This window comes from Pinus tabuliformis, chromosome 8 (assembly GCF_031772625.1).
Source record: "Pinus tabuliformis cultivar Carrire ecotype Pingquan chromosome 8, CPIR1, whole genome shotgun sequence".
NCBI classification, from domain to species: domain Eukaryota; kingdom Viridiplantae; phylum Streptophyta; class Pinopsida; order Pinales; family Pinaceae; genus Pinus; species Pinus tabuliformis.
This window is the reverse complement of record NC_142294.1, coordinates 2,052,571,402-2,052,715,580: the sequence shown is the minus strand read 5'-3', so window position 1 is coordinate 2,052,715,580 and position 144,179 is coordinate 2,052,571,402. Positions and strand designations below refer to the sequence as shown.

Here is a 144,179-nt window from a genome sequence, read left to right as displayed (position 1 = left end):
TAGCACTGCTGAGGTTAAGGGTAATAACACTTTCATCATACAGAATTTGGAGGGAGAGTATTCCTCATTGTCTGTCAATGGGAAATAATTGGAGCACTACATTCAGTGTTGAGAGGTTTCCATTCATTCATCATTGTATTATATCATAGAGTTTATTTTACATGCAATGTGTATTTGTTCCAATAGCGACCCCATTTGCTCGAGGACAAGGCACATGGATTTGCAAGTTCTCTGCAACCTTCAAGAGGAAGAAGTCCCCAGTTGGAGTTGATGTTGTAACATGCTTTATTTTTAAGTTAGTTTTTATTTATAAAAGAGGGTATGAAAAAATAAAGAATAAAAAAATAAATTTGAAAAATAGAAAGAAAAAAAAAACGATGAAATAAAACCCCATCAAAAGAAAATCAAAACTTGTATAACTGTCCCTGTTTAAGTGCCACTTCATAGAATAATTGCTTTGTAATAAATCAAGGTTTTGTGTGCAGCTTGTTTATATGCCACAACCTTTTCTTTTGACTTGAATCATACAATTTAATCTTGATCAAATCATTTAAAGTTTTGCTTTAGATTAGAGAATAAGTTCACCAAATTGTTTAATCTTAGTTGACCACTAGAAGATAGGATATAATTGGATAAATTAATGGCCTAATATGCTCAAATTTTAGCCAAAGTTGTATTAGAATAGGATTATAAGTGAATTAGGAAAATAATGGCTACTAGTCTAAATGCAACGAAGTTAGATTAAGTTTTAACTAGCATTTAATTACCTTTTAAAACAGTGATCAATTTTGTGTAAATAAACATTGTTCTGATTTTAGTCAATGTCAATAAAAAAAAAGGGATTTGTCATGAAGCACTATAGTTCAAGCACAAACCAATGGTGTTTCACTTCCCCACCTAGATCAATGGTAGGGAAGCCATTTCGCACCCCTGCCACTATGATATGTGATAAATATAGGGGGGTGAGAAATGAAGTTTTATCTGCACAAGCCCCCCACTACGTGTCACAACCTCCATGCTTCGCACCCCTCTCACCCATTACCACTTACCACCAAACCCCCCTCTGAAATCCCCCTATCTGGTTTCCCATGCCTCCTGATGCCGCATCAACGATAATATCTTCCCGTGGCTTCCGCTTCAAACCATTTCATGCTATGTGTCCCTATACATTGTTGCTATCTATTTCCTCCTATTATTGTTCTCCCTCTGCATTAAATGCCCATTTTCTTGATCAGTAACGAATTTTCTGTAACGAGAAACTAATCTCGATTATAAATAATCCCCTTGCCTTGTTACCCCATTCTTCCTAAAATTCCTCTTTTCACTGTTTCATTGAACTCATTGCTGCTATTTTACATTCTATGCCACTGTCGACCTTACAACTAGTACGCATCACCTTAAGGTATCTGTACTTCTTTTTCTATTACCCTTCATTACAATTCTATAATCATGGATCCTAAGAGAAAAGATAAGCCATCTACCCGTTCTTCTTCATTTCAAGAAAACCGAAAAGTCCCTGATGCCTTAGACCTGGATCACATTCCATTGATTAGCTAGTATTTCAAAATAAAAGACACAGAGCGTGAATTTGACCTGTTCAAATTACAGAATTGGCTGAAACAGACCTATATTGACTCTAAAGATGATATAAATCTATGGAAATCCTTTTTTCCCCAGTACATGTTTCCTCAAACCCATTCTTTTCTTGATCTAGTCATGTGGTAAAAAGCTAACTATAACCCTTTGCAAAGTAGCGTGGAAGCTCAGAATGGAGACATTATTTAAGTTAGTTTTTATTTATAAAAGAGGGTATGAAAAAACAAAAAATAAAGAAATAAATATGAAAAAATAGAAAAAAAAAAAAAAGAGTTGAAATAAAACCCCTCAAAAGAAAATCAAAATTTGTATAAGTGTGTCTCTTTAAATGCCACTTCATAGAATAATTGCATTGTAATAAATCAAGGTTTTGTGTGCAGCTTGTTTACATGCCACAACCTTTTCTTCTGATTTGAATCATGCAATTTAATCTTGATCAAATCATTTAAATTTTTGTTTTAGATTAGAGAATACGTTCACCAAACTATTTAATCTTGGTGAACACTAGAAGATAGGATATAATAGGATAAATTAATGGCCTAATATGCTCAAAATTTGGCCAAACTTGTATTGAAATAGGATTATAAGTGAATTAGGCAAATAATGGATGCTAGTCTAAATGTGTTGAAGTTAGATTAAGTTTTAATTACCTTTTAAAACAATGATTAATTTTGTGTAAATAAAAATTGTTATGCTTTTAGTCAAAGCCAATAAACAACAAAAGTGATTTGTTGTGAAGTGCTAAAGTTCAAGCACAAATAAACGATGATTCACTTCCTTGCCCAGATCAATGATGGGGAAGCCATTTCACATTGCCTCTCTATGATACGTGATAATGGCAGCGGGGTGAGAAAAGCAGTTTTATCCATGCCCCCCCCCCTCCCAACTACGTGTCACCACCTCCATGCTTTACACCCCCCTCACTCATTACCACTTACCACTACCCCCCCTCGAAATCTACCTATTTGGTTTCCTACACCTCTTGATACTACGTCAATGGTAATATCTTCCTGCGCCTTCCGCTTCCAACTGTTGCATGTCGTGTGTCCCTATTTGTTGTTATCGATCCATTTTCGCTATCTGTTTCCTCCTGTTACTGTTCTTCCTTTGCGTTAAATGCCCATTTTCTCAATTAGTAACGGCTTTACCGTAACGGTAGCCTAATCCTGATTATAAATAATCCCCTCACCCTATTATGCCATTCTTCCTAAGGTTTATCTTTTCATTGTTTGATTGAGTTCATTGCTCCTATTTCACATTCTACGCCATTGTCGAGCTTTCAAACAGTACGTGTCACCTTAAGGTATCTGTGCTCCTTTTTCTATTATCCTTCATTACAATTTTGTAATCATGTCTCCTAAGAGAAAATATAATCCATCTGCCAGTTCTTCTTCATTACAAGAAAACCAAAAAGCTTTTGATGCCTTATACCTAGATCCCATTCCATTAGCTGACTAGTATTTCAAAATTACAGACACAGTGTGTGAATTTGACATGTTTGAATTACACAATTAGCTGAAACAAAACTATATTGACTTTGAAGATGATATAAATCTATGGGAATGCCTTTTGCCCCTGTACATGTTTCCTAAAACCCATTCTTTTTGTGACCTAGCCATGTGGTGCCAAGCTAAGTATAACCCTTTACAGAGAACCGTGGTAGCTCAGAATGGAGACATTATGATATATATCACTCCAGAAATTATCAACAAGATTCTTCTGATCCCTGAAAATGATTCCCTTAGATTTTTCTCCACTACAACATTAATGGACCTATGTCATAAGCTCACCTTCCCTCAAAGAGCACAAATTTTTGAGATATTTCTCCTTGAAGATGTTGAACTGCATAAAAAGAATCCTCCCTATCCAACATCCATGCTCCCCAAGAGAGCTAAACACCATTTCCCTAGTTTCTTGCTTGTTAGGTTACCAAACAGATCAATGGGTAGATGAAGCTATCCTAGGTTATCTATCCATTTTATCTACGGAAAACTAACCTACCTTCATGTATAATTACAATCAATTCTTGGCTGAAACTATGCATGAGAAATTGATGAATATTACTACTGAAGGAGTGTTTAAATACTCCTCTGTGCTAGTACATATGATTATTTTCAGCAGGGCGACAGGTTACCTATTGTTCTACACAAGCAGGATGATTAGCAAGTGAATCAGGAAGTCACACAGTGGACCTCATTGGTTAGGAAGAACTCAATTGAGTTCAAATTTTCAGACTTCATTGATTGTTTCATTCACCCAATTGCACAACTTCTCAGCAACGAGAGTGAACCCAAGATCAGTACAGAAATCAAAATGATCCTGCATCTTACTGATCAAGCTAGAACAAGAGACTAGTATCTTTACCATAACTCTACATAAATTAGAGTATATGGCTATGAAATGGCTCCATATAAATTGCCCAAATATGTTCCAATGAGAATTTTGTCTCTGGAATATATTAGGCAAATGATTAATATGGATGAACTTTATTTTATTTTAGGGAAGAGGAAATATCAATTAAAATTAATTCGCAGGTAGGATCATTGATTTGTAATAATATATTAGCAAGTTTAGAAGCAGATGCAATCCTCAAACAGATGGGTTTTCAGTCGAGCTTCACATGGTCTTATGACCCATTCAATATTATTTCAAACTTAAGGGTGGAACTCAAAACCACACTTACAATCATACACCAATATTAGAGATTGATATGTATAGAAATCAAGAAAAGTCGGAGGATAATACACTTCAAGAAGTGGAAGAATGGGTTTTACCTCCTTCTACCCTTCAGACTCCTACTTCTCAAACCAAGTAGGACAAGAGGCCTAGAGAAGCATCTTCATCATTTGCAGTTGGATAAAAGGAATTCATTCATTATCACAAGAAATCAACGATTGAATCCAAAGAAATTTTGAATAATAAACACATATTCAACAGAGATTATCCCGATTATAAACTATTGTTGAAAACATGCATAATAAATAACCTCCTCTACATTGATCATCAATTTACAGAATCACAAACAATAACATGCGCACGTAGAAGCATCAATCACACATATCAACACAGTATTTTCCTGGGGAAAGCATCTCGCTAAAAACCCCAACTATCTGTATATTATATTGATTGTGAAAATGTAACAAACATAGTACAATACTCCTCACAAGTATCCATCACCATCTCCACCTGTTACACACAATACAGCTCAGATCTGATCTCCAAATATCCTCCGCTGCTTGCGTGCCTCCTCTGCACAATACCTGCTGAGAATGAATAAGAATGGCTGATCCAAACTCCTATTTACCTTGTGAAAGTCACCCAAACTAGAAATCACGTGAGCACAAGCTATATTTCACTTGGTATTGGCCCACACTATGCAGAGATCATTGCCATAACTCAATCCCATGCATGTGCACAATCTCATGCACAACTGATAGCAATCTCAACCTCTAACACCTGTCTCCACTGAACTGTACATGCACTGAGTTAACCGATGTATTCTTCAGTTGCATTATGAGTTAATAATTAGTGAATTAATTAATAACTAATTCACACAACTCATCACTTAGTCTATTGATTAGTTAGACTAAATACAACTAGTTCAGCTAAGTCAAATAGAACACAACTCCATTAACTGCTCATCCAACTCCAAAGAACTCAACCACATGAGTTCTAACTGATGTCCTTCATGCAATAGCTCAATTGACTCATAAAGAAAGCGTATTTCCTTCTGACAGCTACATGTGCCACATCTTTAGCTCAAACTGAAGTGCTCCAAGAGGATAAGATAAAGTTTATAGTCTAAATATTATTATGAGACAATAATATTTGACTTTTCTATTTTTGACTAGCAGTCTAAAAATAGACTCTGATCACTCCTGCTTTGATCACTCCTGCTGTGACCACTCCTGCTATGATCACCCCTGCGTGATCACTCCTGCTATGATCACTCCTGCTGTGATCCAAAAATAGACTTTGCGCCATAATTTGCCTGCGGGCCCACTTAGTGAAGGCGACTCCTTTCCACTAAGCTCCATCATCTTGTTGCATTCTCAACAAGCATTTCTTGTTGCACACTTTCAACACTCCCTCTCAACAAGAAAGGCTTCCTCTCAAACCCGATCCTGTAACTCTGGAATGTTTTGCATGCAACACATCTGCCCGGTCCACTTTGCTCCAACAACACTTGGAACAAAAACACTCCCAACTGACCACTCTGTTGAGCTAGGAACATACTCTGATGCTGAAGCTCTACCTGCTACTCACAAGTGCTCCCTCTCTAACATCTGCACTAATGCAACATCTCCATGCATCTCGCACCATTGCACACCTCACTGTGCAACCTAGCACTCTGCAAAACACTTGTGCCTCTCACATTGCTGCAGCCTGCATGCTATGCGCTATCCTAGGATTCCCTGCACTGTCGCTCGATCTACCGCTCCATCCGCATCTGTCTCTACCCAATCAATCAGTTCTTGCTACTCCACATTGGGGCTCCCATAGAAAGGTCTCATCCAAGAGGTTGGGTACCTCAAGGATCTTGCCCCTCCTCCTTGGGACGATCAATCCACATCACCCCACCTCCTACCTGGAGGTATGGCTGCATCCGATCCCTCTGCCCACCTGGCTCGAAGTTTCCCCCTACTAGAGGTCTCTGCATGAGTAGATGTCTCTACTTGATCTCCTCTCAGCTTCCCTTGTTGTGGCTGCTCCACAACCTCCTGAAGTTGCTGAACCAATCGTGGCTCCTCCACAATTGTCTTCTTCTGGCTCCGCATGTTGAGCGGTAATATGTGCTCCCTATCAACCACAAAGTCCCCATCAGTTCCCTCACTGCTCAAGGCTTTGCATGCATCTTGAACCTCAAGAGCATATAGGTTACCGTGAACCAATCTGCTTCACCTGTCTAGTGATGATGTGTCTAAGGAAAACCTTTCCCTTACTGAAGACTACATCATAGCCTCTGTCTTCCAGCATCGCGATCGACACCAAGTTTCTCTTCAGTCCTAGTACATACTTGACATCGGTCAAGGTAAGGTGAGCTCCATTCTCCCTTTGAAAAATAACCATGCCTACACCTGAGACACTATACTTCTCATCATTACCCATCCCTATGAGTATCTGGAGATCTTTCTCCTCCAAAGTACTGAACACAATTTTGTCACCGGTCATGTGGAAAGAAGCTCTACTGTCAAGAAACAAACCACTTCCCACCATGGATGAAACCATGCATGCGAAGAGTGTGAAGTCCAACTCAAACTGTGGAGCAAGTGAGGCTGCCTCACTTTCAGATCCTTCCCCAGATCCCTTCCTGGACTTCTTCTTTGGGCAATTAGTAGCATAATGGCCCAACTCATGACAACGAAAGCATCGCACCTTCGACTTGTCAACCTTCTTCCCATCATTGGAAGAACTGGATTCGGAAAGAGAAACCTTCCCCTTCCCCTTCTTCGCCTTACTCGCTAAGGCACAGTTCTCCTCATCATGCATAGATGAAGAACTGTCTCTGGTGCACCGTCTAATCTCCTCTTGCACAAGATCTGACCAAAGTCTCTCCCATCCTAGCAATTTATCCCTTCCATTCACCGAGTCCTGGTAGCTATGCCAACTCTTAGGAAGGCCAAGGAGTGCTAGACTCACCATATCCTCATCCTCAACAGTTACCCCCACACTTCCTAGCTCATCCCGGCATTGGGTGAACTTTGTGAGATACTAGGGCATACTGTCTCCATTCTCACACCTAATGTTTCTGAGTTTATCCTTGAATGCCATTCCACCAACTCAAAACTCAACCGCTTCTGATCTAAAATTCGTGAGAACAAAGTATTTCTTGTACAAAGATCGACTGTATGGGCATTCACCGGATATCTCACCTTCCAAAAGAAGGATGAATCCAGAGGCTACCTAGCCCAATCACAGACTCTGCTTGAAGAAATAAAATGTAAACACTTTCTGAATAATAGATCTGATGATCAATACAACACTGATATCATGTAGAACTTCTTCTACAAATAAGCGCGCTCTGGTACCATGTAGAAATTTTGAATAAAAAACACATATTCAATAGATATTATCCTAATTATACAATATTGTGGAAAACATGCATAATACATAACCTCCTCTACGTTGATCATCAATTTACAAAAGCATAAACAATAACATGCGCACATAGAAGCATCAATCACACATATCAACACAGTATTTTCCCGGGGAAAGCATCTCGCTAAAAACCCCAACTATCTGTATATTATATTGATTGAGAACATGTAACAAACATAGTACAATACTCCTCACAAGTATCTAGCACTATCTCCACCTGTTACACACAATATAGCTCAGATCTGATCTCCAAATCTCCTCCACTGCTTGCCTGCCTCCTCTGCACAATACCTGCTGAGAATGAATAAGAATGGCTGATCCAAACTCCTATTTACCTTGTGAAAGTCACCCACACTGGAAATCACGTGAGCACAAGCTATATTTCACTTGGTATTGGCCCACACTACGCAGAGATCATTGGCATAACTCAATCCCATGCATGTGCACAATCTCATGCACAACTGATAGCAATCTCAACCGCTAACACTTGTCTCCACTGAACTGTACATGCACTGAGTTAACTGATGTATTCTTCAGTTGCATTATGAGTTAATAATAATTGGGGCTTTCCAAAGGGAATCATATATTGTGGACCCGCTAGGGCTATTAAGTGCCATTTACATATATTTTGGGTCCACCTACTCCGATCCTCCACCATTGATCTACCCCTCACAGACCCAACGATCCACACAGATTTCGAGTGAACTAGTTGCTCGAGGAATACCCGCTCGAAAAACGGTATCCTCGTTCCTCCTAGCTACCACATGTTGTTTGAAGAATGGAATCGAGGCCATCCTCGCAATATTGGTTACCACTTTTGACCCCTTTTGAAATACCATCTGTTTCTGTGTTTTACAGTGATTTTCAATTTAAACCGAGTTTTGCTTGCGGGACTTAATTTATGCATAAATTTTAAAAGCAAGGGCCGATTCTTTCACGTGATGTAATAAATGTGCAATAGAAGCAAGACTTATGTTTTAAAGCATTTTTGTTGTATTTTTTATAAGCATGATTAGAGTCTATTATTTTTGCAGGCAAGAAATAACGGATGCATAAGCAGATCTGGAGAACCCTTATATGCGGATGTGCTCTATTGAAAGGGTCGGCCTTTGGCATTCTCAGTCAGTTTCCAGGTGTTGCTTGCGTATTCTGAAAATGAAACTGCCCCACATCTCATCATGAAGAGATGACACACAGTCATCCTATTCTAATCAACACCTACTCATTTCCCCAGGAAATGAAGCGTTCCAGTGACCCGAGACTCCTATGTGTTAGTAGTGACACTAATGGCTCTAGCTCGGTGTACTCTAATTGGTATATTGAAAAGAACAGGGGAAGACGAAAGTTCAAGGGGCCTGAGGCATAAATACTACCTCCAGATAGGAATGGAGGGCTTTTTGTCGGGAGAAAAATAGTTCTGATTTATTGTGAATAAAGAAAGACTGCTTGGTTCAATGAGGAGCCTGTGTTTCATATTGATTTTCCCCTTCTCTTATGTGTTTTGATCAGAATTTTGTTGCGGGCATAAATTCAAATGTATATTTGTTTTTGTGCATACTAATAACTTATAGTTCATGGTTATGTCTGGTTATTTGAATATGATTCAACATCATGGTTAGATCATGAACGGTTGCTTATTGGAAACTATGTTGGACATCAATTGAAAGCTTTTCTTCCATAAAATGGAATGTGTATTCCTGTATGAATGATTGGATTGCAATTAGGATTTAATATAGCCTTGTTCTTAAGTGGACTAGTAATTGATTTATTTGGACTTGGGATTTATATATGATGTTTAACCTCCTTTGTTTTTTTCTCCTGCAGGACAAGTTAGGATAGTTAGGATATAGACTAGAGTAGTTAGAAATAGCTTAGATAGGATTTGATACATATAGGTTAGTTGTTTTATTTGGTTGATTTAATTGAATTCTTCTTCTCTAAAGCAATCTTTCAACTCATTTAACAATTTACTGGGTCCCTTGGAACCCGTTAGAACTAGCCATTCCAAACGAAAGCAGGTCTACTTGGGGCTTACAGTTGAGTTAGTTCCCCTTGTTGGTATAGCAAAAGTTTGTCATGTCAATAGGATGCTAATGGCTAGTAGCCATATGGATGGCGTTGAGTGGTTTTGATTTATTTTAAATTTTAATTTTAAAATTTTGTTTTAATATTTTATTTGAAGTTTAAAAAAACTAAGAAGGTAGTTAAGATATTTTTTTTATGTTATAGAATTTAAAAACAAATGATATATTATGTATAATTTGTATGTGAAAGTTAATTTTGAAGATTGGTTTATGTAGTTAGGAGTTAAATGTGAAATTTTTATATAAAAATTGGAGAGGTTGTAGGTTTGATTTTCTTGATCCCTTCAAGATTAGGTTTTATAATTAGGGTCAAAAGTTTACTTTCATTTACTGTTTATGGATTATAAGTAAATAAATAGCTTATTTTTTATTAGCAACAACATAGATCCATCTTAACTGTAGATCTACCAAGTGCCCAAAGGGATTAAATTTATGAAGATGCAAACCTATTTTTAAGTGCAAAACTTGGAACATCAGTATTTTGATAGATAGATAATTGACTTGGTCAAATGTTAGATATCCGACAAAAATTAAATGTTCATCGTATATCTAACAAACATTCAATTGTCATTGGATATCCAAGCAACAATGGGCAACAAAAAGGAGCAATTCAGGATTTGATGTAGCTTGACTTATGTTATTGACTTCTAAGTTCCTTCGGCCCTTTGAAATATGGTCTTTATTTGAGACATACTTTAAAACATTTTCAAACCTTCTTTTGACCTTTTCCAAAATTTCCTGATAGTGCTTATGTCAACTCCATCAAGTAATATTTTTTCTTGGATTTATGAGGCTCAGTCCATGCTAGTCTTCCTTTACTAGATAAAAAAAACTCTCAATTATTAGCTTCGTCATTGACTTTTCATCAAACTGAATTCAGATCATCATAATGGAGAGTTAAGTTGTTATTAGCTTGAATCATAACTCAGCTTACAAGAACCTAGATCGTATTGGCTTAAATGCAGAATTGTGCTCATAATTGAGATTTTCCTAATCTCAACCTGTTGTAGCAAATCAATACCCTTGGTCCTTCTCCTATAGCACATATATTTAAGACCTAACATAATAGAGATAATATTAGACTTGTTCTAGGACTTTTTATCAATAGGAACATTTTCACCAACCTGTTGTGCTATTCAACAACCCCCCCACCCCCAATTTATTAATTTAATAACTAATTTTCCATTAATAAATGGCGACCCTTCATAAAAACCCTCCAAGAAACAATTTTAGTAAACTTAGGCACTTTCCTTTGAACTTTTAGTAATAAATCGAGATATCAAGTCAAAGCACTTTGAAAACTAGCAATTCTCGCCTTTTCAGATACTGCTGGACAAAATGTGTTAAAAGCCTTATTAATGAACAAAACCTGTAAATTGTGATAAAAATGATCACCGCACTTAACTTAGATATCATTGGGATTTTCATTTAAAGCTAAGACCTAAGGCATTTCCTAATAAATAAACCCCTTATCACAATCGCACGTCGACTCTCACAAAGGACACAAACCTATAAATCATGATGAAACTTGCAATATGTGATATTGTGAGAGGACAAGTCAACATTATTGCATTGCGTCAAAATACTTCAAAAAAGGTCTAAATCTTATGAACTGATCAATTTTGAAAAATTAAATAAAATCATGTACCCAATAAACGCCAGTGTTATAAATTGAGAATTAAGTCTGCCATATAGTAAAAAGTGCTTTATTTGGTAATAGCTCCATCAGACAACCTACGCTCTAAGTGAAAAAGAATATACCGCTTATCTCGCATCCCACATCCTGCAAAATCCTAATAAACTCCAAGAAAGCACAGAATCAAATGTGTGATAATGTGATTTGCAATATTTCATCGCAATCGAAAAATTGACATTCTTGCAGCTTAAGCCCACCACCGTAAAAGTTTTCCTTCTAGTATTTGCGATGCGATACATTAATGAGTAATAAAGGAAGTGATAAGTGACCATTAGTAGCTATTTAATATAGGTTAATGGAATCTATGTTAAAAATCAGTTCGACATGATACAATATATTTTCATCTATGTTTGATTAATACTCATTTCATTTCACCTTTTAAGGTTATCTATATCATTTATTCTCATTATCATTCTTACTTGTGTTTATCCGATAATTTCCGCTTTGCTTCGTTTGACGGAAAACCCGCAGGGAGCATTGTTAGAAACAATGGGAAATAAGGGAAAGGAAGATGGGTTCGAGAAATCATAAATGATCCCTCTTTTCTCTGATACTACGTGTGGCAAAGATGGAGAAGCTATGAAATGGGAGGCCATGTACAACTTGTTAGAAGAGAAGAACCCCAGGCCACTAGAAACAAAGGCCACGACAGATGCCTAGGAGTCATCTGATGCTTTGTATTTCAGAAAGGTATGCTCTTTCCTACGCCATATAGCTACACAAAAAAAAATAATCCCATACATGGACATGGTCAAACGGGTAATTGATGAGGAAGACATTGCAGACCGAACATTCAGGAATCACAGGCAAGGGGTCATGGGGTCTTTTTTAGCAGACATCCTCCATCTAATGTACCAGTTACGTGAGCCACAAAATTTTTACAACAAACAGTTTCTTGAGAAATTTTCCAAGGAAAATGAAGACCCCACAGGTGTCACATAGACCTGGACATCAAACGAAGGCAAGATCAAATGGGATAAAATGGGTATGTAGTCTATGACATCCCTCTCTCCCACTCATTGTTTTGCAGCAGCAATGATACGTAGATTGTTCAATAGACCCAATAGCACCAAGTTTTCCCTAGAATGGCTCCCGTTGATAGATGCAACAGTGAATGCGACAATAATGAACTATGCTCAGATTATATCAGGAAATTTGGCTAAGGCTATTATAGAATATAGAAGGAAGATAAATTATTCTCTAAGAGTGTTTCCCCCCTTTTTCATGAGTGCTTTTGTAATGGATGCAATCTTTTTTAGTTCTAAATTTCCCAATATGGGATGGAAGTGGACTATATAGGACCTACTTCCCATCCATATGTACCATAATGTTTTGTAGGAATCTCAATTTCATGCCCATTTTTATAAAATATGTCAAGGAGTTATGCTACCCATCCATAAAGAAGTGTACAATAGAACCGCCCCTAGGTTTTCTAAAGAAGCTGAGGTAGATATCTTGATAGTAGCCAAATGGTTTGGGGAAGAAGCCTTTACCTACATCAGAGTATTTGGGAGCATCTTCACCACATGTTCTCCCATATTACATCCCTGACAAATTAATGGCCAGAGAAATGGTTTAGTAATCAATAGGGGAAGGTGGATTAAGCAGAGGACTGACACAATAGAAGAAGTCCATTTGGCTACATTTCCATTAAAACGTGGTGCATTTTCACTACATTATTTTGGACATGCATGCAAAGAAGCGGAGATTATTAAATCTCTGAAATTAGCTACACTTTCGAGAAGGAAGTATGACCGAAACATCACTGTTAAGGATTTTACTACTATGGTAAAAGTAAAGTAGTTCACCCATGAAGGGGATGCGTTTGATGACCTCTTCCTACAGGAGAAACATATTCAAAATTGTTGCATTTGGCAATGGTACTTTTAACCCCATATGATCTTAAGGCTTTCCATGTGTATAGGGAAAAAAGATCATTGCAGGTTCCATTAGACCTATTGTAGATAGAACCAATGAGGAAGCCAACTCCCAATGTAAGATTTGAGGATATCTCCAAAGAAAACTTTGAAGAAGAAACCCAATAGAGATCTATGCATGAGTTCGAGCATTCAGAGCAATGGTCTCAAAATGGAGGAGGGAACAAAAATAAATAGTTTGAGAAGGACACAACTGGAACTACAAAAAATATGGTCGAGCAAACCTCAGCAAAGAAAGAAATAGAAAATCCCTCTACATCAACTGAGTCAAGTAAAATCCCAATTATTGATTTGGAACAGGAATGGGAACAGTTGAACAAAAAGCTTCACATAGATTCAAACCCTGAGAAAACATCTGAGATACAGACTCCTAAGAAAACCCAGCACAAGTGAAATCCATAAATGATGAAGGAAGGAGCTAAGGGCACTCAGGATGTTGAGGTCATTCCTTCTACTCCACTTCAAAAATTATTTTGAAAATTGAGGAAATACCTCTGCTATATGTATTTTATAGTCCTACCCACAAAGGTTTAGTCAAGATACAAAGGAAGAAAAGAAATTTGGACGGTGTAGCTATCACAACTTCTGAAAATGAACCACTGGACATTGTATGGAAGAAATTGCCCATGGAGCCATCTGAAAATCTCACAAAATTGTTGCAATTCGCATGATCGTATGCCACAAAAACTATTGACAAAGAAATAGAGGTCCGAATGCTGCTCAAAGAAAAGGAACAAAGAATTCTGCCGTTAGAACAACAATTAGCTTAGGAAAAATCCAACCAACAAGCAAAATTACAAGTAGCCCAGCTCCCAAAGGAATTCGAATAGACGAGAATACAACATCAGGACAACTTAGAAGAAAGAGATACGCGAATACAAGCTATGATGAATGAGTTTAAGGATAATACACAAATCGATGAGTTCATGAAGGAAGTGCTCAGCCTTAATTCCCTACTAATGGAGAAAAAGGCAGTACTTTGCCAGAAAATATCACAGATAAGTCGATATTACAAAACGAGTCATAAGTTAACAAATGAAGTCGTTGATATGAGACTTGAGTATGATGAAATCCATAAGAGGATTTCTGACTTTATCACTTGTGAAGAATTATAGGATGGGAGAAAGGTTGACCTACCAAAGCTGGAGGAATCTCATAAAGACATCTTGTCCATAGATTTGGATTCTCGGTTGAAAGAAGCGAAAAAGGTGACAGCGATAGCAACGATAGTAGAAAACAACATAATATAAGCCATAAACAAAAATATTCATGGCAGAAATCTTGTTACAGAATGTATATCATGATTTATTCCAAATTTCAAATAGTTAGAGGAGTAATGGAGACAAGTAGCACAGGAAAAGGAGAATGTAATCAAACAGGGAAATAGGCTAAATTGGGAAGCATACTGGTAGTTTTTAGTGAAACCACATAGTCAATGGATGACCTTCAGGTGCTTAACAACTTCTAAACAAAAGATGGTGCCAGCACTAACAGATGCCATATTTGTTGGGCAGTTAAAATCTGCAATCGGCTAACCGACTCAGCTCAAGCCAATGACTCATATTTGCGATCCTAGAGATCAAGTCCAAAGGAGTTAGTCATTTAAACTATTTTTATTTTAGTTTTATTTTGTCATATTATGAGCAAGGTGGTTTAAACATCCTCAACTATTTTTGTAATAATCTATTTGAAGAGATATAGTTTAGTATTTAAACCCCTCTCATGCATTTAGAGAGGGGTCCAATTTTTTTTTTATCAAAAACATTCTTCAAAACATTACATTTCCGTACTTTTGGGGAGATTTTGATGAAATGAATCGAACATGATCTATTTTCTTTCAATATCTAGCATGCTCTACTGAAATGCACAATTGTACTCTTAGAATGTGTTGGATTTATTGAGATTGCATTAGTATTGCCGAAGCACATGAGCAGGACTTATCATACATGGTACTTTTATCTTATGATCATGTTTTATTTATGTATCAAGCAATACTTCTTCTTTCAATTGTTTTATGTATGAAATTCTGAATTATAGTTTAGCATTATTGCACTTTTGTATGATGTTAGCTTTGATTTTATTCTAAATACATAAACGATTTTATATTTGATATATTTCTCTGAATCTTTTTGTCTAACTATTTATCCAAAATGATTATTGTTAAACGATTTAACTTCTTATTGCAGTTGAATGATCTTTATTACCAATTGTTGTAAGATATCATTGTAGATCGCATATTGTATTTAATTCCCGGGTATATCTATAGTTAAATAATGTTAAATTAGGATATATGTATGTGTTTATTAGTTAGATTAGATTATACTTAGCTCAATAATTTCCCATTACATCATATATCACCCCACCAACACTATCAAAATAGTTTATAGGAAACTGATCCCATTATCCCCAGTCAGAGCCACTACACCAAATAGAGAAGGACCTGCTAACCAAGGTTTCAACCCGGTGGTTTTCCCCCATGTTGTCACAATGAATTTTGAGGCTTCAACACATTGGAGCTAGAAGGAGGGCCTAACTATGAATGGCAAGCAAATCCAAATTAGTAATCCATTCAAAGAGTAAAAATTCCTCACCATCACCTCCAACTTCTCGGTCACATTCTAAATCCCCAAATCCTAAGCGAGAAGTTTTAGAGAAATCATTAGAGTCCAATACTGAGGTCCCAAAGTAGTCAGATTAGTCTTCTTCTATTAAAACTCCTGAAGTGTAGTCTTTAATCCATAAACTACAAGGGATTTCAATATCTCAAGAAGAATTTGAGTTATCACAAGCTAGTGTTACTTCTCAGTTTCCTTCCTTTCAAAGGTTAACTAGATCACAGAGTGAAAATTTTGGGATCCCCCCATTTGAATTCCCTCTACCAAACAGAAAGATAACTAAGAAAACAGAGTGTGAAGCTCATAGTGAGGTTCTCTCATCATCACCTCAAATACCTTCATTCATTCCATCCACTTCATCAAAAAATCAACCATCCAACTCACAACTCCAGACTGTGGTTTACACTGGTACTGGAGCATAGAACTCCTCTACCCAATCACCTTCAAATACTGGAACATCTTCCTCTACACAGATACCCATTATGGTTCAAAGACCATGGAAAAATCTAAGGGTTGTTTGAATGGAAGGACCATTGCATCCATTACCTGTGCATCCAATGAAATGGTTGCCAAAATTCCCTTATACTTTACAATGATCAACATGATAGTGGTATTTTTCATTACCATCTGGTTCCATTAATAGTTGGGATGCTTTTCAGGAATAGTTCTTAACCAAGTTTGGAGATGACCGGTCGACAACTACTCTTATCAATGATCTCTCCAACTTGAAAGATGAACCTAGAGAACCGATTAAATATTTCAATTCATGATTTAATAACTTACTGAATAAAATCCCGATGACATCCAAGCCCAATGATGAAGTCCAAAATGAATGGTACATTTCTACTCTTCCCTCAAACACAACTATTTTTGTCGATAGGGCTGTCAAACCAACTTTGGTATCAAATATGAAAGAAGCCATAGCTGTAGAAAAATGCATTTTATCTTTAGAAAAAAGGGAATGCATTAGAAGAATGAAAATCCAAGAAGGTAACTTTTATGGAAAAATCCAAGAAAAAAGCACCTAAAGATCCTTTTGATCTTGAAGGTCTACAAAAATTCCTTAAAACCATGTCCAATGAAATGGTTGACATCAAGAAATAGGTAGTAGAGACTTCCTCAAGGAAACCTTACAGACCTTACAAAAGAAACCCTTCCTCTGATCCAAAACCACCATGAACCATATCAAACACTAAATCATATGTGGAGGAAGAAGAAGTCTCAACGTCTGAAGAGCAAACTGCTAAAGAAGAAGTGGTTGAATTACCAGGAATGTGGGATTTCATTCTCCCTAATGAAGAAACACAAGAAGCATTACTTGTCGCAACTAGGAGTAGAAGCACTATTGATTTGCCACAACCAAATCCAAAATATAGATAATCAACTCCAACCCCCAAATATAAAGTAATAGGTAAGAAATATTCCTCCAAAGCCACTCAAAACACTCCTCAATAAAATTCTTCACCTTCAGCTAAAACCCTATTAGTCTCTGATGAAATGGAATACAACATCGTAGAAGATATGTAAAAGACTAGGGAAAATATCACATTCGATGATCTTAGCAAGTTAAAACACCAACATAAGCTATTGCTCAAATATCTAAAAGTAGTCCCCACTTCTCCACTTCCCTTTGCTATTATCTCACAGGTTGCTCTAGAAATGGGAAGGCCTCCTAATACCTCATTAGATAAAATCAGCTCAACTGATATCTCTCTGATAGGATGAAAATCCAAATCCCACACTCCTCCATTTATTTTGACATTTGAAATTTTCAACAAAAATCTACACAATTGTTTAGTTGATTCAAGAGATTCGTCCAACATTCTACCAAGAACGGTTTGTATTAAATTGAATGTAGAGCCCCAAAAATCTATTCTTCACATTGTGCAGTTAGATCGATCTCAAGTCGAAGTTATAGGGAAACTCAATCAAGTCAGTATTCGACTCTCATCAAACCCGAAAGTGTGTCAACTAATTGACGTCCTTATGGCTGATATCCTGAAATTCGATGGCCAAATCCTCAGTAGAGACTGGTTAGAAAAGGTTCATGGCTATTTCAAAACTGACTGGTCCCACATGTGGCTTCCATGTAATGGTAAGATGAATCAAATAACGGTTTACCGAGAGAAACATCAAAAGTATATCATCACAGAATTGGAGGAAGAAAATGAACCAGTCGCATACAACAGTAATATCATTGGAAATTACTCAGTGGAATTTTCTAGGGAATTTTAATGCAAATAATCCACCCTTCTTGGAGAATTTTGTTATATTCCAAATTGAAAATTACTCTCAAACAAATGCTTCTAAATGTATAAATTTTGCAGATACACCTGTTGTTAAAACTTTATTTTAGAAATAATTTTTTTATGGATCTAGATCTAACGATGGAGCTAGAGCAAGATGCATATTAGTTAGCCCAAGAGGGGAAAATATTATGTTAGCATGAAGACTTGAATTTGAATGCACAAATAACACTACTGAATAGGAAGCATTAGTTCAAGGGCTATATAAAGCTATGAGCCTTAATATCAAATATCTTCAAGTATTTAGAGATTCAGAAATTGTAATTAAGAAGGTGAGGAATACTATACACTGCCTCTCTGGACACTTGAAACATTATCAATCATTAGTCCAGGACCTCGTCTCTCATTTTTCAACATTTAATATTTCCCTTATCCCAAGACTGCAAAATGCAAGTGCTGATCTTTTGGATAGTGTTGCATCCAATCTCATTCCACCAGGAGATTATAGCCCCAATCGCTTTGCTATTGAATTAATTTTTAGGGATTCTATTCTTGAAAATATCACCAACTAGCAACCCTTTAATAATAATTCAAATATCATAGTTTTTCTAACATTCGAAGGCTCTTACGACCACCAGATAATTGATGAAAATCAGCATGACACATAGCTCAAACAAGAAACAACAGTAAATTCTATAGCTAAATCTATTGTTAAGCTGGAAGATTTATATGATCTCAAGGATAGGTTCAAGAAACCTACTAACTCAAAACTTCAAAGTTCAACTTTGAGGTTTTGAACTAGTTAATCTTGGAACTGGCCTTAAACCTCAAAATATCAATCTAGGACTTGGTCTTACGACAGATGAAAAATCAACCTTTATTAATTTGTTGAATAAATACAAAGAAGTATTCCTTGGAATTATGAAGATCTCAAGACATATGGCACTTCCATCATTCAACATACCATTCCCATGATATCTGATGAAAATCCCGTGCAATAGAAGCTGAGAAAGATTCATCCGAATTTAGAAAACCAGATCAAATCTGAATTGAATAAGCTTCTCAAGACCAAAATAATTTTTCCTGTAAGGCATTCAAGGTTGGTTTCTAACCTTTTCCTAGTTAGGAAAAATAATGGTGATATTCAAATATGTATAGAATTTCTTAATCTCAACAAAGCTCGACAGAAGGACAACTTTCCATTACCTCCTATGGAACTGATACTGCAATCAGTTGCAGGCTCAGAACTAATGTCTTTTCTGGATGGATTTTCAGGTTATAGTGAGATTCTAGTACATCCAGATGACCGTCTAAAGACTATATTTTGAACCAAATGGGGCACCTATGCCTATCAAAAGATGCCAATTGGATTAATTAATGCTGGTGCAAAATTCTTGAGATCCATGGACATAGTGTTCAAAGGTTTGGTGAACAAATCAATGGTGATTTATTTAGAAGAAATAACTGTGTATTCCAAAAATTGCAGTAATCATTTAAAGGATCTAAAACAAATCTTTGAGCATTTTCAGAGGTATGGAGTTTCTCTCAATCCTAAGAAATATTTATTTTCTTTGATGGAAGGAAAGCTTCTTGGATTTATTGTATCCAAAGAAGGAATTCTTATCGAACCTGATAGGATAAGAAAAAATTTTGAAATCCCTCTACCTCATAATAAAAAATCCATGCAATCTTTCCTAGGTCAGATAATTTTTTTCAAAAGATTTGTCCTTGACTTTTCGCAAATTATTTTACCTCTCCAATCTATGATGAAGAAAAAAATTGTTTTTAAATGGGGACATACTAAGCATGAAGCTTTTCATCTGATTAAACAAGCAATCATAAATGATCCCTCTTTAGCAACCCCAAATTTTTCTAACCATTTCATTTTATATACCTTTGCTTCTGACACATCATATGAAGCTATAATAACATAGGTCACTGATGAAAAAGCCGAAGCTCCAATTTCTTTATTTAGCTCCAATTTGAAGGGGGTTGAATTAAACTACTAAGATGTTGAAAAACAAGCTTTCACTATTTTCAAATAAATAAAGAATTTCAGATCCTTTCTCCTAAAAAACCACACCAAGATAGTAGTCCCATTCTCAACAGTAAGAAATCTATTAATGCAAAGAGATGTAGGTGAGAAAAGAGAAAATTGGGTAACAACACTGCAAGAATATGACATTGGAATCAGACCAGTTAAAATTGTTAAAGGTCAACGTTTTTGCAGAATGTTAGTAGGAGCATCCAACTTACCAGCACTTCAAGATTCAGGTGATGATATACAAGTATATGAGGTAGGCCTCAATGACACTGAATCGAAATATATTGATATTATCTTTTATTTGAACAATGGATATGCTCCTACACAACTAAGTTACAAAAGGAAAAGGGCTTTGAGGATAAAAGCTAAGAAATATGAAATCATCAATGATGTGTTATTTAGGAAAAAATATGATTTTTTTTTCTTAGATGTCTTGAAAAGTCTGAGGCAAAAAAGGTTTTTCAGGAACTCCATGATGGATCAGCTGGTCGACATTTTGGAGGAGCACAACAACACACAAAATCTTGCATGCTGGCTATTATTATCCAACCTTATCCAAAAATGCACACGAATATGTAAGGAAATGTAAAATTTGTTAGACAGCTAGTGGAAGACAAAGGAAACCCGCATTACCATTGCAACCAGTCAACATTGAACAACCATTTGAACAATGGGGACTGGACATAATAGGTGAGATCATTCCTCACTCTTCAAAGAAGCATAGATATATCCTTACAACAACCGATTACTTCATGAAATGGGTGGAAGCAATTCCAATTAAGGTAGTTAATTATGAAAACATCATCGAATCCATTGATCAATTTATTATTACTAGATTCAATATACCATCTGCCCTCATGTTTGAAAATGCATCTTATTTTACAAGCAATGTTATGACATAATTTTCTCTTAAAAGGGGTTTTAAACTTAAATATTCTACTAACTATTATCCTCAGGGAAATGGCTTGGCCGAATCAACAAACAAAAATCTCATAAGAATCATCAAACAAGCCGTTGATCAAAGTTAGAAAAATAGGCACAAATCTTTAACATTTTCTCTATGGGTAAATCGAATAACATAGAAGGCCTCAACAAACACTTCTTTGTTTAATTTGGTCTATAAGAAAGAGGTTGTCCTCCCTACAAATGTAACTATTCCCTCTCTAGCCCTAGTTCAATTTATTGAAGAAACTCTTTCCTCTTCTATGCAATTAAGACAATCACAAATTATTAAGCTCGAAGAAGAAAAGGAAAAAGGCAAAATCACACATGCACATCATCAACAGTTAGTCAAATCATCATTTGATGTGAATTTTGTAAGTTCAAAATCATTTCATCTTGGAGAACTGGTATTAAAGTGGCATAAAGCACATGAGGAAAAAGGTAAGCATACTAAATTCCAAGAATGTGGCTTGGCCCATATCAGATTGTGGAACAAATAGGCCAATAAACCTTTTTATTGCAATATTTATTAGGAAAAAGAGATTCTTTGCCTGTTAATGGGAAGATCCTAAAAAAATATTTTTCATACAAGATAGCCTCTTCTATCCCTTGTACACTACTGTCTTTATTTTTTATGAAAATAAAAGTTAGATAGCATTTACTTTTGGCCTTTACAATAATAATCTCTTTTATATTTTGATTTTTCTCTTCTATAAGTTGGGATTGTTAAGAAGATGATTTTCACATTTGAAACATAAGCTAAGTTCTATTACTCTGAAATCTGCTTGTTCTCTACCAAAATTACTTGTCCTTTGCTAAAACTCAACTTTGTAAAGAAACCTTTGTTCTACCATCAGTCAAGAAAAGTATCTATAACAAACCAAAGACTCTCTACAGAAAAGCATCCTTAAATCCAAAAATTGTCATCCAGAAACTCTTAAGGAGTTAATGATTCTCCCCATCTAGTAAGCTCTTCTCTTTTTAGAATGTAATTCTAAAATATGCTTAAACTTATAGGATAAGATGTCTCATCAAGAGCCAACTTACCATGATCATAGGGAAGTAACAAGCTGACATTACCAATACTACACATCAAAACAAGGTAATGGCTTAAGATTATGTTAATCAAAAGACAAGGGGTCTCATCATGAGCCAACTTGTTCAGTTAAGTTACAACCAGTGAATGGAATTGTCAATTTTGGCCACCAAACCAAGACAATGACCTTTAAGGAGAAAAAATGAAATTTTTAGGAAAAATGAATTGTTTAGAAAAGAAAGGAAAAAGGAGTAAGTATATGAATCTGAATTTATCTCTAAAAATTGCACTCTTATCTGGATGGGATATAGAATCATTATTGGTTAAAAGGTAACCTTGTCGAGGCTATGGATGCCTGCTAGTAGCAAAGCCTCTACCTATGACAATTGACTACATCTAAAATCTAATTTGCGAGAACCCCCTGATTTTATCTTTAGAACCCAGTAATGACTAATGTAGACAAAGCAATTTTCATATTGAAGAGGATAATCAAATGGATGATAATTAGGTAGATTTTGTTTTTATTATTCAGAGAAATGTTACTTATCTTATGTTTCATGGGTTACCTATTTTCTGAACTATCTTTATTTTGGAAGTTTATGAAATTTCAAAAAACTATCATAGATAACTGGTTCTTCGAGTGAATCGCTAATCGTTGTGCTATTAAACAACCCCACCACCTATTAATTTAATAGCTAATATTCCATTAATAAATGGGTACCCTTAATAAAAGCCCCCCAAAAAACAAATTTAGTAAGCTTAGGCACTTTCCTTTGAACTTTTAGGAATAAATCAAGTTATCAAGACAAAACCCTTTGAAAACTAGCAATTCTCACCTTTTCACATATCATTGGACCAAATGTATTAAAAGACTTATTAACAAACAAAACCCACGAATTGCGATCAAAAGGATCAATGAACTCAACTTAGATATCATTGGGATTTTGATTTAAAGCTAAGGCCTAAGGAATTTCCTAATAAATAAAACCCTTATTGCAATCGCACATCGGCCCTCACTAAGGACATAAACCTATAAAGCATGATGAACCGTGCAAGATGCAATATTGCAAGAGGATAAGTCAAACTTATTGCATCACATCAAAATACTTCATAAAAGGTCTAAATCTTATGAACTATGCGATCTTGTGAAATGCTATAAAATCCCAGACCCGGTAGAAGTCAGTGTTATAAATTGAGATTTAAGTCCACCATATAGTAAAAAGTGCTTTATTTGGTAATAGCTCCATCATACAACCTACAATCTAAGTGAAAAAGAATATACCACTTATCCCGCATCCCGCATCCCACTGAATCCTAATAAACTCCAAGAAAGCACACAATCAAATGTGCGATAATGTGATTTTCGATATTGCAATGTAATTGAAAAATTGGCATTCTTGTAGTTTAATCTCACCACCTTAAAATTTTTCCTTCCCGTATTTGCGATAAGACACATTAACGAGTAGTAAAGGTAGCAATAAGGGACCATTAGTTGCTATTTAATATAGCTTAATGGAATTTATGTTATAAAACGACTCGACCTGATACGATATCTTTTCATCTACGTTTGATTAAAACTCCTTTCTTGTCACCTTTTCAAGTTATCTGTATCATTCATTCTCATTGTCATTCTTATTTTTGTTTATCTCATAACTTCCACTTTGCTCCATTTGAGGGAAAATCCGTAGGGAGAATTGTTAGAAATAATGGGAAAGAAGGGAAAGGCAGCTGCATCTAAGAAATAAAAAATGATCCCTCTTTTGTTTGATACTACGTGTAGTAGAGATGGAGGAGCTACGACATGGGAGACCATGTACAAATTGTTAGAAGAGGAGCACCCCAGGCCAACGGAAAAAAGGCCACAACAGATGCCCAGGAGTCATCTGATCCCTCCTATTTTGAAACGGCATGCTCTTTCCTCCACTGCATAGCTACATGAAAAAAAATAATCACATACACGGACATGGTCAAATGGGTAATTAACGAGGCAAACATTGTAGACCGAACATTCAAGAATCACAGTCAAGAGGTCATGTGGTCTTTCTGAGTAGATAGCCTACGACTAATGTACCAGTTACTTGAGCCACAAAAAAATTACAACAAATAACTCCTTGAGAAATTTGAAAAGGAAAATGAAGACCCAATAGACATCACCTAGACCTAGACATCAAATGAAAGAAAGCTCAAACAGGATAAAACATGTATGCACTTTACAACATCCATTTCTACCCCTCATAGTTTTGCAGTAGCAATGATACGTAGATTGTTCGGTACACCCGATAGCACAAAATTTTCCCTGGAATGGCTCCCATTAATAGATGCAACAATGAATGCAACAGTAATGAACTGGGCTCAAATTCTATCAGAAAATTTGGCTAAGGCTATTATAGAATATAGAAGGAAGATAAATTATTCTCTAAGAGTGGCTGCCCCCTTTATCATGAGTGCTTTTGTAATGGATGCAATCCTTTTTAGTTCTAAATTTCCCAATATGGGATGGAAGTGGACTATACAGGACCCGCTTCCCATCCATATGTACCATAAGATTTTGTAGGAATCTCAATTTCACACCTATTTTTATAAAATATGTCAAGGAGTTATACTACCCATCCATAAAGAAGTGTACAATAGAACCTCCCCCGGGTTTTCTAAAAAGGCCGAGGTAGATATCTTGACAGTAGCCAAATGGTTTTGGGAAGAAACCTTTACCTACATTAGAGTCTTTGGGAGCATCGCTTCACCACATGTTCTCCCATATTACGTCCCCGAAAAATTAATGGCCAGAGAAATAGTTTAGCAAACAACAGGGGAAGGTGGATTAAGTAGAGGATTGAAAGAGCAGAAGAAGTCTATTTGTCCTACATTTCCATTACAATGTGGTGCATTTGTGCTACATTATTTGGACATGCATGCAAAGAAGTAGAGATTATTAAATCTTTGAAATTAGCTACACTTCCAGGAAGGTAGTATGACCCAAACATCACTGTTAAGGATTTTACTGCTATGGTAAAAGTAAAGCAGTTCACCCACGAAGGGGATGCCTTTGATGAGCTCTTCCTACAGGCAGAAACATATTGACAAGTGTTTCATTTCGCAATGGTACTTTTAACCCCATATGATCTTAAGGCTTTCCATGTGTATAGGGAAAAAATATTATTGAAGGTTCCATTGGACCTATTGTAGATAGAACCAATAAGGGAGCCAACTCCCACGGTAAGCTTGGAGGACAGCTCCAAAGAAAACTCTGAAGAAGAAACCCAAGAGAGATATACGCATGAGTCTAAGTACTCAAAGCAGCCATCTCAAAATGGAGGAGGAAACAAAAATAAAGAGTACCAAAAGGAAACAACTAGAACTATAGAAAATATTTCTGAGATAACCTCAGTATAGAAACAAGAAGAAATTGCCTCTACATCCACTCACTCAGGTAAGAGCCCAATTATTGATTTGGAACAAGAATGGGAACATTTCAACAAAAAGCTTCACACAGATTCAAACCCTAAGCAAACATCTAAGATACAGACTCCTAAGCAAACCCATCACAAGTAAAATCCAGAAACAACAGAGGAAGGAGCAAAGGGCACTTAGGACATTGAGATCATTCCTTCTACTCCCACTTCAAAAATTACTTTGAGAATTCAAGAAATACCTCCACTATATGTATTTTATAGTCCTACACACAAAGTTGTAGTCAAGAGACAAAGGAAGAAAATAAATCTGGATGTCGTAGTTTTCACAACTTTCAAAAATGAACCACTGGACATCATATGGTAGGACTCGCCCATGGCCCATTTGAAAATCTCACAAAATTGTCACAATTCGTAGGAGACTATGCCACAACAACTATTGACAATGAAACATAGGTCCAAATTTTGCTCAAAGAAAAGGAACAAAAATTTTGCTGTTAGAACAACAATTAACTCAGGAAAAATCCAACCAACAAGCAAAATTACAAGTAGCCTAGCTCCAAAAGGAATTCAAACATATGAGAATAAAACATAAGGCCAACTTAGCAGAAATAGATGTATGGATACATGCTATGATAGATGAGTTTAATGATAATCCATAAATCGATGAGTTCAGGAAGAAAGCACTCAGCCTTAATTCCCTACTAATGCAACAAAAGGAAGTACTTTTCTAGAAAATATCGCAGATAAGTCCATATTGCGAAACCCGTGATATGTTAACAAACCAAGTCATTGATATCAGTCTTGAGTATGATGAAATCCATAAAATGATTTCTAACTTTATCGCTTGGAAAGAATCGAGGATGGGAGAAGGGCTGACCTACCAAAGTTGGGGGAATCTCATAAAGACATCCTCTTCATGGATTGGGATTCTCAGTTGAAACAAGCGGAAAGGGCGACAACGATAGTTGCAACAACAATAAACAACATAATAGAAGCCATCAATGAAAATTTTCATGGCGCAGATATTGTTACGTGATGTGTACCAATTTTTCTTCCAAATGTCAAATAGTAAGAGAAGCAATGGAGATAGGCAACACAAGAAAAGGAGGAGGCAATCAAACAGGTAAACAGGCTGAATTAGGAAGCATACTGGCAGTTTTTAGTGAAACCACATAGTCAATGGATGACATTGAGGTGCTTAACAACTTCTACACGAAAGGTGGTGCTATCACTAACAGATGCCATATTTTTTGGGTAGTTAAAATTTGCAATCAGCCAACTGACTCATCTCAAACCAATGACTGATATTTGCGATCTTAGAGATCAAGTCCAAAGGAGTTAGTCATTTAATTTATTTTTCTTTTAGTTTTATTTTTGCATGTTATGAGGAAGGTGGTTTAAACCTCCTCAACTATTTTTGTAATAATCTATTTTAAGACATATAGTTTAGTATTTAAACCCCTCTCATGCATTTAGAGAGGGGTCCAAAAATTTTATCAAAAACATCCTTCAAAAATTTCACTTCTGTAGTTTTGGGGAGGTTTTGGTGAAATTAATGCAACAAGATATATTTTCTTTCGAATATCTAGCATGCTCTACTGAAATGCACTTTTGTACTCTTAGAATTTGTTGGATTGATTGAGATTGGGCTAATATTGCCAAAGCACATGAGCAAGACTTATCATACATTGTACTTTTATCTTATGATCATGTTTTATTTATGTACGAAGAAATACTTATTCTTTCAATTGTTTTATGTATGAAAGTCTGAATTATAGGTTAGCATTATTGCAATTTTTTGTGATGTTAGCTCTGATTTTATTCTGAATACGTAAGTGATTTTATATGTGATATATTTTTCTCAATTGTTTTGTCTAACTATTTATCCAAAACGATTATTGTTAAAAAATTTAACTTCTTATTGCAATTGAATGATTTTTATTACTAATTGTTGTAAGATATCATTGTAGATATCATATTGTATTTAATTTCCGGGTATATCTATAGTTAAATAGTGTTAAATTAGGATAGATGTATGTGTTTATTAGTTACATTAGATTATACTTAGCTCAGTCATTTTCCTGTTACATCATATATCACCCCACCAACACTATAAAAATCGTTTCTTGGAAACTGGTCCCATTATTCCTAGTCGGAGCCACTACACCAAACAGAAAAGGAGCTGCTAACCAAGGTCCAAACCAGGTGGTTTTCCCCCATGTTGTCGCAACAATTTTCAAGGCTTCAATACAACCATAGAAAAGTCCTCTTATGAAAACAACTTTTGGTGAACATATCCATCATAATCTTCGCTAGATTTTAGAGACCAATTTGGACCTTGTCCCTAGCTATGATACCATGTTGAAATGTGAATTCATTATAGAATTTCTTAACATGATAATTGTTTATATATGTTTTTAATTTATACATTACTTCATTCATTAGGTCATCAAGCAATTATGCAAATACAATGCACAAAAGAATAAGAGAATCTAGAAACTAGGTCAAAGGCCAGGGAAAACCCACTAGTGGAAAACCCAGTAATCCTTTCCTTATAGATTCTTCATCAAAAAGATAAATCCAAGTCATAGAAAAACTGACCACTTGATATCCATTCTCCAAGTTTTAATTTGACCCTCCACGCCCTCTAAGATAATATTCCTTAAATTGTCCACAAATAAGTTTTGCATTGTTTCTATGCTTTAGAAATAATGTGCATTGTTTTGTCATGCCTCTTAAATATACTTCACAATATTACAGACCTCAGAGATATACCTCACATTGTTTCATGCCTCATACTAGACTTCGTACTTTTCTTTAGACTTCACACCTTTCAAACTTTTCACTCTAATGTCTTCGATCGTTACTATTGTTTAGCCCTCCAAAATATTTTAGTCAGTATCCTTGTCTTATATTTCCAACCTCCAAGAGAATGTAACCTTGTCTTCTATTTCCAACATCCAAGAGAAAGTAGCCTTGTCTTATATTTCCAACATCGAAGAGTGAGTAACCTTTTCTTGAGCGATTAGCCTTGTCTTCTATTTTAGATTAGATGTGTGTGATTGTCATAAGCTCCCATTAAGATGTGGGTGAACCATATATATAGTCTTCTCCACAAGAAAATGGGTGCCACATGTAGCTCAATTGATTTATGGGGCATGAGAGCTGACTTGGCATATTAGTGAGACAAATGAAAAAAATTAAAATTTTCTTCTTTTACAAGGGTCACAAAGAACATGCCCTTTTACATTTTCTTTTGACTAAAACAAGTATGAAGAACATGCTAGAGAATAATAATATTTTTTCTTCTTTTGTTTTTACATGAAATACATATTGATACAATAATAATTATGAATTGTGACCCTAGTTACAATTTCAACATCTTACAACTTTATTCTAAATAATTTATAACATATTATACCTTTAAATATCAAGTTTGAACTCATAAGCATCATATTATTTTGCATAATACTTAAGTCAATCTTACTCAGGTGAAAAAGCTACTATGATGTGATACTGGGAATTTAGTGTTTATCTTTAGGCAAAATAATTCCTCAACTGTTGTTATATGTGAAAATATTCGCACAACCCTACAAATACTTCCGTAGAAATGGTAATCTCGTTGTGGCTTTACACAATAAAATTTTACAGCTCACATTTCTCAATATTTGAGAACATAAATGAGATGTAAAGCTACATGTTCAAAGCCTTTCTTCGTTTGATTCATTAGTGTGATGTTGCATGGTTTTTGGCATTTAGAGGTAACATGTTGTAGAAATGTATCTGAATGTTTTGGTTAATGATTATTTGGCACCCACAAGATACAAATTGTTGTCACCCTCTAAAAAGAGAGTTCCAGTTGTGCAAAATTTGTTTTTTTTAACTCTATCCATGGTGACCCATTTTTAACTCTAGCCGAAATCGATTTATATTTCCAACTCTAGCCGTGTTATGAAACCAACTCACAAAAAGATAGAAAAGATAGTTGAACGCCTTAGAATTTAGCCTCTTCGAGGGGGCAACCTCCTTTACATTACACAAAAGAACAATTCTTGGATGATTCAAATGACAAAACCTCCTTTCTATATATAGGAGTCTAAGGGGTCACAATATAACCAAGCTGACCTAACAATAATAATATAAAGGCACAAACATGACAATAGAGGGATTCTATGGGGCACAATAATAACAATATGGGGACAATAGGGGCACAACAATATTAATAATGGATACAACTACAATATTAATGGGGGCATCACTAGTATTATAGGGAACTAACATGCCCCTCTCCTTCAAAAAAGTTTTGTCCTCAATGCTTGAGTAGTTCTGGATGTTGAATTGAGACTTCTGTGATCCATAACAGTTATAAGAAGAGCTTCGGCGTAAATCACATATAGAAAGACCTTTGTCGACGCGTTTCGAACCAACAAATGTGGTTCATCGTCAGGACAAGTTGAAGAAACAGATCCAGCTTAGCATGTTAAATAGTCTGAGCAGAGACTCCAACGGCTAAATCGAACAATGGCTACTTTTGACCTTAGGACCCAGGTCAAATTATTATTCATTAATTTAATATTATTATTATTTTTAATTTTAATACAAAAAATATTTTTTAATGGTTACTTTTTAAAAAAAATAATTAATTAATATATATATATATATATATATATATATATATATATAAACTTTGACATCTTAAACGACCACAAGCCTGACTCTGATCATAGGCCTTTACTTATAACCCTCAATTTTGTCATGCATAGAGTTCCCATAGAAAATAATACTTACAACCAAAAGAACTTAATATTTGATAAAGATAAAAAGGACCTCTTTCTAAATGAATTAAAAACTAATTTGCCTCCTTTATCTAGTATAGACAACATAGAAGACCTATATCATAACTTTACTACAACCCTCTCATATTCTATTAAAAAGTTCTCAATTGAAGTCTCAAATAATAAAAGAAATAGCAAAACCAATCCTTGGTATGACAAAGATTGTAAAAATGCGAGGAGAGCAATCAAGGAAGCTGTTGATGATTCTCTTAAAATGGACAAGATAAGAATATACAAAGCCCTAATTAAAAGGAAAAAGAGGCAGTACATTCGTCAAAGACAGGAGAATCTCTTACACCTCTCTAAGGTAGCTCCTAAGAAATTTTGGAGGCAGATTCTGACTGGGAAGACTAAGGATAATAATAAAATTGCTCTTCACGATTGGAATTCTTATCTTAAAAAGCTTTATGAATCTCCTAATGTCATGGATAATTTGGAAACCCTGCTCACAACGAAAGAAGTCTTCTCTTTAGAAGACATTAAGTTTTGGGTTAATCGCCTCGCGAATGGGAAAGCAAAGGACATTGAAGGTTACCAGGCAGAAATCTTAAAAATTGGAGGCCCTGTCCTCATCCCCCACATCCACAAGCTTTTCAACCAAGCTGTTAAGCAAGGGTTCCCTAAACCTTGGACTGAGAGCCTCATTATCCCTATTTTTAAAAGTGGAGATACAAATAACCCCTCTAATTATCGGACAATTATGATCAGCCCTCTCTTAGCCAGGTTGTATGGTAGTATTCTGGAAAAAAAGTTAAGCATATGGCTTGAAAGTGAAGGTAAGCGGGCTAAAGGCCAAGCAGGTTTCAAAAGGCATCACTCAACAACAGACCACCTTGTTACACTTAGGATCATTGCGGAGGAATGTCGTAATGATAAATCCAATTTATTTTGCTGCTTTGTAGACTTCAGAAAGGCTTTCGATACGGTTCCTAGATACAACCTTTGGAATAGGTTAGAAGAGCTAAAGGTTCCTCTTGAGTTGAGAGCTGCTGCTATAAGGCTATACGAGAATGTAATCGCCAAGCTAAAGAACAATGAGGGGTGGTCAAAAGATATTAAGTGTAACATCGGAGTTAAACAAGGTTGCCCCCTCTCCCCTACCCTATTTGGCATTTACATCGATAAGCTCGAAGGTTATTTAGAAGAAGCAGGATGTGGTGGCACAATCTTAGCTGGGATAGTCGTTATCCTTCTTCTCTATGTTGACGATATTGTTCTTTTGGCAAGGTGCCCTTCTGATCTTGATAAGCAACTCAAGCTTCTTAAGGATTTCTGCTCTACCATGGGTATGACTATTAACACTGACAAAACAAAAGTTATGACTATCAAATCCAAGAAGGACACTTGCGCTAATTTTATGTATGACAATAATAACTTGGAGGAAGTGTATTCTTACAAGTACCTAGGAATTGATATCCATCACAAGCTCAACTAGAACCATAGCATTAAGAAAAGGATCAATGGGGGATGGAAAGCTTATTTTGGTCTTGAAAATAATTGTAAAACAACAAACCTCGTAATGTGGGATAAAAAGAAGTTCCTCTTTGAAACTTTAGTCATTCTTGTTATCTTATATGGCTGTGAAGTTTGGGGCTGCAGCATCTCCAGAGAATCATGGAGAAAGATTGAGCAAATCCAGAAGCATTTTATAATTTATAACCTGAAAATTAAAAGTAATACACCCTATCCTATTCTCCTTATAGAAGCAGGTCTTTCTCCTATTGAGAGCCTAGCTATGCTCAGGTTTCTGGTGTACAAGCACAAGCTCAATAACATGGACAATCATAGACTTCCTAAGCTAGCTTTAAATTCCAGCCAAAACCACCTAAGGCTTAACCGAGGATGGCATAAGGACACAACGGCCTAGTTAAACTATTGGGATATCAATGAGAATGATGCTTTGCAAAACATAAATAACATTAAAGATATTATTACTTCTAAGTTCAAAGAAAAATTGTGGTGCGAGAAAGATTTAGCGTCTAAAAGAAAATTAAGTTATTATAAGAAGGTCATCAACCCCACCCTTGAAGATCAAAAGTATCTCTCTATTTTAACTAGCTCAAAGAAGAAAATTAATATAGCAAAGATTAGAATGAATTCTCATGAGCTCCATAGTGAAATTGGCCGTTGGGCAGTTCCTAAAACGCCATGGATAGAAAGGATCTGCCATATTTGTGAGAATAGGAGCATCGAGGATGAAAACCACTTCCTCTTAGAGTGCCCTGCATACAACCACATTAGATCTCAATTTCACAACCTTTGTTACAATACTGACCTTCCTAGCCTTTTACAATGCCAAAATTATAGTGAACTCGGGAGGCTTCTCTCCGAGCTCTTTGAGCATAGGAATAAAATCTTAAATCAAAATAAATAATTTGTCTTTTTAGGTCCGATAGATCATTATTTGGTCTCAGTGGACGTTAACCATCATCATCATCATCATCATCATCATCATCATCATCATCATCATCATCATCATCATATATAAGTTATAAAATTAGGTTAAAAAATAAAAATAAATAAAAAATAAATAATAAATAAATAAATAAATAAATAAAATACTTTTAGAGGTTAGTTTAAGAAGATAATTTACTTATTTATTTAAATTATTATATAATAATATGTTGTTAAGGACGAGAATAATTTCAAGTAATTTATTAATTTATTAATATATATATATATATATATATATATATATATATATATATATATATATATATATATATATATATAAAGTTAGGGTTAAAAAATATAAATAAATAATTTAAATGGTTAGTTAGAAAGGTAATTTATTTAATTAATTAAATTATTTATTATTATATATTAATAATATAGTCTTAATATAGGTAAATTTTTTTAATTAAATTATTTATTAAGTATAATTAATATTATATTGGTAATATAGTCTTGATATTAATATATTAATAATATTAATAGTCAAATTATTATTTATTAGTTTAATATTATTATTATTATTCTTATTTATGGAAATAAGTTAAATTAGGTAGAAATATATAGGTAAATAAAATAATTTTAATGGTTAGTTTTAAAAACTTTAATTTAGTTTATTTATTTAAATTATTTATTAATATATATATATATATATATATATATATATATATATATATATATTAAAGAAATAATATTAGGTTATTAAGATAAAAGTTAGGTGGGAATTAGTTAAATTGAGGACCTAACTTTTTAACAAACAAGGTAAATGAAAGAGGTTAGTTAAATCAAATAAATAATAATAATATATCTTCGTTAATAGGAAAATAAAAAAATAAATAAATAAATAAAATAAATAAATAAATAATAATAATAATAAGTAAAAGAAATTATTATTTATGATAATAAATACCAATATCAATCAGGGAAAACGGAGCGACCCAAAATACACAGGAGAAGGATTGAAAAGAGTCCAGAGCAAGAAGGATGAACCGTAGGAGGTAGGAAGGCTCCAGGGGAACGACGAAAGTGAAAAAGATGAAAGAGGGGGGGGACTAAGATGAAAGGGCAGGGATCCAACATCTACTGATCTTCCAGCCGTCATCTCTATTGAGATTGTTAGGCCTTCTTTCGATCTTAATATTGTAGTTGTATCCCTTATATAGTTCTGGATGCTTCTGTATAAAATTCTCATCCTCCCATGTGGAATCTTCAACGGATAAGTTCTTCGACTTGCTGAGATACTCTGAAATGGATCGATTTCGTAGTTGTCGAGTTCTTGTTTCTATGATTACTTCCGGTACCAATATAATTTTTCCTTCCTCGTCAAGTTCTGGAAATATTGTTTGAACTAGGAGCTTGTCGCCTATAACCTTCTTTAAACATGAAACATGGAAAACTAGGTGCACTCAAGAAGATGCAGGAAGCTCCAATTTGTATGCCATAGTACCAATCTTTTGTAACACCTTGTACGAACCATAATACTTTGGTGACAATTTGTTATCCTTCTTAGCTTGTTCGAGGGACATTTGTTTATATGGTTATAGCCGTAGAAATACCCAATCACCTACATCAAAACTTCTTTCACTATGATGTTGATCTACCTGTTGTTTCATTCTATTCTACGCTAACACAAGGTTATCCTTTAAGAGTTGGAGAACTTGTTGTTGATGCTCGATGTGATGTTCTACTGCTTGAACCTTATAATTTTCTCTTAAATATGATGTGATGGATGGTGGCTGATATCCATAAAGTGCCATAAATGGGTTCATTTTTGTTGCACTATGGAAGGAATTTTTATACCACCATTCAGCTAGAGGCAACCATTTGAACCATTGTGTCTGTTTATCAGATACAAAGCAACGAAGATATCCTTCCAAACATTTGTTTACTATCTCTGTTTGCCCATCAGATTGAGGATGATAAGATGAGCTATGAGCTAACTGACTACCAAGACAAGAAAATAATTTTGTCCAAAAATTTCCTATAAAAATGGGATCTCTGTCACTTACAATAATCTTTGGGTTTCCATGTAGCTTTTGAATTGTTTCCATAAACGCCATATAAACTATACTGGCTTTAAATGGATGTGATAATGCACAAAAGTGTGCAGACTTGGTAAGCCTATCAACTACCACCATGATGACACTCTTTCCCTCAGACTTGGGTAAACCTGTGATAAAATCCATTGAAACCTCCTCCCAACATTGGCTTGGAATGGATAAAGGTTGTAATAGACCTGGTGTCTTAATTGATTCAGCTTTATTTTGTTGGCATAGCAAACATTCCGCCACAAACTTTTGAATATTCGATTTAAGGCCATCCCAAAAAAATTCCTTCTTAACCTTATGGTAAGTTTTTAAAAATCCTGAGTGCCCTCCTAAGGGAGAAGCATGCAATTCCAGAAGAATCTTTTATTTGAGTTAGGAATTCTTACAGAGGTATAAGCGATCTTTGTACCATAACAAACCATTTTTCCAGTTAAATGTATCAGATGTACTGGAATCTTGTTGTATCTTTCGAATAATTTCCCACACTTCTTCATCATTCTTCCATTCCTCCATTTTTTCGCTTATCCAATCTAGTTGGATAATAGAAATGGCACACAACAATGCTTCCACATCCTCATCCTTTCTTGAGAGTGCATCTGCCACAAAAATTTTCTTCCCTTTTTTGTATATGATTTCAAAGTCATAATCCAACATCTTTGTGACCCATTTTTGTTGTTCTTCGGAGGATAATCTTTGTTCTAAAAATTATTTAAGGCTATCATGATCTGTTTTTTCCTTGAAGTGTCTTCCCATTAGGTAGGGTCACCATTTCTTAAGTGCATGTAGTATTGCCAACATTTCCTTCTCATAAATAGCTTTGTGTAAATACTTTCCCTTGATTGGATGACTTTCGAAAGAAATGGGTCTTTCATCTTGGATTAAAACAACACCAATTCCATTTCCGGAAGCATCACATTCCACAATAAAGGTTTTTGTGAAGTCTGGTGTAGCTAAGACCGGTGCTTGGCACATTGCCTTTTTAAGATATTCGAAGGCCTTTCCTGCTTCTGGAGTCCATGAAAATGCATCTTTCTTCAACAATGTTGTTAGAGGTGCTGCTATTTTCCCATAATCCTTAACAAAATTGTGATAATACCCTATCAACCTGAGAAATCCTCACAATTGCTTTATGGATGTGGGGATTTCTCATTCCTTAATGGCTTTAATTTTGCTAGGGTCTACCTTAACTCCTTCGTGAGATACAATATAACCTAGATATTCCACCTCTTGTACTCCAAAGAAACATTTGTATCTTTTTTCATATAATTGTTTCTCGTCCAATAGTTGTAGCACCCTATCAACGTGTTCGACATGATCCTTCCAAGACTTGTTGTAGATTAGAATATCATCAAAAAATACTAACACAAATTTTCTAAGGAAGGGTTTGAAAATGGAATTCATCAAACCATGAAATGTAGAAGGTGCATTGGTAAGGCCAAAAGGCATGACCAAAAACTCATAGTGACCCTCATGAGTTCTAAATGTTGTTTTCATAATGTCTCGAGTCTTGATTCTGATTTGATGATATCCTGAACAAAGATCTAACTTGGTGAAGTAAATTGATCCATGCAATTCATCCAATAATTCATCAATGACAGGAATGGGAACTTATCTTTAATAGTGAGCTTGTTGAGCTCCCTATAATCCGAGCACATGCACCTTGATCCATCCTTCTTGTGCACCAATACTACTGGAGCAGAGAAAGAACTTTGGCTAGGTTGAATTATACCAGCCTCAAGCATTTCTGCAACCATACGTTCAATTTCACTCTTTTGGGCATAGGGATATCTATACCGCCTGATGTTTGGAGGAACACTTCCTGGAATCAAATGAATAGCATGATCATGATCACAAATAGGTGGGAGACCTTTGGGAGTCTCAAATACCTTGGAATGATTGTCCAGGACTTTTTGGAGATCTGGAGAAATAGATGATTTCGATGTGGAAACAGCTAGAAAACATAATTGTTCAATTACACCTCGTTGTTCCCTTTTTACAAGCTTTGTCATACTGTTACAGCTTATTATATTTCCCAGTTTCCCTGCAATACCCCCTTAATTCAACTTCATTTCCTTCCGCATAAAATTTCATGAAAATTTCTTGAAAGTTAAAAACTATTGTACCCAAGGATTGTAGCCATTGGACTCGTAGTACAACATCAACACCTCCCATTGGAATGGAAAGCATTGGGCCTTTCAATACATATTCTCCCATGGATAGCTTGATATTATGACACTTTCCAGAGTAATTTATCGTTCCTCCATTTGCAACCATCACTTGACACTCTGGAGCTGGATATAGGAAGCAATTCAATTCTTGTTCTATCTTACAATGAATATAATTGTGGGTACTTCTTGAATCAATCAACACTATTACCTTTTTCTTCTTGATTTGTCCTTCTATCTTGATGGTTTGAGGAGTGTTAATTCCAGCCAATGAATTACAAGATATGGTCGGATTCATTTCTTCTTTATCTAGGCTTTGTTCCTGGAGTATATCCTCCTCTTTTGACCTTTCTTTCTTCTTCCTCTTCACAATCTATGTAGAATAATTTCTTCTCAGCACACTTATGACCTTTAGTGTATTTGCTATCACAATTGTAACAAAGCCCTTTTGCTCTTTTTCCTTCCAATTTTTGTGCTGTCAACATTATAGGTTGTGGAAGGCTATGGGCAACAACACTTCCATCTTTATAGTTGTGAGTGGTATGCTTCCTGGTTGCCATTATTTTGCTTTTCATTTTTCTTGCTAACCTGAATGCCTTCTCTAATGAATTAGGTTCCCAAAGGCGAACATCATGTTGGATATTATCCTTTAAAGTCCCTATGAACACATCAATCCTATGCTCCTCTGGAATATTTTTCCCTTATGTTCAATTTTTGGAACTCCTCAATGTGCTCCATTATTGAACCCTTTTGTTTGAGACTTATCAATTGGCTAAAAAAAGTGTTTCTTTTTGTATCCTCATAATGTGCTATCAATTCTTCCGTAAAAATTGCCTATGTGATAATTTGTTTACAAGAGCAAAGCCATTGATACATACAAATTTATTTGGTTAGAAATATAAAGTTGCAATACGTACCTTTTGTGTGTTTTCCAAATTATTGAGATCGAAAAATTGCTCCATCTGTAATATCCATGTTGCGGGATCCTTGCCATCAAACTTCCTCATATCGATTTTTGGAATAGGGTGGGTCTTTGATCCAACACTAGAGTCTATGGAATCATGATTAACATTTATTTTGTTCTCATCATGAGTTTCCTTTACTACCCTTTCACCATTAGTGACCATTTCTTGTAGCAACTTATTCAAATTTATCTTCAATTCTTCCATCTTATCATCCATGCCATCCATTTTAGCGTCCATTCCATTCATCTTAGCATCCATGCCATTCATCTTAACTTCCATGGCACCCATCTTAGCTTCTACGCCTTTCTTTAAACAATCCATCTTAGCTTCTACACCCTTCTTTAAACCATCCATCTTAGCTTCTACATATTTCTTTAAACCATCCATCTTAGATTTTGTTACTTTTTTTGCAAGTGACACTTGTTGCACTTGGTCTCGTAATTTTGATATATCATGTTGCATTTCTTCCTCTTCGTCAAGAGTCATGCTAGATCTTTCAGGTTTCCTACCAGGTGTTTGCATTTTCTTTGCTTGGGGAAACCAATAATAATGCTTTACTATGCCCTTTGAATTCCTTCAAACTAATTTTTCAAACCAAGCTTATGCAAAAATTAAATAAAAACTACACACCTTTTTTCACTTTGTAGGATCTTGATATTGAATCTGATGTATCTCTGTAATTTCGGATCATCCAATTCTAAAATTGTGACCTGTAGTAGCCCTCTACATCCTCTTTCTAATGCCACCAGTTCGATCCAAATTAGATTCTCCAAGGAAGAGTTATGCACAATCTCCCAAGATGACTTGATTATAGACCTTTCCAGAAGAGAAAACTTGTATGAAGTGCCACGTATCACTATTTCGACCTTTGGCTCTGAAAATATATACAAGAAACTACACTTTGTCCTCTTTCTGTATCTTCTTACAAAATTCTAATCCGATGCTCAGAGTGAAAGTTATGACGATTTTCCCCAGGTCACCTGTTTGGAATGTAATTCAAGAGTCTGCAAAAGGACCAACTTCCTCAGATCATATCTTCGCAAATATAGCATTAAAAGCTTTGAAATTTGGACCCGAGGTTCAGTACAATTTCATCTCAAATGGGATTTTTTCACTTCTGAAGTGTCACAGAAAAAATGTTATAGTGAAAATTCCATGATGACCTATTTGGAGCAGTGAAACCCTAGAATCCAAAGCTTTGATACCAAATGTTATGAAACCAGCTCATAAAAAGATAGAAAAGATAGTTGAACGCCTTATAATTTAGCCTCTTCGAGGGGGAAACCTCCTTTACATTACATAAAAGAACAATTCTTGGATGATTCAAATGACAAAACCTCCTTTCTATATATAGGAGTCTAAGGGGTCACAATATGATGAAGCTGACCTAACAATAATAATATAAAGGCACAAAAATAACAATAGAGGGATTCTATGGGGCACAATAATAACAATATGGGGACAATAGTGGCACAACAATATTAATAAGGGATACAACTACAATATTAATGGGGGCATCACTATTATTATAGGGACCTAACAAGTTGTGTTCCCCATTCCCCTTTGAAATATCGTAAAAAACATTTGTAAAACATTGCCGAAGGCCTTTTAAAAGGATGGGACCCACAAAAATTTATCTCTATTGGCTTATTTCCCTTTGCAATACATCTCCTCTCATCTCACTTATCCTTTTATGATTGTGATATCGCATATCGCAAAGTTTCCCACTCACCACAATAAAACTCTGTCTCCCCTTGCCGATTGCAATATAACAAACTCTGTTGATATCACATATTGTAATTTCCCCACCGATTGTCATATCTAAATCCCTTCTCTTCATGCCGATTGCGATAAGGTCCTCTCCACTGATCACGATAAATCCTCCCCTCATCGATTGCAATATCGCAATCGCAGATCACACAAAACATAACTCCCTCCTCCGCTGAACTCCCTTCTGACTTGCAATTGTGATGGACCCAAAAATATATGCATTATGGTTTTGAGAAATTTCAAGGTCCAGGAACATCATTGATTAGCAAATCGGTGCATTGGTAGGGCTACAACTGCAAAAATTTGTGATATCACGATTTGTGATATGATTCGTGGTAAAGCACCGAGAGGGCCGAAAAAAATTTAACAATGAAATTCAACGAAAAACCAAGGGAGGATGGGCCTTTTTTCTCTCCTCTAGAGGGACATGTGGCAGAATATTATTGGATCTAGTAAAGACACGGTGGCGCTAACATCAACATGATGTGGCAGTATGGAGATGACGTGGTAGTAAGGAGGACACATGGCATGCAGATTTGGCGTTTTAGGGGGTCATAAGGAGCCAAAACAAGGTGACAAGTGTCACCATTCATAAGGTGACACATGGAAAAGTATGACGTCCTCTCGCAAATCAACGATTGGAGGTTCTGGCTTGTCACATATCGAAATCACAAGAGCTAGGAGGGTGCAACCAGAGGCATGGATTAGAAAAGTCTCTATTGCTAGCCTCTGATATTGGGCTAAGAACTCAGTCATAGCCCCAAGTCATATGAAGAGAATTACAAAAAGGGGTTGAAACAAAGGGAGCCAAATATTCCAGAAATCACCTATTTTGTAATGTTTTTTGGTGCAAAGCACCAATAAAGAGGACCCCCTATTTGGAGTTAAGGCATTATTACTAGGCATATCATGGCTCCGATAATATGGTATGGGGATTTGAAGGAAGATGGGTCAGTATTTGAAGCATTGAATGAATTATGGTGCATCAGTAAATCAGTATGGGCGCTAAGGAAGACTTAATGTCTCAGCATCAAGATCCACTCAGATACGCAATGAAGCACTACCCGAACAAACTTTTCTTAGGCTCTGTGACAAGGAAACACAATGATCACTACCAACTCTAGAGAGTGGTGAAGTCAGGCAGTTAAGGATAAAGCGATGGGAACTGGCCGAGCAGAGGAGAGATACATTGCAGCAAAGATGTGGTCTGATCAAAGGCCTGCACAAGAACAATAGAGGGACACTTTGTTAGGCCCCTATATTACTACTGTAACCCCTTATTATTATTAGTACAACCCACTTATTATATTGATGTACCCATGTAGTGCCCATATTGTTACTATTGTGCCACATAGAAGCCCACTATTGTTATTATTGTGCCCTTACATTATTATTGTTATGTCGGCCCTGATTATGTTATGACCCCTTCGACTCCTATATATAGAAATGAGGTCTTTTCATTTGTATCATCCAAGAATTGTTGATTTGTGTAATGTAAAGGAGGTTTCCCCCTCGAAGAGGCTGAATTCTAAGGCGTTGATCTCTCTTTTTTATCATTTTGTGAGCTGGTTTCATAACATTTGGTATCAGAGCTTTGGATTCTAGGGTTTCGCTGCTCCAAATAGGTCACTGTGGCATTTTCTCTATAACTTTTTTCTGCCACGTTTCAGAAGATAAAAAAAACCCATTTGATAAGAAATCATGCTGAATCTTGGGTCCGAATTTCAAAGCTTTTCGCGCTATATTTGCGGAGATATGAACTACGGAAGTTGGTCTTTTTGCAGACTCCTGAATTACATTCCAAACATGTGACCTAGGGAAAATCGTCATAACTTTCTTTCTGAGCATTGGATTGAAATTTTGTAAGAAAGTACAGAAATAGGACGAACTGTAGTTTCTTGTATATGTTTTTAAGAGCCAAAGGTTGAAACAGTGACACGTGGTACTTCATACAAGTTTGCTCTTCTAGAAATGTCTATAATCAGGTCATCTTGGGAGATTGTGCATAACTCTTTCTTGGAGAATCTAATTTGGATCAGACTGGTGGCATTGGAAAGAGGACGCAGAGGGCTACTACATGTCACAATTTTAGAACTTAAAGATTTGAAAGTACAGAGTTATAGTCCTTTCACGATCGATCTCCTAAAATCAAGAGAAAGAAAGATGAGGAAGTTTGATGGCAAGGATCCAGTAAATTTGATACTTCAGATGGAGCAATATTTTGATCTACATGGTGTACCACTATTACAAAAGGTATGTATTGCATCTTCATATTTAGAACCGAATCATTTTTTATGTTATGAAGGGCTTTTTTCTCGTAAACAACTTGTTGCGTGGTCAATTTTCACGAAGGAAATGATAGCACATTATGAGGATACAAAGAGAAACACCTTCTTTAGAGAAACACCATAACAATTGGAAAGAGTAAAAGGGCTTTGTGACATAGTGGAAAGAAAAATTATGGAAACCAGGAAGCATACCCCTCACAACTATAAAGATGGAAGTGTTGCTTCTCCCAGCCTTCCACAACCTACAAGGGTTACACCACAACAATTGGAAGAAAAAAGAGAAAAAGGGCTTTGTTACAATTGTGATAACAAATGCACTAAAGGTCATAAGTGTGCTGAGAAGAAATTATTTTACATAGAATATGAAGAGGAGGAAGAAAAGGATCAAGAAACATCAAAAGAAGAGGATATACGCCAGGACCCCACCCCAGAGAAAGATGAAATGAATCAAACCATATCTTGTAAAGCATTGGCAAGAATTACCACTCCTCAAACTCTCAAGATCGAAGGACATATCAAGAAGAAAAAGTTGCAAGAAGTGAAAGATCACATCGAGAAAGAAGAAATGAATCCAACCATATCTTGTAATTCATTAGTAGAAATTACCACTCTTCAAACTATCAAGATAGAAGGACATATCAAGAAGAAAAATGTTCAAGAAGTGAAATATCACATCGAGCATCAAGAAATGAATCTGACCATATCTTGTAAAGGATTGGAAGAAATTACCACTCCTCAAACTCTAGAGATAGAAGGACATATCAAGAAGAAAAAGGTTCAAGCAGAGAAAGATCACATTGAGCATCAACAACAAGTTCTCAAACTTTTAAAGGATAACGCCACTTCGGTGAAAAATCAAATGAAACAATAGGTAGATCAACATTGTAGTGAAAAATGTTTTGATGTAGGTGATTGGGTATTTTTACTGCTACATCTCAAGCAAGCTATTTATGAGAAGGAAATGTTGGCAATACTACATGCACTTAAAAAATGGCGACCTTGCCGAATGGGAGGACTCTTCAAGGATGAGGATGTGGAAGCATTGTTTTGTGCTATTTCTATTATCCAACTAGATTGGATAAATGAAGCAAGGGATGAGTGGAAGAAGGGCGAAGAAGTATGGCCACTTATTCAAAAGTTACAAAACATCCCAATTCAAATAATATTGCCAGAAATTGAAGAGGAAGGAAAAATAATATTGGAACCTGGAGCAGTCACAAAAACAAGAACCCGACAGCTACAAAATCGATCAATTTTAGAGTATCTCATCAAGTGGAAGAACTTACCCGCTAAGGATTCCACATGGGAGGACAAGAATTTTATACAAAAGCATCAAGAACTATTCAAGCGTTGAGGACAATGCTTTTTGAAGGAGAGGGGCATGTTAGGCCCCTATACTACTAGTGTAACCCCTTATTGTTATTAGTACAACCCACTTATTATATTGATGTACCCATGTAGTGCCCATATTATTACTATTGTGCCACATAGAAGCCCACTATTGTTATCATTGTGCCCTTGCATTATTATTGTTATGTCGGCTCTGATTATGTTATGACCCCTTAGACTCCTATATATAGAAAGGAGGTCTTTTCATTTGTATCATCCAAGAATTGCTCATTTGTGTAATGTAAAGGAGGTTGCCCCCTCGAAGAGGCTGAATTCTAAGGCATTGATCTCTATTTTCTATCATTTTGAGAGCTAGTTTCATAACACACTTCCTCCATCATATTTTAGTTTTTCTTTTATTCCTATAATTTCTCTATAATTTAAAGAAGGGAATGAAATCCCAATGAAATCATTTTGGGGCAGCAGAGCCTTGCATGCTGATACAGCTAGTCTGTTAGACAACTAGAGCTCAGGCGGAGATATTTTTGTAACTGATACTCAAAGTCCTCCCTCTCCTTATAAGTAAAGGAAAGAAACATTTATAAGGGGTTCCGTCATTTTGCACCCGCAATGGTCAAATTTTGTGATTCCATTTTTGGTTCTAAGTTGTCTGTTCATGATGGGCTTGAGAAATATAATGATGAATGTAATGGACTAGTAATTGGACCCATTTTGAATATTACTGGAATTATTTGGTGATTCAAATCATGGCAATGTGCAGTTGGTTCCCCCCATTTTCTTATCACTTCATGTATGTTTTTCTCCCTTTGAAATAGTGAAATGAAGCCACAGGTTTCACCCTTGTTGATGATTGTATATTTGTTACAAAGTAATAACAGTACCTATGTTAGATACATATTTACTTACGTACCTATAATGTGCATAGATCTACTTATTCTATTTGATGAGAAATGTGCCCATGAGGATTATGGACAAAAACCTTAATTTACGCTCCATTATTTCTAATCTCTAATCTCCTCCCTCTTCCATATTTCTAATGGAACATTGTTTCTTAGGATTCTGTTGGTAGCCCTATGCATCATATTCCATCCATTCTTTCCTCCTTTACATTTTACTACAACTTCAATATTAGGCTACCTGTTGTTGTGTGTCAACCACCAGAACTAGACATTCCTCTTTTAGGTTGGCCCGATTTATCCCCCTGAACATTTGAATCCATGTATCGACTCGAGTCTGATTTCATGAAGGATGATTGGATCAAGGCCCCCTTTTATTCTCTTTTTAAAAATTTCATGACAATTGGAGTGCAACTAATCCCTCAGATAATCTAAAATGTGATCCTCTCTTTAAGATTTCCTAGGCACTCGTCTACAATCAACCTAGATGATATCTATAGGAAGCTTTCTATATCTCCTGAAGCACTTGTGCTACAAGTTCTAGAAAAAGAGACAACACAAAAAATGATAGTTGTGATGATCTATATAGAAAGAGTATTTTCGAAGTGTCAAACACATAAAAGATGTAATGTTCCAATTGTTGACCTCACTACATTATATCTAGATTTGTTACAGCATGTGCTTTGGACTTGGTGTTGTGGTATGGTTGAAGTATAATGGCTTATCCAACTTAGATGTTGATCTTGTTTGGCATTGGAGGTAGCACATATTATTTATTAATTAATGTGGTTGTATTACATCTCATAGGCATTCATTGAATCTACTGGTAGGATAAATTGTTCTATTTTTTAACTCTAGACACATGACCTAAACCTCTATTTTAACCTAAGAACCTATTCATTCCTTTACCTTTCTCTGAAATCATGCACATTCCTACACCCTCTTTGTATTTTCATATTTAAAGGCTTGTCATGGACTTAATTAATTATTTATGGATTTTATACCTTTAATTATCCTTGCAACTAATATTTGTCTTTCCTAAAGTATTTGATAAACAAATGTATTAATCGTTGTGATAGAATGGTTAAGTGCAGGTAGGATTCCTGCACCAACTAGTAGATTCCTGCACTCCCGTGACAACTCACCAACTGACGTGTATCTTTAGTAAAGGATCAATTGACCTTGAGTTGGGCTCGGAGTGGGAGAGAAATCAGCGGATTGAAGATTAGGACCTCGGCCAGATATCTTAGATTAGTATTTTGTAAATAACTAAAAGGCTTAGTTAATCTACTGTTATGCTTTCATTACGTCCATAGGCCGGAGGGCTTGTATATAATCTAAAACACTAATAGGAATTAGGGAGTGATGCTATGGTAAATTTTTGTTAAGAAATTGTAATTATTTTGGAGTATCGCCTCTTTGGGATGGATCACAGATCCAAGATTCATTTTTTCTTCTGAAACTAATATAAAGGAATGCGCCAAAATGTAGTTTCATTTTCCATTCGCATTTTCATGAATCTTTGACTGACTGCATTTCTCAATTTCATAATAGGGAAATGAGATGGTTGGCGAGGGCCCAGCCAACCCAACTCATTCTACCTTTCTTTAAAGATGATTTAATTTAATTTAAAATGCAGGCGTGAATTTGGTATTTACTTTGATTTTCCTCACAAGTCACATAATTTATTTTAGTTACAATTATGTATTACAGATCCATGGTGTGCAGGCTTAGAATTATTTCATTTCAATTTCCTTAAACTTTCCTTCGCAATGCTTGATTTCATTTCTGCAAGATCGGTACAAGCATGCTGCTTGTACTAGTGCATTTCTGGTTCTGCAAGTTGATTTCATTAGCTTAGTTTCGAAAGTATTTTACTCATTTCCTTTTGCAAAAGTTATTTATTACTTCCTACAAAATTGATGTTTATTTCTAAACCAAGGGAATTATTAATATCTGAGGTTTCACTTAAGATTTAATTGTGTTGTGATGAATATGGAATAAACATTGTAGTAACTTATAGGTCTATGCTTGCACTGAACACTTTTCAAGAAAGGATTGAATTTCATGATTAATTATTATATGAAAATTCTGAGTTAAAACATTAAAAGGAAGATCTAAATTATATGCATAGCTATCTCAGGAAAAGCCTATTCACACAACCAGGTAGTTTCCGGAATTATATAGAAGAGTTTTCTGTTTTAAAGAAAGATTTACTTTAACTTTTGAAAATAATTTCCTATTTAAAATATAGGTTTGGTTTAAGCATATTTCTGCCTGTGATAATTTACTTTCAAATTATGTTTTCTTTGCACTCTATTTCACTTAACACACTTTTTATTTTTTGAAAGTAATCTAGAAACCAAGTGCAGAAATATTGATTATCTGGTGCAGGAACCTCAGATTCGGTATAGGATCAGAGTGTTCTAGCCCGAAGACTTAGAGTTCCTGCATGAAGGTTAGAACTTTAGTATAAGCATAGAACATTCTTCCAGTATCTAAACCTCATTCTACCATAGGCACAACGTTATGGTACAGGAACATTGTCATAGTACATAAATAATAGTTTAGTGCAAGAAAAAATATCTTTAAAGAATACAAATACACTAAATAACTTATTTATCACACTGTCTCACTAAAGGTAAATATAAAGGGTCATTTCATTAGTTAATATTTTTCACAATGAATTAAGAATCCATTTTAGTTTCTGCAAAAGTACTTTTCATTTATTCCAGCACCAGACTTTCTTTGAGTATCAATTGCCGCTTGATCATCATTTTTCTTTCGATTCTGTAAATTTTTGATTTAAGAAGTAGGAATAGAATTAGGAAAAGTTTGTATCATTTATGGAATTTCCTATGCTTTGCCTCTAAGTTTACGAAACCCCCAGGTTGACAATTAAGTGTTGAAGGAGTCTGTTGAATTGTGATTCCTGCACCCAACATTTTGGCACCATTGTCGGGGAGGCGATTTGAAATTGGTAAGAATTTTCCATTTTTTTCTCCAACAATAGGGGTAAGTTTGCTATTATTTTTTTCTAAAGTGAGGTTCTATTGTTTCAAGGATTTTATGAGTGTTGATTTCTTATTTTAATTACAGCATTTTATTGAGTTTTTATTTTGTCATTTTTTGAGATGAATGCCTAAAAAGGGTAGGGGTTCGAAGCCCAATAAGGGCCAAGGAAACACTGATAAATCTGAAATTTTTTCTCATATTGGGCCTTCTCTTGCAGGTAGAAAGTCCAAACAAATGCAAACCCACCATGCAGGAACTGCCCACTTGCATTCTGGAAACAGTAGTTCAGGTGTGACACAACCAGCTAAGGGGAAGAAGGAGACTGTTGAACTTCAAACTGATTTGACCCATAGTTTTCCTTCTCAGCTTGTTGAGAGTGGTTTATTTGGAGATACTAAAATGGAAGAACACAAAGATCATGCCGAGGTAATTGGTGAAAATCAGGTAAATGAGGAACAATCCACCTTTCGATTTCCAATCATGAATCTGGATATAGTCGTGAAAATGAAGAATATTCCTCCATCAACTCTCCCTCATTTCCATGGTAAGGTACATGAGGACCTAGATTATTTTCTATTTGAGTTTGATATCTTATGTAGAAGTTATGATTACTCATCATATGCTCAGAAGTTTAAGTTGTTTCCTGAAACTCTCAAGGAGGCAGCACTACACTGGTTCATGGGATTAGGAGGAAACACTATAGCTTCTTGGGAGAAAATGAAGAGAGTATTTTTGTTAGAATATCAGGAATATTGTAAAACTAGACAGATGCGGGATGAGATCTTCACCATTGTACAGGGTGATGAGGAGGGCTTGGAGACTATTTCGAACGATTTTTGTATATCCTCCAAAGATCAAAGCACAAATTTGATATAAGTACCATTAGAACCTTGTTCTCACGTGGGCTTGCTGATGATGCTAGGAATAATTTAAATTTGTTAGGACAAGTGAATATTGCTCAAAAACCTTTTGATCAAATTTGCGACCTGTGTAGGAAATTCTCAAGGAACCAATCTAGATCGATAAAGGTATACGATGTAGAAATAACAAACTTGGATCTACTAATGTTATGGTCATTGGTTTGGAGAATGAAATGGACAATATGAAAATTGAAATAATGAATATTGTTAGAAAACAAATAGACTCGTTGAAATTTCAACAAAAATTTGAAAAAGAACAAGAGTCATTGTCTATTTTTTGTCCAAAATGTAGGAAGAAGCATCCTTTGAAAGAATGTCCTAATGATATTAAAGGAACTAATAAATGTGTAAGTTGTGCAGAGAGCCATGCCGCTCCACACTTGGACTGAAAGCAGTATTCGAGGGAGGTCAGCATGAACTTGAGTCATTGCATGCTATGAGAGTACAAAGAAATTGGCCTCAGGTAAGTGCAGGTATGGCTCTTGAACTTTTGCCACATTTTTTTAGTTATAATGCACATCCATATTCCTATCCTAACACTAATCAATATCAACATTGGTATCATGGGAACCACTATCAATATGGACAACCCTTCCAATCTTGGCAACAAGGTTGGAGAGGGCCAAACCATTCACATCATTCCTATCCTACACCTATGCAATCATATCTTCCTACATATGCACCTTACCTAATGCCACAACCATCATTTCTCGAGTTAAGTTAGCCTATTTATGAGCACCAGTATTGTAGCAAGAATTTTGCAACTCCTGGGGCTACCAACTTTACTTCATCAACCCAAGGTTCGTACAGACTTGGAGATGATAGTGTTGTATACACAAATAGATGCAATGGGTCCACTCTTTGTCATTTCTGAGCTGGAAGATAGACCACTAGGGTTTCTCAAACCATCCTTCTATTGATTTAGAATAATTTTTATTACCAACTGAGAAAGAAGAATTTTACGCTAATTGAGAGGATTGAAATGCTACCTACTGTAGTAACGAAAAACTAAAATAGATGTCTAAAACACACAACTCATCTAGCTATTTGTTAAGATACCTTGCCTGAGAAGAATTCTAATCTAACACCTATGAAGTCCTAACTAACCTAAGCATGAAATCTGATCTAATCAAACTCTTAATTGCTGTGTACGTGAATAAGCATAACAATTTTTTCTTCTTGTCTTTTTTGAAAAAATGAATGCTAAACCCTCTTAATTACATGGAAGGTAGGAAAAGTGTAAATAAAGATGGCTGTGATGGTTCAAATGGCTTGGGAGGCAAGCAGAGGTCTTATCCTATCTTTCATGATGCATTTCTCACAAATCGGGCTCAAAATAGGCCACTACAGGCCGTCCTACAGGATGTGTACATGATGTCCTAATTCATCTACAAGATCCCCTGTTTTCCTTCAGCAACAGGCCGAAAGCATAACGAGTGATTTGGAAAGTGGTATGAAGCTTAGGGAAGGTGAGCGATGTAAGGAATAAGGTAAGGAAGTGGTTGGGACTCACTCATAACTCAAACCAAAGTTGTATGATGGTTGGATTTGCTCAATAAGCATGGCAAGTTGTCCCTGTGAAATGATATCTCGGATTGTGAACTTAGTGGCCTTTGGCGATCATGTGTAGGCATGGTTTGGCTGAGGCTGATGATATGAGTTTTTCTTGCAATATTGAAACTCCTACAAAATACACATCATTGTTGACATTTATCCATGAATCATTTCAAAACAAGAAAGGTTTGCAACAACATAGGAAAACAAAATTTCATCATGTATTTGCCTAGTTCATGCATCGAACTTCTTAAAGCCTATTATGAAATCACCATGAAATCTAATACAAAGCTTAAGATATCAGAAATGACATCTGCAACCTATCTTCTAAATTGAAAGATGCTGACCTAATTAGCAAAAAAACCCTAAATTTAATAAGAAACCAAAATTCTATCTTTTTGAGTTGAATGGGAGTTTTTCCTCAAACCATGGTCCCTGAAGGGAGGAAAGAGATAAGATCCACATGTTTTCAACCTTTTTTTATATTTCCTTATCTCTCTAATGATACTATGAAATATATGCACAAATGGAAGCAAACTAATCAAATTCACCAATACTTGCAATGTAACAATGATAAAATCAATTCGACAAGTAATCTATGAAATAACCTAAGCATACAAGTACAATAAGAGGAACCTCTACCACTAGGGTTGGGACATGACCCAAGATCTTCAGCCCTCTGAGTTATCTTAGTGATGGATCAAGGGAATGCTCATTTTGATTGACATATCAAAAAAATACATAACAGTGTTTTGTCACAATCCTTCAACTTGAAAGTGCTTAGCTATGTTGCATAAAAAATCTGAATCTTAATGAGGCTCTAGGTCTCCTTATTTATACAACTGAAGTTTCCAACAACTTCCTTAAATCTAGAGGCTTGGCTCCCAATCTCAAGATTAACTGGTTCTTAACTATCATTGGCTCGGCTACCAATGATCCTCATGACTCGACTGCCTGCAACTTCGAGATAGTGTGATTTGATTGAGGGATCTTCAGATGAGTGAGGATTTAATGAGGGAGATACATCTTCTATAATATCTTCTTCTTGTCTTCATTCAGGTTCCTGCACCTTAATTAGCCATAATTTTCTCCAAAAAACCTGCAATCAATGTTATTAGACCACTAGACATAACATGTTATGTTTACTCATCTCATTAAGAAAAATATAATAAAAACATGTAAATAATTATGAGAAGAGTTGATTTTAGTAAGCTTGGAGGTGTATTAAGGCCCATATATTTTACCCAATGATGAGCCTTGTTAGCTTCGCTAACAAAGGGCCAAAAATTGGGTCAATAAATGTCCTAAAAATCTTCAAAATTACTTAAAAGTCATCCCAAGGGATCCATATATACTCTAAGGCACTCCCTTAGTCTTCAAAAATGCTCAAAAATCATCCATCAATCGAAATGAGCAAGGGAGGAAGGCCCTTGGAAGGGCTGAAAATCACTATCGAGAGGCAAAAAACCAAAGGAAAATAGTGAAAAACCTGCAAATGTAGGCTTAAACAGAGAAGGAACAGCCACCATTAGATCTAGCCGATCAACGACCTAGATCTAGGCAGCTAATTGCAATCAACCAATCAGAGGGGACAGACATAAGGCGGGCACAGGACACCGCTGATCAGCGATCGCCGATGATCAAATCGATGGGTCGCATTGGCGAGAGGCATATGTTATCTATATATATATATATATATATATATATATATAAAGATCCAAGTGTTGAGCGATTAGCGATTGCAAAAGTTCGCATCGCTATATTGCTATCAACGCTAACCATAGGGTGGGGCATTTACATATATATGGGTGTGACCCGATAATCAGACCCGACGATTATATAGATAAGATTGCATAAAACTTGAGGTCCGTGCTAAAGTCATTTTCAATGTATTTTAATGTATTTCATTGTTTAAACGAAATACAAAGGAGCACATGACAACACCGATAGCGATATAGCCCTAACCCGATTGGTTTCAAAGTTCAAATATATACTATTCCAGGCTTGCCAAATTCGATTTCACGTGTTTTTCAGTGTTTTCTGGCAAATTTCCAAATACAAGGAAAACATACGAGATGCAAGCTTTTGCGAATTGCGATAGCGACTAGGGCAGACCCTAGAGGAGAATAAACCATTTTTGAAGACCTTTGAGGTTCGAAAGAACAGAGAAGGCGGAATTTAGCAGTGGTGGCTTTGTTTTCTGTTCAAAACAAAAATATACATTATTTTCAACAGAGGTCCACCACAGGGGCAACGCTGTTCCGCCATAACAGAAGCATGCATTGTTAAAATCATGGGAAGGGCCACAACATGCCCAACTAGCCTGAAACAGAAATATCATGGGAATATATAGCACAACACAACCAAAATCAGATACATCATGGAGCAGCACAGAGCGACATAGCCGAAAACAATAGAAGAGATTGTGGGCATCTCTGTCAAGAGAGAGAGCTCCCTACCAACACACCCAAAATATCAAAAAGAAGTTACTCTTCTATCAGAAGAAGAAACCTCCGAAGCCATGCTTTCCTAGAGGGCATCAAAGTTGTTAAGGAGACAGGGAGGATAGATTAAGACTCTGAGCCTTCTAGAGAGCTCAGGAGCATTGTAAACAGCCTATAAAACGCAAAAAACTAAACGTAATAGAGGTTCAACTTTTGGAGATTATTCCTCCTCTGTTCATTCAAGCTTCCCATCTGCATTCTTTAGTTATACAAGCTTATTTTTCTGTTATATGTTCAATGTCCATCTCTCTTTTGTTCTATGCTTTCACTTAAACAATTTGTTCAGGTTTTCTTTGTGTTTAAGGCCAGATAACTATCATCTTATCTCTGCTTTGATATATTAGATTTGCAAGCTTCTTTGCTACCTGTAGCTAGCCATTATTTGTGTTATTATATATGCATCTTCTAGTATAGTCAGTAATTTCATTTGCCACTTGTAGCTAGCCATTCATCTATGTTCATGTATGCAATCTGCTAGTACTGTCAGTATTCTCCATCTATTCATTAAATATACAAACTATTAAGCATTAGTGGTCTAAAGCCTTGTGTTGTTGACGATGTTCATGCATGCCTTGAGTGAGAATAGAGCTGAAATGGTTATCTGACTTGATCCAAACCATCATCCATTCCAATAGTTCTGAGAACAATATTGAAGATTATATGTTACCAGGCATCTCTGAGCTGCAACCTAGGAGAGTTTCCTGGAGTGCTAACATAATTGGCGCCACTGCTGGGGAGAGGAAACTAAAGCTCAGCTTCCCTGGGAAATGACACAGATCTAGCTTTGATGATTGACAAAGTCTGGGCACATTTTTGGTTGTAATCATCTATCTGGTGACTCTACTGGAGACCGAACCTCTTGGGAACTCCACTTCATAGTTTTGGCTCAGTTTGTGAGAATACTCAGAGAAACCCTCAGAAGTCACAAGCTGACCCAGTACCTAACCCTAAAAAGATCATCAAAGAAAGAAAGGTATTGCAGAAAGGAGCATCAGGTTTAGGTAAACCTAAACAATATTCTATATCTCTTCAAGAAAATCTTGCAATAGAATAAATACATTTTGAGAGTACAGATTCTAATACTAGCAATGAATAAAAACTCTTGGAAATTCATAAAGCTCCTTATTCTTTAGGTTCTCCTTTTGTGGTAAGCCCAAAGGATACCTCTCCTCCTATTCATCATACTCCTTTAGTCTTATCAGTCACTCCTCAACCCTCTGTCATTCAGACTGCCAATACTCTTATAGCCACCATAGCCATGGCACGTCCACAAACACCTACCAAAAGGGAAAGACTCATAGCTGCTAGGTATGGGCCTCTAATATTGCCCACTCCTCTAAATGCCATGCCTACTGGAGAATATCAGAAATGTAGTCCTAAGTTCGCTGGGACTGAAGGTGTTACTGCTAAAGAACATGTTGAGTCATTCTAAAGCTCTGTTGATAATGTGGACATTAGCGAGGATGATGTGTGGATGAGAGTCTTTGTCCAAAGCCTAGATGGAGAGGCTAGAAAATGGTTCAAAGAACTAACCCCAATATCTATAGTAGATATTGAAGCTTTAGATGATGCATTTCTAAAGCATTGGGGGGATAAAAAGGACCTCCTCTACTACCACACTGAGTTTGGTAACTTAAAGAGAGAAAATGGTGAGTTGCTGTCTGATTTCAATAAGAGATTTAACCATATGTACAACAAGATTCTAGCTGAAGTAAAACCCACTACTACCTCTGCTAAACTCACCTATGCCAGTGCTTTTGACTTTGACTTCTACCTATTGTTGAGAGAGAGGTGATTTGCTATTGTGGCTGACATGTAGGATTCTGCCTTGGAAGTGGAATCAAACATCATTGTTGCAGAGAAGCTCAAGGGAAATGTTGATAGAAGAAGACAGAGAGGTGAGGCTTCATCATCCTTTGATCCTAAGATAGATAAAATGGCCAAAACGATAATCTCCAAATTATAGGTTGAGCAGCACCCAGGGAAAGGGAGAGCTACTAACACCTTTGCTCCTAGAAATCCAAATCCAAATGCATATAGAAGAACTAATGAGTAGTTGCAGATTTTGCAAAGAAACAAATATGCTAATGAAGACCAAAGGGTGAGGGCTCCTTTTCAAAATATAGTCATGGAAGAAGAGTAGTTTGAAGAAGAGGATGAGATCCATTGTCTGGAAGACAAAGGCAATGCCTCCTTTTTTACCTCAGCCGCCTATGAAAGGTCATTATTCAATGACCAAATTAACCAAGAATGGGATGGTGAAGCTGCTTTACAAATGGTAGATCAACAAAGATATATTCTGAGGTCAAAGGTAAAGGATGCTAAGGAAACTCCTGTTCAAAGCTCCAGCTCATGAGGTAAGAGGCATCAACAAGTCTCCTTCTCCTTTCAGTTTTCCATCAAAAATTCAGAAGCTAAGAATACCTATGCCTCTGATTGAACTAGTGAAGAATGAGTCCTTCAAAAGATCCATCCTCAAGGTCCTTGAACCTAAAGCTATCCAAGCCTCCATTGACTATGTAAATCTACAATATGACAAGCCAGCTGTTATCCTCAACCCAATGATTGAAAACTTTGAAGACAGCTCCCCATCATTCTATGTCTCTCTGACTATTCATGATGAAATCCTTCACAACTACCTTCTGGACACTGGAGCCAGCCATAATCTAATGCGAAAGGCTATCATGGATGAGTTGGGTCTTGACATCACTAAGCCTTATCATGACCTATTTTCTTTTGACTCTAGAAAAGTGAAATGTCTGGGATTAATCAAATACCTAGCCATCACTTTGTCTCAGCTACCCATGAAAAGCATGATGATGGATATTGTGGTAGTAGATGTACCCCCAAGTTTGGCATGTTACTTTCCAGAGGTTGGATCAAGAGACTAGGTGGATCATTACAAAATGATCTGTCTTATGCTACTGTCCCAGTTTTCAGAGGTGAGAGCAAGAGACTTTACAGAGAGGCGCAGTTGGCTTATATCATTAGTGATGAGAAGAATCCCACTAATCATCCCATATACGTTGTTGACACTGATTTCAGAGCATGTATTCTTCATATTGAAGAATCCTAGTTGGCCACCACGCAACTTAAAAAACCAGTTTGCCAAATCACTGAGGAAGGAGACCCACAGATTTGGGATATGTTTTTTGATGGGGCTTGCTCTAAAGAAGCTGCAGGGGCAGGTGTAGTCCTTGTGTCCCCAACACAGGAATACATTCATTTGTCTTTCAAATTAACCTTTCAGGTCACAAACAACATCGTAGAGTACAAAGCTTTGATTTTGGGCTTGAATGCTGCTAAGGAAATGGGTATCAAAGGCCTGAAAGTGTTTGGGGATGTAGATCTCATTATTCAGCAAGTAAATAAAACTTTCCAAGATAAGCATCCAAGGCTGAAAGCATACAGAGATGAGGTATGGAGGCTCAAGGATTCTTTTAATAATTTCAACATTTCTTATATTCCAAGAATGAAGAACCAGCTTGTTGACTCCCTCGTTGTCTTTGCTAGCATGTTTATTCCTCCTTTGCCTCCTAAATTGACATATGAAGTTTAGGTAAAATAAAAATCGTATCTACCCAACAATGTCAAATATTGGAGGGTTTTTGAAGACGATGAGGAAATTAATAGATTTTTGCAAGTCGTGGAGGAATTTTCTTAAATGCACATCGATTAGGAAGATGAAGCCATGGGAGAATGCGGCCAGCCCAAGCTAAAAAGTGAGATCGGCCAAGGAAGCATCATCCAGCTACCCAGTAATAACATACCAAAAGGATTGGTGCCTCTAGAGAAGCTTTTCGACCAAAATTATGTGCCATATAAGCCTGCCGAAACAGAAAATGAATCTGCTATTTGTAAACATAATATAGGCAGCCCAACCTATCCAAAAAACATAAATTTGTCCACGCATTTATCCTCTACCCAGAATTTCGAGTATTGTACCCTCATGAAGCAATTCGCTAACTTTTTTTCCTAGGAATACAACGATCTTAAAACCTATGATGCAGACATCATTTAGCATAAGATCCCGCTGGAAAGGAACACCATCCATTTTAAGAAAAAAATTAAGACCTATTAGCCCTCTCTTATTGCCTTTGATTGAGAAAGAAATCAAGAAGTTGTTGGCTGCCAAAATCATAGTCCCCCTAAGTTATTCAAAGTGGATAGCCAAACTTGTGGTGGTAAGAAAGAAAAATGGAGAAATCAGGCTTTGTGTCGACTTTAGAAACCTAAACAAGTGCTCTAAAAAAGATAACTATCCCCTGCCCAAGATGGAACACTTGATGCAAAGAGTTTCAGGGGCCAGAGTTATGTCTTTCTTAGATGGATTTTCAGGTTACAATTAGATAGTTGTACATCTTGAAGATTAGGAAAAGACCGCCTTCACTACTCCTTGGGGCACTTTCATGTACTCCAAGATTCCTTTCGAACTGATGAATGTTGGGTCGACTTTTTAGAGGGCCATGGACATAGCCTTTGTGGGAGAGAAGGACAAGTTTGTCCTTATTTATCTTGATGACATAATAGTCTTCCCCGATAGCCACAAAGACCATTTACAACATTTAAATAAGGTCTTCCTAAAGTGCAGACAGTTTGGAATCCCAGTGAACCCAAAGAAGTCACAGTTTGCTCTAGAAGAAGGTAAACTTTTGGGACATATTGTTTCTGCTGAGGGTGTGAAGATTGATCCAGCAAGGGTCCAATCCATTCAGAAATTTTCCATCCCAAGGTTGAAAAGGGACATCCAATCCTTCCTGGGTAATATTAACTTTGTAAGGAGGTTCATTCCAAACTTTGCAAAGCTAGTAAATAATATCACTTCCATGCTCAAGAAAGGATCAGAAATAAAATGGATAGCTGCTTCAAGAAGCTCTTTTGGAGCCATCAAGCAAGCTATCATGAAAGCTCCCACTCTAATCAACACAGATTACACTAATGAGTTTTGCATCTTCTCTTTTACCTCTTATGATACACTTGCAGCAGTTCTATTGCAGAAGAATGATGAAGGCATAGAGCACCCCGTGGCCTTTTTCAACAAAACTCTAAGGGATGCTGAACTAAGGTATGACCTTATCGGAAAAAAAGATTATGCTCTCATTAAATCTTTAAAAGCATTCAGAATTTATATTCTGCATTCCAAAGCAGTTGCATATGTACCTTCATCCTTAGTAAAGGATATCTTAACTCAGCCATATATTAGTGGAAAGAGGGAAAAATGGATTGCAAAATTCATAGAATTTGACATAGAGGTGAAGCCCACTAAGCTTGTCAAAGGCTAGAGTCTAGCTAAACTTATGGCTGAAGAAAATTGTAGCTTGTTAGACATAAATTCCATGAGTTTAAATTAAGATGATGAGAAGATAGAGGGAGCAGTAGAAGACCGAAGGAAAAATCAGTCTTTAACTGAAAATCTAGCCACATGTGAATGGTATTATAGCATAGTTCATTTTTTCCAAAAGCTAGAAGTCCCTTTAGGGCGTAGCTCAAGTTAAGCCCGTACCATTAAACTCAGATCAGCCAAATTCTATATTGATAAAAATCTTCTTTATTGGAAAGACCCATAAAGAATCCTCTTGAGGTGTTTAGATAAAGAACAATATGTGGAAGTCACACATCAGTTCCATTCTAGCATCTGTGGAGGGCATCATTATTGGAAAAACACAGCTCACAAAATCTTGAGGGTTGGATATTATTGGCCTACCTTGTTCTATTGTGTGTTTTCTTTTGTAAAAGCTTGTGAAAAGTGTCTGAGGTTTGCAGGAAGACAACAACTAAAATCTCTGCCCTTAAAGCCAATACATGTCAATGGTCCCTTCCAATAGTGGGGCTTGGACTTTATAGGTGAGATCAACCCACATTCCAGTGATTATTTTACCAAGTGGATTGAGGCTATGCCCACTAAGAATGGCAATCATCAAGTTGTCATAAAATTCTTAAATGAGAGTATTTTCACTAGATTTGGTTGCCCAACCAAACTAGTTACTGATAATGCAACAACTTTCAAAGAAAAAGAAGTTGTGGACATGACTGGATCCATGGGCGTTCAAGTGGTGCATTCTACCTCATATTATCCTCAAGAAAATGGCCTAGTAGAATCATCTAACAAAAGTCTGGCAAAGGTAATCAAAAAGCTGTTAGAGGAAAACAAAAAGAGTTGGGACTACAAGTTGAAATTTTCACTATGGGCTGACAGAGTTACCATCAAAAAGTCCATAGGGAATTCTCCATTCAAATTGGTTTATGGTGCTAATGTTGTTTTCCCCATCCAGCTCATTCTCCCTGTGGCTAAGTTCTTGCAAGAAGACCAAGGTGAGGAGAATGATATGGTAAGAAGAATGAATAACCTGGTTGAACTACATAATATGAGAGAGCAGCTAGTTGAGAAATCAAAGGCTCATCAGAAGGAAATCAAAGAAACCTTTGAAAGGAAGGTAAAAGTGGACAATTTCCAAGTCAGCGATTGGGTACTTAAATGGGATGCATTTAAGGAAAAGAGAGGTAATCATGGCAAGTTTGATTCCTTGTGGACAGGTCCTTTTGTCATCGCTCAAGTTCAGCACAACAATACATTCATATTTCACAATCTGGAAAGGGGAGATACTTTTGGTAGTCCAATAAATGGGCGGTTCTTGAACTCTATTTCATTTAAGGCCTTAAAGCCTTGGTATTGTAAATATGTTTTCCTTTCATTTTTTATGTTTATGCTAAAAAGACTCCATGCCCATTGGAACACTACAAGGAAGATTTAATTTTTGTTTTATAGGAAAGGCATTAAACTATGGTTCTCGAAACCTCATAGGGAGGATTTCATCCCCAGAAGAAGCCAATGTTAGCTTCGCTGACAAAGGGCCCAAAATTGGGTCCATACATCTCCTAAAAATATTCAAAATTGCTTAAAAGTCATCTCAAGGGATCCATATCTACTCCGAGACACTCCCTTAGTCTTCAAAAATGCTCAAAAATCATCCATCGATTGAAATGGGCAAGGGAGGAAAGCCCTTGGAAGGGCTGAAAATCACTATCGGGAGTCAAAAATCCAAAGGAAAATAGTGAAAAACCCACAAACGCAGGCTTAAACAGAGAAGGAACATCCACTGTTAGATCTGGCCGATCAATAGCCTAGATCTAGGTAGCTAATCGCAATCGGCCAAGCAGAGGGGACAGACATAAGGCCGACATAGGACACTGCCGATCAACGATCGCTGATGATCAGATTGGTGGGTCGCATCGACAAGAGGCATATGTTATATATATATATATATATATATATAGATATATATAGATATGTCAAGGCCCGAGAGTTGAGCGATTATCGATTGCGATAAGTCGCATCACTATATCGCTATTGGCGCTAACAATAAGGCAGGGAATTTACATATATACAGGTTGAACCCGATGTTTATATAGATAAGATTGCATAAAACTTGAGGTCTGCGCTAAAGTCATTTTCAAAGTATTTTAATGTATTTTGTTGTTTAAACGAAATAAGAAGGAGCACATGAAAACGCCAATAGCGATACGGCCCGGACCTGATGGGTTTCAAAGTTCAAATATATATTGTTCTAGATCTGCCAAAGCCGATTTCACGTGTTTTTTAGTGTTTTTTGGTGGATTTCCAAATACAAGGAAAACATACAAGATGCAGGCTTTTATGAATTGCGATAGCGACTGGGGCAGACCCTAGAGGAGAATAAACCATTTTTGAAGACCTTTGAGGTCCGAAAGGATAGAGAAGGTGGTATTTAGCAGTGGTGGATATGTTTTATGTTTAAAACTGAAATATACATTGTTTTCAATAGAGGTCCACCACAGGGGCAGCGTTGTTCCGCCATAACAGAAGCATGCATTGTTAAAATCATGGGAAGGGCCATAGCATGCCCAACTAGCCCAAAACAGAAATATCATGGGCATATACATCACAACATAGCCTGAATTAGATACATCATGAAGCAGCATAGCACGACACAGCCGAAAGAAACAGAAGAGATTGTGGGCATCTCTGTCAAGAGAGAGAGCTCCCTACCAGTGCAACCAAAATATCAAAAAGCGGTTACTCTTTTGTTAGAAGAAGAAACCTCCAAAGCCATGCTTGCCTAGAGGGCATCAAAGTTGTTAAGGAGACGTGGAAGATAGATTAAGAATCCAAGCCTTCTAGAGAGCTCATGAGCATTGTAGACAGCCTATAAAAGGCAGAAAACTAAATGTAATAGATGTTCAACTTTTGGAGATTATTCCTCCTCTGTTCATTCAAGCTTTTCATCCACATTCTTTAGTAATACAAGCTTCTTTTGCTATTATATGTTCAATGTCCATCTCTCTTCTATTCTATGCTTTCACTTGAACAATTTGTTCAGGTTTTCTTTGTGTTTAAGGCCAGATAACTGTCATCTTATCTTTGCTTTGATAGATTAGATTTGCAAGCTTCTTTGCTGCTTGTAGCTAGCTATTATATATGTTATTATATATGCATTTGCCAGTATAGTCAATAAGTTCATTTGTTTCCTGTAGCTAGCCATTCATCCATGTTCATGTATGCAATTTGCTAGTACTTTCAATATTCTCCATCTATTCATTAAATCTACAAACTATTGAGCATTAGTGGTCTAAAGCCTTATGTTTTTGAGGGTGTTCATGCATGCCTTGAGTGAGAATAGAGCTGAAATGGTTTTTTGACTTGATCCAAGCCATCATCCATTCCAATAGTTCTGAGAACAATATCAAAGATTATATGTTACCAGGCATCTCCAAGTTGCAACCTAGGAGAGTTTCCTAGAGTGCTAAGAAGCCTCATCATCACTCCCTACTGAAAGTGTTGCTCATCCTATGAGCAACTCAATCTATGTCTATGCCCTTCATTTCTATGGTGGCTTCCTAGACATCCCATGCTTCTACTGTAGTCTCTTCCTCTTGTGAATAAAACACTACCTTCTTCTCTATCGCTTCCCACTACTTCTTTCTTCTTCTTCTTTTCTTCCTTCCAACATTCCTAAAAGAAATGGTGGACTGAGGCTCAAGCCAATCCAATTGACTTTGAGTCTTTGTAGTGTCTACTTATACATTGGGGTTTTGTTCATTGCCTCTCTCATTCTGTCAGGAGAATGATATTCTCTGATTTTTAGGCTGTAATACAAGGTGTTGCATCTCCTTTGGTATGCTTGCTAACAGCAATCTCCTAGCAATCTAAGCATGTCTTCAAAGTGTGTGATTGCCTGTTCTTGTACAGCAAGGTACCTTCGTGCAAGCTTTGGATCATTTGCAATGAGGTTGTGGGTGCTGATGACAACCATTGGGTTAGATTGTTCTGCTCTAATCATAAGTGGTTCTATCTCTTCATTTTCCATTAACGTTTTCATCTTTGTAGCTCTTTCCTCCTCATGATTCATCCATGATGATAAGGCCATCAATTGCAAGTCCCCTAACTTTGGATTTGGGTCCCACACACTTAAATCTGTCAAGGCCAAATTGTGTAGGTAAAAATCAGATATCTTTGCTCTATCTTCCAAGGTTCTTTGATCACAGAGATCAATGAGTTGTCTATAGTCTTGGAAGGGACTAGTTCCTCATTGTGTTAGGGTATTTATCTAGAATTGTAGCCATTGTTCTTGAGGTACAAGGCATAATAATTTGTTGGCTTCTTGAACTAGATTGCCTCCATTGACAAACTAGCCATATTTTCCAATTGGCTTTCCCTTTCTTGTAGATTCTTCCTTAGCCATGTGTTCTCAGTCTCTAGCTGAGATTTCATCATTTCTTCTATGTCGCTTATGATGCTCAGTTCTCTGCCCATCTCCTACAATTTCACCTCTATATGGCCTACATCCTCTACCTCTTTTGATTTAGTAATTTTCATCCACCTGTGTGTCCTTGCCCTCTGTTTTTCAAGTTCAAAGTATAGGGGAATAGTAAACTTTTGTGGTATCACCCTACCTCCTTCAACGAACTTGTAGTAGGAACTGACATTTGGTTGTGGCCTAGGTTCCCTCAGTTCTTGGCCTTCTTCCTTTGTTTCTTGTTGAGTAATTCCCTCATGGTATCCTTTTTATGTTTCCTATAGGTTTGATATAGTTTCATGTAGGATGGCCTTTGCTTCATATAGGTCTTCTTGTGCCTCCTGTATGTGACATTTTCCTTTCGGTGAGGCTGACCTTGTGACAGGCCTCCTAACATAGGTTGTTGGAGACTTGGGAGAATCTTGTTTTGATGATCCTTCTCCTTCATGTTTCATTAGAGGGGTTGACTTCTCTTGTTGCTTTGGTGAATCCTCAATGACAATTGGAGTTTTGGTGGGGTTTGAGGTCTTCCTTGTCTAATCCTAGTGCTCTATCTTGTCCTAAAGTACAACGAGGTTTTTCTTTGCCTCTTCCCTTTTGATTTGATAGGTGTACTTAGGGCAGTAAGAGAAGTTGTTGCCTATTTCTCTATAGGCTCTGAAGATACCCTTGGTGATTCTCTTCCTCTCCATTTTGGGCTGCAGACCTTTGTTCATCCTTCTATCCTTTTTCCTCTTTTCCATTTTCTTTCTCATCATATTCTTTTTCTCCCCTTTCCTCTTCTTTGTCTTCCTTTATTTCTTCACTCTTCTCATATATTTCTTCTTTTGTTTCCTCCTCTGTCTCTTCTTCATTTTCCTCCTCCGTTTCTTGTTCATTTTCCTCCTCTTTTTCTTCTCCTTTTCCTCCTCTGTTTCTTCTTCTCCCTCACTAGCAGTAGGGCTTCTATCATATTCAATAGCTTGAATTTCTCCTTCTGTCTACATGTCTGTAAATGTTATCCATGCAATAGGGAATCTTAATTTTTGTAGATCATCTTCAAGGATGAGTTTGATCAACCCATGATGGGCTAGTTGTTGATGTTTTCCCTCCTACACTTTGATGCTCATGTCTATCATGGATTGTAGAAGAAAATAGGGTATACTCAATCTGTTATGAGGAGGTGTTTTCTCTCCAAATCTCAGTTCTTGGAGGAGTCTAAAGTGGTATCCATTCACTACACTATATCTCCCTTCACATGAAATATATTTTATGAGGTCGTAACTGGCTTCATTCCAAGGCTGTGGAATGCTCTCCCTTATAGCCCCATTTTTGTCCTCTATTCATTCCTCTCCTTCCAAAAAGAATCTTTTCTTTGCAAGGGTGTTGTTACCCTTGTCTTATTTTCTCCAGGTAACCCTAGGTGGAGTGTAGTGATTTTTCTTGTAACCTCAATGGTAATTTTAGTTGATAAACTGTTCACCACAGCAGCGGCACTGGTCCTAGTGATAGGTATGAGTGAGAGGAAAAATTATCTGGCCACATTATCATCGTATCCTCTCATCCTCTCAAAGAACCCCATCCATTGATGCCTTGTGAAAATTTCCACCACAGGAGGATGCTGGTGGATCCTTGTTGTGTTTGTGGGTTCTCTTGTTGAAAAATCCTATCATCTTTTCATGGTAATTGTAGAGGATTGTGTGGATATAGTTCAGGAATTCTGCTAGGTGAGGAAGTTTTTAATTTTAAATTTTAGTGACATGCAATCCAGTCCTTCTATCATGAGATGCACTGCAAATTCCTAACCAAATTGAGGATTTTTTTTTTTCAAATGGAAAATATGGAGGGTATGGCTCCTAACTCCCTTTGCTACATTCTGGTGAGTATAACCCTTGATTTGACCTCTCGTAGCGCCCACTGATAGCTCTGTAAGTTGATTCCTCTATATCCTTTAGGCTTCCTATAGGTTTTATAAGCTGTAGATGTTGATTGTATCTTGTAGGTGCTATTTCAGGAAGGCCAAGAGCAACCTCTTCATTTGATGAATCCTCAAAGTTTCCTTTGCTTTCTTCATATCGAAATCAATTTTTTATTTCCTTTTATGGATGATCGTGTGGGGTGGTGTGCTGGCTGGCTAAGTACGAGCCTCCTTTTGGACCGTTGGTCCCACTATCAATCCATCATTTCACCTAACCTCGTAATTACCTTCCATTCCTATCTTACGTAAAATAAACATTTTTGGATTTATTCCCTTTTCTTTTGACTTGACTTCTGCCACGTGTGGAGTGGTCTAACTCTTTTCTTCTCGTCAATTGGCCAAAGGTGGCTAAGTTAATTGGCCACCTTTTCTTATAAAATCAACTCTTGCATATTCCTACAATTTTGATCATATCGTACTAACGAGAGAGCATGAGTAAGATGACATACCTGTGGATAAGGTGCTTTGTTGATGATGCATGCTAGAGAGTGGTGCCTCTTTGTTGTTCTTTTCAATTTGCATATTTTCACTGTGTCTTTTCCTCCTTTGATGATTTGTTTCTTTTGATGTGCAAGTGCTAGACCTTGTCACTGGTGATCTTGTTACTGCTGCTGAGCTGTGGAGGAGCTTCTTCATCCTTGTAGTCTCTGTTCTGAAGATGGCTACAATCTCTATGGTTTCCATTGTGGGATAGGCTACTATAGGATTTCCTATAGGATGTCTATAGGATGTCTTGTAGCTGCCTCTCCCTTAAACTTTCATATTTTTCCTCAACTTTGAAGCATAAGGGATGTTGTAATGAGTGGAGAAGGGTGGTATGCAATGGTAGGTGAGGGATTTTTCCTTTGGGTACGGTTCCTCTTTCATTCTTTTCTCTCTCTTCTTTTTTTTTTTTTTCTTTTCTTTCTTTTGTAATCTGTTTTTTGAAATGATTTTTTTGATGGATGTAGGGGCGACATGGTGATGAAAGGAATGGCTATGGTGTGGTGAGGTAAATGGTATTTCATCCAAACATAGGCTTGTGTCATCACCTTGCTCTCAGACTGCCCTTCTTGTTGTTTTCAAGGTCACTGTCATTCCTAAAGGAAACTCTGGTAGGATTACTGGGAATCCTGTAGAAAACAAATAGTATGTGTGAAATGAGATGGAGGGGTTTATAAATGAAAGACTACGTAAATAGTGGAATATATGAGATGGGTGGATTAAAACATGGCTCTTGTAGGTCTCACTGTCCTTCTCGTGCTATGCTTATCCTCCTCTTGCAGACCTGCAAAACTGAATTTCCATCTTTTGTATCTTTTCTCTTTTTTCTCTTTATATATATATATATATATATATATAGATATAGATATATAACAACTAGTCTACCTCCAAGGAGGTTTTGATCGTAGTTGCTTGCCCTGGGTTCCTCAAAAGAGGTTTTCAACCATAGATATTTTTTTTTCTTTTTTTTTAACACTCTTGGGCCACCTTAAGAGGGCTTCAACCGAACAGTGGGACTTAGGTGCCTCATGGAGGTTTTCAACTGAGTCTCTTATTTTTTCTCTTTTTTTTCTATTTTTCTTCAAGGACTTGGTGGGGTGGAAGTTGAGACTTGCTCTACCACCATCATTGTCTTTTTTATGTTATTGATGAATTCTTTCCTTGACAAGGGCTTCTTGTAGATATTTAATCTATACCCATTGACAATCAAAGGGATAGGCTCTGCATCAATGGTTCTTATCTGCACAACACCATTACCATGACAATTTTATATTACATAAGGCCCTAACCATATAGTCCTTAACTTGCCTTTAAAATCCTTGTACTGGGAAACATACAACAAAGCCCAATCACCTTCTTGAAACTATTTTTCTTTTATATTCTTGTGTGTAGGAGGACCTGCATCCTAAATTCATCTAACCTATTTAGCTGGATCAATATTTCTTGTTGTGCCATGGTGATACCCAGATCTAGTTGTGTTGTCATCCTTAAGGTGTTGTATTCAAATTGAATGGAAAACAAGGATTTCTTCCCATAGATCAGCTCATAAGGAGTGAATCCAGTGGTGGTCTTCCAAGTGATGTTCTAGGTCAAAGTTGCCTCAACTAATCTATCTACACAATCATTTATGATGTTGCTAATCACCTTGGTCGAAATGCCTTCCAATGCTTTGTTGGTTACCTCCACTTGCCCATTAGACTATGGGTGGTAATGAGTGGATGTTCTGTGATTGATCCTGTGTTGGCTTAAAATATTTTCAATCATGTGAGATGTAAATTGACTGCCTTGATCCGTGACCAATTCTCTAGGGTACCCAAACTTATAAAACACATTTTCCCATAACAATTCAGCCACTTTTTCTTTTTTTGCCACTTTTATGGCTTTGGTTTCAGCCCATTTGGTCATGTAGTCAGTGCACACGATGATGTATTACTTCTATTTGGATGGAGGGTCAATGGGACCAATGAAATCCATGGCCCACTTTGCAAATGGCTTGAAACTCACTTGAGGTTGTAGAGGCATCTCATCCCTTAGCGTAGGTTTCCCCATTGTTTGGCATTGATCACGTTGGCTGGTATACCTCCTCACATCTTGGTGAAGAGTGGGCCAGTAATAACCATCTTGTAGTACCTTGAATGTTTTTCTCTTGGCTACAAAGTGACCTCCACAACGCCCATCATGACAGGCAAAGAAGGATATCGAAGCCTTCCTCCTCCCTGACACATCTTCTTAGAATTTGACCCGGGCCTAGCTTGAAGAGATTGCTCCAAATCCAAGTGAATGGGTCACTCTTTATTATGATCATGCTCTTTTCCTTGGATGACAATTTTTGGTGGAAACTGTGTAGACACCAAGTAGTTTTCTATGTCATCAAATCATAGAGAGAGAACTAAAATGGTGAATAAATTCTCATCTGGTAACTGATCATAGACCATTCCTTCCTCCCCTACAAACGAATTCAATCTAGATAAAAAAATCTACAACAACATTCTCCTTGCTAGGCTTATCAATAATAGTTAAATTAAATTGTTGCAACAAAAGTAACCGTCTAATAATTCAAGCATTTACATCAGGTTTATTCATCAAGTAGGTAATTGAAGCATGGTTGATATGTACAAATGTTTGGTAACCGGTAATGTAATACCTAAGTGTATTCAATGAATGTAAAACAACTAGGATCTCTTTTTTAGTCACTGTCTAGTTCAACTCAGCTTTTGATAGATTATTACTGATGAAGTAAATGGCATAAGGTAGCTTGTCATCTATCTGACCTAGAGCTACTCCTATGGCTTTGTGAGAGGCATCATCATGTATATGAAAGGGAAGAGCCCAATTTGGGCCTCAGAGAATAGGTGCAGTAGTCAACTTGTCATTTAGGGTGTCTAGGCTTCTTGACAGCTTTTTGACCATAAAAATTCAGAGACTTTGGCCAATAACCCAAATAAAGGAGAAGCTAACTTGTTGAAATATTTTACAAATCTCCTATAATATCTAGCTAAACCTAAAAAACCTCTTACATCCCTCTGTTTTTGTGGATTCGGGACCGTTTTGATGATGGCTATCTTATTTGGGTCTACCTACAGTCCTTCTTGGGATGTTGAGTGACCTAGAACAGTCCTCGTAGTCATCAAGAACTCACATTTTTTAGGACTAATGTATAAGTTCATTTCAATCCATTTATTCATCATCTTACCCAAGTTAGAGAGAGCCTCCTGGAAATCACACCCATAGGGTGTAAAGTCATCCATATAAATTTCTACTGCATCATGGACTAGCTATGCAAAGATACTCAGGACTGCCCTCTGGAAAATGGCAACGGAATTCCATAGACCAAAAGGAAGGACCCTATAAGAAAAATTACCCCAAGGACAGGTGAAGGTGGTTTCATCCTAGTTATCTGGGCTAATATGGATTTCATTGTACCCGCTAAACCCATTTAAGGAAGAGAAAAACGTTTTCCCTTCCAAGCCATCTAACACTTGGTCAATGAGAGGTAGATGGAAATGGTCCTTCTTTCTTGCTTTGTTTAAATCTCTGTAATCAACACAAATTCTCCACCTTCCATTTTTATTTGCAACCAGCACCAAAGGAGACAATGACTCACTGTCCGAGATAGGGTAAATGAATCTTGCATCTAGCAACTTTTGCAACTCTTGTTTGACTATATCCTTAAGATTTGCATTCATTCTCCTTTGGGGTTGTCGGACTGCTTTGCAACCTTATTTTATGTAAATGTGGTGATTACACACCTAGGTGTGCACTCCCTTCTTCTCTTTGTAATTCCAAGTAAAGGAATCCAAATTCTCTCTTAGCATATTACATAACTCTTCTTCTTAGTGTACAGAAAGAGAGGGGTCATTTTCAATGTTCTTTCAGGGCCAAATTCTATTGTCTTGACACAACTACGGTTTGAGTCAGCTAATCATAGATCAATCTCATGGTTGTTCTTGGTTTCCTTCATTACTTCCTCCAGAGACATTGTGTTGGGAGTTGTATTTTTGGAGGATGTGTTCAATCAAATCATCTTCATCAGGTTGTCCTCCTCCCATGGCAGCTTATAGGGTATAGAGTTGGGCGGAGTAGACTTCATCTTCTTCCTCCTCTTCTAGCCGTAAAGGTAAGTCATGTTCTATAGATGGCTAAGAAAGAGGGTACAGGACCAACTGCTTGGATCAATGGCCATTTTTTATAGTCATGTTTCCAACCCTGTAGTTGATGTAGGAATCAGTAGTGGCTAACCAAAGCCTCCCAAGTATGATAGGATAACCATTAAATTTTGTCTTGGGCTGGAGAACTAATAAGTCTATAGGGTACTCCTAGGAGTCAATGGAGACCATCACATCCTCAAAAATCCCCTCAAGGGCTACTATGGATCAGTCTTCAAGGTGTAAGATTTTCATGGTATTTCTTAATGAACCCTGGAGATTCAGCTTGAACATAGTGTCCTTAGTCATTACATTAGTGGAAGCCCTAAGATCAATCAAGGTATGTGGGACAATGGTGCCATTGATGTGTACATCTACTACAGGGCTTCCAATGTCTAAATACTTTGGGCAAATTACCTTCCGTAGCATTAAGTTGGATGGTTGTCCATTGACATTAATGGTAGGGGTGTCTCTTTTTCACCTCACATGTTTCAAACACTTATCTTTAATCATTTTTTTGTAAATAGGTACATCCTTAATAGCCTGGAGAATTGGGATTTTGACACATAGATTTTTCAATTCACCTAGAAGTTCATTCTCTTTTGGGGTATGCTGGACTGGATGAGTTAATATTTCAGTAAAGGGCGGTGGATTCACCCTAGGCATACTTTCTCTTTCCTCCTCACTCTCCCTTACTGGAGATAAAGGTTGGTTATCCGCAAGTGCTTTCCCAGACCTAAGGTTGATTTCCTCAATTTCAACAACATAAGCAGGGTCGGATGTCTCTCCACTGTATACCTGTTGTGCCTATCTATTATTCGGGTCTGGGTTTGGTTGGGTAGGCATATGAGGTTATTTAGGTGGAGCAGGCTGTAAAATTTGTGGTTGAGTAGGAGGTGAAGGAAATAAATATGGAGCATTGTTGTATGGGGGCCTCCGCCCCTAGGGTGGTGCATTCCATTGAGATTGTGGAGGGGTATACGGCTCAAATAGCTGGTGAGTCGGTTGGGAATGGTACTGAGGCACAAAAGACTAGGGAGAAGGTGTAAACTAGGAGGGATGAGTACGGGGGTCTAAGAGGGAATGGATGTGTTTTGGTTAGGGTTGCAATATGCATATGATGATGCTTGCATGCCCTTCTGGTATGACTGAGGTCCATGAAGCCTCCTTTGATTTATGTACTAGAGTTGCTCAGTCACCCCTTCAGCTCTCTAATACACAGCTTTTAGTCCAGGTAGAGAAGGGAACTTGTCTATGGTGTGGTTTTGTTCATAGACAAAGAAAATTTCTATAAGGTTTAATGGGAATTCATTCCTAGGGTGCCTCCTTGTGCATCCTCGGTAGAATATGGCTAATTATCTCTCTGCTTCCTCCTGCTTCCTCTTGATTTGCATAGTGTCCAACTATAGGGCAAGGGTTTACAACATTTCACTCTTAAAATATTCCAACATGTTTCCAATTTCACTTTTTATAGATGTGTTGGAAGAGGACGAGCTGGCCACTATTTGACTAACCCTATCCTTTTTTCTAGTTGTGCTAGAATGGTTCTTAAAAATGGTCTTGATATCCTCATAGGGTAGCTAGTAGATGTCCCCTCCTGATAGCAAGTTTAGGGTATCCAGGAGATATTCCTTGATCCCCCTGAGTAGGACTAGCTTAAGTGACTTAGGATCAAGTGTGCACCTGGCCCTTTTATAGTTGAGCTAGAATCTTCCTGCTAATCCTCTAAGGATTCATCATGCCCCAAGGTCATTCTAAAAATTTTATCTTTTGTATCTTTGGACTCGCAGTAGTCCCTATACTTGTTGTTGAAAGATTGTTGCATCTGAGCCTAGATGGTGATACTATCACCGAGTAAACCCATTAACCAGTGCAAAGCTACATCATTGAGAGTGGATGGGAATAATTTCAACTTCTGATCATCAGTGGTGTAATCATAAGTTCTGCATATGACAAAAAATTCAAACAAGAAAGTATCTGGATCTTTTGAGGTCAGGCCATGGAAGTGAGGAAGAGCATAGGGGCTTATGTTTTTCATCTTGGCATCCCCATTGGATTCTTTGATGGGAAAAGCACCCTAAATTCTTTCTCTATCTCCCCTTTCATTTCTATTTTCAGCCATTATGCCAGTTGGAATGGTTGCTGATTCTTCCCCTATAGGCTCTTCAAAAATCTTCGGTTGTTTTCCTAAGGCGTCCTCTAATTCACAACCACCAAAGAAGAGGGAAGGTTGGTTGTTTCAAGTATTGGGGGTATTTGGTATAAATTTTCGTAAGTTATTCCTATTCCTACGAGGCATGAAAGAAGTGTTTGTTTTGTTTTCAAGCTTTAAGACTAATTGCAAAATGGAAAAGACAAACTAAATTGAAACTAACTGTTGAATGAAATCACTTGCAAAGTGGAAAGGAAAGAAAACCAACTTACAACTACCTTGAAAAAATGAAACTAATAGTAGAATGAAAGAGATAAGAAAAGGAAGAAAGAAAACAGAAATCACATCTACTCAGACACCTCCTCAGCAACGACACCAAAAAAGTAATGAGCACCAATATTGTAGCAAGAATGTTGCAACTCTTGGGCTACCAACTTTACCTCATCAACCCGAGGTTCATAAAAACTTGGGGGTGACAACGATATACACAGAAATAGATGCAATGGGTCCACTCTTTGTCACTTCTGAGGTGGGTGATAGACCACTAGGGTTTGTAACGAATAAAATATATATAAATAATGTAAAAAAATGTAAATGATAATAAGCATAAATAATTATTACTTAATTAGTTAATTAGTAATTAGGTTGAAGAGGCATGTCTAAATGAGACATGACTCTTGATAAAGAGACACTTTCTTGATATATAAGCAAGCCTCTCATTCTCATTGGAAATCATTCTTATTCTTATTCATATATTTAATATATCATATTTGTATCTTCATGGATATCTTGATATTCCAAATCTTTTGGAGTAATTAATCTGTAGAAGGAACTTTGTTCACTTCATGTGGTATTAGAGTAGGTCGGTCCTCTAGGTTGCTTAACCGGTGCACAGAGCTCGTTCTCTGATCCAAGTCCTTGGCTATCGATTGTTCGGGTCTGGTTTTGGTTGGGTAGGCATATGAGGTTCTTTAGGTGGAGCAGGGTGTAAAATTTGTGGTTGAGTAGGAGGTGAAGGAAATAAATATGGAGCATTGTTTTACGGGGGCCTCCACCCTAGGGTGGTGCATTCCATTGAGGTTGTGGAGGGGCATATGGCTCAAATGGCTGGTGAGTCGGTTGGGAATGGTATTGAGGCACAAAAGTCCAGGGAGAAGGTGTAAACTAGGAGGGATGAGTGGGGGGGCGAAGAGGGAATGGATGTATTTTGGTTAGGGTTGTAATATGCATAGGATGATGCTTGCATGCCTTGTTGGTATGACTGAGGTCCATGAAGCCTCCTTTGATTTATGTAGTAGAGATATTTAGTCACCCCTTCAGCTCCCTGATACACAGCTTTTAGTCCAGGTAGAGAAGGGAACTTGTCTATGGAGTGGTTTTGTTCATAGACCAAGTAGATTTCTATAAGGTTTAATGGGAATTCATTCCTAGGGCGCCTCCTTCTGCGTCCTGGGTAGAAGATGGCTAATTATCTCTCCGATTCCTCCTGCTTCCTCTTGATTTTCATAGTGTCCATCTGTAGGGCAAGGGTTTACAACATTTCACTCTTAAAATATTCCAACATGTTTCCAATTTCGCTTTTTATAGATGTGTTGGAAGAGGACGAGCTGGCCGCTGTTTGACTAAGCCTACCCTTTTTTCTAGCTGCCCTAGAATGGTTCTTAAAAACGGTCTTGATATCCTCATAGGGTAGCTAGTAGATGTCCCCTCCTGATAGCAGGTTTAGGGTATCCAGGTGATATTCCTTGATCCCCCTGAGTAGGACTAGCTTAAGTGACTTAGGATCAAGTGTGTACCTAGCCCTTCTATAGTTGAGCTAGAATCTTCCTCATAATCCTCTAAGGATTCATCATGCCCCAAGGTCATTCTAAAATTTTTATCTTTTGTATCTTTGGACTTGCAGTAGTCCCTATACTTGTTGTTGAAAGATTGTTGCATCTGAGCCTAGATGGTGATACTATCCCTGGGTAAACCCATTAACCAGTGCAAAACTACATCCTTGAGAGTGGATGGGAATAATTTCAACTTCTGATCATCAGTGGTGTAATTATAAGTTTTGCATATGACAACAAATTCAAACAAGAAATTATTTGGATCTTTTGAGGTCAGGCCATGGAAGTGAGGAAGAGCATAGGGGCTTATGTTTTTCATCTTGGCATCCCCATTGGATTCTCTGATGGGAAAAGAACCCTCAATTCTTTCTCTATCTCCCCTTTCATTTCTATTTTCAGCCATTATGCCAGTTGGAATGGTTTCTTATTCTTCCCCTATAGGCTCTTCAAAAATCTTCGGTTGTTCGCCTAAGGGGTCCTCTAATTCACAACCACCAAAGAAGAGGGAAGGTTTGTTGTTTGAAGTATTGGGGGTATTTGGTATAAATTTTCGTAAGTTATCCCTATTCCTACGAGGAATGAAAGAAGTGTTTGTTTTGTTTTCAATCTTTAAGACTAATTGCAGAATGGAAAAGACAAACTAAATTGAAACTAACTATTGAATGAAATCACTCGCAGAATGGAAAGGAAAGAAAACCAACTTACAACTACCTTGAAAAAATGAAACAGGTAGTAGAATGAAAGAGATAAGAAATGGAAGAGAGAAAACAAAAATCACATCTACTCAGACACCTCCTCAGCAACGATGCCAAAAAAGTGATGAGCACCAGTATTGCAGCAAGAATGCTGCAACTCCTGGGCTACCAACTTTACCTCATCAACCAAAGGCTCATACAAACTTGGAGGTGACAACGCTATATACAGAAATAGATGCAATGGGTCCACTCTTTGTCACTGTTGAGGTGGGTGATAGACCACTAGGGTTTGTAACGAATAAAATATATATAAATAATGTAAAATAATGTAAATGATAATAAGCATAAACAATTATTACTTAATTAGTTAATTAGTAATTAGGTTGAAGAGGCATGTCTAAATGAGACATGACTCTTCATAAAGAGACACTTGCTTGATATATAAGCAAGCCTCTCGTTCTCATTGTAAATCATTCTTATTTCTTATTCATATATTTAATATATAATATTCATATCTTCATGGATATCGTGATATTCCAAATCTTTTGGAGTAATTAATCTGTAGAAGGAAATTTGTTCGCTTCATATGGTATCAGAGTAGTTCGGTCCTCTAGGTTGCTTAACCGGTGCATAGAGCTCGTTCTCCGATCCAAGTCCTTGGCTATTGATTGTTCAGGTCTGAGTTTGGTTGGGTAGGCATATGAGGTTGTTTAGGTGGAGCAGGGTGTAAAATTTGTGGTTGAGTAGGAGGTGAAGGAAATAAATATGGAGCATTGTTTTATGGGGGCCTCCAACCCTAGGGTGGTGCATTCCATTGAGGTTGTGGAGGGGTATATGGCTCAAATGGCTGGTGAGTCGATTGGGAATGGTACTGAGGCACAAAAGACCAGGGAGAAGGTGTAAACTAGGAGGGATGAGTAGGGGGGGCCAAGAGGTAATGGATGTGTTTTGGTTAGGGTTGTAATATGCATAGGATGATGCTTGGATTCCCTGCTGGTATGACTGAGGTCCATGAAGCCTCCTTTGATCTATGTAGCAGAGCTGTTCAGTCACCCCTTCAGCTCCCTGATACACAGCTTTTAGTCTAGGTAGAGAAGGGAACTTGTCTAAGGAGTGGTTTTGTTCATAGACCAAGCAGATTTCTATAAGGTTTAATGGGAATTCATTCCTAGGGTGCCTCCTTGTGCATCCTAGGTAGAAGATGGCTAATTATCTCTTCGCTTCCTCCTACTTCCTCTTGATTTGCATAGTGTCCATCTGTAGGGCAAGGGTTTACAACATTTCACTCTTAAAATATTCCAACATGTTTCCAATTTCGCTTTTTATGGATGTGTTGGAAGAGGACGCGCTGGCCACTGTTTGACTAACCCTACCCTTTTTTCTAGCTGCCCTAGAATGGTTCTTAAAAATAGTCTTGATATCCTCATAGGGTAGCTAGTAGATGTCCCCTCTTGATAGCAAGTTTAGGGTATCTAGGAGATATTCCTTGATCCCCCTGAGTAGGACTAGCTTAAGTGACCTAGGATCAAGTGTGCACCTGACCCTTTTATAGTTGAGATAGAATCTTCCTCATAATCCTCTAAGGATTCATCATGCCCCAAGGTCATTCTAAAAATTTTCTCTTTTGTATCTTTGGACTTGCAGTAGTCCCTATACTTGTTGTTGAAAGATTGTTGCATCTGAGCCTAGATGGTGATACTATCCCAGAGTAAACCCATTAACCAGTGCAAAGCTACATCCTTGAGAGTGGATGGGAATAATTTCAACTTCTGATCATCAGTGGTGTAATCATAAGTTCTGCATATGACAACAAATTCAAACAAGAAAGTATCTGGATCTTTTGAGGTCAGGCCATGGAAGTGATGAAGAGCATAGGGTATGCTTTTCATCTTGGCATCCCCATTGGATTCATTGATGGGAAAAGCACCCTCAATTCTTTCTTTATCTCCCATTTCATTTCTATTTTTAGCCATTATGCCAGTTGGAATGGTTTCTTATTCTTCCCCTATAGGCTCTTCAAAAATCTTTGGTTGTTCGCCTAAGGGGTCCTCTAATTCACAACCACCGAAGAAGAGGGAAGTTTGGTTGTTTGAAGTATTGGGGGTATTTGGTATAAATTTTTGTAATTTATTCCTTTTCCTACAAGGCATGAAAGAAGTGTTTGTTTTGTTTTTCAAGCTTTAAGACTAACTGCAGAATGGAAATACAAACTGAATTGAAACTAACTATTGAATGAAATCACTTGTAGAATGGAAAGGAAAGAAAACCAACTTACAACTACCTTGAAAAAATGAAACTAATAGTAGAATGCAAGAGATAAGAAATGGAAGAAAGAAAGCAGAAATCACATCTACTTAGACACCTCGTCAGTAACGACGCCAAAAAATTGATGACCACCAGTATTGCAGCAAGAATGCTCCAACTCCTGGGCTACCCACTTTACCTCATCAACCCTAGGTTCATACAAACTTGGAGGTGACAACGCTATATATAGAAATAGATGTAATGGGTCCACTCTTTGTCACTGCTGAGGTGGGTGATAGACCACAAGTGTTTGTAACGAATAAAATATATATAAATAATGTAAAATAATGTAAATGATAATAAGCATAAATAATTATTACTTAATTAGTTAATTAGTAATTAGGTTGAAGAGGCATGTCTAAATGAGACATGACTCTTCATAAAGAGACACTTGCTTGATATATAAGCAAGCCTCTCATTCTTATTGTAAATCATTCTTATTCTCATTCATATATTAAATATATAATGTTTGTATCTTCATGGATATCTTGATATTCCAAATCTTTTGGAGTAATTAATTTGTAGAAGGAACTTTGTTCGCTTCATGTGGTATTAGAGCAGTTCAGTCCTCTAGGTTGCTTAACCAGTGCACAAAGCTTGTTCTCCGATCCAAGTCATTGGCTATCGAAATTCGTCCAAATATCAACTAGAAGAAACCCAAAAAATTGTCCAAATATTGATTTAGAAGGAGTTTGATTACCAACTGAGAAAGGAGAATTTTACCCTAATCGAGAGGATTGAAATGCTACCTACTGCAGTAATGAAAGACTGAAATAGATGTCTAAAACACACAACTCATCTAGATATTTGTTCAGATACCTTACTTCAAAAAGAATTATAATCTAACACCTATGAAGTCCTAACTAACCTAAGCATGAAATCTGATCTCATCAAACACTTAACTGTTGTGTACATGAATAAGCATAATTTTTTTTTATTTTTTCCTTTTTATGAAAACATGAATGCTAAACCCTCTTGATTGCATGGCAGGTTGGATAGGTGTAAAGAGATATGGTTGTGATGGGTCAAATGGCTTGGGAGACAAGAAGGAGTCTTCTCCTAGCTTTCATGATGCATTTCTCACAAATCAGGCTCAAAACAGGCCACTATGGGTTGTCCTACAGGATGTCCTAATTCACCTACAGGATCCCCTGTTTTCTTACAGGAACAGGCCAAAAGCATAAGGAGTGATTTGGAAAATGGTATGGAGCTTAGGAAAGGTGAGCAATGGAAGGAATAAGGCAAGGAAGTGGTTGGGACTCACTCATAACTCAAACTGAGGTTGAATAATGGTTGGATTTGCTCAACAAGCATGGCAAGTTGTCCTTGTGAAATGATAAATCAGATTGTGAACTTAGTTGCCATGGTGATCATGGGTAGGTATGGTTTGGTTGAGACTGAGGATATGAGGTCTTCCTGCAATTTTGAAACTCCGGCGACATATACATCATTGTTGACATTTATCCATAAATCATTTCAAAACAAGAAAGGTTTACAACAACATAGGAAAACCGAATTTCATCATTTATTTTCCTAGTTCATGAATGGAAATGCTTGAAGCCTATTATGAAAGCACCATGAAATCTGATACAAATCTTAAGAGATCATAAATGACAACTGTAACCTATCTTCTAAAGTGAAGTATGCTGACCTAATTAGCAGAAAAACCCTAAATGTCATAAGAAACCAAAATTCTATCTTTTTGGGATGAATGGGAGTTTTTCCTCAAACCATGGTCCCTGAAGGGAGGAAGGAGGTGAGATCCACTTGTTATCAACCTTTTTTTATATTTCCTTATCGCTCTAAAGCTATTGTGAAAGTTATGCACAAATGGAAGCAAACTAATCAAATTCACTAATACTTGCAATGTAACAATGCTAAAATCAATTCAACAAGTAATCTATGAAATAACCTAAAAATACAAGTACAGTAAGAGGAACCTCTACTTCTCGGGTTGGGTCACAACCCAACAGCTTCATCCCTCTGAGTCAACTCAGTGTTGGATCAAGGGAATGATCATTTTCATTAACATATCAAAAAAATACATAACAATGTTTTGTCACAATCCTTCAACTTGAAAGTGCTTAGCTATGTTGCATAAAAAATTCGAATCCTAATGAGGCTCTAGGCCTCCTTATTTATACAACTGAAGTTGCCAACAACTTCCTTAAATCTAGGGAGGCTTGTCTCCCAATCTCAAGATTAACTGGTTCTTAACTATCACTGGCTCAACTGCCAATGATCCTCATGACTCGGCTACTTGTAACTCTGAGCTGGTGTGATTTGATTGAGGGATCTTTGAATGAGTGAGGATTTAATGAGGGAGATCCATCTCTTATAATCTCTCCTTCTTGTGTTCATTCGCATTCCTGCACCTTAATTAGCCATAATTTTCTCCCAAAAACCTTAAACCAATGCACATTAGACCACTGGACATAACATCTCACTTTTACTCATCTCATTAAGCAAAATTTAATAAAAACATGTAAAGAATTATGAGAAGAGTTGATTTTGGTAATCTTGGAGGTGTATTAAGGTCCATATATTTTACCCAATGATGAGCCTCATAACCTATGCCACCATTACCTTTACCTCCACATTTTCGACCACCTCAACTTCCTACTCAACCCATACCAAATCCCAATAACAAAGCGATACAAATGATCCATTGCATGAGCCTGCTTCTTCCAGCTAGTTATCAGTCATGCCAGTTGGGGTCAATGAACTCCAACTGAAATTGAGGAAGGTAGCAACATCAGAAAAAAAAAAAAAAGCAACCCATGGTGATTATTGAAGAGAAAGGTGAGGAGGAAACTCCTGGCCATTCTTGGGAAAATGTCACCATTAAGCCTATCCCTGTACCTTCTGAGCCTTTCTCATCTTCTTCAAACCAGCCTCTTTATCCAGAGAGGCTAGTTATGAAGAAGAATGACCCCATTCCCGAGTCTAGTCTGACTTCTGAGATTAGGAATCTTTTTATAAAGGTCCCTTTACTCTAAGCTATCAAAGAGATCCCCATCTATACCAAAATCATTAGGGAACTTTGTCTCAAGAAGATAGGAAGGAAAATAGTAGAGCCCCAAACTATTCAATTTTTTTGGAAGAGTAGTAGAGTTGATGATAGGGTGTGTCCAAATGGAAAAATACACTCACCTTGGAACCCCTATTGTCTCTATTCATATAGGTGATGTCCTTGTCTCCAATGTTCTTATAGACCTAGGGGAAACCATTAATGTTATGACCAAGCAAACCATGGATCAGCTTGGGTTGGTCCATATTCGTCCTACTCCCATTGTGCTTGAATTGGTAGACAAATCTAAGATCAAGCCGGAAGGAGTGTTGGATGATGTGGTTGTTTCGATAGACTCTTGGGAATATCCCACAGACTTCATTGTGCTTCAGCCAAAGAATCTTGTGGGAGGACATCCCTTGATCTTGGGATGACCATGGCTTGCTACGGCCGATGCTTACATTGGATGTCATTCTGGTGACATGTACATTTCACATGGGGACTCTAGGAAGAAAGTCACCTTATATCCACCTGCTAGATCTATCTAGGAGCTTCAAGATACCTTATGGCTAGATTACAGTAGTGATGAGGAGACTCAGTCAGTTTCTATGATACATCATCATACTGAGTCAACTCAGGAGGGTGAGATATGAGACTTCCTGAATAATCTAGACACTATGCCAAATTTTGAATCATTGTGTCAGATCTTTAGTCTGGATTTTCAGGAAAGTCATGATCCCCAACCTTCCTCACCGCCATCTCTAGCAGCACCTATTTTCACTCTCAAACCTGAAACCACTCTTGTTGAAATTAGTCCAGGAAAATCTTTACATATCAATTCAGACCTGGATTCCTCTCAACAAGAGCAACTTGTTAGTTTATTGCAAGACCATCTTGATGCCTTTGCATGGGGCTATGAAGACATGAAAGAAATCCCTCCTGAAACCTGTACTCACCGTATTTATATTCAATAATGAGCCCCACCTGTCCCACAATCCCAAATGCATATGAACCCAACTCTAAGAGTTGTTGTGAAGGAAGAATTACCAAACCCTTAGATGTTGATTTTATTTATCCTATTTTTGATAGCCAGTGGGTCTCCCCATTGGTGTTGGTCCCAAAGAAAGATGGGAGATGGTGTATTTGCATTGATTATAGAGAATTGACCAAAACCACTCTCAAGGATTTCTTTCCCCTTCCTTTCATCGATCAGGTGCTTGATACCCATGTCGATAAAAAACACTTTTCTTTTTTAGATGGCTTTATCGGTTACAACCAAATACAAATCGCACCCAAGGATCAAGACAAAACCAACTTTACATGTCCATGGGGGGCACTTGCATATCGAATACTTCCCTTTGGGCTATGTAATTCCCCAACTACTTTTCAGAGGGTAGTTTTGGCCATTTTTGCTGACCTTGAGTGTGTGGAAATCTATATGCATGACTTTTCTGTGTTTGGTGATTCATTACATAAAGCCCTCAAAAATCTAGAAAAAGTACTTTTTCATTGCAAAGAATCTCATATTGCCTTGAGTGATAAAAAGTGTAGATTAATGCGCAAGGTAGGAGCAGTTCTTGGCCACCTCATTTCCAATAAAGGTATCTAGGTTGACGCAGCTAAGATAGAAGTTATTTTGTGTCTTCCTACACCCAAAACACAAAGGGAAGTGAGAGGTTTCCTGGGACATGTGGGCTACTATAGGAGATTCATTGAGAACTTTTCTAGGATAGCTACCCCCATTTTTCAACTTTTAGCTAAGGATAGTGAGTTTTCTTGGTCCACAGCTTTCCAACAGTCTTTTGAGACATTAAAGGAAAAATTAGTACAAGCACCAGTTTTGAGAGGACCAAACTAGTCCCTCCCATTTCACATTTTCTCTTATGCCTCAAATACTGCCATTGGTGCAACTTTAGGACATGAAGAAAACAAACAGTCATATGCTATCTACTTCATCGATAAAAACATGTCACTTGCTAAATTGAATTATACACTAACTGAGAAGGAGTTTTTAGGTGTGATTTTTGCTATTAATAAATTCAGACATTACAATACAGGATATGAATTCTTTGTGCATATTGATCATTCCGCAACAAAATATTTAATGGATAAACCATTGACTAGCGGTAGAGTGACTAGGTGGTTACTTGTGTTGCAGGAATTTAATGTTACTATTGTCAATAGACAAGAAAAATCTAATGTTGTAGTAGATTATCTTTCTGGATTAAATAATCCTGGTGAAGTAATTCCTGTTGATGATAATTTCCCAGATGAACATCTTTTTGCTATGTCAACAAAATCCCTATGGTTTATTGACATTGCCAACTATTTAGTCACTGGAAAAACACCACCTCACTTATCCTTTCATGAAAAGCATAATATTATATAGAAAAGTGCTACATATTCTTGGGTTCAAGGAGACCTCTTTTACACTGGACCAGATCTCATTATTCGTAGGCATGTAAGAGAGGAATAAATGTTTGAAATCTTGAAATCTACCCATGATGAACCTTGCGGAGGCCATTTCATTGATAAGAGGACTGCGTACAAGATTCTTCGAGCTGGCTATTTTTGGCCACCCTTGTTTAAGGATGCCAAACAATATTTCAAGCGATGTGATATTTGTTAGTGAATGGGTCAGCTAGGACAAGCCAATGAGATGCCTTTATGTCCCCAGGTTATGATTGAGCCCTTTGAAAAATGGGCTATTGATTTTGTGGGACCTATAAACCCAACATATTTAAATAAAAATCATATATTGGTTTGTACAGATTTTGTTACAAAGTGGGTAGAAGCTAAAGTTGTTTCTTTTGCTACTGAAAAAGTTGTTGTAGACTTTTTATTTACTGAAATATTTACTAGATTTGGTGTGCCTAGAGAAATTGTTTCTGACAATGGACGCAGTTTATTTCTAATCTAGTACAGGGTGTGATGGAGCAATACAGAATTTGGCACAGGAAATCTACACCGTACCACCCGCAAGAAAATGGCCAAGTGGAATCCACAAACAAGGTAATTGAGTCCATCCTCACCAAGACAGTGAACATGCATAGGAAGGATTGGGCCAGCAAATTACCAGAAGCCTTATGGGCATATCAGACCACTTGGAGGAACAACACAAGACATACACCATATGAGTTGGTGTACGGGAAACAAGTCCTTTTGCTGATAGAGTTCCAGATCAAAACCTTCAGGACTACAATTCAATTGGGGATAGATCTCTCAGAGGCACAACAACAACATCTACTACAATTAAATAAGTTAGATGTGTTTACACGGGATGTTGTTCGGCACAATGTATTAGTTCAAGAATAGTGCAAGAAATGGCATGAAAAGTCCATAAAGAATAAGAAATTCCAGCCAGGTGATTGGGTACTCCATTACGACTCTAGATTTAAACATTTTAAGGGTAAATTCCAGACACACTGGATGGGACCTTATGAAGTAGTGAAATTTTTTTGACAATGGAGTGGTAGAAATAAAAACTATTGACGGGCAAGATTAAGTATTCCTTTTGAACGTGCATAGGCTTAAGGTATTTTTTTAGCCCCTCGCGAAGGAAGATTTTATGCAAAAAGTACAATAGCAATCATAAGTGAAGATTGTAGGTGGCCATGCCAACCTATTACAAATTTGATTCTTTCTTTTCCTGAAATTAAAATGAAAAAAGAGAAAAATGACAAAAAATATATCTATATTTTCATGTGGTCATGAAAATCAGTTTACTGACATGATTGTAGAAGGATTAGCCCAAAAACTAGCTTGCTAGCAGGAAGATCAAATTCTAATAAAATCGAAATGTTGATTGATCTTTAGATGTGCTAACTGTCACCAAGAAGAGGTAGGTTCAAGTGCAGGAACCAAGCCCTTATCCAAGTTTGGGATAGTTGGCACGAAATTTTTTATTCAAGCAACACTCAATTCCCACTACATTTATTTTTCAGTTCAACACTATTAAGGCAGATTTCAGGTAAAATTATGCCCTTCTTCTATTCCCATTTTTGTAAAATTCCCTATATTTTTCTTCATTTTATCCCATAAATTTTACCACCTCTTTCTTCACATGGAAAATGTCCCTATTCAATTTTGTTCTTCCCTCATTTTCCCCCATATTTCTTTCCCAGATCCCCTTTTTGATATGTCCCTCTTGGTAGTCCTACTCCTGCATTCCCTGTCATAATTTCCTTCCCATTCTGAAAATTTACCCCCCTTCCCACTTTTTTTCTCCCTCATGGAACATAATGTAGAATCTGATTCAAGCTTGTGAAGTATATAAAAGGGCATGTATTGATACAAAAAAGTGAGCAAATAAAACCCGCTTTATGATTAAACAAATCCTTCAAAATCCAGCCTATGAATTTTATCAAAAAAAAATTGGCCACAATATCCGTAGTGTAGGTATATGTGTATAGTGCAAGAATTTTCAGTGCAAGAATGTTCAGTGTAGGAATGTTTTTGGGTGCAAGGTTGTTCGAGTGCATAAATGTTCAGTGTAGGAATCCGCATTGCTGAGCACTCTTGAGTACAAAACTACATGTCCTGGTGTAGGAACAATGGTCTTTAGTGAAAAAAATTGTAATATGGTGTAGGAATACCTGGTGCAAGAATGCACATCTAGAAAGTTTATTCTTGTTTCATGAAAATTGTGTGCAGGAAGAATGACTGCACCACTTCTAGATTGATAGCATTCAATAATTTTTTATTATGATTAAGCTTTGTTTTATCATCTGCTAAAATAGGAAGGAAATCTTTTAAGTACAAGGATAGTTAAGTTATGAAATCTTTTTGTTTTTTAAAGTACCATGTACACCATGTGTGAAATAATTAAGTTATTGCGGGATGTGTACAATTTAACCCGTCATCCCATACTTACCGTTTTGAAAAAAATCTCGTTACCTATTAATGACGACCAGATATCATACCATACCACACATGACTGTCATATTAATCATGGCACCTTAACTGCCGCGTTCACTAATGATTATCTCTGCTTGTACCAAAGCCTGTCTGTATCGCATCCGTCCCATGTTCTACATTTAATGATGGAGCGTGACTGTTAGGAGGTGGCCAGTATAGTGGTGGTTGGATAGCTTAGCTATCACAAGGTTCATTTTAGACAGAGATCCTAAATCCTGATGGTGTGATCTCTCTAAAAAGTTATAGATAGAGTTTAGTGAAGTGAAGATGTTGCCCGTGAGAATTGAACCCTATTCCCTCAAAGAGTTAGAGAAAATGGCCAAATACCAGAACAATCTTCCACTGTTGCAGCAATCCAGGTTCCTCCTGTTGTTGCTGAAATTTAATGCTTTTGACTCATCTTTGGCATTAGAGTTTGCTCAGACCTTTGATGGGAGCCAAGCCAAGGTAGGATCATTGGAATTTGAAGTAACAGAATAGTATATATCACAAGCCATGGGATTACCAACAGAAGGTGAGCAATGATTCAAAAAGGAGAAGATCGAGAAGAAAAAGTGGCACCAATTTGTGGTCGATAGAAAACAAAAGTGGATTGGAAGAAAGGACTACCATGCAACGCCATGCAAGGAAAATGGAAAGACCTGTTGTACATATTACAGAAGTTCCTCACCTACGAGGGTTGCTACTCATTGACCTTCTTGTATCATATTCAGTTGTTGCTACATTTTGAGTCAGGTAAGCTTATCAATTTCCCCTATTTTTTTAAAGAATTTTAGAGAAAATGTCAAAAGGAGTTCATAGAGGTAAGACGAGGAAAGTCACATGCAAGTTATACCATCATGGGTTGATTACAATTTTAGTTAAGAAGGAATCAGAGGTCAAGAATATGATCTGGTAAGTATTTTTGAATGAGTTATAGAAAAGAGGTACAAGGAAATCCTCCAACAAGAAGAGTGCAAGAAAGAAGGGGAGGCCTGAAACCCTTACCCTGCGACCTACCAAAACTAACAGCAAACAATAGTTAGTGCAGGTAGAGGAGTGAAAGCTCTTTGTTGAAACCCATCTACATCAAAAAGGAGGACTCAAAGCTCGGTCAGGAGGACTGCCTCATTGAAGGAAGCCCACATTCATTTGACTTCACCAATCAATTTGGACGACTCCCAACCTCCTTCACTAGCCGTAGACAACTTTATAGTGCTTGCGGATGCTCTAGCTCATACAGTGATTAGCGAGGGGGATATTGATGAAGAAGACATCAAACCCTTGTCAATTTTTCTTGCAAAAATGAAGAAAAGGAAAATGACACCGACACCTAGTGCAAGTGTAGGTAAATTCCTGATAGAGGATCCAATGGATGTTGAAGTGCAGGGTACTGAAACCCTTCATGATATTGAAATGCAGGAGGTTAATGACCAGGGTGATATCGACCTCAATGATGCTAGCACTAGTATGGAGTCAACTGTCAAGAAAACTCCTACACAAGAAGAATTCATTAAGGAAGACCCCACTCTCCACTTGAACAGTTAGACAGAAGAGCTCAAGCAATGTATCTATGGGCTCGAGGTACTGCACCAGAAATTGAAAGAAATAGGGATAGGGTAGAAACAAAAGAACACAGAGCTAGAAGGAGAAGTGAAGAAGAAAAAACACCAAGTGAAGATATGGAAATTACGAGCATCAAAGTGCTATGGTCGTCTCAGAAAGGTGACTAAATGGCTCAAGGCAAGAAGAGGAAGACAATGAAAGCAAAAATTAGCATACAAATACATGACTAAAAGAAGGCTTCCTTGATTTTTTTTTTTGCAGCAGGTTAATTTTGTGTGAGGACACACAACAAAATAGGGATGGGAGGACGTTGGCAGGCTAAATTGTTCTATTTTTTAACCTCTATCCCACTCTAGACACATGACCTAAACCTTTGTTTTAACCTAAGAACCTATTTGTTCCTGTACCTTTCTCTGAAATCAAGCACATTCCTACACCCTCTTTGTATTTTCATATTTAAATGCTTGTCATGGACTTAGTTACTTATTTAAGGATTTTATACCTTTAATTATCCTTGCAACTAATATTTTTCTTTCCTAAAGTATTTGATAAAATAATTTATTAATCGTTGTGATAGAATGGTCTAGTGCAGTTAGGATTCCTGCACTAGCTAGAGGAATCCTGCACTCCTGTGACATCTCACCAATCGATGAGTATCTTTATTAAAGGATTTGTTGACCTTGAGTTGGGCTCAGAGCGGGAGAGAAATTAGCAGATTGAAGATCAGGACCTTGGCCAGATATCTTAGATTAGTATTTTGTAAACAACCGAAAGGCTTAGTTAAGATATTGTTATGATTTTGTTACGGTTGTAGGCCTGAAGGCTTGTATATAATGTAAAACTATTATAGGAATTAGGTAGCGATGCTATGGTAAAATTTTGCTAAGAGATTGTAATTATTTTGGAGTATCGCCACTCTAGGCTGGATCGTAGATCTAAGATGTATTTTTCTTTTGGAACTAATATAAAGGAATGTGCCAGTACGTAGTTTCATTTTCCATTTGCGTTGTGATGAAACTTTGACCGATTGCATTTCTCGATTTCATAACAAGGAAACCAGCTAGTTGGCCAGGGTCAGGCTAACATTGCTCATTCTCCCTTTCTTTAAAGGTGTGGTAATTTAATTTAAAGTGTTGGCGTGAATTTGTTATTTACTTTGATTTTCCTCACAAGTCACATATTTGATTTCGTTTATAGCTATTGTGTTACAGATCCATGTTGTGTAGGCTTAGAAGTATTTGATTTCAATTTCCATAAGCTTTCCTTTTTAATGCTTGATTTCATTTCTCCAAGATCGATACAAGCACGCTGCCTATACTAATGCATTTCTAGTTCTACAAGTTGATTTCATTGGTTTAGTTTCGCAAGTATTTTACTCCTTTCCTTTCGCAAAAGTTATTTATTCCTTCCTACAAGATTGATGTTTGTTTCTAAACTAAGGGCATTATTAATATATGAGGTTTCACTTAAGATTTAATTGTGTTGTGATGAATATGGAATAAATGTTGTAGTAACTTACAGGTTTGTTCTTGCACTGAACATTTTTGAAGAAAGGATTGAATTTCATGATTAATTATTAAATGAACCTTCTAATTTAAAAAATTAAAAGGAATATCTAAATTATATGCATGGCTATGTTAGGAAAAGTTTGTTTACACAACCAGATAATTTCCATAATTATATAGAAGAGTTTTATGTTTTAAAGAAAGATTTACTTTAACTTTTGAAAATCATTTCCTGTCTAGAATATAAGTTTGGTTGAAGCATCTTTCTTCTTGTGAGAATTTACTTTCAAATTTTGTTTGCTTTACACTCTATTTCACTTAACATGCTTTCTATTGTTTGAAAGTAATCTAGAAACCAAGTGTAGAAATACTAATTATCTGGTGCAGGAACCTCAGATCCAGTACAGGATCAAAGTGTTCTAGCCTAGAGACTTAGAGTTCCTGCACAGAGGTCAGAACTTTAGTACAAGCATAAAACATTCTTCTGGTATCTAAACCTCATTTTAGTGCAGGCACAACGTTTTGGTATAAGAACGTTGTTGTAGTACAAGAATAACAGTTTAGTGCAGGAAAGAATATCTTTAAAGAAAACAGATACACTGAATAACTTATTTATCACACTGTTTGACTGAAGGTAAAAATAAAGGGTCATCTCATTAGTTAAGATTATTCACAATGAATTAAGAATCCATTTTAGTTTCTGCAAAAGTACTTTTCATTTATTACAGCACCAGACTTTTGAGTTTCAATTGCCGCTTGATCATCATTTTTCTTTCGATTCTATAAATTTGTGATTTAAGAAGTACGAATAGGATCAAGAAAAGTTTGTATCATTTATGGCATTTCCTATGCTTCACCTCTATGTTTACAAAACCCCCAGGTTGAAAATTAAGTGTTGAAGGAGTCTGCTAAATTGTGATTCCTGCACCCAACATAATCCTCATACATGGATGATGTTGCTTTGAGTTTTGGATGTTTAGAAGTTTGGATTTGGTATTTATTATTTATATGCTAATTGTAATCACAACCTTAGGATGAAAAGTTGAAATAGCTTCAGATGAAAAGTTGAAGGTTATCAATGTTAGCACCAAAAACATATTTTCAGCCAGAAGTTATCCCTTCTAGTCTAGAGAGGGTTCTCTCTATAGGGTCTTTCAGTCAATTAAACAACTGAATTTTTCATATTTTAGGTTACCTCTTAAGGACAGGAGAAATTAATTTTCTTTAATATTTTAAAGGTTTAATGACAAAATGACAGAGACATGCATTGACATGTATCATTGTTTAGAAAATCTCAGTGATTAAAGCAGGATAATGAGCAGTTCTTTATTAAGGGCAAGATAGTCAACATTTTGGATCTTTGAAATTAATTGTAGTATATGGTTAAGAAGAACAATATTACAGTCCACTAAGCATAAAGAATCTAGAGATGAATTTCATACTCAGTTTCAGATGAAATACATGAAAATTATTCAAAAGAAAACAAAGCATCTGTCTTAGATGAGGTCTGCATTCATTGATCTCTTTAAAATAATAAAGACAATAGATTTATGAATAACTGAACCAAAAGAAATGGAATATGACTAGCTGAAAACAAAAGGACACAGTAAAACACATCACCAAAACATGTTGACACAAGAATCCTTGAAAAAAACTTCTCAGTTATTCTTCATTAATCACTTTATAAAAATTACTGCATACACTAAGAGATGTCTCGTATATTTTTTTTTTAACCCTTCTTCATAGTTTTTTATGGTCTTAAATACATTTACAACATGATAAGATCATATGACTAGATAAAATGCATGATTTATCCACTAAGTGGATTGAATCAATTTAAATTTATCCACATACTGTTTTTTAACCAAAAAAAAAACTAAATAGAACTAACCATGAAAACTGCAACCTTTGTCTTTTTAGAAAAAACATAAAACACTTTATTCTATCTAGATAGCCCTATCTAGATAATAACCTTATCCACTAAGCTTCAAAATTATCCTTCTCAATCATGAGAATATAGTTTTGGATTCAAGATAAAAATAGAAACAACAAAGAACTTGTGTTGCGCAATGGTTGCATAACGACTCCATGTTGGCACACACACCTACACAACAGAGGAAAACTAGCTAATGGAAGGGTGATGACGAGGCAATTGAGGTGGAAAGGGACCCATTCCGCACATTCCTTGGCACATGAAAGCTTCAAAACACTCAATTCCACCTTGTGCCGCAAATGCATAGATGTGCAACATAATTTTAAATCTGTGGTTGCACCATGTCTTCCTGCCCAAAACCAAACCAAAAGTGATACCCAATCAGTTGAGTCTTTGTGCTAAGTTAGAAAAATCCAAAACTACAAAAAATATTCATAATGTCTCCACAAAAATACAAACAAAACCCTACTGCGTAGTGCTGAGAAACTCGAGCAAAGACAAATTCCAGAAGTTAGCAATCTAATACATCACCTCGTTGCTCTCTTACTAACTGAGGGCTTACTAGATGATTCCTTGGTATCCTTGTCCAAGGTGTTAGCTTGTTTGAGCAACTATGAATGGGTTTGTGGCTTTGTTTATGGCTTTAGTTGTGGCCTACACACACTTCCAGATCTAGATGCTCCTACAACTTGCTTATATTTTCTTACCGGCTTCCTAGATTTTGAAAATTTCTATTTCCTTAACCTCAACCTCTTTCTCATAATTAAATTTCTCATATAATCATTTTTCAAATTCCTACGCAGGAGAAGAGTCCACTTCATGAAATGTTTAGCTCCATAAATTTTATTCGAGGCTTCTACAATTTGAGTGTCATCTTCTTCAATTAAATGATTAACAAATATTTTGAAATCTTCATTATCATGGGCTATCTACATAGCTTGTAACTCACATTCATCAATATCCTCTAATAGTCTCTGGTATTCCCTCCATTGGCCAAACTTAAGTTTTTATGTTGATTGAAATACCTCCTTCATCTGTTCCTTCCATCCAAGTCTAACATTTGTTGCTCTGGTCACAGGCCTCCTCAGTTTCATTTTAGGCTCCTCCATATGTTCAACATCTATCACTTGCTTGCCTTTCTCTTGTGCAGTAGGTTTAGAAGTCCCTTTAGACCCCTCCACTTGGTGATATTCCTATGAAGTTGTATGCCTAAGTTCTTTGTTCTGCCTCTTCAAGAAGGCAATTTTGATATGTGCCTTGGCAAGGTCATCTTTCAATTTAGCAATTTCAGTATCTTCTTCCTCCATTTGGACAGTTTGTGCTTCATCTGTGTCTCTCTCTTGCCCGTCTTCTGGAATAGTAGCAATTTGTTGAGGAGTTGGCTCCTTAATGACTTGCTTGGTCCTCAACCTGGTTCTTGGCCTAAATACAAACTATGTTTCCTCCTCTGTTGTTTGAACTTTCTCTTTTCCCTTTCTACTTATCCTCTTGCCATGAATCACTTCCTTTGTTTTTGTTTTAATCATTGCCTCAGTTTTAGGTTCCTCTTTCTCTTCACAAGTATCCATAGGGGAGATGTTTGCCTGAGGTAGAAAACCCACACCTGACAAGAAACTTTCCCATGATATTTTCCTCCTTTCAAGCTCATGCAATACTAACAATTTAATCAAGGAAAAGTGAAACAAACTGGGCATGTGATTGTCTTTCTTTGCTTTCACTCTCTCAGCCATTTTACCCAAACTCTTGAACAAATAATATGGAAAATTGAGAGTATTATTGGTAGTAAAGTGCATAAGAATTCTAATTTGATATTGGTAAACCTTGTTAAACCTACCCTCATAAGTAAAATACCTTTGGATGACTTTGAGCAGTCGACTATAATGGTTTTGAGGGTAAGTGTTGGGAAATGTTGTGTCAAATTTATCTTTAAGCTGAGGTTTCAAAAACTCCTTAAAATAGGATAGATCCAACTCTCCCCCCTAAACCTATTTTCTCCTTTCAAAGGGATGGTTGTGGCACCATAAATGAACTTCTCTGTAATAACAAGCTCCATATTTCCTCACTTAACCTTGCCTCCCTTGAAGTTTAATTCAAACATACTAGTAAGCTACACATGATGACCATTTGACTATATCTTTTCCTAGAAGGAAATGCAACCAGTGTGCTCAAAATCCACTCTGATTGTCGAATCATAATTATTAGGTATAAGCGTCTAGGCTCAATACGCACTCTCTCCCATCCTTTTCTTTTATTCCTTTAGGTAGTGGTAGCCATCTGTCTTTAAAACCTGTAGGGAAGGTCGTAGTACTCGTGGCACATTAGTTTGATTGTGGTAAGACATCAATAAACCTATGTGTAAAATGCACTGAACATAACAAAGACTCAACAGTTTAGCTTTCAACACACTGTGGAAATGAAATGGAGAGGGTGTAATGAGGTAGATGCAAGGTCTATTGCAATAAAAAGTCTTTACATATTTTCACCCAACCCCATTCAAATCTTGACAACATTCACATTTAACCCTACACCTACGTTTCAATCTCTAGACTCCAATTGACATGAAACAAAGCTTATGCAGCAATTGGATAACAATGAACTTAACACACTTTAATTAGCCACAAATTATGCTTTAAAACACAAATTTTGATTAGGGATGGAGACTCTTACCTCAAAATTTAATGAAAATTAATTTATGGCTATGTGGATTCCTTGTAGGGTGTCAGAGAATCATTGTGTAATGGTTGTGTAGTGCTGTGCAATGACCAGGTTGGGTAATGTTTGCACAAAAAATTTCTACAATGAAGAAGAACTCAGTTTCTCATTAATGTGCCTGCTGGGAATCGATCTGTGGTCTCCTGTAGTGATGTTGTGTCTTATGCATAAGCGCAATTTGCTTGAATGTGAATGTATAGTGGAATGAAGATAAGATGATATAAAATTTGAATTGCGCCTTGAATTTTGTCTTGTATTGCAGTCATTAAAACAACCAACTTGTCACTTGAGTTGATTACCTTTAGCACTCACTTCAATTGGAATTAGTATAGGGGTTATGGGGAATGATTAAATTTTAGGGGTAGGATGTGATGTATGATCCATTAGGCATGAGGGTGTACCATGGTGATGAATGTAGGAAAATGGTAGTAGTATTATGGGAATAGGTTTAGAATGAAAGGTGGGGGTTGGGGGGGTGGTAGGGAAGGGGAGGTATGTAAATGATATATCAAGGGGTATGTATAAATGTAAATGGGGAAATAGGGTATGAAATATAGAACCATGCAGTAGATAGAAATAGGGAATAAAAGTATAGATCATAGGCGGCTGAATATTTTAATGACCGGGCCTCATGAACAACAGAACCTTGACTGAAACAAACTCATTTTGGATGGTTTTGATTGACAAAGACTGACACATAACCCCTTTCAACTCTGAATGAATGTGTAAACATGTGTGACCTCACGACTCCCACTAATTGAGACTCTTTCACATTTTGGATGAACCCTTTGTGGATTAATTTCAATGATGTTCGATAGTAAATTTGAGGCTATGACAACAGTAGTAGTCATAAGCAAAAATGCTCAAAAACTGAAAATCAATGGATAAGGAAAATACATTTGACGCAAAAAATACTAGGACCCTAACATTGGCCCCAATGGGGATGGAAACCTCCTAGCGAGGTGCCAAGGACAAAACTGCAGACTAGTAGCCTAATTAGACCATTGGGCGATGGAGTCAAGAAAAAAATACTAAAAATATAACTAACTGACTAAAAATTAACTAATGAGTTGAATGAACTTACTTATGGCAAACGATCATTGAAACCTTAGGGCCCTCACTTCGGGCTTCAAATTCCAATGATGAGCACCCACACTTGCAGTATTAAAAGTAAAACGGTATATACAATGGAGTGTTGGATCAACTGCAACTTAGGTAAGAAAATGTTTCAATAGTTTGACATTGAAAGATATGTATTCTAGTAGTAGTTCTCCTGACACGTCTTTTAGCAAATAGGCATTGATTCTGTGAAAAACAACAACTTTAAAATGACCTTTCCATAAATTTTCAAAATTCCCATGCTCTCCTTTCTCCTCATTTCTGGCATCCCATTTCAACACCAAGTCTTCAATCTGGAAATCAGCTGCCTTAGTCCTTATGTCATAAATATTTTTGATCTAGTCTTGTATCAAATGAGTATTTATGAACACCTCTTCTCTAAACTGCTGAAGTTGGATCATCTTCCTGATTCTCCTTTGTATATCCTTGGGTTCCACTTCAACCTCTTATAAAACTTTCATCACAGGGACTCCTAATAAAGAAGTAAAACTACATTCATTCCATAAACTAATTGGAAAGGAGACACACATATTGACTTTTTGGTGCTCACCCGGTCAAACCACAATGCATTTACCAACTTCTTATGCCAACTTCTTTTGCTTTCTTGAAGTAGTTTCTTAATAATGGTTACTAGGCTCTTGTTGGAAGATTCAACCAAGCCATTACCTTGAGGGTAATAGGTTGTTGAGTGGCCAAGAACAATGTTATATTTATGACACAAAACCACCATTTTCTTCGATCTAAAAGCAACATTATTATCTGTGATGATTTTTTGGGGCAGCCAAATATGGACAAAATATTTCCTTCCAAGAACTGAATAATAATTTTGTCTATAGCATATCTGGTTGGAAGTGCCTTGATCCACTTGGTAAAATTATTGGCTGTTGTCAATATCCATTTGCGTTGTCCAGATGAAGTATGATGAATTTCACCGATAAATCAAGTCCCCACTACTGCAATGGTGACTCAACCGGTATGGATTTCAGGGGTAGTGGGAGCAATTTCTTCCTTCCTTCAAATATTTAACGATCATGACAACTAGAAACTTTCTTATACACATCAACAAACAAAGTCAACCAATAAAACCCAACCCTTAGAATTTTGTTTGCAGTAGTTTTCCAAAACAAATGTCCACCACAGTCCCCTTTATGAAACTCCTTTATGGTCTTATATGCTTCATCCTCTAGCAGATAGTTTAACAACATACCATTGGGATCCTTCCAATAAAGAAACTGTTCTATAATACAAAATTTGATTACTTTCAACTTAAGGAATCCAACTTTGAATTTAGTCAAACCTGGAGGTGCTTGTAAGTGCTGCAATACATGAAAAGTGTCTATATACCATGGAGAAATAATAACTTTTTTTGCAGCCTACTGAACTGACCTCAAATCATCCTCCTCTGAAGAGAAGCTAAGAAATTAATCTCAAGAGAATGCAACTTTCATTCTTCCATGATTCTTTCTAGTCCTTGTCCTTTAATAAGCTTTGTGGGCTTAATTTCTCTGTCATACTCGAGTATGGAGACAATCCATTTATTCCTCCTACCTTCCGGATCATTCTGAGTAAGAATATCCTTGCCAACAACACTCAGTACATAAGCAACAATATGTGAATGAAAAATATACACCCATAAATCCTTCAAATATTTTACTAAAGAAACTGCCTTTTTTTCCATGATTTTGTATTTGAGGGAAGCATATCTAAGAGTCTTTTTGAAAAATGTCGTCGGTTGCTCCAAATCTTGTTGATTTGTTTGCATTAAAACAACTACTAGATTATGCTCCAAAGCGAAAGAAAAGATGATAAAATCTTGGGTGTAATTCAGACTGACAAGTACAGGGGCATGGGATAGTGAAAATTTTACCTCATTAAAGGATTTTCTAGTTTCTTCATTCCATTTCACCTCACTGTCTTTTTTCAGCATGTCTGTAATTGCCCTTAAAATTTCTACCAAGTTGGGAATAAATCTCCTTAAGAAGTTTATCTTGCCAATAAAAGACTAAATTTCCTTTTTTCTTCTAGGGATGGCCATTTTATGAATAGCTACAATTCTACTAGGATCAATTCTAATACCATATTTAGAAATTATATGTCCTAACAATTTACCTTATTCCAACCCAAACAAAGAATTTTTGGGATTTAGTGAGATTCCATATTTTCTGCACTTTTCAAAAATTTCCCTCAAGTGTTGTAAATGATCTCTGTTTGACTGTGAATAGACAATGATATCATCAAGATATATAACTAAAAATTTATCTTTTTCATTTGCAAAAGCTATGTCCATAGCTCACTAAAAAGTAGCTCCTGCGTTCATCAAACCAAAAGGAATTTTAGCATACTTGAAGGTACCCCACATTGTAGTGAATGCAGTCATTCCCTAATCTTTTGTGTGAACCAAAATATGGTTATACCCTGAAAAACCATCCAGAAGTGACATTCTCCTCGCACCCACAACTTTCTAAAACATAAGATCCATTTTGGACAATTGTTAGTTGTCCTTGAGAGACATCCTCTTTAAATTCATAAAATAAACACATAATCTAATTTCTCCTATCTTCTTCCTAACTGGTACTAAAATAGACAACCATTTAGAAAATTTAAGAGGTATTATGATTCAAACATCAAATAACTTGCCTCCTTTTCGATCAAAGGTAGCAAGACATGATTTGTCCTTTGTAGTATCATGTGCTAAATGATGCTATTGTTATATACCTTTATATTCTTGTATCCCCATTAAAAGACACCAAAAAATTCTTTCAGCAAATCCAAATATTTATGGTCCATTTCTGGACTTAGAGTCTTGGGCAACTTAATCATATTTTTCTTGTCTGTTGTACCAATGTCATATTCCTCTACTCCGACCTTGGTAGGCATCAACTTTGGCCTTTTGGCTACATCATTTTGATAAAAAATATCTTCCAATGGTACCAACCCTCTCAGAATGACATTATCTTTTAATTGCAACATCTTCAATTCTGTCCCATGCTTGTCCAATTCTTCTTTGATCTAATTTATAAATTTCTCCTTTTCATCTTCTTCCCATCTGCAGTCATTCTCAAACCTCATCTTGGAAAATTCTTCTTTCATCAACAAAAATTTTTCCAACTACTTGTCATTTTCAAAAACCTACCAATACTTGATGTTATCTAGGACAACAACCCCGTAAATTACCTCAACTGAGTATTTTCCTTTAGTGCTGCTAGGAATTTCAAAATCACAGGCTGATGTAGCTAAGGCATCAACAACAATATTTTGTATTCTAGGAACCACTGAAAAATTATACTCAGAAAATTTCTACAAACAATCTAGGACAACATTCTAGTAAGGATGGATCCAGGGATGTCTTGTTTGGTACTCACCTTTAACCTACTTGACGACTAATTCTGGATCTCCATATGTAACTATTCTTTTAGATCCCAACTTCTTCAAGACGTGCAAACCTAAGAGGAGTGCCTCATAATCCACCACATTGTTCGTACAATAAAAAACTAATTTATATGAGAACAATTTGGTTTTTCCAACTATAGGGCTGACTATCCATACACCTGCACCAACAACTTCTTTACTTGTTGCACAATCAAAATGCATGCTCCAAAGTTGTTTTTTCCCCTTATTCTTCACTTGCTTTAGACTTCAAATTTTCATATTTCTCATGGACTATTTTACTGTCAAGTTCCTCACTTTCCTTCCTTCCTTGTTTTCTATTTTCTCCTTCCTTTAATTATGTTATAAGTAATGAATCTGTTTTTTCCTCTTCGGGAAAACTAGCATTAAATAGAACAAAGTATTATAGATCCGAGTGAACTTCATACACAGGATGATTTGTGGGCTTTTCCTTGTTGCTGATCATGTATTACATTAATGGTTCCCGATACAACCTCCTAGTTTGGCCACCAAAAACAAAAACAATGATGTAAGACATATTGGCCTACATTGCGTCTTGCAAATTTTTTTTCCATGACTTGGATAGAAGCATGCCAAACTTGGGAGGTATGTCTACTACAACAATATCCATCACCATGCACTTGCAAGGAATCTGAGTGAGAGAAAATGTTAGATTCTTTATCAGTCTCAAGCACTTCACCTTGCTAGAATCAAATGAGTATAGGTCCTTGTATGGTTTGGTGATATCAAGCCCAACCCTTTCCATGATTACTTGCGGCATTAGATTGTGGGAAGCCCTAGAATCCAACATATCATTGTGAAACTTTGATCATGCACATTCAAACTAACATAGAAAGGGAGCACTTCACCATCCTGACCTCTGTCATCAATATTTGGCCCAAAAATGATATCGGGATGGTCATTAGTTATATTAAGAGTATCAGAAGTCTTGTCAATCCTCATAGACTTAAAAATTTGAGTTCTATATTGATCATTCTTGAGTATTTCACTTAGAGGAATATAAATTTTGAGCTTAAAAATTCAGTCTTGAAATTAAAAGGATTTTTTGTCCTTTTTGCCTCCCTAGGGACATAATCTAACTTATCTTCATTATCCTTAGAAGAATCATCCTTCCTCTGCAAAATGGTGATGGGGGTGGTCTTTCTTTTGACCACTACTACTCCACACATCTTTCTTTGCACTGTTGGTTTCTACAACCTTCTTTGTTACACTCTTTCCCACATTTTTACTCATCAAATTATACTTCCTTTGGACTTACATGATGGAATTTTGATATCCTTTTTTGTACTCTTCAGATTCAACCATCATCATATCATTTTGGGACTGAGAAAACAACAATTCTTCCTCTTCTGTCACAAAATTTTCAAACTTCTCTTGCTCTTGGTCTTCTTTGGTCAAATACACAGTTCTTTCTCTATCACCAAAAAAGTGAATTTGGTCCTTAGGTGACTGCTCATCTTCCTCATCTTGGCCTTGAGCATAATTTTGCTGAAAAGGTGGTACCACTCATTGTTGTGATTGTTCTGGACCTTTCTTCTCTCTTTTTTTAATTTGGACGTGTGGCTGCCTTCTAAAATTAGGTTTCAGATCTGTGAACCTACTTGAGGTTCTCTAGCAACAACCCAATCAATCAATGTCATTTTTTCCATCATTTTCTCCATAGTCTTGACCAGGGTATCTAACTTTGCATCAGAGGAAGTGGCAGGTTCTTCTTTTATGGTTACTCTTCTTTCTGATTTCATTTTATATTTCTTCACCAACAAATTTGCCTCCACACTGACTGCATTACTCTACATGTCTTCAAGTGTTGCTGAATTTCTTTCCCTGAGTTGGTATGCCATCTCGGGATCAAAACTATCAGTGTAATGAAGCAAGGATAGTCTAGGGGGGGGCTTTATATTTGTTGGAATGGAGTTGTACACTTTGAACAACGTAAACTTTGAAACGGGAACTGATATTGTTACCTGTTTCATAGAGATAGCAAAAAAGTGACCTGATTTTGAAAAGGGGCGATGCAAAACACACATTTTTTTAGAGCATAGTTTTTAGCACTTTAAATAACCGATACAGTTACCCGTTTCATAGAGGTAGAAAAAAAGTGACACGACTTTGAAATGTGGTGATGCAGAATATACTTCTTTTTTTCGGAGCATATTTTTCACACTTTAAATTTTCTTATGTATCAAATATAAATATTTATTTTTTAATGTTAGTGATTTTCATGCTAATTTTGAAACGCGTTGATGCAACATGTTGATGTAGCATACCTTTTTTTTTAAGAGAACTCATTTTTCACACTTTAAAATTTATTATGTCTGTTTTTTTGAAATTATGATTACTTAACGAATTTTCAAGTTGTTTTATTTTTCTTTTTTTAAATGTTCATTACTTAAAAGAAAAAATATAAAAATAAATATAAAAAGACAAAAAAAAATATATATATCTCATAAATCATAAAAGAATATGGAAAAAAGAAAAAAAAATAAAAATATATAAAATTAAGTAAAAATAGAAAAAATTAAAAAAACAGTTATAAAAACTTAAAAATAAAAAATAAAAAATAAAAAACAAACTAGATTAAAACAAAATAAAAAATTAACCAAAAAAAATAAAAACTAGTAAAATTAAGATCAAAAACATTTAAAAAAAAAAAAGTTAAAAAAAACAAAAATAAACTCAAACTAAAAAACCAAAAAAAATGAAATTATATATATAGATATATTCAATTAAAAAAAAACAAAAAAAAATGTATTTTTGATTTAAAAAAAAAAATCTTTTTTATTTTTTATTAACCCTTGTATTTTTTTATTTAGAAAGAAAATAATTAAAAATTAAAAGCTTTTAAACGTGATGACTTTAGAAGAGAGACTCTAAACAGTTGTCCCAGCTACCCTCAGAGAACAGATATCTAATTAGTGAACTTGTAAATTGTTAAATAAAATTTAAATAAAATTATATTATTGTACATTTAAATAAGTTGATGATAAATATGAACTACATTTATTAATATGATTGCCTTAATATAAATTAAATTTTAATATTTTTTCTAAACAATTAACTATAATTGGAGAGGACTTGTGATGAAAAATATGTCCTTTCGCTTGAAAAGGGAAATCCTGGGACAGAAAAAAAGGAAAAATTTATATAATTTTGAAAAAATACCACGATAAAAATAAATGGAGAAATATATAGACATAATACAATTAACTATAACCAGAGGGGAGGGGACGGGACTTGTAATGAAAAATATATAAAATAAAAGAAAGAAAAAAAGATAGATAAAATTTATATAGTTAGTTTTGTAAGAATACCATGCTAAAACTAAATGAAGAAATATATGGACATAATACGGATATATTAATTTAATAAGATAAAATGTAATGTACAATACCATATTACTAAATAAAATATAATTAGAAAGTCAATGAAATACAAAATGTGTGATAATCTTATCGTCCAACTGTATCACTGCATAGTTTAAACTTCAAAGGATCAAACATTGATATCGTACGAACATCGGCCATCACTTTCATCAGAATGACCCAACCGAAAGGTACATCAAATTTTCTATTCTAAGGTCTTGGTCGCTTGAATTTGATCGCTGTACTTATTCAGGTAATGAAATTACAACATGGAAAAACTTTCCTAAAAACTAATGAGGAATGCGAAAGTAGAGGGGAGTGCGGTTCTTAGGCTCAGGGCTGGCACTCCACACAGAAAATGCACTTGATGAATTCATCCACTTCTCTACCAGTTCTGGGTAGTGACGATACAACACGTCTTTCAGACTCTCTGTCTTTTTGTTTACCCATTCCAGGCCTTTCTCTGTATATACTTCCTTGTTAAAATCACTGGTGAAAAATCGATCTGCTTCCAATCGACTGCAATAATAATATACGTATAAGAAATTGTACATATACGTGTAGCCACCATTTTTGTAATTCTGTTAAGGGATTGAATATAATAAAGGAGTTATACTACCCACCGTGATGCCATGAGCACGAAGATAAAGAAAGCTGTTTCGCTGATTGCATAACCTTTAATCTTCTTTTCTGCCATCAGGCCCACCAACAAATCCAGGGCTTCAACATCGTTACCATAAACTTCTTGCAGGGTTTGGATAGCCTCCTTATCGTCTGTAAGTTCCTCCCACTTAGCGATAGGAATCATAAGCATATTGCGACGGAATTGGTTGTATCTTGATACGCTCCTCTCCCTGTCACGATAAACTTGGAAACAAAAAAAAAATCATCGAATCATAACATGACACCCAAAATTTTATTAAATTTATTGTGATCTTGAAGAGAATATTGTGAGCTGATGATATCATACTCTCAAGTGCAGGCATGTCTACGTGATCAGGTCTGTCCTGGCCACTGGGGTCCTGAGGAATGAGGTTTCTCATCCAGACAGGGTAGTTCCAGAGATCGAGGGCGCCGCAGGCTTGATGGCCCATTGATACAATTTGAGCTTCATTACCAATCTCTGATAACCTCTTTTCTCCAGAAATTCCGATGAGCTCCCTCATGTCTATCCTGTGACATGAAAATTAAATCCACCGAGTAAATGCTACATTTTCTGGTTAATCTAAGAAACCGTTAACAACAGTAAGTGAGAGTTCTATTCTGAAGTGATCATGATGGTGTTTACAGTTCTTAAGATCAGTAAAGTGTTTAAGGTCGAAATGGAAGTATCGAATTTACTACAAGACAAGATTTCCCATAAGTGCATTCTTCGAGCAGGGAAAGTGTTTTATAAACTCACTCTTTGAGCACTGGAGGTGTTTTGGAGCTGCCTGAAGTTCCATGAATGTCTCTGAGGAGGATACTGTCTGGCAACATACTATGCATTCGATAGACACTAACGAATTGCTCCGTCAAAGAGTAAGGGACTCCATGATTCTGAGGCTTCGGCATAGAAATAAAGCCACCAAGAAGTGAACTTCCTGTGTGACCAAAGGCATCCTTGAACTTCTTCCCCAACAGTCCATACCTGCGCATAAAAAATGTTTTTCCCGACCGAGCAAAATAAAGTATTTTATCAAGTGTTTAGTACAGTTTTTTCTTGTTCTACTAAAAATAGTTAAATAGTCCGCTCTTCTCTGTGTCATGTACAAATTCTGTTTGAAGCATTCAGATATTCTCAATATAACCTATATTTGTCCTTCGTTATAATAAGTGGCTTTAAAGAGCACCGTGAGCAAATTAAAATATTTATATTTTTTTTTTCTAAATGCGTATTTTGGAAGAGGATTATAAAGTTTTAATTTATTTATTAACATTGTTCGGGAAATTAAATAAATTGAAGGGTTAATAAATGCTCTTGAAACACTTATTTCATTATACAGGTTAATATATATATAAATAATAAAAATAAAAATAAATAAAAGTTAAACATATTTACATTGAAGACATACCGCCATTTTATCATAGAGATTTTTAATTTATAAATAGATTTTTTTCTAATATGATGGGCTAAACTATGGATTTTCAATATGAAATGTCTAAAAAAACACAACTCATTTTATATAAGACTTGTTCATATGATATTTTTTAATTAATAAATTTATTTAAAAGGGTTAAAAAAGCATAACTACTTCGGAAATAAATCTCACCCTTTGATTTGGGTATAATACTAAAAATATATAGAGATTAAATCCTTCCATCCACTTAATAATTATTGATAATTAAACTAAATTATGAAGCCTTATTTTAAAATAAGCATGTCTATCAGCATAACTAGATTTGTAATTTTGTTATAACCAATGAGTTTAAATGGCACATGTAATGAATTGTTTAATGTATTTAAATTTTTCGGTTTTATTAAGTTTTTTTTGGGATAGGTATGCATATTTTGGAATAGGAATCCTATAATTCTGATAAAAACTGAATATAAAAACTATATATTAAATTAGCTCTCCAGGTGAGATACCTGGAGTGTGTACAAACACTCATACACACCCTTATATCTTGAGTCGGGTAAGCCTCAAATATATAGTTTTTCACAATATTGGGTGGTTTGAACGACTCCCTCACAAATAAGATCTCAATCCTATTCTAAAGCAACAAACACTTAAACATAGGAAAGCTAACTTTCTCCATTAATGCTAACACCCCCCCTTAATGGAGAAAGGGTTCACTAAAAAACTCAAATGACATACGACGTGTACTGGTCTCAGTCTCAGCTAGCCTTACGATGGTAAAAGGAAGAGCTTTCATTTTTGTCTTCTTGCAGCAAATCCCATACTTGTTCATTTGCGGATGAAGCTTCATCTTCACTTTCTTTGCCATAAGCAAATGATGGGGCTTTGCCTCCTTTTTATGTTTTCTCCTCCTCAGGAGGAACACATGAACTCTTTTCCTCCTCTTTGAGTATATACTAGCATTCTTTGCATTTGATGTTGTAGGTTCTTGGGATTCTTCAATTGCTTCTTCTTGTCTCCCAATATCTGCACAAAAAAAATGTTAGATTTATAAAGATGACCATATTTTCTTTTATCTTCTTGTTCCTTCAGGAGAGCTTTCATTTCTCCATCTCTCCCTACTCCATCCCTCTCTGCTGACATAGTTATGCCTTCAGCCTCTTCACTCAGTTATGTTGCTACAGGCATGTTCTGCATTTGCTCCGTATGTGAGGATAGGCCTTCCTTCTCACCAAACAATAACTCATCAATAAGATGTTTTTCAATCATCAAATTGATCCACTCATCATGAGGTATATAAGTCTCATCAAACTTGATTTCTACATCTAGAAAACTTTCAGATTCTACAATAATGGATGTGTTTTCATCATCACAAGTTTCAGTTACAGACACATATTCATCACCCATCATTGCATCTTCAGTTTCACAATCAAATATGGGATCATTTTCAAGAGTAATATCTTCAGCATCATTGCCCTCATTCAAATAGTATTTCATTTATAAAACATCCCATAAGAAATTTGCACTAAGAACCTCTCCATATTCATATATTATGATGAGTATGATGTTATCATCTAATGGAGATATTATAAGACTTAATGTTGATGCATCTCCACTATCATTAATAATATCTCCAACACAATTGAATAAATTTACCTTCCATAATACTATTTCCATTTTATTTGCCCATATTTCATAATTCATACCTGAGAAAGAGGGTGGATGAGGCATTAGCCTCTTAATGATTTCAACAAATTCTAGATCTGTGTCATGATCCTTCACTTGATCAGTTATAAGTCCATCAGCGTCAACTGGAAACTCTTCACCAAATTCAATAAAACAATATATTGCCTCTATCCCGTGATGCGTTCTCCTTAGTTTCCTTCGAGACTCTTTCAATCTCCTTTGTTGACCCATTTCTCCTTCTATTTTCTCCCTTGCATCAGGCACACAAGAACACTTCGGCCAGGAATAGTTCTTTACCCAATCTCGAATTCAGTGGCCGTAACACCTAGAGGAAGGGAAACCCACTGGCTTCAACACCTAGATCCACTTCGACCATGACTAGGTTCCAAATAAATAAATAAAAACGGTCCAGAATGTCGGAAATGTGATCTCTTCAACTGCAACTCTCTGCAACTCAACACAAACACACTAGTCTTCAGCGCTAGAAAAATTGCAGGGCAGCCTCATGAACAAGATGAAGATGCCTCTACAACAATTTCATGTGGTTAGCCCTCACTTGATAGATGGCTCATAGGCCTCTGATCCCTTGCTTATAGCATCTATATTGGTCAAGAGATCGAACCCACAAGGAGTCGGAGCAGGATGAAGAACAAGATGATGTTCACATGGGTAATTAAAAATACACAAAAAAAAAGATTTTTTCAATGACTCATGTGCCTCAACGACAGAAGTTCGAACAACCAAGGCATTATTTTTTCGCTCCACAATTTGCACAGTCTAAGCTTTGACACGCTCCAAACTTAGCATATTGGTTATTCAACTCAGCTCAGCCCCACGATGGGTGCCAAGATCAACCCCAACTGCAATTACGTTGCACGATGAATGACAACTACAATGATAGGAAGCTCCAGCTCTTCAATCACTCAGATAATAACATCAATCATGTTGTTATGGATTCAAACCACGCCCAAGCTAGTCAAACACCTCCACGGGCTTCACCAGATTACTAGTCCACTGCAGCTCCAACTATTTATTTTCACACATTCATAGCAACCATGCCCTATACTCACAGTAACATCGATCTGGTGGAAGAGACACCTTATTCAACTCGCAAGAGTCGAGCCCTTCACTCTTCCACTGCAGAACATGATAATGTCAAACAACTCCATTTGCCGAGCGAGAACAAATCAAGCACAATGAGGCTTCCCCTGTTTTTTGTATTGTCGAGATTCTTTGGACTGTCACACCTATATATATATTGACGCCAACATACTCCTCTTTCGATCAAACAAACCAACCTCACCTCACTTTTCTCAAAACATCAGGCTAATCGGCTTTCTATGAGCATTAGGAGGATCACATATCAATTACCATTTGATAATCTGTGTGTTATTTCACCACGGGCCTTCAGGCCTCACCACGGAAATTAAGCCTCTGCCACGACATGGATCTCAGCACCACGATCTTCTTCTTAGTTCTCAATCGATGGCACACAATAGACAATACACTTGGCTCTTTCATGATTGCTCCATTCGGCTCTCAAGGTAGCACTCCACACTTCACACTCATGCTTGGCTCTCTCCACTAGCTCCACGCATAGGTAGATAAGATAATGAATTGTTCCACAGTTTCTTTCTCAACAACAGATCCTAACAAAGATCCTCACACGACACTTGTCCTCCGATGCATGCAGCAGCCACATGACACACTCCTCCTCTGGTGTTCACATGGCACACAGGCTCACAGCCAACATGCAGGATAACACATGCTTGGACAACACTCAACAGTCCACAACTCTTCTACTCACATTCCACATAACAATCCGGGAAGATGATCTCCACGGTAGATGCACCAGCCTGGCCGAGCTCCTCGGATATTCCCATGTTGTGTGTAATACCCTTGACAGTTGCGTTTATGACATCCAACCCGCAACTGATCCACTCCAATCCACGCAGACAGCAACAGATCTTTCCAGAACGCAAAATGCGGCAAGAAATAAAGATACGGCTTTCAGGTTTCTTGTGGGTGCTCATGTCGTCGCTGCAATTTGCAACATGTTTCCCACTCTACGCATCCACCACAATCACCACTGAAATTTGGATGCACTGTGCGAGCTCCTACGTGTGTCGATGCTCATGCAGCGTTCAACACTGGCTGATCTCCCACCTCTGTGGAAGTCTGACCTCCTGTGGTATTCTACCACACACCAATAGCAGATCTCAATCACAGTGAAATAGTCCACACTCCTGCCTCCTCGTGACCTAGATGCCTCCACCTTAAGTCAATGTGCAGAAACAGATCTCCTCAATCACGGAGATGGCACAGTCTACTCAAGCACGCAGCCCTTTTCACGCTTGCAGGCTTTCAACAAGAAACACGTAGATCTTCTGTCGGCAGCCACTACCAAGGCACAGCCTTCTCTCAGCCTCCATGCAACTTTCTATTGTTTTCATAGTAGTCGCGAAGTTCTTTGCAACTATACACCACATATATGCAACGATCAATAAAATGAAAACCCGCAGAAGGGTAACAGTGAGATCAACACGTTTGTGCACCTATAACTTGTGATGATTTCAGCTTAGGCATGACCTTCAATCAATGTATAGGATCAACAACCTTGCAGCTCTGATACCATGATAAAAAAAAGCTGAATATAATAACTATATATTAAATTAGCTCTCCAGGTGAGGTACCTGGAGAGTGTACAAACACCCATACACACCCTTATATCTTGAGTCAGATGAGCCTCAAATATATAGGTTTTCACAATATCAAGTGGTTTGAACCACTCCCTAACAAATAGGATCTCAATCCTATTATAAAGCAACAAACACTTAAACATAGGAAAGCTAACTTTCTTCATTAATGTTAACACATTTTAATTTAATTATTAATAATTATTAAGTGGGTGGTAGTTATTTAACCTTTATGGAATGTTTTAAAATATTTTTAGTAATAATAAGAGATCAAATGTTGAGAATAATCTTATAAAGTAATTATTCCTTTTTTATCCTTTCAATTAAATCAAATCATTAAAAAAAAATCATATGAACAAGTTCCATATGAAATAAATTATGATTTTTAATGCATGTTATATTGATAAGCTATCATATTGGCCCTTGGTATTATAAGAAAACCTATTTACATATTAAGAATCTCTATGGTAAAGTTAGTAAAGCTTCATAGTTAATATTATTGTTACCTGTTTTCTAAAATCTATATAGGTTTAACTCATATATTAATTCTTTTAATAATAATAGTAATAATAAGGCGTTATAATTTAGTTGATTTTGATAAAAAATTAATCTGAGTGTGAGTGTTTTGACTCTTATCATGGGTTGATGTATTGATGCATGTAAGTGTTTACTAGCCATTTAATTTCTATGGCTACCCTACATTGCATTTAGTTGTGAGGGGTAAGTGGATCTTTATTGTTTAGTTTTACAATTTTTATTGGGCATAGAGGTGCTTTACAATCCACTAGGAGGGAGATGTTGTAGTGTCCTAAACGAGTAAACATTTAAATGTATAATCAATCTGAAAAATAATAGAAGGTTAAAAGCAATAAAAATTAAACTGACTTAGTTCAATTTGGTTGCATATAATTTTAGAGTTTCTTCTTTGGAGCAGGTCAAACCCTTCAAATTGAGGAAGAAAATAATTGCAAGGGAACTAGTGCTATTTGAAGGAAATTTATGGGATTTATTGGGTGGTGTCTATCAAAGGGAAATTGTGGGTTGATATTGTCATTCTATTCCCTAATAATATTGTTCTTAAATGTAAGTTGAGCATTGGAAATGGTACAAACTTTGTTATTGAGCTACTTTCTCTATGCTGAGCTTTGCGGTTAGCTCTATGGAAGTAGGGGAAGATTTGTAAACAAAATGGTGATTCAAAAAAATTAGTGGACTAACTCAATGGAAAGGTGGATCTTAGAATTCTTTAGTTGGAATCATGGAAAAGAAAGATCCTATAGTTTGATGATCTTCAAATCCTTCACTATTATAGGAAGCATAATGTTCTAGTAGATTTACTCTCAAAATAAGCTTTAATTTTGGATGTTGGCATTTTTACCTATTGAATATTCCTCAATGGTGTATTATTTTCACTCTTTTCCTTTAATCTCTTTAATATTTATTTTCCCATGAAAAAGTTAGTCCTTCTTCTTTAGGTATGGTTAAGCATATTTTGGATGCTAAGGTAAAATGTGAGTATAGAAATCAAGTAAGATTTCTACACAGTGAAGAGATTGTACTTTTTTATTTCTATTCTCAAAATATCAAAAATATATTTTTTTCTTAAAAAGAATCAATAAAAAAACCATAATAATTCATATTGGTAAAACTTAATAAAATTAATTAGTAAACTTGTGTGTGTATACATATATAGTGATACATGTAAAATAATGATTCATATTATTAACCAATGTATTTGAGAAATTCATATTTAATAATAATTAATAAGCATATAAAAAATTAACACTTATAATTAAAAAAAATAAAATAAAATCAAAAAATCTAGGCTATATTTCTCTATATAAATAATGTTATGCATATCACATTAAAAAATTAAGTTTAAAATTTTATAAAGCTTGAAAAAATACATGTAATTCTATGTATTAAGGTTTTTTTTAATTAGGGCTAGCTAAGAGGGGAGCGGAAAATTTTATAAAGCTTGAAAAAATACATGTAATTCTATGTATTAAGGTTTTATTAAAATTAGGGCTGGCCAAGAGGGGAGCCGTACTCTTCGAAGGTGGACAAAATTTGTAGGTACTCATGGGGTCTTGGTCATATCGAAAAGAACCAAGTAGAGATATATGGTCTCTACTATTAGCTTTTGTTAGCCAAAGGAAATTAGATGAGCACACATAAGGTTATGCGATATTCTCTCATAATCCTACATCATATGGTCAAATGCTCCCTCACAAAGGAGAAATCTATGGAAAAAATCATGAAAAGAATAATGAAAATTGGTCAAGATATCTCATCCAAAGTATATTTCCATGGCCTAAGAAACTTCAACAAAAAATAAGACAAGGGGGTATAAATTGAAGATATGTGAATTAAATATTAATGGCCAAATCAAGTGATCTATAATTTCATAATGTGGATGAAGCCTATTTAAAAAAAATTGTACTAGAGATATGTGTTGTAAATTTGTGTTTTTTTAGGGTAGTTTCGTAAGAAGTTCACCAACAAAACCTCTCTTTTTGTTACTTAGTTATATTCTCCTTAGGAAAATCATCTATTCCTATTGGAAAGGAGAAATAAATTGGAAAAATTTATGTATTATCTATGTTGTAACTGATGTACTTTGAACCAAGGGCATAATTATATGATACAAATACCATTTTTGCTTAAAAAATATTTTACTAAAATAAAAATACTTTTATGTATAGCGATGTGAAATTTATATCAATATAAATATTATTATTAAGCAATTACAAATCTATTTTAACATTAAATTACAAATTAAATTTCTCGAAGAGAAAAATTTTCATTAAATTTTACACTTTAAAAAAATGTTTGCATTTAATTCCTTCAATACCTAGTAAATCCATAATTAACATAAACATATACTAATAGTACTTCAGAAAGAACATTGTGTTTTCATTTTTTTAGGAGGAACATTGTCTCTTCATTTTTCACTTGTGCGGGGGAAATGGTAACACGCGCCTAACTAAAATGCTAGCCTCCATGGCCATTAACACCTCCCTCTTGTTGCAAACGAAGAGACGACGTTTAGGACGAAGTGGGAAGCTCGAGAAGGTGAAGCATGTGACTCCCATGGTGATTTTATTTAATTCACTGAGGCTAGATAGAGGGGGATAGAAATGTAGGTCTCCAGGTGGAACGTAGCTTGATGGAGGACATTTGTTGTGTTTGGAACACTAGCTTTCAAATTCTCAAGTTGAATAGCAGAGATCTCGTTCGAAATTCTATGCTTAGGTGCTTTTTTTTTCTCATTCTCGACTTCTACCGATGTTTTTTTCCTAATTCTATGGAAAAATCATTTTCTCATATCGAGCATGCATTTCTATCTTTAGCGGTGTTGTTTTCGTTTTACTTTTGGTTATGGAAGTGTTCCTCTACATTGGTTGACAAGTAATTGCAACGTAGAATATTTAGCCAGTTGTTCATCATCTTAAGGTAGGGTTTTAGGAGGCTTGTTATAAGAGAGACTTCTTTCCCCTTCTTTCTATATACATTTCCATCTCAGTGGTTTTTGGAGCTCTCCCCTATTCACGAGTCCTCACACGGTTCTTGAATGGTTCTCCTCCTCACACGGTTCTTGAATGGTTCTCCTCACTAATATGTGGTTTGTTGGAGCCTCAACTATGGGAGGTATTATATGGTCCTTTTGTTGGTGCGTGACCCTGTTGGGCCTTTGGAAAATTATTCCTTTGAAAATTTTGTGGGGCGCATTATGTAAATTCATGCACTCCTCTTTTCATAGCTGGTTATCTCATAACTGGTTATCTCGTTCCGGAGGACTCTCTCTATTGTAAGGTTGGAAATTTTGTGTCTCAACGGTTCAAAGTTGCTTGATGGGTGAACGAGTTTGGTGCTAATTCATGTTTCTCCTTCTGATATTGGTTTGTGGAGTGTGTTTTTCAGTTTCCTTGCCATAGTGCCACTACATTATAAAATCCTTATGTTAGCAAAAGTGTGACTCAGTTCATCCTTTACAGACTATATGGACTATATGGGTGTTTAAGGTAAATTTATATGTTTTTTTCGTAAATTTTGTTTTATATTTATTGCGTGGTTCTTTCATTGTAATGCTGGTAAGTTAAGACCAAGATGGTGTGAAGAGGCTTGGTATATTAACATGTTAGATATGTTGGAAGGGTAGAGGAAACAAAACAAAAATTCACACATAAAACATGAGTTTCTTCTCTTCTATTGATCACACAAAAGATAATGCTTACACTGAACCCGGTGAAGGGTACTTAACCATTTCCAACTAGCTACTTGCCTAAAATACCTTGGCATGCACTCACACTTAACTTAGTTAACTCACACTCTAAATATGGACTGCACTTAACTCTTTATCCATCACTCGTCTTGACTCAACACTCAGTTAACTGACTCTCTAATTTTAGCGAACTCCACTTGCGAGGGTAATTACAATTTCTAACACTCCCCATTAATTATGACCATATGACTCAATATGACTTAACTATCACATAAACATGCTTGTTGGTATATGTCTAAGTTAGGCTTGCAATGACTCAAGAATTTTACAATTTTGCATTTTCTTTTTCTCTGCTTCCAGGTTCTATATCCCCGAAATTGCTTCATTCTCTATTGTGATTTCTTGTTGTAGGCTTTATTTACTTGTTGCTGCTGCAATTTTCCTTTGATTTGTCTTAAACTTGTTTTGAAAAACAATTGGATCATGTCTTCTACAGTTTCCTCTTCAATTATCATTCAACTATGGACTGCTGCCATAACGTTACATCTTCAAATTGTTTTCTTTGCTTTGCTTCTTATGCTTTATATTCCTGAGTTTCTTTTTGCCATATTTATTGATAGCAAAATATTGTCTCTTCTTGACTCCATTGGTAAAAAAAGGTTTCAATGCATTCATCTTTGTCTTCGGAAACATCCATAACATTATTTTCACTTTCATCATGAGGTACTGCTACTTTTTTCCTATAATCTGCATAAAATTTATTAACGACCTTACTTTCAACTTCTACTCCCTTGCTATTTTGTGAACACTTGCATATTCAAAAACAATGTTAAAAACATCTTTCATATGACTCTCTTCAGTGAGAGCTTCCTACTCTACATCTATCTTATTTTCAACTGCATGGAGGTTGTTTTCCATTGTTATGATTTTAGTGGATATTCTCATCAAAAACTCTTCGATCGCTTTATCATGTTCTTGATCATCAACTGCTGCTAGATGATATACTGCTTCATGAGCAATTCCAACTCCTTCATGTCTTGCTGCTACAATGGCAGCTTCAACCTTCAATGTTTCATGAAACATTTCTCTTACCATATTGCCACAGTCAATCTCTATTTCAAAAAAGAAACCATACATATCATCAACATATTTTTAATCCACACTATGGTGGAATATCCAAGAATTCCTATTCTCATTGTCAATTTCATTGGCACTTTCAACTTCACCAAATCCATCAGCTGCGGCTGGATTCACCAATTCACATATAACTTTGGAGTCATTATCCACATGTGTCTCATCATAGTGGGATTCACCATCATCTGTATCATCCACATTAGTCCTTGAACATTTATTTTCTTTTGCTCTGTTTCACATACAAAGAATATTGCTTCTCTCTTTGCATCTTTGTTGCATCTTCTTCATGCATATGCATTCTTTCATATTGAGTTTCAATTTTATGGTCTTGACAACCATCATCCACTTTTGAGTGGAGTTCTCCAAGCTCTGATTTCCTCTCAGAGTCTTGCTCATATACTCTCAAATCTGTGGCTGACTTGTTTTCTTGTGACATACACTATTGTTGCATGTCACTCTCCTTTATGCCAAAGTCTTCTTCCAAGATCTTCCATATTTCCTTGGAAGTTGTATCTTTCTTTACCTTGCACATAATCAATTTACCCATCGCTTATTGAATGAAACTCAAAACAAAAACATCTTTTACCTCATCATAAAAGTTAACAATCCTTTCTCATAATAAACTTTTAATTTTTTAATTTTTTTCTAATTAAAAAAGAAAAACTAAAACTAAAACTTAAAAAAATCTCGACTTCAAACCTTTCACAATCCTATAACCAAGGCTTGTCTTTTTAAATCACCGTGTTTTGAAATAAGCCCACCATCGTACTTATACCATGTACCTTACCATTTTAAATAAATAAATAAATAAAAAAACATTTTTCAAAGCTCCACAATCTTCAAAGGTTTCGAATAGCCTTTTAAAACCTTATAAAACAACTTTTCAAATAACTTTAAAGATTTTTAAAAAAGACTCAAAAAAATTGTCGTTTTCAAACTTGCCCATGGATAGATTAACGACTACGGCTTATGGTGGGTTTCCCTTCGCACGCGGTTTTGACTTTGGCTACGGCTACGACGGGGTGTTGACTTCGGCTATGGCTTATGGCAGCTCTCCCTTCTCACGCTCTCTTCGGCGGTGTTAGCAGTTTGTAGACCGCGACTCCAGCTGTGGCTCACGGTGGTGACTACAACACCTTATCAGTGTCATGGGTGATTCTGCATAGTGATCATTCACGTACGCAACACTGGAAAAGGAAACTTGGATTCTCTTTGTTACTTATCTCTCACCCAATTTGAATCTGCAGGCTGTGATTGCAAGTTTTCTATCTCTGGTTTTTAGATTTTCTAGCCTAGCTAGGTGACTTTGGCTCTGATATCAATTTGTTGGAAGTGCAGAGGAAACAAAACATAAATTCTCACATAAAACAAGAGCTTTTTCTCTTCTATTGATCACACAAAATATAATGGTTACAGTGAACCCTGTGAAGGGTATTTAACCTTTTCCAACTAGCTAGTTGCTTAAAATATCTTGACATGAAATCACACTTAACTCAATTAACTCACACTCTAAATATGTCCATCAATCGTTTTGACTCAACGCTAAACACTCAACACTCAGTTAACTGACTCTCTAATTGCTCACTCCACATGCTAGAATAATTACAATTTTAACAAAATACTGAGTTTGGGTTTCTCTTTCAAATTTTGATACGACGGGTTGGTTTCCCTATTTTCTTTTCCTAGTTTATCAGTGAGACTTCGTTCTCAAGGGTTCCCTTCCAGAAATGGGATAAGAGGTCGTTTGAAATAATTCAGTGGCTGGCAGTGCGGCTACAAGCACTGTGTGTCTAGATTTCTACACCGGTCTATACTCTCGCTATCTCCAGTAGCCTATATAGGCACTATGCAACTATGTTATATCACTGGATTTAATTCCACTAGCATTGTATTTTTCAAGCCCTCCAGTTTGCGTGGACTCACTAGATCGAGAAGCTTATCGTTGGTTTCTTGGCTATTTATTTCTTCATGTCACGGCAGTGAGCTCAGGAAGCCAATTATTATTAGTGAGTTTACCATGGGTGAACTCACATGGACCATAGGTTTCAAGGTCCGACTTCTCATTTTTATTTTTTAGAACTCCCCTACCAGTCTTCGAGATGAACATGCTAGTATGGAGGAGGAAGCCTCCTCTCATTAATCCTCTTTTTAAGACAGACATCCTAGCTGAGTGGGGTGATTGGGTCCCATAAATTGGATAAATTGGGTGTATGAGAGGGAGGTACAATTAATAATATATGTTGTCAATTGATCTATATTAACAAGTAAAAGATTTTGTGAAATTTCTGATGAATTAGACTATCTTAAATCGCTATGACTCTTTCATAGATATCCTTGATTCCCTTAAACACATGCACAAGCATCTGGACGCTTTTGACAGAAAAATCGAGTGGATTGAGCATCATCCCACATTCCCTGCAATAAGGAAGACTTCAACAAATTCGACAACTCCCATTATGTTAACAAGATATGATTCAGACACCTCAACATGATGCATGATGGTTTTTATGTGTGATTGAATAGGTGCAGTTTTCTTTGTAACTAACTACTCAGACCTGAATATTATATGTTACTTGTGTATCTTTTAAGTTTCAAATGGCTCTGAACTCCTTAAGGAAAGTTTATTTTTGGCTGTAGTCAGATGTTTGTGTGAGAGAATGGCCTGAAATTTGAAACTGCTATCTATTTTCTATATTTTTAATTAATAGAATTTAACTCATAGGAAAAAAAAAAAATGGCATAACCAAATTTTATATATATATATATATAATTAAAAATATTTCGTGGAGATTAAAGCTTACCATCTACTTAATAATTGTTGATAATTAAATTAAAATTTTAAAAGAAAATAAACTTATGTATTAATATAATAACATAATTTGTATCATCAACAAAATTACATTAAATTAACCATTTTTAAAAATAATTTATTTATATTTATACACTCTATTCTAATTTATTTTATAAACATGTTCAAATAGATATAATGATATTTTCTCTTTATTATAAAGCATATTTTTGAAGTTTATCCTTTGTCATTGTACTTACAGCGAAAATTCATAATTATTGATGCCAATTACAAATCATAATTCTTGATACAAGAGGAGGACAAATTGTAGTCTCTTTTCATACCAATATTAGCATAGAAACCATGGTATTACTCTTCAATTCATTTTGACCTCCAATGTTCATTCTTATTATATTCTTCAATGTTCTTACTAGGTATTTTAAGGTTTTTTTTCAATAATATTAAAATGATATCTTAAAGCTTTTTGGATAGAATGGTGATTCTTGATACAAAAGGAGGATAAATTTTGGAGTCTCTTTTGATACCAATATTAGCATAGAAACCATGGTATTACTCTTCAATTCATTTTGACCTCCGATGTTCATTCTTATTATATTCTTCAATGTTCTTGCTAGGTATTTTAAGGTTTTCTTCCAATGATATTAAAATGGTATTTTAAAGGTTTTTGGAGAGAATGGTGAGCGAGTTAATTTTAATGCATAAATCAATAATTATAGGTGTATTTATCCATTTCAACTCATTGTGGATGTAGGCATATCTATTTCAACTCATTATGGATGTAGGCATATCTATTTCAAGTTATTGTGATAATGTGGCAATCGGTCATTATCATAATGTTACATTACATTGCAATATATTGAACTTCGTATTGCGACATTTTAAAATTGGTGTTTAATATTTGGATTTATAACATTAAGGTTTTTAATAATGAGTTTATAATTATAAAAAGCATTTATTAAGGTTTTTAACATTTGGCTTATATAATTACAAAATGGTGTCCGATGTTGCATTATGACAGCTATTGTCTTGATGTGGCAATCAATTATTGTTGTAGCGTTACATTACATTACAAGTCATTGAACATCACAATGCGATATAAAAAAATTGGGGTTTAATATTAGGGTTTATAACATTAGGAATTTTAGTATTGGGTTTATAATATTAGGATTTAATATTGGGTTTATAATTTATAATAATGTGGTTTAATATTAGGGTTTATAATATTAATCTTGGGGTTTTGTATTAGGGTTTAATATTGTGACATTGGAATGGTACAAAAATGTATCAAATGTTGCATTGTGACAAACATTGTCTTAATGCGATAATCAATCATTGTCATAATGTCACATTGCATTGTAATTTATTCAACATCACATTGTGGCATAATAAAATTGAGGTTTAATAGTAGGTTTGATAACATTAGGGTTATTAGTATTAGGTTTTATAATATTTTGGTTAATATTGGTTTATCATTTGTAATAGTATGATTTAGTATTTGAGTTTATAATATTAATATTAAAGTATTTTATATTGGGTTTTATAATGTTATGTTTTTATATTAAGGTTTAATATTGTGATGTTTGAATGGTACAAAAAATGCATCAAACATCACATAGTGACAAACATTGTCTCAATATGAAAATTAATCTAACAACCATTGTCTTAATGTTAAATCATATTGCAATTTATTCAATGTCACAATGTTACATTACAAAACTTAGGTTTATTAATCTCTTGGGTTTTTAATATTAATTCCATAGGTTTATAATATCAATAATTTCTCGGGTTTATAATATTAATAATCCCTTGGGCTTATTAATGTCTTAGGTTAATAATATTAATCCCTTGGGTTTATAATCCACTGGGTTTAGGATATTGATCCCAAAAGTTTAATAATCCCTTCGATTTATAGAATTAATCTCTTTGGTTTATAATATTAATCGTATGGTTCACAATATCAATCTTAGGGTTTATATTCTTAGGGTTTAATGTTATTCCCTCAGGCTTTTAATATTAACCCAATGAGTTTATTAATCACTTGGCTTTATAATATTGATCTTAGGGTTTGTAATATTAATCATAGGGTTTATATTCCTACGGCTTATATTATTAATTCCTTGGGTTTATTAATCTTAATTTTTATATTCTTAGGGTTCAATGTTATTCACTTGGGTTTAATATTATTCCCGTGGGTTTATAATTTCTTTGGTTTATTAATCCCTTTGACCTATAATATTAATCTCTTGTGTTTTTAATATTAATCACTAGGGTTTAATGTTATTCTCCTCGAGTTAAAATCCATTGGGCTTATAATATTAATCCCTTTGGTTTATTAATCCCTTGGATTCACAGTATTAGTCCACTAGGTTTATACTATTAATCCTAATTCTTATAATATTAATATTAAATTCTATATTCCGAGGGTTTAATATTAATCCTCAAGTTTAATGTTATTCCCTTTGGTTTTTAATATTAATCTAATGAGTTTATTAATCCCTTGGGTTTATAATATTGATCCTGGGGTTTCTAATATTAATCATAGGGTTTATATTCTTAGGGTTTAATATTTATTTTAGGGTTTATAACATTTATCTTAGGGTTTATAACCCTTGGGTCTATAACATTAATCCCTTGGGCTTAATATTACTCCCTTGGGTTTATTAATCCTTGGATTTATAATATTAATCCCTTGTATTCTTAATATTAATCCAGTGGGTTTAACAATCCCTTGGGTTCAGTATTATTCCTGAAGGTTAAAATCCATTGAGTTTATAATATGAATCCCTTGGGTTTATTAATCCCTTGCATTTATAGCATCAATCCCCTAAGTTTATAATATTGATCCTAATTTTATAATATTAATATTAGGGTTTATATTCCTAGGGATTAATATTAATCCTAGGGTTTAATGTTATTCCCTTAGGTTTATAATCCCTCATTTTCTTAATATTAATCTAATGGGTTTATTAATTCCTTGGGTTTATAACATTGATACTGGCTTTCTCATATTAATAATAAGATTTATATTCATAGGGTTTAATATTAAGTCTAAGGTTTATAATATTAATCTTAGGGTTAATATTAATCCCTTGGGCTCATTAATCTAAGGGTTCGTATTCCTAGAGTATAATATTATTCATAGGGTTATAATATTAAGCCTAGGGTTTAATATAAATCCCTTGGGTTTATTATCGCAATCCCTTGGGTTTATAATAATTTTGGTTTATAATTTATAATATTAGTGTTTATAGTATTAATCTTAGGGTGTAATATTAATCATTCGGATTTACAATCACTTAGTTTTATTAATCTTAGAGTTTATATTCCTATGAGTTTAATATTAATCGCAGGGTTTACTTTTAATCTCTTGTGTTTATTAATGGCTTGATTTTATAATACCAACAATCCCTTAGGTTTTTAAGATGAATCCGGTGGGCTTATCAATCCCTTGGGTTTTTAATATGAATCCCTTAGATTAGTCAACCCCTTGGGTTTTTAATATTAATCCCTTGGGTTAATAAATCCCTTGGGTTTATAATATTAATCTCTTGAGTTTAATATTATCCTCATCGGTTTATAATATTATTCGCCTCAGTTTATAATATTAATCCCTTGGGTTTATAGTATTAATCTCTTTAGTTTATCATATTAATCCTAAATTTTATAATATTAAAATTAGGGTTTATATTCCTAGGATTTAATGTTATTCCATTGGATTTATAATCTATTGGGTTTTTAACATTAATCCAATGAGTTTATTAATCCTTTGGGTTTATAATATTGATCCTAGGGTTGCTAATATTAATCATATGCCAATGTGACAATCGATCATTATCATAATGTTACATTACATTGCAATATATTGAATGTCGCATTGCAACATTACAAAATTGGGGTTTAATATTTGGATTTATAACCTTAAGGTTTTTAATAATGAGTTTATAATTATTACAGACATAATATTAATGTTTTTGGCATTGGTTTATATTATTACAAAAATGTGTTGAGCGTTGCATTATGACAAACATTGTCTCGATGCAGAAATAAATTATTGTTGTAGTGTTACATTACATTACAATTCATTGACCATCACAATGTGATGTAAAAAAATTAGGTTTAATATTAGCGTTTATAACATTAGGGATTTTAGTATTGGGTTTATAATATTAGGATTTAATATCAGGTTTATAATTTAAAATAATGTGGTTTAATATTAGAGTTTATAATATTAATCGTGGGCTTTTTATTAGAGTTTATTGTTGTGGCATTGGAATGGTACAAAAATGTATCAAACGTCGCATTAAAACAAACATGGTCTTAATACAATAATCAATCATTGTCACAATGTCACATTACATTGCAATTTATTCAACATCGCGTTGTGGCATAATAAAATTGAGGCTTAAGAGTAGGGTTTATAACATTAGGGTTAATATTATTGGTTGTATAATATTTTGATTAATGTTGGGTTCATCATTTGTAATAGTACGATTTAGTATTTGAGTTTATAATATTAATATTAAAGCATTTTATAGTGGGTTTGATAATGTTATGGTTTTATATTAAGGTTTAATATTGTGACATATGAATGGTACAAAAAATGCATCCAACATCACATAGTGACAAAAATTGTCTCAATATGAAAATTAATCTAGAAACCATTGTTACAATGTTAAATTACATTGCAGTTTATTCAATGTCACGTTGTTACATTACAAAACCCCTAAACCCTTAGGTTTTAGATATTAATTCCATAGGTTTATAATACCAATAATTCCTTGGGTTTATAATATTAATAATCCCTTGGGTTTATTAATCCCTTAGGTTAATAATATTAATCCCTTGGGTTTATAATCCACTCGGTTTAGAATATTGATCCCTTAAGCTTTTTAATCCCTTCGATTTATAGAATTAATCTCTTGGGTTTATAATATTAATCGTATGGTTCATAATATTGATCTTAGAGTTCATACTCCTAGGGTTTAATGTTATTCTCTCGAGATTTTAATATTAATCCCTTGTGCTTTTAATATTAATCCAATGGGTTTATTAATCACTATGCTTTATAATATTGATCATAGGGTTTATATTCCTAGGGTTTATGGTATTAATTCCTTAGGTTTATTAATCTTAATGTTTATATTCCTAGGGTTTAATGTTATTCCCTTGGGTTGAATATTATTCCACTGGGTTTATAATTCCTTTGGTTTATCAATCCCTTGGACTTAAAATATTAATCCCTTGTGTTTCTAATATTCATCAATAGGGCTTAATATTATTCTCTTGGGGTTAAAATCCCTTGGGCGTATAATATTCATCCTTTCAGTTTATTAATCCCTAAGGTTTACAATATTAATCCACTAGGTTTATACTATTAATCCTAATTCTTATAAGATTAACCTTAAAGTATATATTTTGAGGGTTTAATATTAATCCTTGGGTTTAATGTTATTCCCTTGGGTTTTTAATATTAGTAAAATGGGTTTATTAATCCCTTGGGTTTATAATATTGATCCTAGGGTTTCTAATATTAATCACATGGTTTATATTCTTAAGGCTTAATGTTTATTTAAGGGTTTATAATATTTATCTTAGGGTTTATATCCCTTGGGTTTATAATATTAATCCCTTGAGCTTAATATTACTCCCTTGGGTTTATTAATCCCTTGGATTTATAATATTAATCCATTGTATATTAATATTAATTCATTGGGTTTAAGAATCCCTTGGGTTCAATATTAGTCCCCGAGGGTTAAAATCCATTGATTTTATAATATGAATCCTTTGGATTTATAGTATTGTTCCCCTAGGTTTATTATATTAATCCTAATTTTTGTAATATTAATATTAGGGTTTATATTCCTAGGGATTAATATTAATATTAGGATTTAATGTTATTCCCTTAGGTTTATAATCCCTCGTTTTCTTAATATTAATCCAATGGGTTTATTAATTCCTTGGGTTTATAACTTTGATCCTTGGTTTCTCATATTAATCATAGGATTTATATTCGTAGGGTTTAATATTAAGTCTAAGGTTTATAATATTAATTATAGGGTTAGTATTAATCCCTTGGGTTTTTTAATCCTAAGGTTTAATGTCATTCGTTTGAGTTTACAATCGTTTGGGTTTTTAATATTAATCCCTTGGGGTCATTAATCTAAGGGTTCATATTCCTATGGTATAATATTATCCGTAGGGTTTATAATATTAATCCTAGGGTTTAATATAAATCCATTTTATAATAGTAATCCCTTGGGTTTATTAATCATTTGGGTTTATAATTTATAATATTATGGTTTGTAATGTTAATCTTAGTGTGTAATATTAATCCCTCAAGTTTACAATCACTTAGTCTTAGAGTTTATATTCCTAAGGGTTTAATATTAATCCTAGGGTTTAATATTAATATCTTGTGTTTATTAATGGCTTGAGTTTATAATATTAACAATCGCTTACATTTTTAATATTAATCTCCTAGGTTTATAATATTAATAATCCATTGGGTTCTTAATATTAATCCCTTGGGTTAATTAATCCCTTAGGTTTATAATATTAATCCCTTGAGTTTAATATTATTCCCCTGGGTTTATAATATTAATCCCTTGGGTTTATAGTATTAATCTCTTTGGTTTATAATATTAACCCTAAACTTTATAATATTAAATTAGGGTTTATATTCATAGGATTTAACGTTATTCCCTTGGGTTTATAATCCCTTGGGTTTTTAACATTATTCCAATGGGTTTATTAATCCTTTGGATTTATAATATTGATCATAGGCTTTCTAATAGTAATCATAAGATTTATATTCCCAGTGTTTAATGTTATTCCCTTAAGTTTCTAATCCCTCGAGCTTTAATTTTAATCCCTTAGGTTTATTAATCACTTCGGTTTATAATATTAATACTAAGGTTTATAATATTAACCTTAGGGTTTAATTTTTATTTTAGGGTTTATAATATTTAGTTAGAGTTTATAACCCTTAGCTTTATAATATTAATCCCTTGGGTATAATATTATTCCCTTGAGTTTTTATCATTAATCTTTATTAGTCCCTTGGATTTATAATATTAATCCCTTGGGTTTATTAATAGAAATGTTCATATTCTTAGGGTATAATATTATTCATAGGGTTTATAATATTAATCCTAGGGTTTAATATAAATCTTTCTGGTTTATAAGTGATCTGAATCGAATCTATAAACCACTGTCATAGAACCATGACTGATTCGGGACGAACAAATCCGTGAAGAATCTAAAACAGCAATCGAAAACACCCTGAACCAATGGCCATGGCAGCCGGTGTGGAGACGACGAGGACCTCGGTCAAAGCGCGCTGACCGAGGCCCATGGAGACTGCGCAGGAGGTCGATGTAGCCCCTGGGAGCTCCGAAATGGGAAAAGGAGCTGATTTTCGATGCACATCGCTGGCAAATAGGGCTAAAATGGTAGAGCTTAAGCACTCGGTCATGTTGGGAGCCAAAGGACCGTGGGCGGAAAAAGGTAAAGCGCCATCGTATGAAGGTGGGACCCACAACCTGGAAATCGGTGGTTTGATCGGGGTGCCCTTGAATGGTAAGCGGTTTTGGAGAAAGCGGAGTGATCACACTCAGCGATCGACACGTGGTAGCGGAGATGAGAGAAAAACTGTCGTGATCGCGCGCTATTGGTCAAGCAAGTCAACCACGCTCGACGTGTGAATGACGTTGGATCTAGACGAGCCCAAATCGGATGCCTGAGATTGCGTCCAATAGACAGAGCGGAACTGATGAGGAATTAAGCCACAATTAAGGGGATTTGGAATTCGTTGACCGCCACGGTGGAGAAAGAAATGAATCGACGAACAGGTTGGCGTTGTTCTAGTGAGGACACATGGCTACTTCTCAAGCAATCATGCTGACGCCGAACAAGAAATTCCAAGCACACAGGCAGCAGGCGAATCGACGCAGGCGGGAGAGTAAACGAACAGACATGGAGGTCGAGTGGCTAAAGCCATGAACAAAGATAGTCGAACGCATGAGAGATTGGAAGGAAGCAACCAAGAAAGATAGTGAACAGTAAACCCTGAGAGGAGGACTGAGCACAGAGAGCAGTAAAGCCAAGCAGAGGAGACAGAGGGCCGAGCTGACCATGGGTAGCATCGAGCACCAGAGAGCTTGAAGATTCAAGCCTTCCCATAGAGGAATTTGTCTAAATTGAGCATCACAGTTGGCTCTCTCTAGTTTAGACCAAGGGTCATAGAGCTGGTAGGAAGAACAAGAATTTGTGTACTCCAAGTGGCTTGGGGAATCCAAGAACCACCCTGCCAAGCAAAATCTGCTTCAGGAGAACTCATATTGAGTCCCTGTATTGTAATTTCTCTGCTAAAAGACATGATAAAACAAGGCCACCACTAAAGCTGGACCGGAGATGTAGCCCTAGAGAATAGGGTGAACTGCTTATTAAAAAGTGTTTGTGTCTTTGTGTTGCTTACTGTATTTCTTTGCTGTCTTTCCATTTGTTTTCTGTGTATTGGCAATCTGATCGATCTGTTGTTTCAATAACACAAAACACACACTAGCACATGGGTCTGTAATACCTTTTTGTTTAATAAATCTTCAACTAAGGTCAGTCATAGGGTGATTTTCAGATCAAGCGGTATCAGAGCTCTAGGCTGTAAGGTTGGACAAGCTTGTGTTGGTTTAGCTGTGAATGCTCACTAAATCAAAGATCAAATTAGGAGAAGGAGAGTTGGTGGAAACTAATCCTGAAATTGGGAGAGTCTATTCTCAGAAGACAATGTCAGAAGAAGGTTCTATAGGGCCAGACCCTCAATTCATAGAAAGTTTCCTAGCTATAAAGTCCATGGTAGAAGATATGTATAGGGACTTTAGAAAGCATAAGGGTGAAGATTCATCAGGCTCTAAGCAAGACAAAGAAGAAGATGAATCTCATTCCCATGACCACTCCAAAGGAAAGGGGAAAGAAGAAAACTTCCCTACACCTCCTAGTAGCCTTGTACATAATAAGAAAGCATCTTTGATTAAGTTAGATGTTAAATTTGATTTGCCTATATATGATGGAGAGCTAAATGCTAAAAAGTTGGACAATTGGATTAGACAAATTGATGTGTATTGCAGAGTACAAAATATAGACTCAGACAAGAGTAACATTCAGCTAGCAAGCTTACGCCTAGGAGGCACTGCCTTGGTTTGTTGGGAAGGCAAAACCCAAGATGATATGAGGAAGCATGGTAAGATGATCTCTATCTGGAGTGACTTTGTTACTGCAATCAAAAAGTAGTTCTATTCATTGGCCTACATGCAACAAGCCATGATGAGTTGGAAAACTCTTCGGCAGTTGAAAGGGCAAAGTGTACAAGGGTATACTCAAGAGTTCAGAAAGAGAGCATTGATGTTGGGTATTTCATTAGACTTTCCAGAAACTCTTTTGAAGTATATTGGTGGTCTACACAACTACATGAGGCATACCATCTTCATGTTTAATCCCACTAGTATAGATGAGGTATCTGTACAAGCTAGTCATCTAGGAGCTAGAGGAAAGAATGGAAATCCAAAAGTTGGGGGATCATCCCAACCCAGTGTAAGAAAGAGCAAGGAGAAAAGAAAGCAGAAGTGGAAAGCAAGGAAGGATAACACTGCACAGAAAGGAAAACCCTCATGCATTCACTGTAAAAAGGAGGGGCATGATGATGAGCACTGTTGGATTCTGCATCCAGAGTTGAGGCCTAAGAAGTCCGAGGGAAAGAAGAAGAAGACTGCTGTAGCTATTCAGAAGGATTTGGGGTCAGACTCAAGAGATGAAACAGTCATTGCAACCACAAGTATAAAATATCAAAATATTGATACTTTGTTTGATAGTGGCTCACAAGTAAATCTGATTTCTGAAGCAATTGTAAAGAAATTGGGATTAGCAACTACACCTCCTAAGAAGCCATACCCATTAGGATGGTTGAATGATAAAGCACAACTACAAGTGACTAGACAGTGCAAACTCAAGTTTTCTTTTGGGTCAGCATTTGTAGATGAGGTTGATTTAGATATAATTCCTTTGGATATATGTGGAATTGTTTTAGAAAGTCCTTACTTGTATGATAGAAAGGCTATTTTCTACAGAGCTGAGAACAAGTATCTACTTGTTAACGATGGAAACGAATACTTTGTAAGAGCTCATAAGCTCAAGAATAATTATACTCTCATAAACTTAGGACAGATGAAAAGAATGATAAATTCATACAAACAATTCTTACTTATGGTTGTAAAGGAAAAGAAAACTGATAAAACCAATGTATTTGAGGGCTGTAATTCTGATCAACAAGCTGATATAGAAAAGATTGTTTTAGAGTATGATGTCTTGTTTCAAGAACCTCAAGGTCTGCCACCCAAAAAGGGGATAGTGAATGATATTGTTTTGCAGCAGGATGTTCCTTTGCGTAACATTGGGATGTATAGGTTATTTGCTTTAGAGAATGTTGAAATCAAGAAACAGGTGCAGGAGTTGCTCGAGAAAGGGTTCATCAGACCTAGCACATCACCATGTGGGTCACCAATCATTTTGGTGAGAAAGAAAGATAGCTTCTGGAGAATGTGCATTGATTACCGAGCACTGAATAAGATAACAACCAAAAATCGTTATCCCCTTCCTCGCATAGATGATCTTTTAGATCAATTAAAGGAAGCTGTTTATTTCACCAAGCTGGATTTGCATAGTGGATACCATTAGGTCAAAGTTGCAGAGCAAGATGCATGGAAGACTACTTTCAAAACAAACCAAGGATTGTATGAATGGCTGGTTATGCCTTTTGGCTTGACCAATGCCCCTGCTACTTTCATGAGATTAATGAATGATGTACTCAGACCTTTTCTTGATGATTTTGTTATTGTGTATCTCGATGACATTCTGATTTTTAGTAAAACGTGGGAAGAACATTTAAAGAATGTTAAGCAGACATTAGATGTTTTGAAAAGAGAAAAAAATTATGTTAAACTTTCCAAATGTGAATTTTGCAAAACCTCTCTAAATTATTTGGGTCATATAGTAGGGGAACGTGAATTGAAAATAGATCCCTCTAAAGTGGCAGTGATTGTAAACTGGCCTAAACCCAAGTCTACTATAGAAGTGAGAAGCTTCTTAGGAGCAGCATAGTATTGGAGGAAGTTCATTTCAAATTTTTCCTCAATTGCAGCTCCCTTACATGCTTTGACAGGATTGAACAAGGTGTTTCAGTTGGGAGGCAAACAACAGAAAGCCTTCGACACCTTGAAAGAAAAAATTAGTATAGCACCTGTACTAGGACTGCCAGATCTACAAAGACCATTTGAGATCCAAACTGATGCCAGTGACTATGCCATGGGAGCAGTGTTGACACAGCATGGTAAACCCATATGTTATCATTTTGAGACTTTTAATCCTGCAGTAGTCAACTATCCTACATATTATAAGGAATTGTATGCATTAGTTCAAAGTGTGAAAAAGTGGAAACATTACTTAATGGGCAAAGAAACAGTAATACATACTGATCATCAACCACTTCAATACCTACACTCTCAAACTAAGTTGCAACAATCAAGACATTACAAATGGATGGGTTTTCTACAACAGTTTCATTTAGTCATCAGATATAAAAAGGGCATACATAACAAGGTTGCAGACATGTTATCTAAACCCAATATAAATGCATCTACCATACTTAAGCATAATTCTGTGCTGCATGAAAGCTACATAGAACAGTATGCTCAGGATGTGGACTTTAAAGATGTATATGAAACTTTGAGTCAAGGAAAAAGAGTAGAAGAATTGGACTATCATGTAAAGGACCGGCTCTTATACCATTGTGGGAAACTCTGCATTCCAAAAACTGAGAGAGCAAAGATAATTAGGGAAGCACACACTTCTCTGATATCAGGTCACTTTGGGGTAAGCAAAACAGTTGCACAGCTGCAAAGGATCTGCTATTGGCCAAGAATGAATGAGACAATTTCTAGATATGTAAATGGGTGTGCTATGTGTGCTAAAAGCAAGCCCAGTAACAAAAAAATAGGCTTATACACTCCATTTCCAGTTCCTTCTCACCCTTGGGAAAGCATTTCCATGGATTTTGTTGGAGGACTGCCCAAAACTAGGAAGGGTCATGATTATCTATATGTTGTTTTGGATAGGTTCCACAAAATGTGTATTTTGATACCCTGTAGTAAACATATTACATCTGAACAAACTACAAAATTATTCTTTGAACATGTATGGGTTCATTTTGGATTACCCACTTCTATTATATCTGATCGAGACACCCGATTTGTGGGGAAGTTTTGGTCCAGTCTGTGGGAACTAATGGACACCAAATTAAAGAAAAGCACAACTTTTCATCCACAAACAGATTGCGAGACAGAAGTAGTTAACAGGACGGTGATCCAGTTACTGAGAGGATATTGCAGCAAACACCCTAAGCTTTGGGATGAACACTTGTGTTATGTGCAACATGCTTACAATAGAGCCAAACACTCTTCTACCCAGAGATCTCCTTTTGAGACCTGCTTTGGTTTCATACCAAGGTCTCCCTTGGATTTTGTCTTTGGTAAAGATGCCATGGTTGATGGACACAGTGATGTGGACCGGGCAACTAGGTTCATTGAACAGAAACAGGGGATCTACTAGGCAGTACAGGAATAGCTGGAAAAGAGCCAGGCCAAGTATAAGGCTAGGCATGATAAGCATCGGATGAAGCATAGTTTTCAAGTTGGAGACCAAGTCTGGCTGTATATCAGCAAGGACAGGATGCAAGCTGAAGGTAAAAAGCTAAAACCTATCAGGTATGGACCCTTCAGGATACTTGAGAAGATTGGTGAAAATGCTTTTCGCCTTGATTTGCCAGCTTACATGCACATCTACTTAGTCGTGAGTGCAGATTGCTTGAGGTTGTTTGAACCTTAAATGATTGAGGACCCTGAAGAGCAGAGTCAATTACCTTCTGTTGATGACCTACTACCTGAATATCTTAATGAGTTGCAGGAAGATACAGTGTTGGACAGGAAGGTAAGGACGACGTGCAGTGGACTGGTGGAAGACCTCAGAATTGGGCTTAAAGGTTCGAAGCCGAGCAGTGCAAAGTGGATTGAGATTGGACAAGTGAGACAGCAGTTTCCTCACTTAGTCAATGCTTGAAGAAAAACCAACTTTTGGTGGTCCAAAAGCTTTTCAGTTGGGAGGCCATGATCCGAATCGGATCCATAAACAACTGTCATAGAACCATGACTGAATCGGGACGAACAAATCCGTGAAGAATCTAAAACAACAACCAAAAACACCCTGAACCAGTGGCCATGGCAACCAGCGTGGAGATGACGAGGACCTCCATCAAAGCGTGCTGACTGAGGTCCATGGAGACTGCACAGGAGGTCGATGTAGCCCCTGGGAGCCCCGGAATGGGAAAAGGAGCTGATTTTTGATGCGCGTTAGCGCTTAGCGCTAACGCGCAGGCAAACAGGGCTGAAATGGTAGAGCTTAAGCACTCAGTCACGTTGGGAGCTAGAAGACCATGGGCAGATAAAGGTAAAGCACCATTGTACGAAGGTGGGACCCACAACCTGGAAACCGGTGGTTTGATCGGGGCGCCCTTGAACGGTAAGCGGTTTTGGAGAAAGCGGAGCGATCACACTTAGGGATCGACGCGTGGCAGTGGAGGTGAGAGAAAAACCATTGTGATCATGCGGTATCGGTCGAGCAAGTCAACTGCGCTCGATGTGCGAATGACGTTGGATCTGGAGGAGCCCAGATCGAACGGCTGAGATTGCGTTCGATAGACATAGCGGAATTGATGAGGAATTAAGCTGCAATTAAGGGGATTTGGAATCTGTTGACCACCATGGTGGAGAAAGAAATGAATCAATGAACAGGCTGGTGCTGTTCTAGTGAGGACACGTGGCTACTTCTCAAGCAATCATGCTAACGCCAAACAAGGAATTCCAAGCACACAGGCGACAGGCGAATCGACGCAGGCGGGACAGGAAACGAACAGGCATGGAGGTTGAGGGGCTAAAGCCATGAACAGAGACAGTCGAAAGCATGAGAGATTGGAAGGAAGCGACCAAGAAAGACAGTGAACAGTAAACCCTGAGAGGAGGAATGAGCACAGAGAGCAGTAAAGCCAAGCAGAGGAGACAAAGGGCCGAGCTGACCATGGGCAACATCGAGCACCAGAGAGCTTGAAGATTCAAGCCTTCCCATAGAGGAATCTGTCCGGATTGAGCATCGCAGTTGGCTCTTTCCACTGTAGAATGAGGGTCACAGAGCTGGTAGGACGAATAAGATTCTGTGTACTACAAGTAGCTTGGGGAATCCAAGAACCACCCTGCCAAGCAAAATCTGCTTCAGGAGAACTCATATTGAGTCCCTGTATTGTAATTTCTCTGCTCAAAGACATAATAAAACAAGGCCACCACTGAAGCTGGACCGGAGATGTAGCCCTGGAGAATAGGGTGAACTCCTTATTAAAAAGTATTTGTGTCTTTGTGTTGCTTATTGTATTTCTCTGTTGTCTTTCCATTTATTTTCTGTGTATTGGCAATCTGATCGATCCGTTGTTTCAATAACATAGAACACACACCAGCACATGGGTCTGTAATACCTTTTTGTTTAATAAATCTTCAACTGAGGTCACTCATAGGGTGATTTTCAGATCAATAATCCTTTAGGTTTATAATATAAATTCCTTTAGTTTTTGATCCCTTGGGTTTATAATATTAATAATTCCTTACATTTATAATATTAATCACAACGGTTTACAATATTAATCAGTTGGGTTTTGAATATTAATCGTTGGAGTTGAATTTTAATCCCTAGAGTTTTTAATATTAATCCCTTGGGTTTATCAACCTCTTGGGTTTATAATATTAATCTTTTGTATTTAATATTATTTCCTAAAATTTCTAATACCTTCCATTTATAATATAAATAATCCCTTTGATTAACAATATCAATAATTTCACGGATTTATTATATTATTAATATTATTAATAATAATATCATATTATTGTAATATAATAATAATTATTGTAAATTTCCTTTATATTGACTATAATTATAGTATGACGATAATAATATTTTATATTATAATTATTTTATTATAATTATATATTCATTAATATTAATATAAAATTCATAGCATTGATGGCTATGAGCATATTTGGCCAAGTTATATGGTATTATTTTGGAAAAGAAGTTGAGCATATGGCTTGAAAGTGAAGGTAAGTGGGCTAAAGGCCAAGCAGGTTTTAGAAGGCAACACTCAACAACGGACCATCTCGTTACACTTAGGATCATTGTGGAGGAATGCCACAATGATAAATCCAATCCCTTTTTTTGCTTTGTGGGCTTTAGAAATGCTTTTGATATGGTTCCTAGAAACAACTTATGAAATAGATTAGAAGAGCTAAAGGTTCCTTTCTAGTTGAGAGCTGCCACTATAAGGTTATATGAGAATGTAATTGCCAAGCTAAAGAGCAATGAGGGGTGGTCGAAAGATATTAACTATAATATCAGAGTTAAACAAGGTTGCCCCCTCTCCCCTACCCTATTTGGCTTTTACATCGACAATCTAGAAGGTTGTTTAGAGGAAGCAGGCTATGCTGGCATGATCTTAGCTAGGATAGTCATCATCCTTCTTCTCTATGCTGGTGACATTGTTCTTCTCGCAAGGTGCCCATCTGATCTTGATAAACAACTTAGACTACTTTAGGATTTCTTCTCTACCATGTGTATGATTGTTAACACTCACAAAACAAAAGTTACGATTATCAAATCCAAGAAAGACACTTACGCTAATTTTTTGTATGACAACAGTATCTTGGAGGAAGTGTCTTATTACAAGTACCTAGGAATTGATATTCATCACAAGCTCAACTGGAACTATAGCATTGAGAAAAGGATTAATGGGGGTGGAAAGCTTATTTTGGTCTTGAAAATAATCGTAAAACGACAAACCTCGTAATGTGGGATAGAAAGAAGTTCCTCTTTGAAACTTTAGTCACTCCTATTATCTTATATGGATGTGAGGTTTGGGGTTGTAGCATCTCTAGAGAATTCTATAGAAAGATTGAGCAAATCAAGAAGTGTTTTATAATGTATAACCTCAAAATTAAAAGCAATACACCCTATCCTATTCTACTTAAAGAAGTGGGTCTTTCCCCTATCGAGACCCTAGCTATGACTAGGCTTTTGTTGTACAAGCACAAACTCAATAACATAGAAGACCATAGACTTCCTAAGCTAGCTTTAAATTCCAGCCAAAACCACCTAAGGCTCAAACGAGGTTAGTATAAAGACACGAGGGCCTCGTTAAACCATTGGGAGATCGACAAGAATGTTGCATTACAAAACATTAATAACATTAAAAATATTGTTACTTCTAAGTTCAAAGAAAAAATGTGGTGTGAGAAAGATTTAGCAACTAAAAGAAAATTAAGATATTATAAGGAGGTCATCAACCCCACCCTAGAAGATCAAAAGTATCTCTCTGTTCTAACTAGCTCAAAGAAGAAAATTAATATAGGCAAGATTAGAACAAACTCTCATGAGCTCCATAGTGAAATGGGTCATTGGGCAGTTCTTAAAACACCATGGATGGAAAGGATCTGCCATCTCTGTGAGAATATGAACATTGAGGATAAAAGTCACTTCCTCTTAGAGTGCCCCGTGTACAACCACATTAGATCTCAGTTTCATAATCTTTGTTGCAATACTGACCTTCCTAGCCCTTTTATGATGTCAAAAATATAGTGAGCTCGGAGGATTCTCTCCAAGCTTTTTGAGCATAGAAATAAAATCTTAAATCAATCTAAATAATTCATTTGTTTAAGTCCAATAGACCAAAATTTGGTCTCAATGGATGTTAACCACCATCATCATCATCATTTACTAATCTATAACATTGTCATTATGATTATAATTATTACAAATATAATATAATAATAATAATATTTTATATTATTATTATTATTATATATTCATTAATATTAATATTAAATCCAATCCTGGACTATTTTATCAATTACGGTTATGTATGTAATTGGTATGGTTGCTTATATTGTTCTAGTTTATGAATGCTAATTTATGAATTTTTGAAATGGAGTTGAGACAATGCATCAGATGGAGGGCTTATATTGTGCTAGTTTATGAATTTTAATTTATGAAGTGGAGTTGAGACAATGTGACTGAAACATCAGACGGAGCAAAGAAATAATGTACCAGCTGGCGCGGGTGTACTAGTTTATGAATTTCTAAACCGAAGCTGAGACAATGTGACTGAAACATCATATGGAGCAAAGAAATAATTTACCAGTTGGCGCGCATTCCGGCGAGGAGGGTGTCCGTTTTAAGGAGCTCTACTGTCCAGTCAATTGTATGGATTTTAGCAATCACGGCAGAGGTAACTAATCTTGCATGACGATACAGTTCCTCGTCATCCAGATCGTGATAATGATGCTGCATTGTTTAAATAAAATATGTTAATTTACAGTCCGTTTTATTTGAATATTGATTACATATTATAGGCTGCTTATCGATACCTTCAGCATGTCGCAGACTGCGTTATGTTCTTTGATAAACAAGGCTTGGAGAATTGATATGCCAGCCCATGAATTACGAATATCTCCACTCACAGAAATTCCATCGCTCTGGTGCAAAAGAAGGCCATCGTCACCCAACTTCAGTTTACCATCCTTGAACGTCCTTACTTTTGTCGACTGTTTCATATCGCTTCCATAAACTGCACTCCCATCCCTGCACAGCAGACCGATACATGGAATTCATAATTTGCTGTTTGTTCACATACATTTCCGCATGGGTATTTTATGTTCAGTTTTTTTAATCTTAGAATGTGAATATGAAACGGATAGATTCGGGATGGCATCTTTACCACCAGGCAGTTCTTCTATTAAGGTAACCTTTTTTGATCTCGTAAAAACCAGTGGGAACTTCTTTGCATTCGAAAAATCTGAATTCTTTGAGTGGGCATTGTGATGCAACGCTCAACGGTGCACTTAGCTCTGCCTGAAAAACTCAAACACTGGGAGATATTATCTTGAGAAAAACTCTAAACGTTGAACCATGACTCCAATATTAGAGACTGGACAGAGTACAACATAGAATACGTTAATCCACATAACGTAATCAACCATTGAAATGAAATACATTAATGGTAGGAAATAGTTGATCTGAAGTTCTAAAATCTGCTGAAATTATTTTTCTAACATAATTTATTGGAACGTTGTTATTTATACCTGTTTGGTGTCCTCCACATGATCGACCCAGTCATGAATCATGAACTGAATCCAGGCGGCAGCAAGCATGTTAAATTGTGTGCCCGTATCTCTCATTTTCCTGCGAGCAAGGAGGTTGGTAGCAACTACCATGGGATCTGGCATCAGCAGCTGTTTACACAACAATTTTACTCAAGAGTGTAAATGTAAGTTGTAACCTAGTCAGAAATCATTCGGTATAATTGTGTGAGATATGTGATGATCTCTGGCCTCAGAGGCTGTGTACACGACAATTTTACTCAGTAAGTGCAAATATAAGTTGTAACCTAATCAGAAGACATTCAATATGATGGTATCCGATATTTGAGGATAACTGGGAGAGCGCTAAACTTAAGTGAAGTGCATACATATTACACGAATATTAGAAAGTAACAAGCTAAATTGTTTGATCTCATTCTGGTTCTTGAAATTCGTAAATATTTTGGACATCTACAATCAAAATAAAAATAACCCTAGAAAAGATATATCCGTAATCACCTGATCCTTTTGAAGAGAAGGCATCATGTTCCGTCCAAAAAATGTATCTTCACTTCCTGCTTCGCGATTGAATGGATCATTGTAAGATCCATCAGCTGTTCTGTATGGATAATCGATTGGATTATATCTTACACCAGCCGGTGTACATCCTACGTTGATCAGATTATAACGTTGGTGCAACATCCGCCTTATCTCCAGGTAGACCAGTCCCAGGAACACTGGTAATTTATGCCAGGCATAGAACCGATCCACCAAATGTATGATCTGGAAAAGTAAATTATGATTAGGGTAACTATATATATATTATATATACTTTGCTAAATCGAAAATTTTGAAAACAAATCATAAAAATAGCAAAATTAGTTGTAAGTGTGTTGAGAGCATAATAGGTATTTAATTTAAGAGGTAAAACTGCAATCAGGAATAGAATTATGAGTTCATGTATGGAGTAAAATTAATGTCAATATTTAATAGAATTTGATTTCTATATGAGACACTAAGTTATCGAGAATTTGGTATAGTGAGTATATGAGGGAGAATGTGGAATATTGAGTTTATTGAGATATACTTAAAATTATTTTTAATGAGTTAAGAAATAATTTTCGTTAAAGTTTTAATAACAGTTTAAAAGTAAGATTTAAGAACCAGAAGCATCTCACAAGAAGAAACAAAATCAGTTTAAAGATAAGATGTAAGAGCCAGAAGCATTTCACAGGATTGAAGACTGAAAATATGTCCACCAGGTGACTGCACCAGTAATAATTATATTCATTACGTTAATGTATAAAGTTTGGGTAATAATTGGCTTTATTATTTAAAAATTGAGAATCAAGAGAAATAAAGAAGAAATATAATAGATTATATCTTATGTTGTTTGAGAAAATATAATAGATATCTTATGTTGTTTCGACTCAAACCAGCACAACCACCTTTCATTTTTGACATTCTATTTAATATTAATGATCAAGATTAATATCTATAAATATATAATTGTAATAATAATATTATAAAATTATTTATTATATTATAAATTATTATTTTTATAGTGTAAATAATAATTATTGATGATGATAGTGGTGGTGGTTAACGTCTGCTGGAACCAAACATTGGTCTATCAAACCTAAAAATAAATTATTTATTTTATTATTAATATATTATAATAAAATAATAGTATTATTAATAATATAAGGGATTAATAAAATCAAAAATATATATTATAAAATATTAATAAACTCAAAAAATAATATTATATTATATTCATAAATATTTATAATATTAATAATATTTATATTATATTATAAATTCAATAGATATTATAAACTCAACTCAAGGGATAATTAATATTATAAACTCGAGTAATTAGTTAAAAACTTAACATTAAACCCTATCATCATAAAATCTTAAAAACTTATTTAATTTTCATATTGTGGTGCAAAAAACTAAGCATAATTAGAGACCCAAACCACACACACCATTGTTCTCACAATTTATATCTGAAGAACAAACAATAGATCCAATATTAATAGCTGTAGCCATTATCATCAGAGAGTGAACACAATGAAGCCTCCCCGTAGAAGTTGACGGCCTTGCAGATGTTGAAATAATAATTTCAACTGCAACGCCAAAGTCGTCATGGGATTTGTTAATTATTTTTTCTTTTTGCGATGTGATTTGATCACTACCGCACTTTAACCCGTTGCACTCCTATGTATTCTGATTGCGATTTTGCGATGCGATCTTATCGCTATCGCAAATCACGTCCACGCCCTGTTGTTCTTGTTACCCCTATGTTTTCTGCCGATTGCGATTCTGCGATGCGATCCGATTGCAAATAGCAAATCGCACCCATATGTTAGAGCTCTATTTTGTCTCTTCCGCCGACGCGACGTTGCGATGTGATCCAATTCGCAAATTGCATATCTCACCTTCTTCAAACCAATCTCAGCCATCCGATTAAATCAATGGTTGATGTACAAGCTTGTAGCAAATTACGTGACGTGAATCAAAAGTTTCATTGACCGCCAGTTTTGTCAGTGAAACAATAAATGAAAATTTACTACGGTTGGTAAACATAGGTAAAAGCCTTTAATTTTATTTCATTTTTATTTTTCATGGGAGTATGGGATGTAAAAATATATATTCCATGTTTTATGTTGTTGAACTGGAATGTAGTTTTCTATTGTGTTGTTGAAATGTAATGCGTAGTAGCGCGAGCTCGTATGAATGAAACTTTTATGCACAGTAGTGCAGATATTGAAATGTAATGTTTCTGTTTGTTGAAGAAAACGAAAGGGAGCACGCAGCAACGTGAATATAATTTTTGTTGTTGTCCATTGAGAAATGTAAGTCAAGCGCAGCTGAGCGCGAATGAAAAAGAGGGCAAAATGCAGCAGAGCGTGAATGTCCAGTTTTTGTGAATGTATTAGAATGGGAAAAACTTGCAGCAGCAAATGTAAGAGGAATTCTTTTTTTTAGCAGGTTGAATGCAAAGAATACGCAGCCGCGTAGAAGGCCGAATGTAAGTTTTTTTTTGTAATGGAATATGCAGCAGCATAAATGTAAGAAATTTTTACACACAACAATGTAAAATTTCAAAACGAAGACAGAGTAATCTTTTTTTTGTGGAACTGAAGTGTTCTTGATGAAATCCCTCTGGTAGAGGAAGATCCTTTTTGTAACAGCAGTTTTATTAATGAATAAAAATTTTTTTTGTGTGTGTGTAAAACTTTGTTCTCCCAAACAATTTTAGCTTCCCTGTGTTAAGATCCTGTGATAAAAATAGCATCATTCTCTTTTCTTATTTTGTTTGGAATTACCAAAAATTCGCAACATGGTATCAGAGCTTGTCTAGGCTCTTTGAAGGTGTCAAAGAAGCTGAAGGAAGGATTTTTTGTTGCAGTAGCTTCTCTAGCAAAGTGAAGACTCAGTAAAAAAAAATCCAAGGTATTTCTCAAGTTTAGTTTTTTTTTTGTTGAGGACATTCAGTTATTTTAAATACACAGTCAAGTATTTTGAAGCATAGTTAAGAGTGCAAGAATGGCTGGAGCCCAATTCCTTCATTCAAAGATTAACAGCTAGAAGGTCGACATTTAGAACACAAATGGTGAGGTCAAGGAAGGAAGTCTCCAATCGTCCTAAGGATGTGTCTGCCTCTATTACTAAAATAGAAGACAATCAATTTGATGAGGCTCCAAGGTTCAATGGGAACTTTAATATATGGGAAGCAAGAATGACGACTTTCTTACAGTCTCAAGGGATTGAAATTTGGGAATCAATGATTGATGATAGCATGATGGATAGAGAATCCAAGGAGTACAATGCAAAAGCAGCAACAACAATCTTGAATGGGCTACTTGATTCTGTAAAGAAGAATCTAGGAAAACATTCATCAACAAAGGATATATGGGACAAACTTCATGACCTTCACTCAAAAGGAGCACTGACCATGACCATCAATCAAGAAGGAGATCCTGAACCCATCATAGAAGCTGAAAATGAGAATGATGACATCAAGGCTAAAGCAGACCTAGAAGATGAAAAGAATGAAAAGGACTTTGTAGAAGAACTCCTTGCTCAACTTATGACTACCATGGAAGAGATTAACAATTTGAAAAAGGAAAATGAGGCACTTAAGAAGATAGCTCCAGTTGGTAACCAAGATCAAACAAGGAATAAAGTTAACCTCATCAAGCTTCAAGTATAAGAAAGGGATGAAGAGCTTGCCAAACTTAAGAAGGAATTTCATCAAAGCAAAAGGAAGCATCATGAAGAAGTCATATCCATGAAAAATCAATTGAATAAAAAGAAGAAGCAGGAAAATACCTTGTCAAGTCAACTTGAACAAAGGCATAAGAGCGTGAACAAACATGAAGAAGAGATTGGTCAGTACAAGGTAGAGGTCTCGTCTCTTAAGTCTCAATTACAAAAAGCTAGGAAATAGGCACAAGGAGCTGAGAAGAGAATGAAGAGTAGTCAAGCAAAGAATGAAGAAATCTTCAAAATGAAGTCAGATATCATCTCCCTTAAAATAGTAGCAGCTGAAGCTACTTGTAGCAAGGAAGAAACTGAGGAACAACTTGCAAAGAAGAATAATGAGTGTGAAAGATTGGAAGAAGAGATTGTCCTCCTCAGAAAAAAGGTTGAAGGGATGACCAAAATCTTGAAAAGTTCTCAAGCCTTGGATGAGATGCTCAGCTATCACAGATGTCCATCTGATAAATCAGGACTCGGGTATGTAGGTGAACCCTCAAACAAGAATGAAAATGCTTTAAGCAAAAGAGATGTGAAGAAGCCAGAAAGAAATTGTGATGCTCCTAGTTCCAGCAAAGGCAAGGAGAAAAATCAAGGCTACAATAGAAGAAATCCTATTCCAAGAAGAAATCTTGCTCCAAGTAGAAAACTAGCTCCAAAAAGAAATGTAGATGATGTCAAAGAGGTAAGAGGCAATGGTTATCATCAAAGGATCTCAGGGCAGAAAGGCTTCAAAAGTACATCAAGGAAACCTCCATCTCCCAGGTACCAAAGTTCATTTTTTGGTTACTGTTATTCTTGTTCAAACTTTGGTCATATGGCAAAAGACTGTAAAGCATCTCATAGAGATAGATGTTATAGTCTCCGACAACCTCCAAGAACCAATTTTGCAGAAAGAAATCATGAAATCTTATTCATGAACAATGTAGAATGCTTTGATTTTCATAACATTGGTCATATGGCACGTGATTGTAACTTAACATGGGCTTTTACACAAGCTAGAACCATGCAAAAGAAGAAAGTTACACAAGTATGGAGAAGGAAGGAAATACATTCCGAAAGTCCCTTGAGCTCTCGAGCCAATCTAAGTTTTTTTTTAGAAGACTCTGCCAAAAGGAGACGATGCATACAGTTAGGGGGAGCCTGTAATTCTTGATCATTATCGCTAAAGCTATTCATGAACGGGTCCTTATGAAATCCTTGCTTAACTATATTAATAGTCATTCTTTGATGAAGATCATGTTTCACGAGCCATTTCATGGGCTTCTAAAAAACAACATATTGTAGCGTTGTCTACAGCAAAGGCAGATATGTGGTAGCTACAATAGCATCATGTCAAGAAATTTGGATGAGAAGGATGTTAAAGAGTTTATGCCAATAGCAAGCACAAGGAACTGTAATTTTTTGTCACAATAGCTCAGCTATTGCATTATCTAAGAATGTTGTGTTTCATAAGAGAACGAAACACATTGACACAAAGTTTCATTACATCAGTGAATTGGTAAACAATGGAGAAATTGTTTTACAACACTGCAGAACACAGGAGCAGGTTGCAGACATTCTGACCAAACCATTGGGGCAGAAAAGTTTTGAGTTTTTGAGGAAATGTCTGGGTATGACTGATAACCCAGCAATTGAAATTAAAGGGGAGTGTTGAAATAATAATTTCAACTGCAGCGCCAAAGTCATCATGGGATTTGTTAACTATTGTTTCTTTTTGCGATGTGATTTGATTGCTATCGCATTTTAACCCGTTGCACTCCTATGTATTCTGATTGCGATTTCGCGATGCGATCTTATTGCTATCACAAATCGTGTCCACGCCCTGTTGTTTTTGTTACGCCCTGTGTTTTCTACCGATTGCGATTCTGCGATGCGATCCGATCGTAAATCGCAAATCGCACCCATATGCTAGTGCTCCATCGCACCCATATGTTAGTGCTCCATTTTTTCTCTTCCGCCAACGCGATGTTGCGATGTGATCCAAATCGCAAATTGCATATCTCACCTTCTTCAAACCGATCTCAGCCATCCGATTAAATCAACAGTTGATATACAGGCTTGCAGCAAATTACGTGATGTGAATTAGAAGTTTCATTGACCGCTAGTTTTGTTAGTGAAACAATAAATGAAAATTTACTATGGTTGGTAAATGTAAGTAAAAGCTTTTAATTTTATTTCATTTTTATTTTTTACGGGAGTATGGAATGTAAAAATATATATGCCCTGTTTTATGTTGTTGAACTCGAATGTATTTTTCTGTTGTGTTGTTGAAATGTAATGCGCAGCAGCGCGAGCTCATATGAATGAAACTTTTATGCACAACAGTGTAGATATTGAAATGTAATGTTTTTTTTTGTTGAAGAAAATGAAAGGGAGCATGCAGCAGCATGAATATAATGTTTGTTGTTGTCTATTGAGAAATGTAAGTGAAGCAGCGGAGCGCGAATGAAAAAGAGGGCAAAATGCAACAGATCGTGAATGTCCATTTTTTGTGAATGTATTGGAATGGGAAAAACTCGCAGTAGCGAATGTAAGAAGAATTTTTGTTTTCAGCAAGTTGAATGCAAAGAATACGCAGTAGTGTAGAAGGGCGAATGTAAGTTTTTTTTTGTAATGGAATATGCAGCAGCATAAATGTAAGAAATTTTTACACACAACAGAGTAAAATCTTAAAACGAAGACAGAGTAAGAACTGAAGCGTTCTTGATGAAATCCTTCTGGTAGAGGAGTTCTTGATGAAATCCTTCTAGTAGACGAAGATCCCTTTTGTAACAGCAGTTTTATTAATGAATACAAAGTTTTGTGTGTGTATGTGTAAAACTCTGTTCTCCCAAACAATTTTAGCTTCCCTATGTTAAGATCATGTGATAAAACAGAACATCATTCTCTATTCATATTTTGTTTGGAATTACCAGAAATTCCCAACAGCAGACACTCAATTTTAAAACGTCTAGGTATGCATAAGGAATTCCATTATCAAAAGACTGGGGAGTACTACAGCTCGGACGAGGACCGGTACAATTATTTTGGACGAGATACTTCCTGAAACAATCGTGCTAATCGAAACGCAGGTAAATGGCAGAAGGGCAAAACATGTGCTGTTGAAACACCCAATGGTTAACGAAACGATCCGATTCTAGTCGGCGCAATGGTTAAAATGAGCTTAACAGTAACACAACCTCCGTTGGATCTTGCAACTAAAGAACATGGGTGTTGCGCGGGAGGCCATGCATGAATCGAAAATGCCGGCGTAAGAATGGAACCGCAAAAGATATTAATTAAAAAATATTTTTTGAACGTGGTAGCCCACAATATTATTCTGTAGAGTTTACTCACTCGATTGTCTAAGCTCAAATTCTTTCTTTTCTGGTTCGTAGGTTTCCAAAACCTACCTGGCAATACTGAAATTGGGAAATAGAAAATTTAGCTTGAATACAATTAGTTTCATTTCCCACACGATCCAAAGGCCATGTATGGAAATTAACAAATGAAGAGGATAAACTATGCACTATCTATTCTTTCGTTGAATCGTGACATATCTATTCATTCGTTGAATCCTTTCATGTTTGAAGGGCTCGAGGTTTATCTATTTCTGTTATCCATAATTTGGTACATGAGACCGTCTTCTGCAGCTAGAATGGTATGTTGTGCTTCAATGGCTTCTAGTTTTTCTTAGTGGATCTACAACCCTGGGAAGCCTGAAAAGACAGAAGAGCCTTTCATTATCCTCTATTCAAAGGGGTTTTTGATAATTGAGTTTAACTCAGTAAATTTAAGGATTTGATTTTAAACTTATGGAATAAGTTGGATTTATTTATAAACCCTGACTCCATTTTCAATGATTGATTCTCTTTCTAGGTATTATTGTGCGTTACAATATTTGGGACTTGGTCTATGTTCTAGTCATTGAAAAAGTCTTCTGTAAATTTTATTAAAAAAGTGCATAAACAATATATTGCAGCATCACAATATATGGTTGAATATGTGTAAAAATAGACTTTGACACAGAGTGTTTACTGCAAATAAATTTAAAAAACCAAAACTATTTATGAACACAAAAAACGGATTATACATAGATTATTTCCATTCTAAAGCTTTTCATGAAACATAGGATATTGTAATCCAGTGTCCAATTGTCTCTAAGATCAAAGACTGTACAAAATCTCAGTGTTAACCCATATAATGAGTTGATGGAAAGGAAACATAGGATATTGTAATCCAGTGTCCAATTGTCTCTAAGATCAAAGACTGTACAAAATCTCAGTGTTAACCCATATAATGAGTTGATGGAAAGGAAAAAAACCATTTGATTAGCTAAAATGATCCCCTTCTTTTACACTTCTCCAAAGAGGCACCCAAAATCGTTTTGGAGGGAGTTAATGATCCCTTTCCTTCCAAAATAGGAACCCTCTTTGCAATAAGAATAGGCTCCAGAACATTTGGAGAACATTACCCACCTTTAAGAGGAATCGGCTACAATAGAAAACCTAGATTTGAGATTTCATCAGTGTTTAGCCTGAGACTAACTTGGTAGATCAAGTTGAGGAAGATGAACTAACATTAAACACAAAACCACCAAATCAAGACAAGATAAAAGTTTGAGAACGATAATTATTAAAAACAAAACTAGTAACCACCAGTTCGACTAGATCAAGATAATAACGAAGTTTGCACATCCATAAAAGAAAAAAAATATTGACTGCAGCAAATGGTGAGAACAATTAGAAATCACGATCCAACTCAGTCATTTTTCGTTGCAATCAATTTCTTAGAATTTACTTTCATTTTGTAGAATGTGAAGGAACGTGCAATTGTGAAATAATAATGAAAAATAAAATCACTGTAGCAAATGGTGAGAACATTTAGAAATCACGATCCATCTTAGCCATGTTTTGTTGCCATCAACTTGTTAGAATTTACTCTTCTACTCTAGACGGTGAAAGAATGTGCAATCGTGAAAGAAAGAATTGATTAATCTCTTATGAGGATTTTGAAGACGGGAGGAACACTGAAATATCACAGTTAATATTCTTACACCGATAATAATCATCAGATATGGAATGAACTTACGAGAAAGAGGAGCTTGTCTATAAAAATAAAATCACTGTAGCAAATGGTGAGAACATTTAGAAATCACGATCCATCTTAGCCATGTTTTGTTGCAATCAATTTGTCAGAATTTGCTCTTCTTCTCTAGACTGTGAAAGAATGTGCAATCGTGAAGGAAATAATTGATTAATCTCTTATGAAGATTTTGAAGAAGGGTGGAAACACTGAAATATCACAGTTAATATTCATACACCGATAATAATCATCAGATATGGAATGGACTTACGAGAAAGAGGAGCTTGTCTATCAAAGTCATGCTGGAATATGCAGCGGAGAGACTCTTATCAATGAGTTGATTCCGCAAAAACACATCCTTGAATGAATCAAGCAGACCCATGAATGTTGCAGACAATATCAATAGAGTCACAGGCTGCAATGAATATGCCTTCTGATTATATTGGGAGAGGTAGTACCTTAGAGATGAATCCCGGAGTCATTAATATAGGGCAGGGGCGATCATGAACGTTGCATTTATTCTCTTTCATCGTTATCAGGCGGAGTTGTCATTTTTTTAGGATGGTTGAATCTTCGGTTGAATTTTCTAAAGGAAATTAAAAGGTTAATTTTGATAACTTTTGAATCATTTTTTTTAAGGAGTGCTAAGAACCTATGACCCACCCAAAATCTTGAAATTGGACGGCCGTAAGAAAATTTCTGCTCACTCTCATTTTCTGCTTCTAATTAAAGTAAGAGCATGTGAATTATTTGAAATTAGTGATAATGGCACAGCTTACACAGTTGTTATTTTAATGCCACGACATTACATTTTATACTTTTCTTTTTGTCCGTTATTAGTTAAGGTAAGAGCTTGTGATTTATTTTAAGGGAGTTTTTAGTGTAATTGTTTGGACTTTAAAATGTAATAGAAGAATTTAAGGTAAAATCTTGATTTGTGTTATTTAAACTAGTTTTTTTTACTGTATATATGTATATATGAATTCAGCACCCTAAATTTTTTTAAAACACTTAATTTATGCAAAAATTACCCATCAAAATTATAATTTCAATTAATTTTGACAAAATTTAAAAAAAATTAAAACATCCCAAACAAATCTAACTAAAAACAACTAGTATTTTAAATTTGTGATAACTACACTAAAAGCAATTAGTATTTTAAGTTAGTGACAGTGACTTCGCCAGATACTTGTATTTCGTCTTTTGTCTGCTTCCAATTATAGTGAGAACAGCTGATTTATCCTAATGTAGTGATATTGATATGACGTTATATTCTTATACTTCGACGTTGGTTTTCTTGATTTGTGAATTACACCAATATGATCACGAAATTGAATCTCCTGAATCACTCTATGAGGTAATTAGTGACGAGACTAGACGATTTCATTCAACATCCCAATGTATCAGGAACTTGCAATCGCGTCCATCTTGAATGTAGTTTTTTAGTCACTACCTGCGTTGTTGATTGGCTCTGGCCTCTATGTGCACACACCTATTTTGAGAAAGTTTTCCAATATCTATTAAAATACAAGATAGAACTTATCGTCTCAAAGCAAAACCATTATATTATAATTTTGTAATCGTAAAAGTGGGTCTCCTGTTTGGATTTAGGCTCGCAACATTGATGGAACAAATCTCAAGAAGATTTGGGTCAATCCCGTCCACTGTGACATGGACAACATGGTGGAGACAATTGCAAGGCTGTGGTTTGGAAGAGATGGCGTGGAACGGCATGGAAAGAACACATGCTTGGAGCACATAACGATAAGTGTAAGGAGCACATGATCAATCCTTTTGACTCTCAGAACGAGGTCTACGCAAAATAACATGCAATGGGGAGAACAAACCATCAGTCACTCATTGATGTAAGTAGGATCTTTTATTGTACTTACCGTCTCTCTTTGTTCGTCTGTTGCCCCTTAGCACGCTCTCATAGTGCCCCTATTGCTTTTTGCATATACAAAACCTATTCATTTCCCTAGAATTAACTTTGTTGCCCCTTAACAAACCCTCATATTGCTTTCTCCATATACAAACAAAATCCTTTTTTCATTTCCAATTCACATTACGCAAGGTCATCGTACATATCAGGCTGTCGGGGCATCGGGGTATGGAGCATTAGCTCAAGCCATAACTTATGCTTCTGTGCCACTAAACAAATGTCTATTGAGAAACCCCTTTTTTGACAACTAACACCACCAACTGTCGAGTTTCGGCTGCTGAGTAATAGCGATATTCCACCACACCAGTAATACACTATCAACAAACTCCCAAGAAATTCCATGTCCCCTGTAGAGAGGAACTTTTCAATGAAGGTTTAATGGAAGTTTGTTCCTATGGGATATAATATTGGGTGTCAGGGTATCGGGGATGGGAATCTTTGCTGTCAAGTTTTAATTGAAGTTTGTATCCAATACGATAGTACGTGTTTGGATATCGGGGATGATCGAGATTGGGGTTTTGGGAGATCGGGAACACCTTTTCCTTTTTCAAAGTCCCGATATTAACACAACGTCAAAAGGCGAATCTACTGCTCGTCAAATAAGTTTTCAAGTTCAGCGTTTCTGATTAAAACAACTTATGGCAAAACCCAACCCGATCAGGGAACTCTGCCTTGGAAATTTGAATTTCTGGTTAACTTAT

At 36.0% G+C, this 144,179-nt stretch overlaps 1 protein-coding gene across 1 annotated transcript; it reads right to left on the bottom strand.

Annotated features, from left to right (window-relative positions):
* Positions 1–99,608: 99,608 nt before the first annotated feature.
* LOC149244710 (alpha-dioxygenase 1-like) lies at positions 99,609–141,918 on the bottom strand. The gene is made up of 10 exons (XM_089368051.1): positions 141,808–141,918; positions 132,720–132,983; positions 132,204–132,353; positions 131,840–131,973; positions 131,490–131,703; positions 131,261–131,406; positions 100,721–100,948; positions 100,289–100,491; positions 99,942–100,185; positions 99,609–99,837 (listed from the first exon to the last, which is right to left on the bottom strand). The coding sequence occupies exons 1-10, from the start codon at positions 141,916–141,918 to the stop codon at positions 99,609–99,611; spliced, it is 1,923 nt and encodes a 640-aa protein (XP_089224177.1).
* Positions 141,919–144,179: the final 2,261 nt, after the last annotated feature.

Coding starts and splice junctions, on each gene's coding strand:
- LOC149244710 (XM_089368051.1), bottom strand. CDS start 141,918: ATGGGTCTGCTTGATTCATTCAAGGATGTGTTTTTGCGGAATCAACTC. Junction 131,407..131,489: donor CAGTCTGCGACATGCTGAAG/GTATCGATAAGC, acceptor TAAACAATGCAG/CATCATTATCACGATCTGGA. Junction 100,492..100,720: donor ACACCTCCAGTGCTCAAAGA/GTGAGTTTATAA, acceptor TTCATGTCACAG/GATAGACATGAGGGAGCTCA.